The sequence below is a fragment of the Raphanus sativus genome, chromosome 4 (genome assembly GCF_000801105.2).
Source record: "Raphanus sativus cultivar WK10039 chromosome 4, ASM80110v3, whole genome shotgun sequence".
Lineage (NCBI taxonomy): Eukaryota > Viridiplantae > Streptophyta > Magnoliopsida > Brassicales > Brassicaceae > Raphanus > Raphanus sativus.
Window position 1 is genome coordinate 30,630,288 of NC_079514.1, and position 144,179 is coordinate 30,774,466.

The window sequence follows — 144,179 nt, forward strand, 5'->3', positions numbered from 1 at the left end:
ATTGCTACTAAGTTGGTATAAGAATTTAATACGTAGCAGGGGCGGTCGGTACTATCCCAATCTTTTTGTAAAAGCTGTAGAAAACAAAATAAACTAGCAAACTTAAATTAAGTTTCTGCATAACGTCGTCTACATATCTGAAAATACTAATCACATAGCTGCAAAAGTTTCATATACAAACTCTCCAAAAAAAAATCATATACAATCTAAAAGGCATAAAAAACTGAATGATGCCCATATATACTGTCAATCATAGAACGTGTTGGTTGGGTTGGGTTGGGGGATGTGTCATGGATTTCCATAGTTGGTTTCTATTTATAGCATAACCACATCAGAACAGTTAATTATTAGGAAATGTCCTCTTAATTTTGAGTGCACAATAAATTTAAATAAATAAATAATTTAACAAATATTAAACTGCACGTGAACATTTACATAAAATAAATTTCAAATGAAATGAATGTGAGAGTGTAAATCGAACAAGTCGATGCCAACGGCTTGGTTAGACAAAGCGTGTTGTGAGTTTGACTACACCAATAATATATGGTTGCATTCTCTCCTGAGATCTAATACAGCATATAACAACCTTCAGGAAAAAAACCTTCAGAAAAAAAATCTTAAGTAGCATTATCAATGTTAGCAAAAAATAAACATTATCAATGTTAGCTACGTATATGTATCTGGTTTTTTTGTCATCTGTTTGATTAATTTTCAATTAACCGTACATTATGCAAAACCGACAAAAGAACAAAGTGTTTCCAGAACCATAAGCCGAGTAGGTAAATATAACCCTTCGAAAGTCGAAACCAAAGCTAGAAACAACAAAAAGAACATAACTAAACATAAACCGATTACAACCCACAAAGTTCTTGTCTGCCGATTACAACCCACTAAAAGACAAGGTTCTTGTCTGCCAACATTATATATTGTCAGTATAGTGTATTTATTTCCATTTAATAAAAACCTTTAGCTAAGCACTTGATCTGCTAGACGTGTCAAAATAGATAAACCAACTTAAACCAACCTAGAATAAATACTTTGAGACAAATAAATTATATATGGATTAACTCAACGTCGGGTTACTACCATAACTCATATAAGTTAATGAATGATTTAGTGGCTAAATCATAAATAATATCATTATATTTTAATTATTATTAGAGATATGATTTTGTTAACATAAATTATATTTTCTAGGGGTTTAAATTAAGTATGGTTTGTCGTTTTGGCACAACAATGTATTTTTACACTTTTAGTAGAAAAAATCTACTTTTATGATTAAGAATATATTTTATGATTTTTCGGTTTTGACAAAAATACAGTATTATGCATTGAGAAAAATGTATTTTAATTTCTATGAAAAATATGGTTTTGCGATATAATGTATGGCTTCACACGAAAATAAAAATTAGTGGCTTTTAAAAATTTTAAAATATTTTTTTACTATTTTGATGGAAAATACAATTTTATGGATTTAACGAGAAAATACGATTTAGTAATTTTGTAAGAAACATGCTTTTACAATTTTAACTAACAATATAACTTCACGTTTTTGGCGTGAAAACATATTTTACAAGAAACATGTTTTGTGTAAAATATGGTTTTGTGATTTTGGGGACAATACATTTTTAGTTTTGGCATGAAAACACGGTTTTATAGTTTTGTTAGGAAGACATAGTTTTGTATTTTAGCGGGAAATAATTCTACTGTTTTGGTGGAAAAGACAGTTTTGCGGGTTTGACAAAAATACATTTTAAATATTTTGCAAAAAGATAATTTTGTTGAAAATATAGATTTATGTTTTTCCAAAAATGAAAGTATGTAATTTTGATGGAAAATTTGTGATTATGAAAGAAAATATAAAACTGAGGAGAAACTCTAATGTGACATTTAAATTAATGAAAAAATATGTTACACTTAATTTACTAAATCAATGTAAATATGTGATTTCGTTATTTTTGGTTTATATATTTAGTTAAATAAAATTTTGTTAGAAACGTTTTGTTGTTTGGTTGTGGAGAATTCATTATCTGACTAAATTTAAATTATTTTTATCCATCTATAATTAAACTCATTTATCCATTTATCCATTAAAACATGCTTTTTATCCTTTAGAATATATCTCTAGATTGTGTTGGAGTCACTGACCCATCAGTTTTACTTATACCCATTTGACATCTTTAGTTTGTTTTATTTAAAAATCTCTCTTTTAAAATTGACACTAAAATATGAAATTTCATACACCCACATCCACAAACCAGTTCTGAGAACGGTTGCTACTGGTGCTTGTGGCAGTCTATATATTTTTTGTCACCTTCTGACAGTCTATATTGATTTTAAGTTTATTTTAATTTAATTTCAACTTTCAATTTGCGAAATCATGTTCATACTAAGTCGGTATTACATGTATTTTTAGTATTCGGGACTTTACAGATACATTTAATGTATGTTAATGTAGTTAATAGATTAGATGAGATCAACATCAACTTGTTGGGTTGATTTGAAAGTAAGTAATGTTTGAAATTAAGAGGTCCGTATATAGGGTCATCTATCATTATTCATCCATAAAAACTAATAAAAGTAGGTTAAAGTAATCTATATCTACAGACATAAATCTAATGCACGTTAAAATGAAGTAAATTTAAATGAAAAAAAAAATCTCCACGCCATGATTTTTAATGCAATGATTACCATACTGGATGTTCAAATTTTGGTACCACAGATGTTTAATTTTCTTGCATAAGAGATGTTAATTTTAATTAAGTTAAAAATTATTATAATTAAACAATTCGCATACCATTGGGGTAAAGAGTGGTGGGATCCGACATCAAAAATTAATACACACAGAATACATAACTACATACAGTATAAAGCTACATGGACGATATCAGAGCACTTCTACGTTTGGTTGTTTGGTTGTTATCAATATAAAAGGTAAAATGGTATTTGTCTATCCCAAGGGACTCATGTCCAATAATAATTACCTTCTTTTCTCAATTTTCATTTCTACTTAATTTGTTAGTTGAGATATTCAAATGGTACACATTTCGGCACTTCTGGGATATATCTACATTTCGGATTTTTTTTCAAAAACATTACTCTTTGTATACTTTCACTTCTAATCTATATTATATACTATAGTATCTAATAAGAAACATAATATGACATTGTTAAAGTGTAATATATAGTATAATTAATAATATATATCACATAAAATTATAAATACAACGATGGCTAATCAAGGAAAAATATTCTTCTAACGATTTTCTATTTGAACTACACTTATATTTCTTAATTACAGGAAAAAAAAAACTACATTCTGTTTTTTTTGATACTTTATTTATTTCGATGGTTTGAATCTTAAAAAAATAGAAAAGACAATTTTGAATTTTTTCAGAAAGTCTCCAGAACTCCAAATCTTTAGACTTCAGTCATGTGACTCATATCATAATTCAGATTATATCTACTCTATGCAACTTCAGCTCTTTGGATCTTCATATCAGAAGTCTCACAGTGTTCTGCGACGCGTAAGAAACATGTTAGTAGCAAGAAATCTAGTTAGAACAATGCTTGGTTGAGCCAATCCCCGTTTTCAATGGCTTACTCTAACCTTGTTGGAAATTCGGTTCACTTTCTGTCAACAAACTCTTTAAACTCTGTTTTTTTTAGCTTGTCTACTACAAAAAGTATTGAATCAACGTGAGATAAACTCTTCATCAGATCTTTTCTGTGCTCATCATTAATCAATTTATATGCAAATGACCGAGACCTAGCTGAAAACATGATATTCGTAGCTACTGACCACTGATTTCGAGAAACTATAATCTTTTTTACTTTGAGAAACTATACTTTATAATAATCTCAACGCTATATAATCATATATATATATGCTTTATAGTTTATAAATATATATGCTTTATAGTTTATAAAATGTAAACCACGCGTCTGTGGTCGGGTGGTAAAGGCGTTCCGTGGATCTCTAAGGGACCCGAATACGAATCTGCACCACACCAGATTTCCACAACGCGTGCTTACTTGGGTTTTCACATTTTTTCTCCGGAAAATGGTTTACCATTTTTTTTTAGTTTATAAATGTATATTTTAAAACGTACACCCGTTTAAATGGGGATTGACAATGCAGGGATTGACTGTACTATACAGATCTTTTTGTAAAGAGAACAGCATACAAACTTGTCCTTATGTATGCATGAATATATTTGACCAAAAAAATGTATGCATGAATACCTATACGCAAATACACATACATATATATATGTATAAACTTCACATGGAATATATATATATAGTAAGGCTCGCCTAAACATGCATCACTGAATCTCTCTCTCTCTCTCTCTCTCTCTCTCTCTCTCTCTCTCTCTCTCTCTCTCTCTCTCTCTCTCTCTCTCTCTCTCTCTCTCTCTCTCTCTCGGAATCAAGAACAGTAAAAAGATGAGAATGATAAGAGATGAAAAAGACCAGGAATACAAGAAAGGTTTATGGACAGTGGAAGAAGACAAGATCCTCATGGATTATGTCCGAACTCACGGCCAAGGCCATTGGAACCGCATCGCCAAGAAGACAGGTCCTTTTACTCTCTCTTGTTTTTGTACTCAGTAAGAAAAAAATAAGAATTCTAAAGATCGAGACGATCTGGATGATAATTTAGGGCTCAAGAGATGTGGGAAAAGCTGTAGATTAAGATGGATGAACTACTTAAGCCCTAGTGTAAACAGAGGAAATTTCACTGACCAAGAAGAAGATCTCATCATCAGACTCCACAAGCTCCTCGGCAACAGGTTCTTTTAAATTTCGCATGGTTTTAAAACAAAAAGGTTCACATATATGTTATATATATCTTTACATCCTTCTTTTCATACAATATCTATGTACGTGTTTGGCTGTTCGATCCTTAATCTACGTGAATCTCAGAATTCTTTAATTTTTTTCTTTGTTTAATAATTGTTTAGATCTACATCTACAAGCTATATTTAACATATATCTTCAAGATCATTTCCATTTTTATAGGTCGACTAGGTTACATTTTATAAATCGATTCTTTAGTTAAAAACTATTTATATACGAATTGGTTATTTCTTAAATGGATTCTTTGGCATTAAACTATTTATATTCGTCTTCAGTAAAAAAAGCTATTTATATATGTCCACAGTATAATGATTCTATTAGAAAATAGTCGAAAGAACTGATGATCGTAAATTTTAAATCAACGACCTTAGAACTATCTTTCGTTTTAGCCTATAAATAATTTATATACCTAGGTGTTTTTTTTTTAATTTATATACCTAGGTGTTTTAATCAAACATAAGTTTCTTCGAACATGCAATGACGAATAATTATACTCATTTATGTATCATCTGCATATATATTAATATATACACACACCTGCCATGCATAGCTTACACGCATGCTGAATTATAGGTCCGTCGTCCATATATAAGCATTAACTCGTACCTCTGTGTGAATGAAATTTTAAACGCCATGCATGCAAAATTATACGAGACAGTATGTTGTTGTTATAATTCATCTATGTGAAAAGTGAAAATTCAAACATCATTTGGTAAAAAATGGAAAATATGTGTTTCTATCGTCCGTTTCCCTTTTATAAAATATATTTTTAGAAAATGTCAATCTATCATTTTGTTTAATAAATAGTTATTTTATTTTCTCCGAACTACTATTCTAAGTATATATATATATATATAAATACACACACATTTATATGTATTAAATTTCATATGTCAACTAAATTATAATAGTTTCATTAAAAAATTTGCGTGTGAAGATGTTAACATTTTCTTCTTTTTCTAATAGTAAATGTTTATATGATTCAGATGGTCGTTGATTGCGAAAAGAGTACCGGGAAGAACAGACAACCAAGTAAAGAATTATTGGAACACTCATCTTAGCAAGAAACTCGGTCTTGGAGATCATTCATATGCTGCCAACCCGGCTTGCGGCACAGAGACTCCAGCGTCTTTGGTCACCGCAACAACCAAAACTTCTTCACCACCGTCTTTGGTCGTCACAACAACTACAACTTCTCCGTCTCATCAAGATGTTGGTGATGAAAAAGTTTCGACTTTAAGATCTGACAGTACGGACGAAAATTCAAAACTCAATACAAAATCCAAACCTGTCTACTCAATACAACCCGACGTCGAAGTTGCAGCTACCATTCCAAATCTGTTCGACACTTTTTGGGTTCTTGAAGACAACTTCGACCTTAGTTCACTCACAATGATGGATTTTGCAAATGGGTATTGCCTCTGAATATCGTTTATGAGGCTTCTAAGATATAATTATCGAAGATTAAATTAATCGAACAAGAATAAGAATATTTATGAATACAATTTATTTTCTATGCTTCTATAGTTTTTGTACTTCTTCTGTGAGAAGGATATGCATAAACAGATAATAAATAAATTAAAAAGATGATTTGGTTATTTCCCTAGTGTAACCAAATTAAATCATATTAATATAAATTTTATATACCAACTTTATAGATTTTTTTTAGCAAAATTTTTTTTTATAGATCTACATTGTCTACGTCATTCATTAGCCTTCATATAAGATTACTGTTATTGTTATTAGGGTTAAGAAAACTCTGAAATGAAGTGATAAGTTGACAGTTAGACCTTGTCGGCTCTATACTTGTTCTTTAACCAAAAAAAAAAAAGAATACTACATTTGGTTTTTCTCTTTCCAAATTTACAGGTTGTTTATGAAAAAGAACATTCCCTGGACAACTATATAATGGAAAATATATTTTAGTAAATCTTATTATATAAATATTATAAATTAATATAATAATTATTAATTTTAAAATATTCTTTTAGATTTATATTTTGTTACAATTATATATTTAAAATATCAAATATTTTGACGAACTATGTATGTTATTTTATTTCGATCTATTTCTTGTTAGATTATTTGATATTTTAGATGTATCAAAGATGTATATTTTAGAATGTGTATGCATTTTAGATGTAACTCTTTAAAATAACACTCTAAAATTCAAATTGACTAAAATTAGAGATAAACTTTGTTTCCAATAAAAAAACCAAAGACATATGATTTATATATAATATATATAAGTAAATTTAGAAATATGTAAATTTTATATACAAATATTAATTATTATTTATGATATAAATGAGTTGATATATCGTTTAATTTATAAAAATACTATCAAAATATGTGTATTAAACTCTAAAAATGATTAAGAGAAGAGAATTGAATATAATTTTGGGAAAATTGCCAATAGAGAACAAAAAAACAAGGGTGTTGTCCTTTTGGTATAAATCATTTTTTGTCCAATTTTTCTCTTTTTTATCCTTTGTATTTCTGAAAACTAATGAAATAAATAGTTTTGTGAATAAAAAATATATTTAAAATATAAAAATTAATAAAACACCCATATACACAAGTTGGTATTTTTTTCTATTCAAAAAGTTGATAAATAAAAAGTTGAAAATACGTTCTACTAAAGGTAGAATGTGTCCTCTACGAAAAATGGTATAGTAAAAAACGATTTCTAAAATAAACACGTTCATCTACTATTTTTAAAACGTACATTCTACTATTTACTAAATTTCTAAATAAGTAGAATGTGCATTCTACTAATCCTAAAGCTATCTACTTTTCGTCCGGATGCATCTTCTACTTTTATTCAGAATACTAAATTTCGCGGAATATGTTTTCTAAAATGTACTCTTACGTCTACTAAAAGTAGAAAGCGTGTTCTGGATTTTTGTCAATCTTCTAAACTTTTAGAAGACGCCTTCTACGGATAAGATTACCTGATTTTTGCGAAAGTTAATGAAAGTTTCAGTTAAGGAAATATTCTAAAAATCTCCTAAAAATATTCTAACTTCCTAAAACGTGTTATTTTCGATTTTACTTGTCAAATTTTTTTTAAAATGATTTTCCCTTGTCTTCTTCATTAATCTAGTTTTTCCATAGTTTTTCTTTTGATTTTTTTTTTCATAAACTCTTGTTCTAATGATACATATCTATACAACATGTGATGTTTTGAAATTATGTGTAATTTTTTGTAAAGTTTTATTTTTATAAAGTTTATAAATTTTATTTTTATTAAAAACATTTTTAAAAGTTTTAATTTTATTAAAAAGTTTGATAAAGTTAAAAAGGTTAAAAATTTTATTTAATTAATTTTTTATTAAAAATGTTTTAAACTTTTTATAAAAATAAAACTTTGTAAAGTGTTTTTAATAAGTTTATTTAACGTTTTTATTAAATTTTTTTGTAAATTATTTTTACTTTTACAAAGTTTATTTTTACTAAAAAAAATTTAAAAGTTTTATTTATTTTCCCTTTTTAAATCGTTTTTAATTAAATTTTAAAAAATATTTTAGCTTAATGTGTTTAATAAAAACTTTATAAAATTTGTAAACTTTATAAAAACAAAAATAAAACTTTACAAAAGTTTTTAATAAAAAGTTTAAACAAACTTTATAGAAACACATTTAATTTTTTTTTTTTTTTTTATTAAAAGTTTTGATTAAATTAAAAAGTTTACATACATTTTAATCTTTTTATAAAAAATAAAACTTTGTAAACTGTTTTTTATTAGGTTGATTTAACGTTTCTAATTAAAGAAGTTTGTAAATTATTTTTATTTATATTTTAATTTTTATTAAGTTTTACAAAGTTTATTTTTATTAAAAAAATAAAAGTTTTTATTTTTATTTTCCCTTTTTAAACGTTTTTAATTATTATTTTTATAAATTCTATTAGTTTAATGTGTTTAATTAGATTAATCAAGGGTTATTTTTGGGATTATGAAAAAATATACTAAATGGACAACTAAATTATGGTTTTATACTATAGGGACAACCATGCTGAATTTTTGTTTCGTTTTGGCAATTTTCCCTATAATTTTTTAATCTTTATATGTCACTAAACTCCAAAAATGATCAAAAGAAGAGAACCACTCATATACTTGCTAGATCATATCCAATGTATTTTACTATTTTTATCTAAAAAATAAAGGAACTCTATAATAGAGGTAAGATATATTCCAATGGAATTTTCTAGAATAGCAATTTATAATTATAGAGTAAAATAGAGGAATGTTAATTTTATTCTATAAATAAAGAAAAAACAGCAATCTCTATTATAAAAGAAGTAATATACGTGAGTTGAAACAATTTTACTTTTAAATTTTATTATAAAGGTAAAAATCTCTATAATATTATTTGAGAAGTCAGTTTACTTCATGTCGCGTTCATGTTAACTCTCACGGTGATTTATTACTATCATACCCTTAATAAATTAAGTTAATTATTATATTTTTACTTTTTATTAATATTTTTTGTAACCACATTATTATCAAAAAGTATTTTTTATAACCAAATTCTTATCAAAAAGTAAATTTATATAGAAATTTAATATCTTTAACATCAAAATATACAATCACTTTAATATTATATATTTGAAACCCACATCAGTTACATATTAGCATAATTATTATAATGTGAGTCACTTTAATATAACATATGCTTTCATTTTTAGTTTACATATTTCCTCATATATTTAAACAATTTTCTTATTTTAGGTATTTTTTAATAAAAAGGAATATATTTGATTTAGAAGATTAATAAAAATAATATTTTAATTATTTACAATCTTTGTTTCTTATATTTCTAGAATCCAAATTCTATGTTAAAAATATATTTTATTTTTAGTTATTTAATAGGGATTACTAGGTGATAACTAAATACTATGAAGTGTTAAATGATTAGAGGTTTTAACAAATTCATTAAAACTGAAATATTTAACCAAAATAATCAAAATACGATATAATAATCATAATTAACAGCCATGAACTAAAATTAATTAACTATACCAAATATAAATCATATTATAATTTAATAAATAAATATCATGACCAAGTTAAATATTTTGAAAAATTAAAACGATGCAACTATATAACTCATAAATTATAACTGTAATTAAAATAAAATAATGATACACAAACAAATAAAAACTACACTAATAAAAATATTACCTATATTATTATATTTTTTTTTCGTAAATATTTATATCTACGCAAGAGCATAGGTAAGTCACCGATTAGCAATGAATTGGAGATGTTTTAGATTTCTAATCCTTATATGTCATTAAACCGGAAATCAACAGTTTAAATATATACATATATAATCTATTTTATAAATATAATATTAAACTATCAGTTTTAAGAGACTTTTACAAAGCTATAATTTTTTTTTTGTGCACCTTACAAAGCTATAATTAGAGTCAGAAAATATTATATTTCCTCTTTTTATAATATAAATCGTTTTAGACTTAAACACATAGATTAAGAAAATAATTAATTTCTTACATTTTTAAACAAAAACATCATTAATTATTTATCTAACCATAATTCAACCAATAATAAAATAGAATGTATATTATCATTGGTCAAATAACATTAATTGTTAATAAATTTTATATAGAAAATTAAAAACGTCCTATAATATATGGAACAAAAAAATTCACTAGAACGATTTATATTAAAAACGAATGGAGTATTTGAAGTCAATTATTTCGGTCAACAAAGATTACACTACCACTTGAGTCTTTCCAACCAACATTATGTCCTTGTATGATTTTTAAACATAAACCTTAGAATAAGGTCTTCTCAGGTTAGGCTTTGTCTCTTACATTAATTACACAGGTTAATTAATGTTAGGGTTAGCACTGTAATTTGATACTAACAACTATTATTAATCACGGAATTAGTATACATTGGATAAGACTCGAGACCAGTCTTCGTGCGTTGGGGCTTTGAAAGTTAGTTGAGGAAGCTAAGACTGTTAGAGATTATTTTTTTCTGATTGCCTTGAATAAATTGTTCCAACCAAAAAAAGTAAGTTATGCATATCTTCATGTCTTAAAACAAATTAATCACAAATGGTACGTTGGTAGAATTCGTGATTGCATTGGATATTAATCAAAAAGTTATTGAGGGTCCGAGACCGGAGGCCCGATGCAAGCCCGCTAAATCCGTAAATATTTGAGCCCAGTTCGTTCGGTCTGAAAATATTTTGAGTTTAGATTTCAAAGTCCGATCCAATCTTTATAGGTTTATAAGGTTTTTCAGACTATTTAGACTGAAAAAAAGATTTACATTTCTTTCGTTTTAGTATATGTGAATTTTCATTAAAAAATCAGTTTCAACTTTTTTTGTTTATAAATATAAAGTGAGTTTAAACTTTTTTTCTTTTCAAAAGTATTTTTATTTTTCCGTTGGTATAAAAATATATTATAAGCAAACCATTAATAAGATTTAAATAATCAAATTTACAAGAAAAATAAATTAAGATAAACAGAGTCAAACATTTCATACTTTGTTGTATTTCGAAAAAAAGAAACATATTGTACATAAAAGGAAAAATGTAGAGTTGAAAATTTTAAAATGTGACACTTGTATGATCAAACTACAAATTGTATTAACAATTTTTATATTCGTTTTGTTAGAGTTTAGATCAAGAATATTAAAATGATATATCAATATTAATATATTTAAATTAAAATATAAATTTTTGGGTGTTCGTACCGGCCCTAACCCAAATGAGTTTAGGTCCAAAATACCTAAATCTCAAATGGACTTAGCCCTAAAATCCTCATTTCTTTTTCCTTATAAAACTAAACCTGAACTCGGTAATTTTTAGGATTGGACAGCTTCAGACTACGGACTTCGAACTTAATTAACACTAGATTTTGACCCGTGCTTCGAAAGTGCGGATATTATTTTTCATTTTTTTGAAATATATTATTTGTTTGTAATTATTGAATGTATTTATCTTAGTAAAAATTTTTTTTTAATAAATTCGACACATAGAGTGTCTCTGGTAAACTATGTGTTTCTTTAGTTTTGTTTTATTTCCTCTCCAATCAATATATTTATTTGGTTTGTTGTTAAAATAAATGATTTTAGAACGCAACTGTACAATACTTTTACATTAATATTTTGTTTAAACAATGTGACATATTTTTATATTAATTAAACATTTACATTGTAATTTAAATTTAAATTTGTATACAAATCAACATATTTGTGTAGTTTGTTGTTAAAAGAAATAATTTTGAATCAAAATGTACAATACTTTTATATTGATTTTTTTTCAGTTCATATAAAATTTTTAAATATATTTATTTCAACTGAACCAACTAATATTTTGTTAAATTAGCCCCTGAAATATTATGTTATACATCAATATTTATTTTTCATAGTTAGTGTTATATATTTTAGATGTATCATAATATAACTAACAGTATTCAAAAGACGTGGACCGAATTAGGTTATATGGCTTTTTTGTTACAAATATCCGAACCCGTTTTAGATACATTAGTTATTTAGATATTTTTAGATTCCTATACATCAGAACTGAATTCATCCAGATCGAGAATGACCCAACTCAAAATCCACATATAAATTTATATATTCAAGCGGAACTTGGTTTCAAAAAAAAAATGATACCCGAAAGGAACAACATGTACCTAAATAGACAAATAATGTTCATGTCTAACTGATTTTATAAATTAATTAAAAAACTATTTTTATGTGTAAGGCTAAATTAAGTGAAATAGAAAGAGTTTTTATCAAGTAAAATAGTTATATGGAGTGAAAAATTAAGTGGCAATAAATGTAGCACATTTTAACTATTCTGATTTAAGTTATTATTTTATTCACAAAACATATTTTTGAACTATGTTTTTGGGTACGTAATTTACCACCGATTGAAACTAAAATAAAAATATTTTAGTAAAATAAGTTAAACCAAACGTTTAATCATATGTAAAACCTAATTATTTAACATTTTTGATTTTATAATTGGCACAAAGTTAATATTGATTAACTAATAAATAAAAATATGTACTATTATTATGGTAATATAATTAATGATCTAAATTATTATTAAGGTAATATAATTAATTAATTTGTTAAATTAAGTGAAAAATAGAAACACAATTAATAGATACTACTATCCATGTATCCAAACAAATTTTATTAAGACTATTATTCAAGTTTCCAAACACTCAATTTTTTTAATCTTCCTATTCAAGTCTCCAAACACTCCGATTTTGTACTTCAATTTTAATAATCCTTATATACTAAATCACAAGTCACTAGACCAATAATATTTTGCCACATAGATCAAGAAATAAAAGAGTTTGAATTACAAAAATGAAAATGAAAAACATGCAAAACATTCCTAATTACGTGACCATTTACTTATTTATGCAAGAGACAAAAATCAAAAATATTATCATCCCACTTTGCCGAGCAGTTCTTTCTGAACTCCATGATCACCACTCACTCTCCTAATAACTATCTCTATTTCCTTTTTTCTAATTACTTATATCATTAAATATTTGTTGAAGTTATTCAGTGTCCGATTGTTAACTAACACGTTTTGTCTCTTTCTCTAATCACAAATCTGATGCGGGCTGGATTGCTTCTTTCCAAAGGTAAATAGTTAATTTGTGTCATTTTATTGCTCTTGCTTCATCTGTTTTCTTCTGTAGCCTTTATTAATCAAGCGTCACTCTTCGCATAAAAGGTTTTCTTCAAAATATCAAACTTATATTTCTGAAAATTGAAGACAGAGTTTTTTACTTTCTATTTTGCTCCCTTTCAAAAAATCTCTATTCTGTTTGTCTAACATTTATATGCTTGAAGAAATCGTATCCCATTACTAACTAATAATGATTGATTCATGGATAAATTGAAAAGTGTAGAAAGAGCGAAACAAGAGAGTTTCACAGGTTTCTTCTTCTTTAAAAAAAAAGAGCGAACTCCAACGCTTTATTGAGAAAACTATCAACAAAACTAAAATTACAGGTATGTTATATTATTTAGTAACTTTTTTTATCCAAATGAATGATCATATTTTGCATGGTTTCGATGACACTGATATTTGTTTTTATTTTTTTTTTTGGTCTGGCAAAAATAAAAGTGGTGGTGATAACACATTATATCATTCTTTTCTTATTTCTGTTAAAACGACAACTTTTTAGTTGTATTTACAGGCCACTTGAATATGAAGTATATATTTCTTGGTTTATTTACTAGGAATGTTGAGAAAAAGGTCAGAAAAGATTTTAATTCATATATATAACTTTTAAATTAAAAAAATTCTGTTGATATTGACTTATTTAAGTGATATTTTTATATTTTTTGGTTTATCTATTACAGTGTTATCTACGTTCAGAAAATAGGTACCTAAAATAATAATTAGTTTTGATGTTTTATAGTTATTACTTGATCAGATAATTTAGAAAACAATAAAATTGACCCATGCATAGCATGGGCATAATACTAGTATAGATAAAAGTTGAACCACTGTTTTGGTCCGGAATATAATGATTTTAACCTTGATTTCTGGTGAATTTTATATAATTGGTTGAGAAAACATTTTTGTCAAAATATTGGCTGAAAAACATCTGCATAATACTTTATTTATAATTTTTAATAAAATGAGCTTATAAACATCAATATGTGGTTACGGGAGTCCAGTCCAATAGATATTATTTGAAAAACCAATCACATTTCATAGCTACTCTCCTTCCTTTTTTAAATAGATAAAATCTTAAAAATATATTTTTTTTAAATTACATAATGTTTTCAATTTTTAATATGATATTTATTAATTTGTACTATATAATTCTATATATTCAGCAGTCTATTTTTATTGTTAAATTATTGGTATAACTAATGAGATGTTTTTGTTTAGAAAATGAACCAACGTAAATGTTTGCCTAATTTCTGTGTGTTTACAAACCTAAAATGGATGTCATCTATTAAAAAAACAGAGGAAATATTAGAAAAGTGTATTTTTCAATTTTGATTGTGTCACTAACATATTCATTTTAAAAAGGTATGACATTAAAAATTGTAAAGTAATTACAAACTTATGATGATATATAACTTCGGTTATACAAATTTAGGCATTTAATATGAATCTGGAAATAATCTAACAAATATATCTGGCTACATAGTTCATTAAACCAAAATATATCATTATTTTCAGAGTTCTAAAATAATATAACTGTAACTATAATAAATTTTCACATCAATTTAAAATGAATTTTAAATCAATTTTCGTATTATACATTTTATCGAAAATAAATTTAAATATATCATAAAATATAAACAAATAAAAAATTAATCAAAAATTTTCTGGATAGTAATGTATAAAAGTATAGCTAAATCTATTAACGGATGTAAAAGTAATCAATTGAGTTTATAAATTATTGAACTTAGTTGGGGCTAGTAGTGATAGAATACTTGGTTAAGCCAAACAGAAACAATAGACTATAAATAATCATCTCACTGATTTTGTATAATTGACGAATCCAAAATCTAAAAAAATATTTATATATTTCATCTTTAAATAAATAACTAGATTCTCACCTGTCCTTTCAAAAGGACGGGTATATTTTTGTTTTCATTTTTTTGGGAGATTTAATTTTTATATTTATGTTTTCTGTAATTATATTTGTAATTATATTAATTTAATTTAATATATTTTTGGTAACATTTAAATATGTCAATTGCATAATTATACACTTTGCCATATGCATTTCAAAAATTATTTTTAAATTGTATTCATAACTTTACAACATATTATATTTTTCATTAGTTACCAAACATAATTAGTCAAGAATATTCATACTCAAAAAACCTGACCTCGAATCGACCTAAAAATTAAAGTCTCGTACTCACTATTTTGAAACCCGACCCTGATTCGCGAATGAACCGGTAAACCGGATGATCCAAAATAAATCAGGTTTGGGTTTTGTTAAAAAGACTAATATTTTAAAAATCAAAGAATCACTAAAACTTGGAACCTGGTTACCTGAACCACTGGTTGAACCAATAGATAATTTCTATTTTTTATTTAAGTTTTTAATTATATTTTTAAAATCTGTTTTGTATAACTTTTAGTAAAGAAGTTAGGTTTTTTAGTTTTGTTATCGAAAATTTATTAATAATGTTTTCGTTTGGTTTACTTTGGATTTAAAATTTAATTTTATCATTGATATACCATGGATTTTACCCGTTTTTAACCATGGTATACTAGTATTGTATTATATATTTAATCTGTTTTCTAGCCTGTTAGGTATGTTTTCAGGTTCAGGAGCATTTCGTGAGAAAGTGATGTTTTTGGAGCATTTTGGAGTACAAGAGATGATACACCCGAGTTGACCATTCAAGACTAAGTCGGAAGTCAACATTGCGATTACAATCGATCGATACTCATCCTGGGTCGTCGATCGATGCAGCTGAGAAGATCCGCGTACTAGAAGATTATAATCGATCGATACACATTCAGTGTTGTCGATCGATATCGAGGACGGAATGGTTTAGCCGACTATTTCACCAAGACTTCACCAAATTACGAGATTGCCCCTGACGAGTTTTTAACCTAATGGAAATGCTTAAATACTCCTGCAAAGTTTTTTTGACGGAAAGTTTTGAAACCCTTTTGAAGCTTGAAGCTTTTCACAACCAAAACAGAGAGTGTGAGAGAGAGACTAGAGTTTTATTTGTTTGAGAGAGATTGGAGAGATTTCTCATCTCCTTTTGTAATTCTACTTTATTCTATCTATGCAATTCTTTCATCTATCTATTATTATGAATTGTTTAGCTATGTCTGAGTAGTCTACTTGTTAGATCTAGGGTTTAAATAGGTTTGTGAAATTAGCCCCAAGCTATAATTGCTAAGTTGTGATACTCATCAAATGGATTGTACCCTATGCTTGTTTTAGAGTAGCTAACTAGAACATATATCACTAGGATCTTAGATTATCTTGAATTATCCATTTGAGCGATGCATGTTTCCCGTTGAGAAGAACGACAGTTTCTCCTTGAGACCTCGCGGTCATATTCGGTTCGCCCCTAGGCAGATTTAGAAGCCGTCGATCGATACCCTACTGGTAAATCGATCGGCGCCGCGAAAGGTGTATCGCTCGATATCTCAAAAGGATATCGACCGACTCTTTTTCTGTATCATCATGCGAAAGGTGTGGCCAGAGATCTAGATATTTTAACCAGTGATTCATTCACATATGTTAAGCGGCTGAGATCTATAGTATCATGCAAGCAACTTATTAAAGCATTTATAGAGATTATAATCTCCATCCCTGAATAGAAACCCTATGTCTAGCACTCTTTATCCCATTTAAACAACCCTTCATATTGTTAGTTGGAGCAACTGCCTTGCTCATTTTAGGATTTGTTATTTTTATTTCCATCATATAAACTAACCTTGCCTAGTATTGATTAGTAGATTTTATTTAATTGGTTCCCTAACTCCTCGTGATTCGATCCCTAAGTACTACAGTTGTACCTCTTATTTGAGAGAGTAAGCTCTACTGGGTAATTTGAGCACTATCAAATTTGGCGCCGTTGCTGGGGAGCTTTGATCGCCATTAGATTTAATTTTATTAATCTTAGGTTTTTCTTTTACCCCCTTTCTTATTTAAATTTTTCTTGTCTTTTCAGGTACATGCCCAACATTACCAGAAGCAACAAGGGAAATCAACTATTATTCTTAGAAGATCCTGCACACTTGGAACGCTCAATCCGCAAAGACCTACGCTCCGCATCGATCGATAGAACCGCATTACCGTCGACTGATACTCACGTTCAAGTGTCGACCGACACTCCGACCGCACCGTCGACCGATACCGTTCACCGATCTACATCGATCGATACTTCTAATCGTATACCGATCAACACTACTCCGCGAAGCATGGTCGCGATTGTCACTCACGCAAGATGGTCATCTGTGTAATGCAACATGTCAGAAACTAGATGCACAGGGAAACATAATCCCTGAAACTGAAGCTGAGGCTACAGGAGAAGCTCAGACACGATCGTTGGCAGACTATAACCGTCCAGACGAGTACTACACCAACATATCAGCTATTCGACTTCTAGAGATTCAGAAGTCGAACTTCGAGCTCAAGCCTCAGTACTACTCTCTCGTGTCTCAGATACCTTATTCTGGGCAATCACACGAGCATCCTATGGATCATCTGGAGAGGTTCGAGGATCTTATCGCTGCTATTCGTATGGATGGAGTCCCCGAGGACTACCTACTCTGCAAGCTCTTCAAATACTCACTGATTGGAGAAGCTTCGCACTGGCTCAAGCAGCTACCTACAGGATCACTGACATCCTGGGCCGACATCAAAAACGCCTTCCTGCGTAATTTCTTTGATGAGGCACGCGCTGAAGACTTGAGGAGCAAAATAGTCACTTTCGCGCAAAAGCCTAGTGAGACTTTTAAAGACGCGTGGATAAGATTCAAGTTCTTCCAGCGAGACTGTCCACACCATGGATTCAATGAAGTGCAGCTATTAAGCACTTTTTACAGAGGTATCGCCTTAAGATATCAGATGGCTCTTGATACTGCTAGTGAGGGGAACTTCAACACTAGGAATCCAAGAGAGGCTGTGAGACTTATTGAGAACCTAGCCAACAGCAGCATCACCAAGAACACTGACTCTAACAAGAAGAAATCGGTTGCAACCATAGGTGAAGACCAGATGAATGAAGTCAGAACCAAGATAGATGCATTACATGCTTTTCTGGGACAACCAGTCTGCTCAGCTGAAGAAGGAGAGGCTAGAGAGGCTGATACAGAGGAAGATGTGAACTACATTGGAGGTACTAGACTTCAAAGATATGGAAACCAGAGTGGAAACAGAAACTTTTTTGGCAGTGGTCAGAAGAGTAACTACAACCAGAGTTCACGGTATCAGAAACCCTTCACCAACACAAGGAACTACGGCAACTCAGCTTACCAAAACCCACCACCAACCACCCACCCAAGAGAGTAAGTTTGATGCCATGATTGATAGAGTTCTGGAAGGTCAGCAGAAGCTTACAGTAGACTTCAATGGGAAGATTGATTATGTCTTTAACAATCTGACCACGAGGATATATACCAGCTGCACTCAAGTTAAGAAACTTGAGACACAGATTGTCCAAACTGAAGACTCTATCAGGAGGACTGGAACTTCTAAGGAAGTAGGGGAAGGAAATAGGAGACACCACGTCAATGCTATCATAGATGATGATTTCTGGCAAGTGGTGAAACATGAGAAGCTACAAGAAGGAGACTTTGAAGTGGAAAGTTCGCTAAGTCTCGGTGGATCACAATGGTGTCGATCGACACCAACTAGTCCACATCGATCGACATCGACGATGTCTTATCCAGACACGCTTGCAGACTGCAACACGGTTAGGATTTTGACACATGCTGAGTTCACGGCTTCTCACCCATACCCACCCACCCACACCTACGAAGATATCGACCGACAAGACGAGCCACTCATCGATCGACACAACGAAGAGAACCGTATCGATCGATCCTATTCTCCACCTATCGATCAACACGCACCTCTTATATACCGAGTGCAACTACCATCGAAAGACAGCAACCGAATCAATGCACTCAGACCCACACCGAAACCACAAGCTATCCCTACCGAAATAACTAGTAACCCTTCAGACACTACACCTACATCAGAAGTAACTGAAGGAAGAAGGTTAAGGAGTCGGAAGGAGAAGATTCCTAAGAACCTTAAGAGGAAAGCTAATGAAAAGGAGATTGATGGTTTTACTAAGAGAGTTATCGGAATCCCACCAGAGAAACCTTTTGAGGAGGTTTATTTCACAAAGAGATTGTGGATGTTCTTCAGAGAAACAAGGGAGACTGAAACTGACATTAGGAGAAGGTTTGACAACGTCAGAGAAGAGATGAGGAAAAGGATTACTTTGCTAAAGAAGAGTGATCCTAGGAAGTTTGCAATACCCTGTGTGGTACAAGGTATTGAATTTCCTCACGCACTATGTGACACTGGTTCATCAGTCAGCATTTTACCAAAGGTCATGGCAGACCATCTGGGCCTGCAAGTAGAGCCTTCACCACAGATCTTTACTTTCGTGGATTACTCTCAGAGAAACTCTGGAGGCTTCATCAAAGACCTAGAGGTACACATTGGTGATGCTATAGTCCCTGTGGATTTTCATGTCCTAGACATTAAGTTAAATTGGAACTCTTACCTCTTACTTGGAAGAGCATTTATGGCTACAGTAGGAGCCATATGTGACATGAAGACCAACAGGATGTGCTTGACTATGATAGATCCAGATATCCACTACGACCCTGTCAAGCTTGACAAACCACCAGCCAAATTAGTGGTAAAAGAAGATGATACTGGTATCATCGCAGTTTGTCATGGTGAAGTTGAGTACGAGACAGAGTCCTCGGGATCGATCGACAGTACTTTGACGTCATCGATCGACACATTCAAGTCAGAGGAGATCGACAACAACCATGGAACATCGATCGACAGAGACCCACCGGATGATGAACTCGATCTACCAGATCATTGCTACCCGAATTTCGCCATCCCACCCAACCGAAAGCAAGATGATTACTCAATAAGGAGTTGGGCAGATAGCGGATTTCATGAGAGTTTTGCAGTAGACACAGCCACCTCTTTCCACAGTGGAGACCACAGTGAAGAATATGATGAAGACTATTGGGAAGAGAGAGCTTGGGAAATCTACTTGGAGAATGACAGATTTGCACCACAATCGATCGACAACAAACGCCCACCATCGATCGATTATCTACTTCATCCAGCAAAACGACATCGTCCATCGATCGACATTGCCAGTATAATATCGATCGATATTAACCCGGACGACTTAAAGGACAAAATCGGAATTTCATCGATTAGGACAACACATGGGTATAAAAGGTTGACGACCCAAGCCACGAAAATTCAAAACTTTTCACCTTCTACCCAGCAGCTTCCAGCATTCAGAGATTCATCAATGGAAGACTGCAACAACATGTTCAATCGATCAAACAGTGCAGCTAGACGTGCACCATCGATCGCCACCACCACACACCCATCGATCGACACCTTCAACAGAGCTCAACCGAGATCTCATGAACCTTATGATATCAGGAATGTTTCACTAACACCTGCTGAATTTGGAATCTTCAGGGACACAGATGGCTATGCAAGAGCTATGGATGGAAGAGTTCTGCACATAACCAGAGAAGACATAGCAGACATCCTCCAAGTTGCACAATGGACCAGAAAACCTGTTCACACAGCAACGTAGCCATCCAAACATCCTACAACATGTCCAGGACAACCACAACACCAACACAAGGGAGGATCCAGTTCCACAACACTTCGGTCCACCTCGACATTCACAATCGATCGACATCGTTTCAACACCGTCGATCGACATCGTTTCAACACTGTCGATCGACGGCGGATATCCAGGATCGATCGACAGACCGAGAGTTTGATCGCCCGACAGACGACTGGAGTTTGGACGACGTGCCTTCACTACCGATGGATCCAGGAGATTCAAGTGGGAGGCTAAGGATGAATATGGTGTCTACAGAGATGAGTTTGGCTATGCTAGAGGAGTTGATGGTGAAGTCATTCATGTTACCAAGGAGCAAGTAAAGAGACTTTTGGATAGAGCATCCCTTTTTCACAAAGGTTGCTTACAACTTCCAATACACACACGCCCTTCCCATGCATACACACCACCACCAGTGCCCTATAGTAGAGAGGAGGTGGATGATATGGTGACTGATGTATGGAGAGCTCAGGCGCACCTTGAGGCAAACATGCGCACATTGGTGGAAGACACTTTCCAGCCTTTGGATGTCAGTTACAAAGACTTCCGGAATGATATGGCTGAGATAAGAGTGGAGCTTGGAAACATATTAACCACGCTTGAGAAAGAGGCTACGCCACCAGTATCGACCGACAGAGTACCTGTACCATCGATCGACATCGGCAAGACTACATCCATGGACCGACCGGAATGTTCATCACCTAAGAAAGATGAATGGGAGGTTGCTTACATCAATACACGGATTGGAGACGTCTACACCCCTCTCAACAACAATGTCGAATGGTTAAGCAAGAGGATCGATCTTCTTCAGAAAGAGTTGGACACAATTCGCCAGAATGATCAAGCTCAGAATGCTACTTTTCCATCGATCGACACATATACTTCATCATCGATCGACAAAAGGTTCGCAGAACTGCAAGATATGTTGAAAGCGTATGTAAGAAAACATGAACTCTTCAGTTCCCCTATCCTGCGATGCCAACACACAATGTCACGGCAGCTGGAAAAGTTAGAAAGAGACATGAGCATTGTTCATGCTTATATTGATCTCCGTGACAGCTACGAAGCATCGATCGACAGACCTCGACCAACGTTGATCGACACCGAACCACCACCAGCGAAGAGAATATGCACTGCAGCAGAAGTTGATGATATCAAAGATCAGCTTTACGAAACCATGAATTCTATGGAGGAAAGACTCACAGAAAGAAGTGATCACATTGAGGAGACTCTCAATGCAAGAGTGACCAATCTTTGCAGAGCTACTGGTCTCTTGAAGAATGAGATACGCACTATGCAGAGCAATCTTGAGTACCAAGGCCAACGTTCAGAATCGATCGACAAATCTGACACGGGATCGATCGACAGTGATCCCAGCGAAGCGACCGACATACCAATTATGGCATCGACCGATACCACCGCCATGGCCGACAATGATCAACAAACTCAGGACCAGCACGCAAAAGACCAACATGCCGAACTAAGTGCGCATCCAAGATTTGATTTCCACCAGCATCAGTTAGACACAGAAGATTTGGTCCGAAGGTTGCAAGTAATCAAAGCCGATTTAGAAAAGATATCTCCTAGATGGACAAGATCAAGTGATGCCACAAGAAGCTTCACTGCCGCTGAGTCCAAAGATGAGGAAAGTGTTTGCCCACCAGCGAACAAAAACCCTCACTGCACCCCATGAGTCATTCACCTACCACAGTCAAGATAAATGACTTTAACCAAGCGCTGAGTGGGAGGCAACCCACTATTAGGTTTTCTTTTTCTTTATTTTATTTTATTTTCTTTTTGCTTTTATTTTTTCGATTTTATTTTGCAGTTTCTATTTAAGATCCAAGTAGAATGATAATTCCATCGACCGACATTAAACATTCATATCGCTCGACACCACACGACCATTACTAACGATCGACGTAGACCACTACGAATCGATCGACATCTTGTCGATCAGGTTTATTCATTCTAACTTGTTATATTTATTATGTTTTATTTATTTACCTCACCACCGGATGTTACACTGGGACAGTGTAATTTAAGTCTGGGGGGGGGGTTTACTAATATGTGTTTTTATTTTAGTTTTTATTTTTCAAATTTATTTTTCGCATAAGTATTAAATAGGAACATTGATATGGATTACTATTTGATTGTCTGACTACTCTTTAGCACCATTCTAGATTACTAATTGCAGATAGTACTAAAGATGCTAAAATGGATCAACTTGCTATCTATATTCACTAGCTAAGATTGTTTGAAGGAACCAAAGCTGACCTCCAACACTAATACTGACTTATTTGCTTGTCTTGGGGCTTGGATATCACTGGATCGGAATCTTCTTTCAAGTCTGGAAGGTAAAAAGTCTGTGTGTTTCTGGTTTCCTTCCTTCGCTCTCTTCGGCATCTCGAGATCTAAGTTTATGTTATAAAAGATTGAAATGATTTCTTGAGAGGCAGAGGGATATGTAAATTACCTGCGACCCCATTATTCTAAATCTCGAGGATGATCACACATTGTGGAAATGAGGGATAGGTAAATTACCTGAGACCCCATTATTTGCTACACTTTGTCAAAAATGTATGAGTTACAATGCAAATGTCAATGAGATGGACTAAGATGACCTTTGTGGCATCGAAACCTGTTGAAATTGAAACTAATAAGAGATTCAGTGAAGAGAGAAGAGGGGAGAAATGGATCAGAGAAGACTACCTGTGTGTTCAGATACTTGTTTGAGTTGAATCCATGTGTTCTTTGATCGATACTCCCAAGGTAAAGCCTGCACTTTATTTTATGTTAAGAAATGAGGTTAGTAGAGGGGAATGTCAGATGAGAAATGCTAAGTTGTTGACTAGATGAGTTTAGTTGCTAAGCTAGGATAAGGCATGATGAACTTCTGTGATTAGGATTTTAGACATGAATTGCAAACCCATAAAGTGATGACTTCAATATATTGAATCCTTGAGTTCCTGCTATTTCCAAACCTTTTCCAAAGACTACTATTTTTGCTTGAGGACAAGCAAATGAGTAAGTCTGGGGGAGTTGATATACCATGGATTTTACCCGTTTTTAACCATGGTATACTAGTATTTTATTATATATTTAATCTGTTTTCTAGCATGTTAGGTATGTTTTCAGGTTCAGGAACATTTCGTGAGAAAGTGATGTTTTTGGAGCATTTTGGAGTACAAGAGATGATACACCTGAGTTGACCATTCAAGACTAAGTCGGAAGTTAACATTGCGATTACAATCGATCGATACTCATCCTGAGTCGTCAACTTGTAATCTACATACTGAAAATAAAAAGTCATTTCTTACTTCGAAATACACTAGTTGATCACATATGGAAGCATTACGGAAATAATTTTGTGGAAAATGTGGTATTTTGATTGTAGTTTAATATTAATTATGTATTTCTATTTCTAGTTTTATATTTAATGTAAGTTTTTATTATTTAATATTGTTATGATATTTTATACATGTGTTAGTTATTTATAATTTTTTATGAATTTATATTAGTTAAGACAAATACAAAAGGACCATAGTGTAAATACAAATAATTTTTAAATTAGTTTTGAAGTTTTACTTTTGGAAAAGAACACTCTAAATTTTCAAATATAGAGTTTGAGAAACTTCAAAATAGAGAGTGCTAGAGATGATCTAAGGTCGATAAATAACAAGCATGTAAACATTAATACAGGACTATAGGGGTCGAGATTTCAGTCTAATGGATATTAACTAATAGATGATAATCCGCCTTGCGTGGATGAATTTTTTTTTAACTATGATGTATTTAAATATTATAAACAATACTTATTTAGTTATTTATAACTTTTTTACATTTAATTAAAGATGGATATTCGGGTATGATCAATTTGGTTCGGTTTCGTTATGTTTAGTTTGGATCTTTAATGGATTCAGTTCGGAACTTTGCGGGTTCGGTTTGGATTCTGATAACCCATCTAATTTTTTTAAAAAAGTTAAAATTCATATATACTTTTAATTTCTAAAAATCTAAAAATAAAAATAATATATATAATATAAATTTTAACAATGTATGGCAAAATACTTAAATTTCACATAGAAATTGGTTTAACTTAAATATTTGGATAGAGAATCAATAGAAATTGTAAGTATTTTTGGTATTCTGAATATTGTTTAGCTATTTTACACATGTACTTTATTTGTATATATTTCCAAGAATTTTGGACAACTTAAAAACATCTTATATATTTTGTATATTCTTTTAGATATTAAATTTAAAAATAATTAATATATTTAAGTATACAAATCTGGTTCTAATATACTTGGACACCCGAGATATTTTGGTTCGGATCAGTTTCGATTTCGGTTCTCTAAATACCAAAATTTTGAACATGTTTGGATATCTAACCAATTTTGGTTAAAGTTCAGTACTACTTTCAAATTGAATTTGGTTCGGTTTTCTGGATTCAGATTTTGCCGAACCCTATATTTTTATTGTAAAATTTTTTTTAAATGAAAGTGATGATGATTCATATTTATTTTGGGTATGCAACAATTTTTAAACCAAAACCACATTATACTATATACGTTATCCATTTAGTTAATCATTAAAAATTATTTAAGTTCATTTAAGAAAAACGATGGACTCAACTAAAAAACATTAATGTTAATTAATAGGATCTTACACTTGTTAAAGTAATCAATTGTTTCTTAATTAATATATATGAGATAATGAGATTAAAATAATCACATAAATCAAAACAATACATCTTGTTTATTTAAAATATTGTTATGGTAAGTAAATATTATTTATTTTATATGGTATATAATTAATTTGAATGAAATTGAGATAGATATATAATATATTTCAAAATAAATATTTATTATCAAATTATTTTATTAACATTTGTATATTTGCTGTAACAAAAAAATTTAAACCATTAATCCCAAATTTTTTTGATGTGGTAGTTTTTCAATGCAGATTTCAAATTAACATATTTATGTATTTTTATATTTTACATATTTTAATTTAAATGATATTAATATATATGAATATATATTAAATGATAATTCATACGATTTTATGATCATTTTTATCTTGTTATAATAAAAACAAAATTCATTTATTGATCACAAAATTTTCAAAGTGAGATTTTTAATATATTTAGTTATATTCATTTAAAAAAAATATAACATATAAGGAAAAATCTAAAATTTTAAATTATACAATTGCTGTGATTGTTTAATTTCTTTTAATAATATAAATTAAACAAAAATGAGATGATGATAAACAATTATTACAAATCTTTATGAATAATCTTTATTATTCATAACTACTAATTGTCGTATATATGTTAATCATATTAGTTAATTCTGTATCTTTTATTTAAAAAGATAATTGAAAATATTATTTTATACACCAATAATCAATTTAATAGTTAGTTTAATAAAAAATATAATATTTATTAAGATTGACCAACATATTTTTATAAAGATTATAAGAATCATTTTGGTGATAACACATGGTTACAAAAAATGTTTCAATGCTCTATGATTAATATGAATGGCGATTGTAACATCAATCAGATTCCATAATCTTATATATATATATATATATATATATATATATATATATATATATATATATATATATATATATATATATATATGACGTTAGCAGTTTAATAACGCATTAATGGGATTTTGAATTTTTAAAGTGTTGTTCAGGCTTCACCATCTCGTCTAACTGTCTACTGAATATTATTCAACCTTCCTTTTAGCACTTTAATTTTTTTTTTTCTTTTTTTTTTGTCAGCAGCACTTTAATTAGATCTTCTTTTTTATAACACCTTATCTTTATTACTCCTAGCTTTGATAGGAACCAACCTAGTCATGTGAAGATAAATTGTAATAAATTGAGGAACATAATAGTGAAAACAAAATGCATTGTTACCACTTACGGGGGATCGTTTGCTTTGCTAGACGGTCCGCGACTTTGTTTCCTTCACGTCCAATCCATCCAAACTGAACTTCATTAAACTTCTTCCTCCACTTTATTACTTCTCTAGCCCTTTTTTTTTTTGAGAAATTTACTAGAATAACATAGAAAAATTTGTTTATGACTACAATATCATAAATCTTCTGAAAATTATTCAAATGTTTATAAATATTTATTGAAATACTATAAACACTATTGGTTAGTTTTTTAATTGAAATTATTTATAATTAAAAAAATTACTAACAAATCCACACCATTATTTTTCTTTTTTTGTAACACAATAAATCCACGTTATTAAAACATGATCGCCTCATAGCTTGGGCTCGAGCTCCGTTATTGGTGACTGCCCTTCTGTTCAACCACCAGGCTATCATTTCTTTGTCTCGCCTAAACTGTGGTTGCTTCTTTGCAGCTTTGCCGGTGCACTAGAATGAGCCACTAAGACTTCTTCTTTGTCGTCACGGACTGAGGAACCGAAGGTTAAGACGAGTGGGGTACGTCGAGTGTTCTAACCAATCGATTCAGCTGACTCTCTCTCAGATTTTGTATTGTTTGTGATTTGATATCCAGATTTAGATAATCCATTTTTTTATTACAGATCTAAGTGACGTATAAGCTTGACAAAAAGATAATGGAAGAGACGGAGAGAAGTGACACATTCAGCAGAGACGACGCAGAGGAGTTCAGCCATGTACTTTGTATTTGATTTATGCTATGTTTACATAACCCAGCCGTGTAATTTATACAACTCAATCGTACTATCGTTAAAATAACTTAGCCGTGTATTTTGTATTTGATTTATGCTATGTTTACATAATTCAGCCGTATTAATTTATATAACTCAGTCGTCTCGTTTAGATAACTCAGCCGTGGTGTTAATATAACTCAGTCTTATGTTTTGTATTTGACTTATGATATGTTTACATGAATTAGCTCTGTCATTTATATAATTCAGCCATATCTTTTATATAACTTAGCCATGTCGTTTATATAACTCAACCATACTTCAAACATACCCTAAAACCGAAAAAAGTAATTGAAGTACTTTAAATAGTTATAACGAAACTCCTCTTATCAATATCAAGTGAATATAAATCAACTGAATATGTATAGTTTCTTAAATTTCAAAATTGAGACTCTAACTTGATCTTGAAATATATACTCTCTTACAATTACTTATATAGTTACTTATTTACAAGACCCTGATGCGAGTGTCTTTGTTAACAGAACAAATTTTAAGTGGCTTAAATTTTTACACACCCCTTGCATGCGATCTTAAATATTCTATGATAAGGATGGGTTAATGATTGGGCACCATTTACCGATTCATTCCCAATTATTTTTAAACATCATGAATGTTCAACACGAAATACACATCTATCAAACTCAGACAATACCTATACATAACTCAACCGAAAAAAAAATTATTCACTGATAACTCAGCCAATTTCTTGACATAACTCATACATTTCTTATACATAACTCAGCTAAAACAGAAATTTTAATCACTGATAACTCAGCCAATTCATTGGTATAACTCAGACATTTTTTAAATAACTTAGCCAAATCAAGAATTAATTATTTTTATGACTATTCATTACCATTTTCATGGAAATCCTAAATTAGACAGTTGTAATATAATTTACGTTGGTGTATTAATTGAAAATTTAACTCATGCGTAAGCACAATTATTATGGTTCCATTTACTAGGTGTGTAAATATTTATATAATTAGACATAATATTGTCCGCCATTTTTGTGGATAGATGAAATATTCTGAGTAGATAGACCAATATTTTAGAGAGAAAGTAGATGAAATATATTGGAATAGACGTTATCCAAAAATACCTGATATAAAGAGAATCAGTTTTCGCAACACAAATTCATCACAATGGGAAGATGTGTCACATATTGGTATAATGGATATCATGAGAATAGAATATACATTAATACTTTTTTGTAATTAGAAGTTCATCAACCACCAAAATTACTGTGAAAATATAGACCAAAAGTAGTAAAATTTTATTATCGCTCGCCATTATCCATCATCCTATCATTTTGTTCAATTTATATTTTTATAAAAGAAAATAACTAAAAGAAAGAGCTTATAAAATGATAATTTTTTTTCAATTTTGAGAAACTCAATTTCACATGTCAATTCTTCAATACTCAATAAACTAGGTGCTTTTCCCGTGCTCATGCACGGGTATAAATATTTATAAAGTAAATACATTATAATATTTTGTTTACTTTATGATAGTTTATTAATATTTTTAATTTTTTAATTATTCTGTTATTTATATTGTAATCAATATGCATGATTTATTTTAAATAACATTGTGTTATTTTAATTAGATTATAATTTTGGATATATAATATCTCGAATATTTGGTTATTATTTGGATATATTAGATAACATTACTTTTTACGATTCAACTAAGATATTTTGTTATACCGATCAATTTTTTTGATTAATTTTGTTGTTTTCATATAGTTTGATTCTTGCCTTAAATTTTTATATATATTTTTAGTAGGATTATGTATAATTTAATATATGTTTTTTTTTAAAATCAAATAGTAAAAGTAAACTAAAGTGTTTCAAAGTTACATCTTAATTGTAATAGTTGGTTAATATATTTGTAGTATTATTTGAGAATTTCATATTTATTTAGTAAAATGTTGAGAATCAATGATAATATATTATTTTATTTAATGTTTGACTTTGTATAAAATAATTTGAATTGGTCTAGTTACTCATTTGTGGGTATATTGTGTTACATATTTACATTCAAGTATAACTATTTCTAATATAATTCAATCAAATCATATTTATTGTATTCATTCCATTAGTTTAGTTTTCATCTTAGATGTGTATATATATTTATGAATTGGCTATTTGTAAATAGCCCATGACCATGTTAATTTTATAGTACTTGGTAATTTGGAATATGTTATTATCACAAATAAAATTATAAAAATAAAGTTATGATAGGTACAAAATTGCATAAAAATATAATATATATACATTCTAAAAAGGAATATTAAATCTTTATTTTAATATCAAGATTATTTTTCTAAAATTTCTTTTTATGAAATCAAATTATATATAAAAATTATTTTCGGTTTAAGTTTATAAATATTTTCTCTATCATACATGTTATTTCAAAAATATAAAAGGGAATATAAAAAGATTAATTAAATTTTATTCATTAAAATATCTTAGTTTATGTTATTTAAATTATTTTGTAAAAATATGAGAAATATATTGATTTTTATAAAATGCTTAATACTTTTAAAAATATATATTATATTGTTAAGATTATTTTTAAAAAGGGAAATTTTTTTTTTACTTTAAAATCAAGATTATTTTGGTAAATTTCCTTATTATGAATTACACTATATATAAAAGATATTTTTCGTTTTAAAATTTATATATTTTCTTTATATATAGGTTATTTGAAAAAAATAACTTAAATAGAAAAGGAAAATAAGGATATCATCGTAATCAATCACCGTGAGAGTTAACGTTATCGTGACACGCAGGAAAATGACTTCTCAAATAATATTATAGAGATACAATTGTTTTCAAAATAAGATAATATGATTTATTAAATGTTAAGTTTTTATATTGTCTGAGAAATTCATCCAGTTTTTCTCATTGCATGCAGCATTTTTTTTTTTGACATCACTGTGCAAGTCCAGCGTATCTTACCCCATAGTGAATTCGTATTTTCCTACCAACGCAATAAATATTTTAAAACCAAAAGCCCACTAAGTATTTATAACTGAGCCGAAGAAAAAACCGTATGACAATTTAATCTTTGTTCTTATTGAAATGCCCACTTCATTTTCGTTATTAACCAATGGGCCGGACCGTTGTGGCCCAAAACATAAATGAAAAGCCTTCTCGAGATTGACGATATTGCTGTAATTACGGTAAAAAAGAAAATAAAATCAGGAAGGAAGAGTGTTTCGTCAGCGATGATGAACGTTGAAGAAGAAGAGCCCAAATTGCTTATACGGTAGATACGATTTTCTCTTCTCTTCTTCCTTCTTCGCTTTCTTCTTCAGATAAAACTTCTCATGTGCCGAAGAAGAAACCTTCTCCTTCTTCGTCGACGCTTCCTCGTCTCTGTTTCTCGATTTCGAATTCAGGAAACTAAGCGACTGCTTCCCTTCGCTGTAACTTCTCTTCAACAAGTCCCTAATCCTCCACCGCCTCGACGACGACGATGATGATGATGATCCCGTCGATTTGCTCTTTCTCCAAACGCCCTTCGATGATTTCTCCGGCGTCCACGCACAGTAAATCTCGCTCGAAACTCCGTCCAGCTCTTTCTCTTCATCGGACGAAGACGACGACGAAGAATCTTCGCGATCGTCGCGGAGGAACAGATCCCTCAGTCGAGTCTTAACCGCCGGACGCGAAGACTCGTCGGAGGTTTTGGAGATTACAGCCTGGTTGAAAACCGGGAACACGAGATCGCAGTCGCCGGGGAAAGACGCCTCCGCCTCGTAATCCGATCGTATATTAACGAATTCGAAGCCATCGTCGCCGTCGTTGTTGTTGTACTCACCGGAACATTCAAGTCGAACTCGCTCGGCGGTTTCAACGAGTCCGTCGTTAGCGTAACTGCTAAAGCTAGGACTAAACGACGCCGTGTTGTCGTCTTCTTTCTCCATTAGTGTTCTTCTCTTTCTCGTATAACCCCAAGAGAGTATGAAGCTTTTTCTCTGTATATATAAGGAGAAAACTGTTGGTATTATCATGAAAAATGGCAATTGTGTAAATTTAAGGGAAATAGTGAAAGCGTAGACCTTCTAGAGGCATTAAGTGGATCCCATAAAGTTTAGGTAGAGATTAGAATTGTAATTAATTAGTTGATAATGAGGCATTACTTGACTCTTTTGTATTTAGATGATTTACTGACTACAATCTAACTAAAAGTGGTAACTTGACAAAAAAAAAAAGTGGTAACATGTCTATTTAACCAGGTAGATAGTTATTATGACCAGATGTAAAGTTTCCTTACCATTAATCTTAGATCCTTTTTGAGAGCAAAGCCTAACTAAAATTTGCTTTCTTAAAATTTGCTTTCTATTCTATGGGAATTTATTAGAGATATGATGGACCTGAAGATATGTATCTTACGGACCAAGACTGTGAAACTCGTGAAACCCATGAAGACCCTCAAGACTAAAAAAAAAGATTTGAAGAACAAGTTAACCTCAAGATATTCCTAGTATATTTCCATTAAGTGTTTAGGAAAGTTAACATTATCTAATGTCAACATTATGTTAATATTAGAACTATATATATGGATCTTGTATTCTCATATCAAATACAACACAATAATATATATCATTCTATTCTACTTTACAGAATTATTAATAAATGAGGAATTGGCATGTAGTTGGCTTTCCGATAAGAATTGCGGATCCATACGACATGCTTTGCATTCATCTTAGGTTCAGTACACATGTGGTAGGTTAAATTCTTATCCAATCTTTTCTACCTATGTTATGTTACCTTCTTCTCCAAGAGATTAAAAATAAGCTAAAAAGAGAGTAATAGCGACGTTTTTGGTGGAGTTTAAAGTTAAATAATAAGGACTTTAAAAAAAAAAAAAATAAATAAATAATAAGGACTTCCTCATAAGGTTATTTGAGATAAAATTTGCAAACTGTTTGATAATGATGATCTGGACTTTAGAGACCTCAAAGATTTCAATCTCGCCTTACTTGCAAATCAAGTCTAAATGTTGTTACATCACCCTACTTCTTTACTAGTTACGAGCTTAGAAAATGTGAATATTTGTGACACACCAACCCTATGGAGGTGGATACCTCAAATTTTTCATCACCGGGGTGGAATAGCATGATAACAGCCCTACATCTACTCAGAGAGGGATCGAGTGAAAATACATGTTCAGATTTTAATACAAAAGTTTTGTGTCTAAGTAGGTACCTTCGGTTTCTTGTGTAGCTTATGTGTGCCAAAGTAGCAATAGTTAGGGCTGATCGTTCATATACCTGTTCGGATTTGTTTTAAATCTATTCGAATTTTTTAGAGTTAGTTATAAAAAATCCATCAAAACATCTATAAATTTTTGTTTGGATTTAGTTCAGACCTTGTTAATTTGGTTAATATTCAGATATTTGTTTTATTATGCAAAATATTCAAAATTTCTAATATACTTGATAACTTTAAAATTTCAAGAAATAAAAATAAATAAAACATATAAATTTGAATAATGTAAAAATAAGTACCTAAAATTAACATGAAAATTAGTTCGATTTGAATATTTGGATGGAAACAGAGAGGTATTTCATATAGTTTTCTTTCAGATTTATATTTATGGCTATTTTGGATAATTTTAATTTATTTTAAATATTTTATAGGGGTATTAAATCCAAAATAAATAATATATTTAAATATATATTTGTGATTCAAATATGATCCTAAAAATATTTTAGTTTGGTCGGATCAAGTTTTTCTAGTATTAAAATTTTGGATCTGTTCAAATATGTTTATAAGTTTGGTTCAGATTCAATATTATTTTTAGATTGGTTTTGATTCAGTTCTTTGGTCTAGCAAGTGAAAACACAACTAACTCGTTTTTCAAAACTCAATATATTATTAATGATTTTGCAACAGAATACAAATATCACCCGAGAATAAACCGTTATAACGAAATATAAACTTTTTTATAAATGAAGAAATAAGATATAGCTTAGCTTTTGAAATATAAACATAACTGATTTATTCAGTTAACAGCATGTAGTGGCGTAGCGCCAATAGAATACAAACTTTACAGAGCCTTGATGTGCAAGGAAACTTTTATATTTGGTACAAACAAAACCTTAAATAATCATCAATCATATGCGTATAATCTTCTGTAAGAAAATGTTGTTTCTATATTGAAATAACATTCGTTGGTAAACATCACATAAAATAATGAATACGTTGCTGACGAATGAAAAAGGAATCATGACTAGTTTGAATTCTAACGATTATTTTTCGTAATAATTTCTTCTCTAAAACGAAGGTTCGATTGCTTCAGTTACTTAATATTGCAGCATCATTTTTGCTCTCGTCACAACTAGGTAGTCACAACAACGATGACTTTAATAAAATCAATCAAATGAATAACTGGAATTATACACTCGTAGCATTATTATGTGTACCATAAATTATAAATACATCTAGGTGTTCTATAGAATAATAATAGCCTTGACAAATCTTAAGGGCGAAGCTAAATAGAATTGTTTTGTATGTATTGATCTCAAATCGAATCAAATATTAGATTTGTCTTTCTCCGGTAGAACAAACTCACACCAATCTAACTCTTTTGTCATTGCACCGCCATACATAATATAACATTTCTTCTTTGTATTGAAAAAAACAAATAATAATTAATTGTTACTTAGAGAATACTTCATACCCGTAAACAACATTTAATCCTGCGTTATTGAAATGTTAAATTCTTTAAATAATTGTTACAAGACGACAAATTAAGTTGGAGGTGTTTTAGAAATTTTGGTGGTGTTATGGACGAAGTTGCAAGTAATACCGTAACTTGTGAGTTACGTGTGACAAAAAAAACAAAGCCTGAAAGCACATGATATTACTTTAGTGCATGGATATTTAGTATCCGAGTCATTACATAAGGACAATTTCTTAAACTCATTTACATATTAAATCAACCAAGAATGGTTAAATTGCTAAACTTTGGTGCCAGCTAAACTCCAAACACGCAGCTTCCCACTCTTGTCTCCGGTGAATAACAACCCTTCAGGACCAACTGTGATTGCACCGACCGTGTTCGTAGAGAACATCTTTCCTCTCTCTTCAAAACTGTTGCATAGCCCACAAAAAAACAGAACGAATGAATAACAATGATTAAGGTTACATCAACAAGTCAGTAACAATATAGGTAGAGAGACACAAGACTAGGCTCCACTTACGATGGTAGATCACATATACTGACTGTTCCGTTTTGGTAAGAGCAGAATACAATAGGTTTGCCCTCTGCATCGGTCATTCCACTAAGAGTATGCACACTCTGTTTCAAACCACAAAGAAAGAAAACATTAAGGCACGTTTTTTCAATAAATGTGGTTATTTGTAATGGGAATAGGTGTGTATAGGAAACTTACTTGTCCTTGTCTGCGTGTATTAGTAACTTTCAAGATGCTGTTGTCAGAACAAGCCCAGACTTTGATGGTCCCATCCAAAGAAGACGATATGAGATACTGATCCCAACATAGGAGGGAGGTGACAGTGTCGGTATGTTGCCTCAGTGTCATCGTACATTCCAGTGTATAGAGATCCCACACCTTTATTGTTCTATCAACAGAACCAGAGTATAATCGCTGACCTCCAACAATAAAGCATGTGACTTCACCAGTATGGTGTCCCTCCAGAGATGTGAGATATGTGAAAGGATCAGACTCGGTGTCAGTTGCCTTCCAGACAGATATGCTACCAGACTGCAGAAAAGAAACTCACTTTAGAACCGACAAGCAAGCAGAGAACTAAAACAAGTAGAAAGTGAAAGAGAAAACTACAATACTTACACTTGTCCCAGCAAAAAGCATTCCATTGCCAACAGTCATAGCACGGACCTGACCAATCACTCCGTTAAGATGCAAATCTTTACTGGTTTGAACGTTAAAAGCCTGCAGAATAGTATATAAGCAAAAACTATGAGACCAGAGCCAAAGCAAACACAACAAATCCCACTCAAGACAATAGACGACTATAATAACTGTAAAACGTATACGGGATAGCTTGTACTAACCTTCACAGCATTCGGCAAGCCAAGGAAAACCCATGGACCTTCACTCACTAACGACCCTGCTTCCGCCTGGAGGTTGATTGTATGAACACACTGGCCAGTGTGGCAGTCCCAGATTCGCAATGTACCATCGCTACTGGCTGAAAAGAGTTTATCTGAACCTTGAGGAAGTGCAATCCCTTTCAGATCCTATAGACAACAACAATATATTCAAGTTGGCAGAAATAAAAATGTTTTTCATTGAGTCAATAGTGAAGAGTAACAAAGAGAGCTTTTAGAAAGGAAACAAACCTTCTTGTGTCCTTCAAGAGCAGCTACCATGACCATCCCGGGGAGGCTAGTCCAAGAGTGCAAGAAAGAGCATTGATCACCCTTCTTGCAGTTTCCAGCTTTCCAAAACTTACAGACGCATACCTCAGACTTGGGACTGCCTCTATCGTTAGACACCCAACCTCTCTTGTCTGAAACAGACGAGCTTCTTTGCCCATACGCAGCATCCTTCCTCTGCAGATTTGACACACTAGATCGTGCCCCTGGAACTTGTGGTTTCGTTGACCCATAGGTGCTACCATTCTTCCTCGGCATGTTTCCATCTGACGCCGTCCAAACCAGATTCCTAGACCACTTATTAGGACCCTTGTTTTCATAAGGAACATAAGGTCTTCTGGGAGCTATATCAGCTACAAAACCTTGTTGTCTTTCCACTCCGAAGTTCCTTCCGTTAGAGTATCTCCTGGGAGCCTTGTAGTAACTCATACTATAAAAACACATTGAGAAAAACACTAACTTTAGCAGACTGTACCCACAGAGACGATCTTGCTTCATCCACAGAAACCTCAGAAGAGTAACACGCTTCCCAAGGAGTACCAAGACTGAGAATCAAAAAACCTCCAATCCTCTGAATACTCCCAAGTCCACAGAAATCATAAACAAAACCTAATAAATCTAATCTCCATTCCTAAACCCTAATCTAATTCCAGAAACGCCATAGAGGGATCAGCCGTTCATTACTTATAAAACCCTAAATATACACAAAAACAACCAAAGAAGCGAGGTACAAAAGGCGTTCATCCTTCATCGGGCGAAACCCTAGCTTCCTGGGTAATCAATGGGAATAGGACGGCGAAGATCGAGACGAAGCGGAAACCGAAATTGAAAGCACGACGAAATCATCGGGGAGATCCGAAGTCGAAGAAGAAGCAAACCTGAGAGATCAAACGAACGTACGATCGATCTATATCTTCGACTCGCGTGAGAGATCAATAAGAAAGAAAAAAAAAAGAGGTTTTTCTCTCTTTTCTTTTTGACGCGGTGAGAATAAGCAAAAGAGACGGTTGCATTAGCTCTTGCCTTTGAGATGTATTTATAGATGGACGTGGAGACCCATATATAAGTGGGCCTGATTTTATGGTCAAGCAAAAAAGGAATAAGCTGTGTTTTTGGGCCACAATCTCGGGTCTTATTTTCTTCTTCTTTTGCTTATAAATGTTGCAATATTTTAGTGCTATCTGCAAATATATACGCGAAGTTGTTTTTTAATTTCTTCTTGCAACAATAATCTCTTTCAAAGCATCTTCCATATGTGTAGACACAATTTATTGTTTTTGTTTATATTCCTTTTCTTTTCTGTTATAACCTATGATATGTATAAGACTTCTGTTAAGGTTTTGATAACAATCTGCACATCTTTATTATTTTTCAGCAATCTAGCAAATCTACGCATCAGTCATGCTTCTAGCTTAGAAACAAAGTATGATAAAGAGAAAACTAAAAATGCAATTATCAATGCTTAAAGTATTTAAATAATATAGATAGAAAAAGCATCAAACTCAAACCAAAATTAAATTCTAGTGAAAATAGAAGCTTGAAATAAATAATGCAGGGATCTAAAAGATGTAAGACATGATCCTAAGAAACAGAGACGAATCCAACAATATTATTCGGTTTGTGTTTATTTATGGCATTCAAGTTTCTTCCTTCGGTTTCTTCACGAGCAAGTTTGAGAGACCATTGGTCAATGCAGAGGATGAGACCAAAGAAGCTCTGAGAATGCTGATGAGCTGCAATGGAAGCAAAAAAACTTAACACTACGGCAAAAAGGATATAACAAAAAAAAAAAAGAAGGCTAAATACTACAACAATAATTACCTTTGCTCTAGAAATGCTAATCTGATGCTCTTCGAGATCACTGATGTTCACCTCCATCTTCTTCAACAAGCCAACTGTCGAAAATGAATTCATAGGCGATACACTCAGATCATTAGACACAATGAACTTTGTATTTTTCTTCATAAAACCGGTGTCACATCTTGATGAACTTCCAGAAATTACTTTCGGATTGTTTGGAGACATTTTCACAATATCACCACCTATCATGAGCCGTTCCCTAGAGTACTGAATCTGCCTGGCTAATTCGCAACTCCAAGAATTGCTAGAATTGCGAGGAACAAAACATTCATACACTGGTGAGGGAGAAGGGAGAAAGCCAAACATATTGTTGTTACTGCAACTATAATAGTCAGGAACTTGATAAAAATTGGAAGCTGATGCTTTTCTACAAGGGCTTCTGCACAGATTTCCGACACATCCCAAATTGTTGGATAGTGAGCAGACCAACTCAAGAGGCAAGATCAGAGAACTGAGAAGAGCATCGATGAAGTCTTCACTGCACTCGGCATAAAGAATCTCCCTATCAAATTTTCTAACAAAAACTTTCATAGAAAATACACTGCTTGGTTCTACAGTGTTTTGAACATGCGCTGATAGCATTTTGAGCTCCCTTGTCATGCAAGTTTCCCTCAGGAACGCGCATGTTAAGGGAGTTTCCGAAGTGAAAAAACATCCCAAGAGAGTCAGCACCTAAGATTTAGACGAGTAGTAGATGTTAGAGAGATTTATGTATTAACGACAATGATGCAAAACAAGGAAGATAAGAGTACCTCTTCGAACCCTATGTCAAGAAGGGTTTCTTGCAGATCACTAAAACCAAGGTACCCTAGATCATTAAGAACATTCATGATAACACCAATAGAGTTAACTGATACTTTCAAATCATCCGTCACAATGAATGAGGATCTGCATTTGACAAACACTCCATCTGCACTATTGCCAATCTCTTCTCCAACTTGATCTTCTTCTGATAAAAAAATCCCAGTGCTCATCATACATCCACAACTACATCTTGAGGTGTTAAAATTGCTGTATTCATCGACGCACTTCCAAGAATCATCTTCACTAAAATAGTTTGAGCATATAAAGAACTCGGTGGCATCAGTATCACCCATGTTCAGCTTGAGCTTTCTACAGTGAATCGCATAAGAACTCTTGGGAGACTGTAACATACTCTTGCAAGCTTCGGTCTCAAAATGCTCGATGCCCATATCTGCAACGCTTTTGTTAAGGTTTTGATAACAAGCTAGGACTGTCTGCGAATCTTTATGATTCTCCAGCAATCTAGCAATTTTACCCATTGGTAGACTCAAAAGGCTGATGAGCACGTCAACGAAATCTTGATCTGCCTCAGCCAAAACAACTTTGTTTCTATTCTCATCAACGAGAAGTTTCAATCTAAACTTTGCACTGGTAGCCATTTTAGAAGTTTAGGAAAACGAAAAAAGAATCAAGTGTGGCTTTAAATATTCATAAAGTTAAGCCCTCTACACATATATAAGGAACTAGTGGTTATGAATCTGAAGAGGTTTCAAAATGTTAAACGAATAACTCCAGCAATTATTCCTCTTCAATTTAATGCTTGGAAATCCAAATATAAATTCCCAATAAAATATAGCCGTTGATATTCTCCATCGTGTATTAAACTGTGAAGTCTCCGATGGAGAATATGAAAGAGTTTATATTTTCCTGTGCTAAAATTTTCAGGACTATAGCACATTTCTTTACGGCTTTACACTAGTAGTAGTAATTGCAACTGTAATATAAATTTCCAAAAAAATATAACCTTTGATATTCTCCATCGTGTAATAAACTGCGAAGTCTTCGTTGAAGAATATGAAAAGAGTTTATTTTCCTGTGATAAAATTTTCAGGATTTCAGCACATTTCTTTACGGTTTTACACTAGTAATTGCAACTTCTTACTGTGTACTGAACAGTGAGGAGTTTACGTACGGTTCATCGCTATTACTCTGTAACTGCAACGGCGTGCAACCTCAAACACACACAAAATTGTGTATTGAAAAATCAAGAGTTTATAGTCAAAGTTTGATTAAATCTTTCAAAACTAAAATTCGAGTTTCTCTTCACGTCGAGATATTACGAGAAATGAAATTACTAGCAAAATGCTGATAATTATAACATAAATGTATCAGAAGTTCAAAACCGACTTCGACATAACCACAAGTTTAAAACATTTCAGACAAAGTTCACATTTATTGCTCAAACTTGTTTATTCCTGATAGAAGCGAATCACAAACTGATTGTGCCCTTTAAGCAGAAGTAGTTCCAGTAGTTGCAGCAATAGCTCCAGCTTCAGTCAACATAGGAACCAACTTCCCGTCTTTGTGCAGTTTGGTCACATCTACAGAACAAAGAACATCACAAGATTTGATTAAGAGAAAGCACAAGGAAAATTCAGAATAGTAATCCTTTAAAAAAATTCGAAAGAGAGTTGTTGTGCTCTAGTTCTCTTACTGTCGCAGCCACCGATGTGTTTTTCACCTATGAAGACATTGGGAACGGTGCGTTGCCCAGTCCATTCTGCCAGAGCTGATTGAATTTGGCTACCATCACCTGTATTATAACAACAGCAATGAACAATGATTAAGTCTGGAGTTCTCCGGTGAGTCTGCATCAGTATAATATACTCATCGACTGCTACGGTCCCAGAAACATATACTTGAATCAAAAACCTAAATCGAATCTTCAGAAAAAGACGGAAGTTTTTTGAGTGAAGGGCTCGCGAGCAGAGCCTTTACAAGGAACAAACATAAAACCTAAACTAGAATCTCCAGAGAAAGCAGAGAAACATTCTTGAGTTTGTTCTTGAATAAACATGAATATGTAAGGGGGCAAGAGAAAAATCAGAACTTTTTTTGTCTACATAGAACAATGTGATCAAGAACAGAACCTAAACTTGGTAGTACAAACAAAAAACCTAAACTTGGTAGTACAAACAAAAACCAAAACTCGAATCTCAAATAAACAAACAGACAAAAGTGTATGAAAACACTAAAAGATGGTAAATGAAACAAAATTAATATAGTTGGATCAATAACCTAAGCACAAATATCTTATAGGGAAAACCAAGAAACTATAGATGATGGGCTCATGAACAAAACCTATAAAAGGATCAAAACAAAAAACCTAAACCGTAAGAGAAAGCAGAGAAACATTCCACAGCAGTGAGTTTATTGAACCAAAACCTAAACTTTGATTGAACCAATAACTAAATATGAATCTTGTAAACAAAACATTATACACAAGGATCAAACAAAAACCTAAACAAAAACCAAAACTCGAGTGTCACGTTACACAAAGAAGATAAATGAAATGAATAAATGACGAAAGATTGGGGGAGGAGGGGATTATTACTCTCTTTGTCGAGCTCAACGGCAACGAATTTAGCACCCAATTGCTGCAAAAGCTCCTTCACTCTCACACAGTACGGACAATACGACTTGCTGCCAAAAAAAAAAACAATCAAAACACAGACTCACCCCTTTGGTACACAAAAGCGTCTAGATACATCCATAGGATGATGATGCTTGGTAATCGTAACATCAACATCCACACAATCAAATCTATATACGCAAACAAGTATAAACTCCGATTCGAAGATACCAACGCGCTCACACACAACAACCATACAAAACGAACAACGCGAGAAAAAATAAATAAATGGGAGAATCGAGAAGAGACAGAACCTGAAAACAACGACGGGGTTGCTGGAGACGGTCTCTTTAGCCTTCTGCATCGCCATCTTTCTTCGTCAAAATTCTGAAAACCCTAGATTCGTTTTTTTTTGGTGTCGATCTTGTTTTTAGGAGAATGGAATGGAATGTTTGAGAGAAGAAGCGAATCGGTCGGCTTTATAAATACGCAGTTGATGATGACTTTTGTAATCGGTCAACAAAGATGAAACTCTTGTTTAATATCAGCCGTCCATTTCTGAAGCATGACCACTTTTTTATTTGTTTTCGAATATTTTATTGGGCTTTTATGGGCCGTCTTTCTTTTTTTTTTTAACGATAGCTCTCTCTTCGCTAATTAAAATAAATATCTCAATTATCCTTTCCATAAAAGGATAGGCAATTTAATATTTCGATTTGGAAACGCTTATTTTAGTATCACCGTCGATTTTGACACGTGAATTTTATCTCTGTGTTTGTTTTCAATATTTTATTGGACTTTTCTGGGCCGTCGTTTCTTTTTTTTTCCTCGTCGTTAGGTTGGTGTGTGTCTGGTCTGAAACGTCTAGAACGAAGCTCTCTCTTCACAACTAAAAATATATCTAAATTTTTGCATTAATCCTTTTCATAAAAGGAACAAAAAAATTCAAATATTTAGTATCTTTATAAAGACAAAGAAAAAATCGTATCATATAATATATCCAGAGAGCCAATAACTGGAGAGACCACTGCTTAGGGTTTTATAACTAGGAGAGAATAAGCATTACTACACAAGCAAGATATAAAAAAGAGAAATCATGTCGAAGAAGATCAAAAAGTGTCTCCCATCGAATGAGCTTCTCGAAGATCTTTGCATTCGATTTGTTCTGAATGCCCCTGAAGAAGATCAACAGTCTTTCGAGAGGATTTTGTTTCTTGTTGAGTGTGCTTATTGGTACTACGAAGATAGCGTTGTAGAGAACGATCCTAGGCTCATGTCCCTGCCGTTTAAAGGGTTTACGTGTCTCCTATTCAAAAGCTGCGAGATGTTGAGACCTTACCTTGCTCACATCGACGACATATTCAGAGATTTCAGTTCTTACAAGAGCCGAGTTCCCGTGGCGGGTGCGATTATCTTGGACGAGACATATGAACGTTGCTTGTTGGTCAAGGGATGGAAAAAATCGTCAACCTGGAGCTTTCCGCGTGGGAAGAAGGGTAAGGATGAAGAAGACTATGGTTGTGCTGTACGCGAGGTATTGGAAGAAACTGGGTTTGATGTCTCCGAGCTGCTTAAGAAAGAAGAATATATTGAGATTACATTCAGAGGAGAGCAAAGTGTGCGGCTTTACGTTGTTGCTGGTGTGAAAGATGATACAGCTTTTGCACCGTTAACCAAAAAGGAAATCAGCCAAATCGCATGGCATCCGCTTGATCGGCTTGATGATGGAGTTACTGGTCTCAAGCTGTACATGGTGGCACCTTTTCTTGCATCGTTGAAGTCGTGGATATCAAAGCATCCGTCTCCTGTAGCGCGGAGACTTGACAAGCCCATTAAAGCAATCTGTGTTTGGAATGCAAAGAAGGCAACAACAACGGAAAGAAGTTACAATAAAAAAGCCTCGAAACAGTCTCTGAAGTTCAACACATTAGCACTCTTGCCGGCCAAGGAATCATGTTCTTCAGCTTGACTAATTAAAGATATATATATATATATATGGGTGGTCAATATATGCGGTTGGATTGGTGGGTTTGTGTAGAGCAAAACAGTTGGATATGTTAATTATTTCTTTGCTATTTAGTTTATACCTGTGGCTCTCGTTTCTTTTAGAAGGAAGTGTTTAATTCTTGTACATGAATCATGATAGGGGCTAGTAGATAAAGAATGGCTGCGACCAGCTCTTTTTGCCATCTCAATTGTTACGTTCAAATCTCGAAAGCATCTATTTTGCTCTCGTCTCTAGCAGAGAATCTTAATCTTTACCTAATTTTGCAGCTTTTAATTACTACTTTTCACCTAAATGCCCAAGACTCTAGTTTCTCTTTACCTCAAAACGTTACGAGAATGAAATCACTAGAAAACCTATTTTTATATCCAGAAACCAGAAGATTATAACACAATTTATCACACGTTTAAATACCAACTTCGCGACAAATATGAAACATTTCGGACAAAGCTCACATCTATATATGGCTCAGAACAGTTTATTATTCCTGATAGAAGCAAAAAACAAATGACTGTGCTCTTTAAGTAGAAGTCGTTCCAGTTGTTGCAGACCCCTCCTCCAGCTTGTTGTAATTTTGCTGAACCTTCACTCTCATGGCCAGCTCTTTCTTACTCTGTTTTTGTTCTCTCTTGAGCATCCCTGTTTTGTTCTTACACACTCTGTTTTGATTCCTACGTCTCTCTCTCTCTGTTTTGCTTGTGTTTCATTGTACATAAGACACACTCTCTCTGTCTCTTTATTTACCCTCTCTGTATATGTTCATTCTTGGAGAGAAAAGAGAGAATACTTTTATGTTAACCTTACCTTAGGTATACTTTGATCAACACAACACTCCTTGTTGTTTGCCTTGTCTAAACAAATGGTTAGTTGCATCTTGACTTTATTTGTTGTAACTAAATCACAACTCAGCTCCTCTTTGGTCTGTAACCAACGTCAAGTGTCAACTTCTCCCACCTTGACTTTCTTCTTGTACGTGAACTTTTTCTTCGCTCTTATTCTTCTTTTACTTGTTCTCTTTCCTTTCCTTCTTACACTCCACGTTTCTTCTTCCTCTTTTGCTTGTTTCTTGTGCTTCTTCTTTGTTCTTCTTCTTGTATGGCAAGCTTCCTTGCTTTCACTTCTTCTCAATTGATTCCAACTTCTCTTTGTATGTTTAATCAAAGTTTCACTTCCAACACAGCTTCAGTTAAGAGAATAACCAACTTACCGTCTCTATGCAGGTTAGTTATTGTTACAAAACAATGAAAATCACAAGATTTGGTTTTAAGAAAACAAAAGGAAAATCATAGAATCTTTTCAAAAAAATTAGGAGAAATTGTGCACTATATGCAGGCATTGATGTTTTTTTATCATATAAAAATATCAGGTACAGTGCGTTGTCCTGTCCATTATGCAAGAGCTGATTGCAGATACATAAACACAGGTCCGACGGCAATAAACTAATCACAAACATAAAGAAACCGAGAGAGATCACAGAAAAAAGAAAATGGCCAAGGTTCGAGAAGAGGGAGAGAACAGAAAACATCAACGGCATCGTGTTGTTTCTTCTCACCGTCAAATTGGTTCGGTGAATGGCTCTAAGTCTGACACGTGTAAGGAAATCTTGGATTTTCTCAAAATTGGCCAAGGATCAAAATTCGAGAAGAGCGAGACCGAAAAACAACAACGGCTCGATCTCGCACGTGTAAGGAAATCTTTGGATTTTCTCAAATATCCTTTTTCTAAAAAGGAAATACTTGCAAAAAAAAGGAAAAAATATTTTCTAAACAAATATCAGATGTCAACGATTTAAAAAAGTATAAATATACATCCAAAGAGCTAGTGCTCGTTCTACTACTTCTCTGATACAACAACAAAAAAAAATAAAGAATCCCTACAAGTGATTCTAGAGTTGTAAGAAGAAGCCGTGTTAACACAAGAAAAAGAATGTCGAGGCTCCCGTCGAAGAAACTTCTTGACGATCTTTACAGTCGATTTGTTTTGAACGGTCCCGAGGAAGAAAAGCAGTCTTTGAATGGACTCATGTTTCTTGTAGAGAGCGCTCACTGGTACTACGAAGATGACGTCGTCGAAAACGACCAAACCCTAAAGTCGCTGTCTTTCAGAGAGTTTACTTGTCTCTTATTCAACAACTCTGATGTGTTGAGACCTTACGCTGCAAACATGGATAAGATATTGAGAGACTTTTTCGCTTACAAGTCTCGAGTCCCGGTCGCTGGTGCGATTATCCTTGACGAGACATACGAACGTTGCTTGCTGGTCAAGGGATGGAAACGATCATCCAGATGGAGCTTCCCACGAGGGAAGAAGAATACGAATGAAGAAGATGATGTTTGTGCTGTACGCGAAGTCCTTGAGGAGACAGGGTTTGATGTATCGAAGATGCTAAAGAAAGAAGAATACATCGAGTTTACATTCGAAGGAAAGAAAAGAGTGCGGCTTTACATTGTGGTTGGCGTGAGAGATGACACAGTTTTTGCACCGCTAACGAAGAAGGAGATCAGTCAGATCGCATGGCATCGGCTTGATGGGCTTGAAAGTGGATTCGCTGGTCTCAAGTTGTTTATGGTTGCACCTTTTCTTGCATCCCTGAAGTCGTGGATGTCATCAAAGCATCTCATGTCTCCTCTGAGCATTGATAAGCCCCTTAAACCACCACTCTGCGTGTGGAGTGCAGTAACAACCAAGATAAAGACAACGACAACAACAAAAACGGAAATAAGAAGATACAATGTAAAACCGTGGAAACAGTCTGTAAAGGTCAACAAGTCTGCAATTTTGCCGGCCTTGGGAATTTGTTCTTGAGTAGAGTCAGTTATATGGTTGATATTGGGAGTTATGATTTGGTGGGTTTGTATAGAGCAAAACTGTTGGATATGTTATACTTTTCTATTAGGTTTGTTGTACATGATACTGTATGATTACTATTCAGTAGTAATGCAATCAATCTGTATTCTTTATTTATTTTTAAAGACGTTTTTCTTATTAATTGCAGATCAAGTAACATTTGTTATACATACAAATTATAATATTAGATGCTTGCTTCTATGGAGAATACAAGTATGAACAATCAAAGACCTTTACAGAGACTCTCCTTGGAAAACAAGTAAATTTGCAGTAAGAGTAATGTCAGTCACACCTCGTTCATATCTTTCTTAAAATTGATTTGGTCTACCTTTGAATCCACAGAGCATTTTCCAAAGGTAGAAAGAAAGTAAGTAGCTTAATATGTTGTTCTCCAGCAGAGAATCTCAATCCACTTTTAACTGAAGCTGGAGATATCAGTGAAACAACTTCTACTACCTTGGAAAACAACAGAGAAACTCAATCCACTATTATTCCTTATGAAGCAATGGATCTGGTCTTAAGCAGAGGTAGTAGCAGTTGTTTCACTGATATCTGCAGCTTCAGTTAAAAGAGAGACGAACTCACCGTGTCTATATACAAGTTTGTTGTTGCTTCAGTTACAAAGGCCATTTGTTGTTACTGAGTTCTATACAGCTTCAGTTAAAAGAGAAACTTGGTGTCAAGTTAATTACAAAGGCAATTTACAGAGGCAAATATGACGGGTTAATGTACATTGTACATATTTCCTGCCTCAGGATGCAATGCTTGTTTTGGAGTTAACTCTAATGCGGTTGTCAAGTATACTTAGGGGTGGGCACTTTACCCGATATCCGAAGTGGCACCCGAACCCGACCTGAAAAACCCGAACCGAAATCCAAACCGAAGTAGAAAAATACCCGAACGGATATTAAGTTAAGAAAGATTGGATATCCGAACCCGAACCCGAACGGGTAATACCCGAACCCGAATGGATATCCGAAGATAACCGAACATATGTATACTTATCCTTATTTTTCTAGTTTACATATGCAACCAAAGAAGAAAGTTAACCGTACTCAGGCACTACCGCTGCTCGAGAGGATAGAGATGAACATGTGCCACCCGCGGTTCCTCCACCTGCGGTTCCACTGATTGATCAGGATGCCCTGAGGTAGATAGTGCACGATGCAGGTAGGAAGGCCGCTCAGGAGACAGTCCAGCAGGTTTCCTAGGAGGTTGCTAGGCAGATGGCTGCAGCTCAGTAAGTTCAGCATATTCCGCGTGGTCTAAGATTCAAGTGCAGCATGGTCCGAAGATTCATGAGTACCAGACCGTGCCAGTTCATGTTTAGCGGGACCAACATATTCCTGGTCAACAGCCCCCCCCCCCCCGGTTCAGCCCGTTCCATGGGGTTTTCAGGTTCCACCACCGCCATACACCTTCTTAGTGCAGTTATTTGAGTATGATGAGACAATTATCAAGATGATGAGACCGATGAAGTACATGAATTTGGAGCATTTAGCGGAACAATGGATGCTAAAATTGCTTATGATTAGATGCATAAATTGGATAAGTGTTTGAAAATCATCTTGTTTCCACCACCGCTCAAACTTAATATCGCGGGTTTATACCTACATGGTGATGCAGCAGTATGGTGAGATAAGGTGCGTTTGAGTCATGAGCCTGATGAGCTGACCTATGCAGACTTCATCTTTGCATTCAGCCAAAAGTATTTTCTAGGGAAGCCTTCCACCAGGAGAAGAATGCCTTCGAACATTTGAGGCAGGATACTAAGACTCTGAGGGAGTATGAGTTGAAGTTTAATCGACTTCGCAGGTTTACTGATAATAATATGGATAAGGAAGATCTGATCAGAAGGTTCTTAGATGGGTTGTGAATTGATTTTCACGGCATATGCAATGTGGTGACTTATACCAGCTTAAAGGATCTGGTAGAGAAGACTGTTGTTCAGGGGACATGTATGGTAGAAGATCAAAAAATCTTCACAGCAGTTGAGCCTAAGTCTAGAAAGACTTCTGAGTCACATAAGACCACCTAGCTGCCCTAGTTGCCAGCACAACCATTTTGGAAAGTGTATTAAGTTTCATTCATGTGGAAAAGATAGACCAAATGTCAAAAAATCTCTGGTTTAAACCTTTGAATGCGAAATTTGTGAGACAGATTGTTGCACCTAGAACGGCGTCTACAAATTGCTATAATTGGGGCCAGCGAAATCATATTTTCAGGGATTGCTTGGGAAGGGAACATGTAGAGGATCCATCACTGCCTAAGTGCCAAAACAACGATCCACGAGTTTTTTGCAATAGAAGATTAAGAGAGAGAGAGAGTTGAGTCTATAAATTTACGATTCTCCCATAAAAAAATTCCATTAGTCTTGTAAACCCTAAATTACTATTCTCTCAGATGATTTCCGCGGAAGTCTTCTAGTGCATTGTTTGTTAGAAAACTTAAATCACCTAAACTCTAAAATCAAATAAGTAACTAAATAGAATAAACATTTAACTAAACTAAAATCAACTTTTAAAGTATTTAATATACACAAAACCAAGCACATACATGTCAAATTTAATTTTTCAAAAGTAAAGTTAACATTCCAAAATATAACTCTAAAAATATAAATAATAATATAACATATGTTACCAAACCGTAAACCAAAGAATATCATAATCAATCTACATTCACTCATTTATGTTGAAAACAATTCAATTTTATTCTTATTTTATATCATTTACAAATGTTTATAATTACATGATTAATTTTTCTCCCATAAAAAATGTTATATTCGTAAAATTTATAAATTACTTCCAGTAAATCTTCTCATAGAAGACTTATAAAACCACAAAAAAAAATTCGGGATTATATTTGTAAAGATGTTTACTGATTTTTTGTTTGGTCATAAATGATTGTTGTAATTTCACTAGGTTATTTGATCATTTTTGTATTTGATTGAAATTGAAGTATACTTTTACATTTAAAATCAAGTTTTAAGTTTTTTTTTTGCCAAACAAAAAAAAAATTAGTAACATTAGAAAAAAATGAAAAAAAGCAAAAAAAATATTAAAGAGATAAATGAAATCAAGTTTTAAGTTTTAAGTTATTTTTGAAAAAAAATAATTATATTAAATTAGTAAAAATTTAAGTTGATTAGTAAAAAAAAATTTTACTAACATTATAGTAAAAAAATTTACTAACATTATAGTAAAAATAATTATATTAACTTGATTAGTAAAAAAAATCAAGTTTTAAGTTTTAAGTTATTTTTGAAAAAAAAAATAATTAAAAATGAAATTATATTAATAACATTAGATTATATGTTAAATTAGATAAATGATTATAAATAAATATAATAAAATTGTCAAAGCAAAAAAAATATTAAAGAGATAATCGAGAGAAATCATAGAAAAAAATGTCCAAGGATCAAGAAGAGCGAGACCAGAAAACAACAACGGCTCGATCTCGCACGTGTAAGGAAATCTTGGTTTTTTCCTTGCGCCGTCAAATTGGTTCGGTGAATGGCTCTCCGTCTGGGACGTGTCATGATATCTAAAAAGGAAAGATTCGTAAAAAAGGAAAAAAGATTTTCTAAACTAATATCAGATGTCAACGGTCAAAAAAGTATAAATATACATCCAAAGAGAGCACTCGTTCTCTACTTCTCTGATACAACACAACAACCAAAAAAAAAATCCTCAGAGTGATTCTAGAGTTGTAAGAAGAAGCCGTGTTGCACAAGAAAAACAATGTCGAGGCTCCCGTCGAAGAAAGTTCTTGACGATCTTTACAGTCGATTTGTTTTGAACGGCCCCGAGGAAGAAAAGCAGTCTTTGAATCGTCTCATGTTTCTTGTAGAGAGCGCTCACTGGTACTACGAAGATGACGTCGTCGAAAGCGACCAAACCCTAAAGTCGCTGTCTTTCAGAGAGTTTACTTGTCTCTTATTCAACAACTCTGATGTGTTGAGACCTTACGCTGCAAACATGGATAAGATATTGGGAGACTTTTTCGCTTACAAGTCTCGAGTCCCGGTCGCTGGTGCGATTATCCTTGACGAGACATACGAACGTTGCTTGCTGGTCAAGGGATGGAAACGATCATCCAGATGGAGCTTCCCACGAGGGAAGAAAAATACGAACGAAGAAGATGATGTTTGTGCTGTACGCGAAGTCCTTGAGGAGACAGGGTTTGATGTATCGAAGATGCTTAAGAAAGAAGAATACATCGAGTTCACATTCGAAGGAAAGAAAAGAGTGCGGCTTTACATTGTGGTTGGCGTGAGAGATGATACAGCTTTTGCACCGCAAACGAAGAAGGAGATCAGTCAGATCGCATGGCATCGGCTTGATGGGCTTGAAAGTGGATTCGCTGGTCTCAAGTTGTTTATGGTTGCACCTTTTCTTGCATCCCTGAAGTCGTGGATGTCATCAAAGCATCTCATGTCTCCTCTGAGCATTGATAAGCCCTTTAAACCACCACTCTGCGTGTGGAGTGCAGTAGCAACGAAGACAAGGACAATAACAAAAACGGAAAGAAAATACAATGTAAAACCGTGGAGACAGTCTCTAAAGGTCGACAAGTCTGCAGTTTTGCTGGCCTTGGGAATTTGTACTTGAGTTATGATTTGGTGGGTTTGTATAGAGCAAAACTGTTGCATATGTTATACTTTTCTATTTGGTTTGTTGTACATGATATTGTATTATCAGTATATTCAGTAGTGAATGAAACCAAGCTGTATTCTTTAATTTTAAAAGACGTTTTCCTTATTAGTTTCAGAGCAAGTAACATTGTTATATGTACAAATTATAATATTAGAAGCTTGCTTCTATGGAGAATTTATACTCAAGTATGAACAATCAAAGACCTTTTGATGTAACAGAGACTCTCCTTGGAAAACAGCACATCTCTGTTTTGGCAAATTTGCAGTAAGTAATGTCAATCACACCTCATTCATATCTTTGTTGACATTGATTTGGTCTACCTTCGAATCCACTTGATAAGCAACCACGTACAATATTGCTTCACCGCACCTTTGTTGTGGCTTTGTTGAGCAGAAACAAGCTCGATTGTTGTTGTACTTGAAATTTCTGTAGCAGCCACTTGTGAAGTCTGGAAACCACATGTGTCCCATTTATCCACATCCACAAGCCTGATCTATAATCCTCATTCAGTCAACTCACATGCTCCCTTCGGTCAAAAATGGCTGCCTTTAATATCCATAACACCAAATCAGAAACAATTTGGGATGAGCTTAAATCTCCATTTGTGTCTTATTCGGAACATCCCAACATCAAATTTTCTGTGTGCAAGCTCACTGGAAATCCAGACATACATATGATGTATCTCTGCAGCTGTAAACCCAGAAACCCATCTCAATAAGTTGTACCAGTGGCTCAATGCAGTTTTTATTTATTCTCACGTAGCCAACCATTTCCTTTCTCTCTGTTTTCACAGCTGTGATCAGTTGGTAGATTCAGAGGTTCTCTTTGCATCACTTCAATGAAATAACTGAAAGAGTTAACGATCTTTTTGAATACTACAAACAATTCCCTTTGAATACGACAATCCTCATGGCCATAACTCCCGTACTCCAACTGGAAACAGATGATCAGGTTTATATAGAACGCCCAACTGATCTGCCAATCGTTTAAAAGCCTCGCTTTGCATCATAATCAGCCGCTTAGGTTGCAAGTTTGAAACTGTTGCAACCCGTGAAACATGCTCTTGAACCAAAGCAGTCCTCGCCATCGTTACAACTAACTCCGAGTATTGTGCACAGCTTGATTCTGCCTGGGTGAGGATCTGCTACGAAGTCTCCAGCCAAATCGTAAAAACATCCTGTGTTATGTTCCCATGTATCTTTGTAACTGAGATTCTTCTTATAACCTGCCAGCAGTTCTTTCCAATTCAACAAGCTTGTCTTTTTTTTCTTGCTTGAGAGAAGACCAACCACACGTAACCATCTCTTAGTCTTCCACTGTCCAAGGCTGAGATACCAACTATCATTCTTACCGTCTTTATACTTGATTGTCCTGCTCCTCACCATCATCTCAAGATACCTTTTATCAATGTGTGGATGTTGTTGCTTCTGTTGTTTGAATTTGAACTTCCAAGATTTAGGAAACAGCCTAATTTTCTTCAGTCTCTGTAATTTGTGGCTTCTACTGAGCATTTTGTCGAATACTTGGTATGCAGTAGAAGTTGACTTACCCCCAGATGACTGCTCACAAAACTCAGGCACTTCTGACTCTAAATCAACAGAAACAGGGTACACAACCTCCTTTACGACCTGTTGGTCCTTAATGGCCATATCCCGTTCAATATCACCTAATAATATCTGTCTACGGCCAGGTTCCAGGACTGAAATTGATACCTGAGGTTGATCAGTACAGTTAACCATCACAACCAAAGCAGGCGTTTCCGATTGCAGAGATGGAGGTGAAGCTGTTTCCATTGGTTCACAATCACAACCCGAGTCTTCCTTATGAAACTTATCTCTGCGTTTGACATACGCCTCTGCTTCTCCATATATGAAACCATGCGCCAACGCAAGCTTTTGTAACTCCGTAAACTCTTCAGAAGCAAAGCGATTCTCCATCCAATCGATCCATGGTCTCAGATCATCACCGGTAAACACAGGAATCTCTATGAATCTTTCCTCTTCGTGATTATCAAGAATCCCAGCTACTTGCCGGATAACCTAACGGAGGACTGTTCCCGTATTGTTCCGATGAAGAAACAGATACCTGAGTCGGGAAGAATCCAATCGAATCCGCCCGAGGTGATTGTTGTTGTAACGTCGCCATGAATGATTGAACCGTTGCTTCTAGCCGATCGAACGTTGCATCGAAACTCTGATACGCCATTGTCGTCGTCGTCACCAAAAGCTTCAAAAGCTCGAACTGATAACGTCGCGATGCTTCGAGTCGCTCACCGCACCAATTGATAAGCAACCACGTACAATATTATTGCTTAACTTGCCTTCAAATGCAGAGACACTCCTCCGATTTGCCTTACAATTCTCTGTGATCTTTCGATGCCAGTAACAACACTCATGGATCTTTATTTATACTCCTATCTTCAGTAACTGCAAAGCCTCTCTATGAGTCAGCAACTTCACTTCCTTGCCAACAAAGCAACCATCAGCCACGTCAGCTCTTGTATTGGGTATATCTATCACCACTATTCTTCTGAAATATCAAGCCATAGCGCATTTTCCAAAGGTAGAAAGAAAGTATCTTAATATGGGTCTTCACCAGCAGAGAATCTCAATCCACTATTATTCCTTATGAAGATGATTTTTAATGGGATCTTGTCTTAAGCAGAGATAGTAGCAGTTGCTTCACTGATATCTCCAGCTTTAGTTCAAAGAGAAACGAACTTACTGTGTCTATATACAAGTTTGTTGTTGCTTCATTTACATAGGCGATTTGTTGTTACTGAGTTCTATACAGCTTCAGTTTAACTTTGTGGCAAACAATCTTAACTACAAAGGCGATTTGCAGAGGCAAATATGAAGGGTTAATGTACATTGCACATATTTCCTGATAAGGATAAGGATGATCAATGCTTGTTTTGGAGTTAACTCTAATGCGGTTTTGAAGTACTCTTCATGCTAAGCCCATGATGCTATATACTAAAAACGGTGAAAGATGGGATACGTTGGTGAAAGTAATATTAAACTTTACAAAATTTAAAAAATCTGGCCTATACAGGTTTCGAACCTGTGATATTAGCACGACGCTCTAACCAACTGAGCTAATAGGCCTTGTTGATATTTGTTTTTTATCAAATAATTTATTATTTATACAAATGTTAATTTTATCAGCTCGTGTATAGAGCCCACATGGTAACACCTCCTTGTTGTTGTTTATGTTCTTGCTTTATACACCTCCTTGTTTTTGTTTATGTTCTTGCTTTATCAAAGCAATCTTTTTTTTTGTCAACATGAAAGCAATCTTTTAATCAAGAATCTAGATAACAGAACTATTTTTTTATATAAACGAACTTTTAAACATGTTGGAGGGTGCCATGAGAGGTGCAGGAGGTTATCATGAATCTTGATAACAGGAATGGTAAACATTATTTCACTAACTAATTAAATCTATCCCGAGATCGCTGATTTCGGTTTCGCTCGATGTGCATGTATGGACAAACCTCATCTTAGCACCGCACCGCAGGAAGCGTGTAAGCTACTAAACACACTAGAACCTAGATGGTTTGAATCATTACATCTACCAAACTTCATGTGTTAGGCTCGTTACAAAGAAATTCAGCACAGGAAGCGTGTAAACTTCATGCGAGGTTACATGGCTCCAGAGTATGCTCTTTTCTAGGACAGTTATTGGGAAAGCTAATGTCAAAAGAGTTCTCGTCCTCTATATTGCGTGTGAAACCAGAAACAATGTTCTCGTGCCAGGCTCTGGTCATCTCCTACCGGAATAAGATTGCTCACAACCTCTTACTTTGAATTTCACCATCGTTGCCAGATTTGGAACCTCTATAGACAGACTGAATAGGTTGTTCGAAACCCTAGATCCATGTCTAAAAAACGAGTTGCTTCAATCACTAAGGCACGAGGCAGAAGTTTGTAAAGTTCTTCTGTGGGAAGAAGTCATCTGATTCCACCTCCAAACAGACCTCCATCTTTGCAGCTACATGCATATGAAATATCCGTGCCGACTCTGAACAACTAATGTTGCATATGAATGCATTACACGTAGCATTTTGAAGAAATCTTTCAACAACACTAACATCACATTTTCAAACATCGATCTAACGTTTCCATTGTTTTACAACATTTATTTAAAGAACAAAAACACACACACAACGCATTCCTTGTGTTGGTTCTTGATCTTGAACTCTTGTAAGTAAATATATGAGGTCCTGCATCAAGAAAACAAACAAAATCCAGATCAAAACATTAGATCTCATCTACCATTTTCAACTCTTCCATATATCCATGTCTAAAATGCTCAAGTATCCAAATTTCAAATCTAAAAACAATTGTAAGATAAATACAGAAGAACATACATGGATGCTACTCATCTGCAGCGACAACACTAATCTCTCCCTTCTCTAGCAAATCATAAAACTCCCTCGTTCGTCTTTGGTTGTTCCAATGATGCATCTTCCACAACCCTCCAGCCGCAAGTCCTAGTGCTATTCCATAGATTATCTCTTTGACTATGCTTGGTCCCTGGTACACAGCCTTCCTTATCTTTGGAACATTCGCCATTTTTAGATCTCCTAACCAAAATAATATTCCTATTTATCAGAACATATAATATTGGATTCTCTCCGATTTTCTAACGCAATATAGTAAAGTTCCATTCTACACTTTCCTCTAAGTGCAACCAAAGCCGAGAGTAGAAATGAAAAGCATACCTTAGAAACCAGGGTTTGAAAGATTCTGAGCACAGAGAAAAACAGAGAAGCTTCAAGACTCCACGAAACGAGAAAGATCTATTAAAAAGAAGAAGCATGCATTAATCACTTTTTCTATTGTTAAAACAACGGATAGGATTAAAGAATGGATGTGAGAGAGAAAGATCAACGGTTGTTTACGAGTCAGATTAGTTTTATATTTTCAAATCAAGGATACTAGTGTGCTCCTTGTTTGACAAGTGTAACACACGTCAACACCGCGAGAGAGTGTCACGTATGCTGTATTCAGTACGTATGAACTTAAGATTATGGTTTCATGTTTAGGGGTGGGCAAGGAGCTGACCCAGAATTTTGAGGTATCCTTGATCCACTCTGCTTATCATGGATAATCGATTTTTCGATTCAATATGATATGTAACTTTTTGGATATTCGGTGTCAAAAGCATTTAGAAAAATTAATATATTTTACCGAAAATCTAATTTGATCTACCAATCCAGTAAAATTAATAAAAATCATTTTTGTAAAAAATACTAAAAGAAAAATAAAATTTCAATATAAAGTAATAATATTTCACTAAAATTATTTAAAATTTGATATTTTAAAAAATTTAATGACTAAATAATTAATTTAGTAGATAAAAATACTAAAAATTATATATAATTTTATATATACATGTATATTACGGTTCAGATCGGATATTCTTTTTCTTTTAGTAAATATTTGTGATTTGCTATAAATATTGAATTTTAATATTTGTTTTGATTCGTGAAATTACATATATCCAAATTTTTTAATTTGAATCGAAACAACTAATAGATCAAATCATTTGTCCATCTTAGTCTCATCTTCTAAGATGGTTGAATTGTTGGTTCCTTAGTTTATATGGGCCACACAAACTTGCTCCAAGGTGATGATATAATTATGACAAATGGGCCGAGGGACAACCGGACAAGTTATAGTGCTTATTAAGAGCATCTCCAACAAGGAACTTCATTTTAAGGGCCAATGATCCTCAAAATGAGGGTTTGAGGATGGGTTACTCCAACAAGGATCTTCAAATTTATTTTTAGAATTTTATGTAATTTGCATTTCAGTCCCTAACTTTAATATAGATTAACTATCATCATTATATTTTTCATAGATAGATAGTACATACACACTGAAATTATAAACATAATATTTATAAATACAATTTATTATAACACAAAATTACATAAAATAATAATAAAACATAGATTAATTCATAAAAATATAGAAAAATACAAATTACTCATTATTGCCATTTCCATAGTATTCCCATATATGATCAATCAACGCATTTCGAAGTAAGAAATGAGCTTCTCAATTTTTTATCTGAAGATTACGAGTTAAAAACTGTTGGAATCGAGCATTTTCATTTATCGCCATTTCAACGGTTGCTTGTGGTGCCGGTCTTGCATCTCTAACGTGATTATCATGTTATGCATAATAATGCATGCTGTCATTATATCATGCAGTACCTGTTTTTGCCAATAACGTGATGATTCCGCCACGATAGCAAATTTTGATTGTAAAACAACGATGATGGTGGATCAAATTCATCACAGCGTCTCATTGGATCGAAGAAAGCAAAACTGAAAAGAAAACTTGATCAAGGTAATAACTCATCTACAGCTACTACGGTTTCATCAAATGAGGAAATCCTTAGTTTCTTAAAGGAAAATGCAACAACTAGAGAAAAAAATTACGAGATGGCCCAATTGCGTATACAAAATCAAGCAAAGAAATTAGCATTAAAAGAAATAGATCAAGAAAATAAAATACTGCTAACGAGTTTAAGCTCTATCGATGATGCTAATACACGTGAGTTTATTCGATCTGAACAAGCAAGAATCATCCAGAAAAGAAGAGAGCAACAACAGTCTCCTAGTACACCAAATTTCTATGGACCATATTTTGGTGATCTTGGAGGCTCGGGATCAAATCTACCTGATTATTAATATCAGTGTATTGATTATAATTTGTGTAATATATATGTGTGTAATATTTATTGTAAAATATTTAGTCTTGTACTTTTGATCTTTAATTTGTAATATATTGTTAAATTTAATATAAATGTTCTGTGAAATAATAAATATCTTTTAAGTAATATTTTTTATTTATTTATTTTATTTTAATTTTAACATATTTTATATTTTATATATATATATATATATATATATATATATATATATATATATATATGTGTGTGTGTGTATATATATGTATATATATCTGTATATATAAGATATATTTAAAGATTTAAGTGAAATATAGTTACAAGGATGAAAGTAATAAAAAAATTAATATTAGTACAAATATATGTAAGTTACAAATTTATAAGGACTAAATTGAAAAGTAAATAGTGTTTTGAGGGCCTGAATAGTGGAACCTCAAATTTGAGGTTTCACTATTCAGACCCTCAAAATTTGAGGATTTAAGGATCTGTTGGAATGACAAAAACCTTAAAATTTGAGGGTTTGAGGGTCTGTTGGAGATGCTCTAAGTTCATTATGATGTCTCAAAGTCGAAGTCATTTAATACACTTTAGCTAGGTGCATGAAATCTCTTTGGACCCTGATGTGTCTCCACCAAATCAACCCATCGAACTCTAGATAAGAGAAGCGTGAACCTGTCGCTTTTACTTTCTAACGAACTTTGGGGAGAAATGAATAATCAAGAAAAGTCGAATAAAAAACTGACCAACTGTTCAAATATATCACCGCCACTTGATCCAATGGTTACATGACACGTACCTTTATTACTTTCTTAAATTCTTCTAAAGTTGGGCACTAGACAAGTAATGTAGTTTCATTCCAACAAGTTAAAGCAGACAGATAAGAACTGGCGGATGTAGAACAATTTTTTCGTAGGGCAAGTCGTATGTAAACTTAATAAACATGGCTATAATATGATATTAGTAGGAGAAAATTTTATGAGATATTTTATACAAATTTTGAAAACTTCATGGTGCCACTTGCCATTTCCTTGGCTAACCTACACCCGCCATTGCAGATAAGACCATGTATAAGTTATAATGATTGTATGAATTCAACTATCCTAATTCACATTTTCCACAATTCTCTTTTACCTATTAATTCAACGCATATATAAATTTTATATTTGTAATAGTTTTGTTTAATAAATTTGACACCTTAATAAATGTTTTATTTCTATAACTTTTTTTGTCAATTTTTTTTGTTTCTATGACTTGATAGTTATATATCAATTCAATAATTAAGTGTAAGTAAACTAAATAATTAAAATGTTACAGTTCTGTAATTTTTTTTATTTTTATTCTTTACTATTTTCAAAAATAATGTTAAAATATTATTATTAAAATAAATATATGATAGCATACTTGAGTTCATAGAACTAACATTAGTAAAAAATAAATTATAAGAAAATTGATGTTTTTATTATATATCTAAATGAAATAAAACTAACCTTTGTTTATAGATCATTAAAAACTAATAAATTTTAAATATAATTTTTATTCTAAAAATATATTTACTATAAAATAATTAAGCTTAAATTATTTGGTAAAAACAAAACTAGATAACCAATAATAATAGGACATATATCAGTGGGTTTCACTTTATTTTCTTTCAACTAGTTAAAAGTTAAAAAATATTTATTGCTTATGAATCTATATATATATTATTTAATTCAACACCAACCTTATATTGGTTTACGTAGTTTTTTTGGTTTACGTAGTTGAATAAATTATTCAATGTGTTCGATGGTATGGATTCAAAAAAATTAGTGATCAAAAATTTCTTTTCATTAATAGTGTAGAAAATAACATGAACAATTAGAATATTCTTGCTTATTTTAGTTAATCAATTATACTTTTTTATACTATAAATATATTTTAATCATAATTACATATGATTTAAAATTATATAATAATAGTTAGATATAATCAAAACTAAAAGGCTACCACATAGTTATTTCAACAATCTCTAATAGTTTAGTTATATTGAAATATAAAAAAAAGATTTAATGTGAACCAAAAGTTTATGAAAATTAAATTGATATTTTAATTTAGTGAAGATCATCATAATCACCTAAATAATAGACTATTGAACTATTTAACTACTATTCTGAGATTGTTAGATCATCTGGATAATCAATATTATTGTTTTAGTCCTGCAAAACATTATAAAACAGTCCTAAACGATTTCTTATTACCCGAATATTTAGTAGAAAATATTATTGTCCTTCAAGTATATTTATTTCACCTGAATTTTTCTTATAGAACCTTAAAACATTGTAGAAATATTCCTAAATGATTTTTGTGAATCTGTAAAACATTTGTTATTCAGACTGAGTTTGTTTAAAACTAAATATTTGAAACCATTTTTTTGTCAAAAGAAACTGAAATGTATTTTTTCTTTTGCTTAGAAATTGAAATGAAAATTTCATCCGCAGATATAATATATTTTCAAAACATCCATTAATTTCTATATTTTTTTCTTTTTGAGAAATAAAAAACATGTAAAGAGATTACGTCTTTAACTTGAAACATGAACGCATGCACCAGAGTTTATCTTCTTAAGTATCCTAACTAGCAGTCTAGCATTAACGGGAAGAATTATTTCTAATACATCAACTTGTGTCAAAATGCTGTTAAATTTGTTCAAACAGAGTTTTCCAAATTACAGGAAGCCACGTATTTATTTAGTTGGCTTTTAGTCAAACAAGTTCCTCTCAAAGTCACATGAGTGCTGATCCTAAAATATTCGAAATTTTAATACTAAATAAAATTCCGAATTCTAAATAATATATAAAAGTATGAAATGTCTGTTTGCCGGTGCAAAAACACATATACTTGCAACTGCTTGACACGGCCGTTAATTTACTTTCGTTACAAGTTAATTATAAGTGTTGGCGTATTTGTGAGAATTCGGCATTCAACTCTTTATAGATAGAGTTATCCAAACTATATGACATGACTTAATCTCTTGGTCGGTTTGTTTATTACAAAAGGAGACAAGATCGAGCAACCAGATTATACGTGGCATAAGCCCCTTACAGGACAAGGACTAGAATGTTATTGACTTCTTATTTAGCTAGTTTAAAAATCAAATCCATTACAAGTCAGCTGACCAACCTTTTGGTCACAAACGTCATTTGATTTCACAAATGCTTACATTTTTCCACCTATTTTTTTTACAAGTTAACGTCTCTTAATATTTTCCGTTTTTTGAAAATGTCAATGCTTAATTGCCTATACAATAGATGTCAGAGAATTTTCCCAGATCTACTCGATCATATATGAATTTGGCAAAAAAAAAAAGAATTAGGCTTTTGGAGGTATCATTTATAATTATCAATAGGTTCACCGGTGATGATAACTTTACCTTTCACCCTGACATTCGTGAATGTAAATTTAACTATTATATTTCTTACACGTATCACGTATGGTTTAATAAACACTAAATGCATACTCATTCTAAGATTTGAAGTGGAACGGTTTACACTCTCTCTACTTTCTCCTCTGCCTTCTCTCTTCGACTTCCACCGCTGTGACATCGTCTCCGGCCGGCGGTTCCGGCTTCTCTAGCCGCCGCCGGTCCGGCTTCCGTTTTATATTTCTTTCTTTTCCTCTGTTGCATGTCGTTATCGGTGGAGATGAGATATTCGGGTTCCCTTTCCTATAGTTTTTTCCTGTGCCGGGATGAGGTCGCTTGTATAGAGCCATCGTCGCCGGGTTTTGGTCCCAGCATCGCATCTACTGGTAGATGGATGGTTGGCTTGTTGACTCTGGGGCTGCGCCGTGTCTTTTTCGGAGGTGGTCGCCGGCTATTGTCGTTTCTCGTAGTATACTTATAAAATATATTACTTTCACCATCCATAAAGATGAATTTTTAGAAAGAAAAAAATTTCAAAATAGACTTTTTATATTATCAGTGTTTTTATCAACTAATCATGATTAATTGCAAACTTAAAAATATTTAAATTTATTAAATTCTTATGGTAAATAGATAATCACAAAATTATGTATTTATAACTAAAATTTAATATGTTTTATTGATATATCTCTGAAAAATCCAAAAATATATATTATTTTGGTACAGAGGGAGTATGATTTTAAGATATTATAATGCAATTTTTTAAAAATATAAATATTCAAAATTTAAACCTTTAAATTAAGTTTTAAAATCAAATAATAGAAACTGTTTCTATAGTTTCACAAAAACATTTAACTATTATTGAAACCCAAACTATTTTCATTTTTTCAAGAAATATATTAAATAAATATATCTAAATTCTGAAAGGTTTTAAATTAAGTATATTCTAAAAATCTAAAACCCGATCAAATGTAAAACTAATTTTAAGTAGATTCCTAGGTAATTTTATGAGATTATCTTTTGTTTTCAATGGAAAATGCCAAAATTTCTTGTGAAGTTTGTGGAGTAAATATAAATTTAATTTAGTGTAAAACTAATAGGTATGCTATCTAGCAGATTACATAAAAAGTCAAAAGAATAGATATGCGGAGAAGTTTGATGTCAAAACAAACTACAGTAGAACCTCTATAAATTAATAATGTTGGGACTTTGAAATTTTATTAATTTATAGAGATATTAATTTACAAAAGTTTCCTTATTTATAATTTTTCTATTTTTAAATATTTTTATTTATAAAAAAAAATATTTTATTTTACCGTATGTACATTATTTAAATTTTAGAAATTTGACTTTCATATTGTTTTATTATCTTATTTTGTGTATATTTTTATGTTACATAGAATTGTTAAGTGGTTTTCGGTATAATTTTACCAAATATTATTAAAATATATTGAAATGTTAAGAAAAACAAAGAATTTTCATTGTGAATATAAAACCAACAATATAATATTTAGCTTGTACTTATATAAAAATTATATATAGATAGATTATTAATTTATGATTTTAAGGGGACTATATATTTACATAGAAGTTTTAAAAATATTATTATCTTATTATTTTATCGATTTGTGTTATATTTAACACTAGTCCAATTTGGGACCGGCAAAATTTATTAATTTATAGAGATTATTAATTTATAGAGTATTAATTTATAGAGGTTCTACTGTAACTGAAGAGTGATTTTAGTGTAGATTTTTTACTGTCCACATTTTAAATATCAGTAAAAAATATACACAGACGTTTTTTAGTTAAAAATTACCAAAATATAAATTTTGTGTTTTCTGAAAATGAAAATTATAAGTTTTTTAGATGAAAGTAGAGAGCAAAGAGAGGAAATGGGTTTTTGTTAGTGTAGTGTGACAAATAAAGAGATAAAAATTCATGTTTGAGCTTTAAAAACTTTAAATTGGCGTTCATAATTTTCGAAAAATGATGATAAAAATATCTCAGGTCTTTATGACTTTATGCAATTTTAAAATTGCAAAAATGAAGTTGTACTTTTGTAAATACTGAAAAATTTAAAGATTACACTGATTATGTTTCTTTGAAAAAAATCCTAGCCGTCAAGAGAGAAAAAGAAAGATTTTCATAGTTTCAAGCCGATAATCGGAGGCTTCTCCAGCTCCGACATCGGCTTGTTTAATTCGTTTTGTATCTCTTTTTCGGATCTGTTTCGTTTCCAGTCGCTGTTTTATTGCCAATTTATTTTGAATCTGACAAAGTTTTTTATTGTTCTTTTGTATGCTTCTTCCAATTGGTTTGGAAAGACAAAAATTTTGGTTCAGTTGAACTGTTTAGAAAAGGTAATTGACAGATCTACTGCGGATGGTGGCGACTGGTCTTACCGGCTTCAATCGTTGATGGTTCTTCATTCGTTGGTGATGGAGTTCTTGCTGCAAACTATGGTTACTTCGAAAGGCAGCATGAAGTTCTATGGAACGTAATTTTTTTGACTCTGATAATAGAGTAAAATAAAGAGTTGTCTTATCTCGGTGGCTCCTACTGGAGTAATAAAAAAAGAACTAGATTTTGATCCGCGCTTCAAAAGCGCGGGTATTATTTTTCACTTTTATGAAGTATATTATTTGTTTGTAATTATTGAATTTATTTATTTTAATAAAATTTTATTTATAATAAATTCGACACATAGAGTGTCTCTGGTAAACTATGTATTTCTCTAGTTTTGTTTTATTCGCTCTTCAATCAACATATTTATTTGGCTTGTTGTTAAAATAAATGATTATAGACTTTGATCTCTGCACCTCTGCGGATGTATATTTTAAAAAATATGATGATATTTGTTTTTCATATGATTATTAGGGTTTGGCAAAATGAATCTGAGGAACAGAACTGATACCAATCCGTAAATATAGTACCAAACCTGAACATAAATTGATTAAATATTTGAATTATTCAAAATTTTGTTAGTTAGAGAACCGAATTAGATCGGAACCGAAGTATTCGTGTACCTGAATTTATCTAAAAATAGATTTATATACTTATATATTAATTATTTTATATTTAACGTATATAAAAGATCAAGAATGATATTTTTTAATTGGTTTAAAATACTTAAAAATATATATAGATAGTCAAAAACAAATATCTGAAATAGTTAAAGTATACTCAAATCACCAAAAATATTTAAAATAATTATTGATTTCGTATCCAAAATTTTAAATCAAACCAATTGATATGTTAAGCTTAGGTATTCTGATATATGTTATTTAAATAGGTTATCCAAACTCAAATCAAACCCGCAAAGATCCGAATCAAACTCAAACAAAAATTTAGAAACATCCTAATAGGACTTAAATCTTTGACCTCGAAAACCCGAAACGCAAACCGATCAGAACCAAACCCGTATGGATGTCTGAAAATCCATCCTTAGTCATTATTATATATCGTATAATTTCATCATATAATTAATCGTATTTTATATGTACCATCATATAAGTAATCATATAATTAATAATATTTAATACATATCATCGTATAAATAATTATATATATTATATTTTAAAAACTTAATATGAAATATAAAAACCATAACTTGAGTTGTTATTTCAAATTGGGCTTTGTATTGTATTTTTCTTATATATATTGACAACATTCTTTTATAATAGACTTAATAACTTAAACCCATTACTTTTTCTATTTAATACTACTATCTTTGTTTCCAAACAAAATTATTTTTTTTTAAAAAGACTACAATCCATGTTTCCAAACACACCAAATTTTTTTAATACTCTTATCCAAGTATCCAAACACACCGAAATTGTACTTCAGATTTAATAAGATAGATGACAATCGTTTTCAACTAACTCTGAAGCGCGATACTTTTGGATTAATACGAAGATTATCTCCTTTGAGATTCATCTATTCCAGAAACAAATATGATGCTTTTATATGAAAAATCTTTAGTCATCTATACGTAAAATAGATGTGTTAGTTTATTTTGGATCCCTACTGGTGTATCTCTTTTCTATGTTGGTTTTCATTGTTTAGAATTCTTTACCTTGAAGACTTAATAATACAATTCAGCGACAAAAAGAAGTAAAAGTAAAATGTATTAGAAAAAGTTTAATTTAATTTTAATTTTATATTAGAAAAAATATTAAAACAACTCCCTCTGTTTCAAACAATTATTCAATAATTATAACATTAGAAACATAAAATGTACTTCCTCCGTTTCTTATTGTAAGTAGTTTTAACAAAAAAAATTGTTTCACAATATAAGTAATTTTAATATTTCAATGCAACTTTTGTGTTTATTAAATAGTGTGAGACAAATTAAATTATGTGGACTATTTTATAATTGGTTGATGTTATATATTAAATGATACTTTTTAACAAATAATTACTTTCTTAATATTAGTGATTTTTGTCAAAATTATCTACAGTTTGAAATAAAGAGAGTACTTTTCATATAATGATGAACCAATTTATTTTTTCTAAAAATTCTAAGAACTATCTAGAGGATGACATGTAAATACAAAAAAATGGTGTAATAATTCATAATTAATATACAGTATAACTTATATAAATTAATAATCTATAAATTAATATCTCTATAAATTAATAGAATTTTATAGTCCCAAATTGAGTTTTGGTTCAATTAATATTTCGATAAATTAATAATCTCTATAAATTAATAAAAAATTAATTTTAGTGTAGTCCTAACATTATTAATTTATAGAGGTTTTACTGTATAGGGGATATTATATGATGATTTCATCTTGATTAGTGTTAAAAGAAAATAAAAATAGATATGAAGGAATCAGTCAGAGACAGAGTAAACCTAATTTATTTTCTGTGGACAAAAAAAACCTAATTTATTTCCTATATCAAAGATAAATAATTGTCTCAGAATCGGATATAAAGATACATTAGCATAGGTTCATATCAAATCTTTAAATGATTATATACACGTTTCCATTTTTAATAAAGGAATGTGATGGTTTTAGTGAATCAAGTATTGTAGGCGTTTCAGAAACATTAAACATCCGAATCAATTAGACATGTAGTTTAGGCAATAAAATAATCTAATTGAAAATAAAATACTATAGATGTATTTTTCTTAAATAATTGTAGGAAAGAAAAATAAGTGAAACAAATTGAATACATATTTCAATATTATTGTCATAGATTCATTGGTCAACCGACATGAATTAGTTTGGTCGGTAGACAAATTAAAAAATGGAAATATGATACTTTTTTTTGTCAACAACGGAATTATACAATATATACAAACCAAAAATTTGCCTAAAGGCCATGCGTCTAGAACCGTCTGTATTAAATATTTTAATTCTCTTCTCATTAATTACTAACTACCAAATCTAATGGTAGCAAATCAAACGTACCCCACTTACAGATTTCAAAAGAAATCAAACAAATATATCAAAATATATGCAAAAGAGAGAATTAGGTCCCACTTTCTTACTCATTCCCTTACATGTCGTCATATCAAATCTATATAAGTATATTGACATTTCCAAACTCTCTTCCAATCCATAATCTCATCAGATAATCGCAATTAGGGGAAGTTTACAAGATCCATTTGTCTCCGCGACTATATAAGTAAGTTCGTTCTTCTTCCTTCACCAAATCCAACTTAACCTAAAACCCACTCCATCACAGCTAAAATGGCTCCACCGAGCGTAATTAAATCCGACGCTGCAGTCAACGGCATTGACCACTCCGGAAAGCCACTTTTCCGGCTAGAGGGTTCCGATCTCCTAGCCGATGGCCACGTTGTCTTAACCGATGTACCGGTTAACGTGACTGTCACTCCTTCACCTCACCTAGCTGACAAAGACGGTGAACCGGTCGACGCCTCCGCCGGTTCATTCATCGGGTTTAACCTCCCCGGCGAGCCACAAAGCCGCCACGTGGCGTCCATCGGTAAACTCAGGGATATTCGATTCATGAGCATATTCCGTTTCAAGGTCTGGTGGACCACCCACTGGGTCGGTTCCAGAGGATCCGACATCGAGAACGAGACCCAGATCATCATCCTCGAGAACTCCGGGTCGGGTCGTCCTTATGTTCTTCTCCTGCCGCTTCTCGAAGGCTCTTTCCGTTCATCCTTTCAACCCGGAGAAGACGATGACGTGGCGGTCTGTGTCGAGTCCGGGTCGACCCAAGTGACCGGGTCGGAGTTTCGTCAGGTTGTGTATGTGCACGCCGGTGACGATCCGTTCAAGCTCGTGAAAGACGCGATGAAAGTGGTTAGGGTTCATTTGAACACCTTCAAGCTTTTGGAAGAGAAGACGCCGCCGGGAATCGTTGATAAGTTCGGGTGGTGCACGTGGGATGCGTTTTACTTGACGGTGAACCCTGACGGTGTTCATAAGGGTGTTAAGTGTCTCGTCGACGGTGGTTGTCCGCCGGGTTTGGTCCTGATTGACGACGGTTGGCAGTCGATTGGACATGATTCCGATGATATCGATGTTGAAGGGATGAGTTGTACCGTCGCCGGGGAGCAAATGCCTTGCAGGTTGGTTTATTCCGGTTTACTCTTAAAATTGTTAATTTTGAATTTTAGTTAATCCTGTCTTGTTTATAACGGCTTAGCTTTCTTTTAATTCTGATCTGAGTATAGTTTTAAAAATTCAATCCGATCTGAGTATAGTTTTAAAAATTTAATCCGATCTGAATATAGTTTTGTCTTCTTTCTAACGGTTTAGCTTTGTTAATCCGGTTTATTTTTTACTTTCTCAACTGTTACTGCGAATATTAGTTATTTTGTCTTGTTCTAACGGTTAAGTTTTATTAAATTTCTGGTACAAATTGGTTCCTTATTGGTTTGTCTTCACTTGGTTTTTAATTCCTTTCACGGTTTAATCTGGTATAAATTGGTTTTCACTTTGATAGTTTTTTTATTTTGGCGTTTTTGTACGGTTTAGTGTGCTTTATTAACAAGCAGTATGTTGAAATTTGATTTTTAAACCATAAACACTCGTGAGATTAGTTTGGTTTGTTTATTTAGATTCTATTTTGTATTTGATTTGGGTTTTGAAATCTTAACACCGGTTTAATATGGTTTTGACAGGCTTCTGAAATTTCAAGAGAACTACAAGTTCAGAGACTACGTCTCTCCCAAAGACCAAAACGAAGTCGGGATGAAAGCTTTCGTCAGAGATCTGAAAGATGAGTTCTCCACCGTTGACTACGTCTACGTCTGGCACGCGCTTTGCGGTTACTGGGGAGGTCTCCGTCCCGGAGCTCCTACTCTTCCACCGTCAACTATTGTCCGGCCAGAGCTCTCACCGGGGCTTAAGTTGACGATGGAAGATCTCGCTGTTGACAAGATCGTCGATACCGGAATTGGATTCGTCTCGCCTGACATGGCGAATGAGTTTTACGAAGGTCTTCACTCTCATCTTCAAAACGTCGGTATTGACGGCGTTAAAGTTGACGTCATCCACGTAAGTATCTGTCTGAGTTAAACGGAGATTTTTGGATTTTTTTCCGATTTCATTTCATGTCATAGACACGTGGTAGATGAGAAAAACTTGATTCGTGACAAATCTCTAAACACGTGGCAGATATTGGAGATGTTGTGCGAGAAATATGGCGGGAGAGTCGACTTGGCTAAAGCTTACTTCAAGGCGTTAACGTCGTCAGTGAATAAGCATTTTGATGGTAACGGCGTTATCGCCAGCATGGAGCACTGTAATGACTTCATGTTCCTTGGAACCGAAGCCATCTCTCTCGGTCGTGTTGGTAAGTTTTCTACTTCAAGCTGTAATGGCTTCATGTTCCTTATCATCTACTACTACTTTGTTATTTCTCTAATCTAGATTGTTATTGCTACAATATGTTGGACTACTTTTTATAATTCTTATAGATTTGAGCTTTATTAAATGATTATTTGAAATATAAATTGATTATTTAGTTGGATTTGAAATTGGCATTAGGTGATGACTTTTGGTGCACGGATCCATCAGGCGACATAAACGGCACATATTGGCTGCAAGGATGTCACATGGTCCACTGTGCCTACAACAGTCTTTGGATGGGAAATTTCATCCAGCCTGATTGGGACATGTTTCAGTCCACACATCCTTGTGCTGAGTTCCATGCTGCTTCTCGGGCTATTTCTGGTGGGCCCATTTACATCAGCGACTGCGTGGGCCAGCACGATTTCGATCTCTTGAAGAGACTCGTTTTGCCTGACGGTTCGATTTTGAGGTGTGAGTACTATGCACTCCCAACTCGCGACCGTCTCTTTGAAGACCCTCTTCATGATGGCAAAACCATGCTCAAGATTTGGAACTTGAACAAGGTAATAATTGTTTCTTTTCACTGTCTCATTAGTGTGCTCTCTTTAAAGCATGATTAGGTAGACAACCGTAGTCCATTATAAGTTATAACCTCTCTAGTTAGCTAATATTGATTTTAACTGGGTTTAACTTGATCTTAGAAGACTCTTAAGCTTGATTTAATCTGAATACTTGAATGGAATATGGTATACTTGTGGCTAGTTCATACCGTAAGCTATATTGAGAGATCTTGTTAGGCTCTTTCTTTATGATCTATTATTCTAAAATGTGTTTTTTCTGTTTATGATCTTTCTGTTTGATTCGTTATAATTTTTTTTTCTTGTTCTGTTTTTTCTTAGTACACTGGAATCATCGGAGCATTCAACTGTCAAGGAGGAGGATGGTGCAGAGAAACCCGACGCAACCAATGCTTCTCCCAATGCGTTAACACTGTAACCGCCACAACAAATCCTAAGGACGTTGAATGGAACAGTGGGAACAACCCGATCTCCATTGAAAACGTCGAAGAGTTTGCTTTGTTCTTGTCTCAATCGAAGAAACTTGTGTTGTCTGGACCAAACGATGATCTCGAGATCACTTTAGAGCCTATCAAGTTTGAGCTCATCACCGTCTCACCGGTTGTCACCATTGAAGGTAGTTCGGTTCAGTTTGCTCCAATCGGATTGGTTAACATGCTAAACACTAGCGGTGCGATTCGATCTTTGGTGTATCATGAGGGATCCGTTGAGATTGGAGTTCGTGGTGCTGGAGAGTTCAGGGTTTATGCATCGAGGAAACCTGTGAGCTGCAAACTTGATGGTGAAGTTGTAGAGTTTGGATACGAAGAATCAATGGTCGTGGTTCAAGTGCCTTGGTCTGCACCAGAGGGTTTATCTTCAATTAAGTATGAGTTTTAGAGTTTTCGAAGGTGCTTATTTGTATCCTTCTAAACTCCTTAATAATGAGCTCCGTGCCGTTTCTTTTTCTATATGGTTTCTGAGAGTGAACATCTAATATTTACCCACTAGGGTATAATAAGTTATTGGCTTTTTAAGTGATTTGGTTTTGAATTGTTCTCGGTGGTGTAATTTGTACTGCCAGTATTATTTTTCATATTTATTTGTGAAAGATAATATTTGATGTTTCAGTTAAGTTGAGGCTCAACTATTGAGCTTGATTTTCAATGTCAGTTTTATTTCTAGCTTATTGGTTGAGAATTTGAATAATACATCTATGTTTTCAATTTAAGTTTCTAGACGGAATGAAATAAATAATTTAGACGTGTAATTTTTACTTTTTTTGGTGTAAAGTGTAATTTTTACTTTAAAAGATTGTGAAATCTTTACTAACCAAAATTCAAATTCACGTTCTATGTTGAATTATTATAGTGAATAATGAAGTTATTCATGAGCTGTTTTGTGTAAATTTTGCTAATGAAGAGGTCTCGTGTAATATATTTGCTTGGACGTTATATTCAGTTTTTTTTTGTTCTAACCGCAAAAAAACATCCGTTAGCTGCTGAAGTTACAACAATCTCTAGACACATAAACTAAAAAACTCTAAACATATAGTCATGTAGAAACTATTCATAACGACTAAACTCTATTCGATCCAGAAAGTAGAAAAGTAGAAATCAAACAATCTCCACGATCCTTTGTTTAAATGATCCTCACGATCCTTTGTTTAGTGAAAAACAAAGTTCCACAGCACAGTGAAAAACAAAGTTTCACAGCACAGAAGAGTCGAGGAGCAACGAGAAAAATCTTCCAGGGATACACACTAAAATAACTTTCATGCTAAATGAGCAAGAAAGCACAAACGAATAAATGAGCAAGAAAGCACAAACGATTACATGATGTGCATTGAAAAATTATACATAAGTTGTGGACTACCTTCTGATTTATTCTATAACAATAAAAAAAAGTTGTGGATAAATTCTAATTTATCCTATAATAATTTCCATGTACCAAGTTTGATTGAAAAATATTACATACCAACAATCAAAAAAGTTTTGATTAAAATATGATCGCAAACATTTTTGAACATCACTCTTAAAATTTCCAAAAACATAAATTCATTTCTTTTGGACATCAAATAAACATTTGTTTATGAATCTTGTCGTTCTTTTAATTTTATAAAATTAGGCTGACTTTGATGTATAATTTCTTAAACCTTTTTGAAATTAAAATACAAGACGAAACCATGAATTAAATTCAAATCCTCCGTTCATTTCATTCGAATTCTTCATTCCACCCTTTCTATTTGAGTTGTTAGTTATTTTCAAATAGACTGTTTTGAGTTTTCAATTAGAGTAGCGATCCAACTTTTCTTGAGTTTTCAAGAACTGAGTTCTTTTTTCAAGTATTTTCAAATTGTCTGTTTTAAGTTTTCAATCAGTTCGAAATTAAAAAGTTCAAGCATTTCGTTGAGTTTTCAAGAATAGAGTTTTCAATCAGTCAGATTAAAAAATATACATAGATCTAAAATTTCAAGATCTATGGTTTTTTGCTTTTTTTATTTTTGTTTTTGTTTTTCTTTTCTTAAAATTTTATTTCTTATAATTTTTTATTGTAGCCCAGTTCAATCCATCAATTTAAAAATCCATCGAATTGGAAAACAATTCAATACTAATTACAATCACAACGTCGTACATGTCGAAGCGGTCAGCCACTATGCGATCATATTGTGTCGCTGCATATACCAACAGAATGGAGCGGCCGACTATCTCATCTTCACCATGTTCGTCCAGTATATGTACTTTCCAGCCTTATATGTTTTCAACTGAATTGGTCACATTCTATGGCGATAAGAAGAGTCTACTAAATTTTATGGTGATAAACTTTACTTGGATAATCCAAATCCTCCACACACACATCCATAAATCATGGTATTTGATTTGTATGTACAGTTGATTCGGATTACATCGTGTTAGAAATAAGATATTACTTGGATAAATACATATCGCCAATTGGTTTTAAAAATATATCGTTATTCTTATACATTGAGAGATTTGAGATAATGTATACAATGTTCCCAAATAAAATTAAGTAAAGAAGGAAACCATAATTTGAGTTAGGCCGAAAATAAATAACTCTTCTGTATACGCGAAGCCCATTCCAAATAGAATGAAAAGCCCATTATAAAACTCAACTTCCGATTTGGAACGAATTAAAAGTCCAAACATTTTCGAATCTTTCATCTGTGTTTCTTCTTCTTCTCTCATTTCTGCTCTCTCTCCCTCTCCTTTCGCCTTCGTTTATGAAGCGAGTACCAGCCATTAATGCTACCTCTCTTCTCAAACGAGATTTCTCTAACCACCTCTCCTCCTCCTCCTCTTCGTTACAGCTAATCCCCCGATGTGATGACCCACCTAAACCAATCATCCTCAACCCGCTTTACAATCTACTTCCCAACACTCAAAACCCTAACCGAATCGTCGACGTCATCTGCTCCTCTCTCAATCAACAACGCGACTTCCTCCCATCCAACCTCCACAACTCGGTCAAATCCCTGATTCCTCATCTCGGCCACCGCGAAATCTCCAGGGTTCTGCTTAGGTTCCAATCAGACGCCACTCGAGCTCTCTCCTTCTTCAATTGGGTTAAATCCGATTCGGGTCTTACCCCGAACGTCGGTAACTACTGTCTGTTGCTTCACGTTCTCGCTTGGTCAAAGAAGTTCCCTTTAGCTATGCAGTTCCTCTGTGAACTGATTGAGTTAGTCGCTAACAAAGAAGAAGAAGAAGAAGAAGATGTGTTTAGTGTATTGGTTTCTGCTACTGATGAGTGTAATTGGGATCCTGTTGTTTTCGATATGCTCGTCAAGGCCTACCTGAAACTAGGTTTGGTAGAAGAAGGCTACTCTGTTTTTCGAAAGGTGGTTGCTTTCGGTTTTCGTGTTAGTGTTGTCACTTGTAACCATCTCTTGAACGGTTTGCTGAAGCTGGATCTAACGGATGACTGTTGGCGAGTGTATCGCGTCATGCGTAGAGTAGGGATCCTCCCCAACGCTCATACGATCAACGTTCTAACCAATGTGTTCTGCAACGGTTCGAGTTTCAACCAAGTTAATGAGTTCTTGGAGAAGATGGAAGAGGAGGAAGGGTTTGAGCCTGATTTGGTTACTTACAACACGTTAGTGAGTAGTTATTGTAGGAGAGGAAGGTTGAAAGAAGCGTTTTATCTTTACAAGATCATGTACCGGCGTCGTGTTGTGCCGGATTTGGTTACCTATACGTGTCTTATCAAAGGTCTTTGTAAAGAAGGGAGAGTCAGAGAAGCTCATCAGACTTTTCATAGGATGGTAGACAGAGGGATTAAGCCTGATTGTGTCTCTTACAACACTCTTATCTATGCTTATTGTAAGGAAGGGGTGATGGAACAGGCGAAGAGGCTGTTACACGAAATGCTTGGGAGTAGCGTTGTTCCGGATAGGTTTACTTGTAAGATTATAGTTGAAGGGTTTGTGAGAGGAGGACGGTTACTTGCGGCTGTGAACTTTGTCGTCGAGCTTACGAGGTTAAGGGTTAGAGTCCCGTTTGAAGTTTGCAGCTTTCTGATGGAAAGTTTGTGCCGGGAAGGTAAACCGTTTGCAGCGAAGCATCTGTTAGAAAGAATCACCGAAGAGGAAGGTCGCGAGGTGAAACTAGAGACTTACAACAGCTTAATCGAGTCTTTCTCTCGTTGTGATGCTATTGATGAGGCGTTGCTTCTGAAAGGGGAACTCACAAGTCAGAACCAGGTGCTAGGTGTTGAATCTTACCGAGCTCTTATTGGCTGCTTGTGTAGGATTGGTAGGTACCGTGAAGCCGAGTCTTTGATGGTGGAAATGATTGATTCTGAAGTGAAGCCGGATTCGTGTATATGTGGGGCTTTGGTTAATGGATACTGCAAGGTGTTGGATTTTGCTAAAGCTGAGAGTTTATTGAGTTTCTTTGCTGTGGAGTTTAGAATCTTTGACATAGAGAGTTACAATTTGCTTGTTAAAGCGATTTGTGAAACTGGAAGTGGGTATGAGAAGGTGTTAGAGCTTCAGGAAAGGATGCAGAGAGTTGGGTTTGTTCCAAACACTTTGAGTTGTAAGTACATGATCCAAGGTTTGAGCCAACGAGACGGTTTGATGTAAGAAATTTAAACCAGTTTTTTTTTGTAATAGAGGTAGCGAATTTTCTGTAGATTTAGAGTGAGTTTTGATGCCTTCCTATTAGTTTCTACCAAAGGTAATGTCTGTCACGGTTAAACAACAACATTTAACAGAACCATAGCTCGTATAAGAGACTACTCATGTATGGTTGATTTCGGGTCGATCCATGCTTCTTCAGGAAGCTTATTGATTGATCAAAGATGTCCCAAAGGTGCCCAATTCTGGTATTTGGGGAGCTTTGCTTGGTGCTTGTAAGGTTTATTGAGAGATACTAAACTCGGTATAGAGGCTGCAGAGAGATTGTTTTGAGTTAGAAACTTGTGTGGCAGAATAAAGAATCTGATGAGACTGAAAGGGCCTTGTAAGAGCTTCAGGGTGTTAGCTAACATCAAACATAGCAATGAGATTTATAGGTTTGTTGTTGGAGATTGGTCTCACCCTGAATCAGAGATAATACAGAAAAAGCTTAAAGAGATTAGAAAGAAGATGAAGAATGAATCAGGTATAAATGGAGAACAGAGTTTGTTTTTTTACGTGATGTTGATGAAGATGTGAATTAGGATATAAATGAAGAACATAATTTGTATTTACATGATATTGATGAAATGATAGCAAGAAACTTGCAATGGCGTTTGGCCTTTGGTAACTAATTAGTCCAATGCAGACTAATTCTGATAAGGTAAGTATGAGAATATATTTGATGGAGAAATGTACCAGGAAGACTCGTTATTAGGGATTCAAAGAGGTTTCTTCCTTCTCAGAAGGTTCTTGCTCTTTCAGAGATTGTTGGCAGTTTCCGAGTTCTCATCTGGAGTTTGTCATATAATTACTATTACACCCATATATTAACAACCATAGTTTCTGACATAAAGACGATGTAGAACTTATTGACCATTGAAGTACAGCACTGACGAGAGTTTATGCTTTTAAAAAGACACCGCACTGCACGGTTCTTGACTTGAAACTAAAAGATAACAAAAGAACTTAACATCATAGTGAAAATACATAACCCCTCAAACAGAACTTCATCATGCCGCTGCCGTCCTCTGAGTAGTCTCGTGACCCTTGGTAGCAGTAGTAGTAGTGGTAGTAGTAGTATCATGTGGCTTAGAAATATCATATTGTTTTGCTTCATGAGCCTTATCCTGTACGAACTGGCCCATTTCTTTACCTTTCTGTCCAGCGTAGCCAACAGCATCAGCCATTCTCCTCTTAGCATAGTCCAATTGATCAGGCACACTCCCCCTGGTCCTACGAAGGTAGTTCATGACCCACGAGATTGAGCTAAGCCCGGTTAGACCAAACATTCCGGAGGTCAAGAAGCCCGTCGTTGCAAGCCCGATGGTTATAGCCGCTGGGACTATTACCGGGCTGAAGAGCAGGAAAAGCGGTATTGAGATCATTAAACCTATCACCGAACCGGCTAGAAGTAAACCGGCTATGGCAAGTAGCGAACCGACTATAGGGACTCCAACCAGAAAAGATATTACCTTTCAAAAATGACGTTAATTAGTTAACAACTACTGTACTAAAACCAAGACAAAGATGTATGTGTAATGTGCATGTAACTATTTTTGGGTCAATAGAAAGTATATATATCAAAAATGCAAAACGTTACTTGGGTGCTAGATGGGCCACTTTCCGGCATCATGCTCTTGTAGCCACCACCACCGTAACCAGACTGGCCATAACCACCACCATAGCCAGATTGGCCGTAACCTCCAGCACCACCACCGCCTTCAAACTGAATATTCACTCGGCCACCTTCATACGGCGACTGAAATTGCAAGTGCCTATCGGTACGGTCGACGCGATGTGTATCCGCCATTAAGACAATGTTTGAGCAAGTGTCTACTTTTTCTTTGATCTTCTTTTTTTTTTTCTGCTTTTGTTAATTTGTAATAAAATTAAAAGTTCTGAGAAGGTTTCTTTATAGATGGAGTTGGAGAGATGAGAAGAGGACACCTAAGACGGTGAGATGTTAGTGAGGTAGAGGTGTAGCTTTGCATGATTTCCAAGTTTCAACTTCTTTCTTTTCTTCTTTTTGTGTTTTTTTTTTATTTCAGAGATTTAAAAGATGTTTTCGCTTGCTCCGCTGACATAAATTAAAAACAATGCAGAAGAAAGCTCACCCATGCATCTAGTTCGTAATGAAGTTGTCTGAATAGTTTTAAGATACCGAACCTGCAGTGAAATAAGTTTAATGCATAGATTAATAAAACACATTTAAGTCTTATATAAAATAATATTTACTATTCGAAATTTATAATATTTAAATTAATTTATCTCGTTTAGATATTTTCAATTTGTTTTTACTCTAATTAAAAACTATGTTTACTATAACGAATCTCATCTGGTTTAGATTTTTACGGTTTGTTTCAGTCCAGTTTTGTAAATCTTATAAAATGATTTATTTGTTTACTAACACGTGTTAGACATGTAAGAGTTTCTCTTCTTCTTTTTTTTTGTCACTGAGACATGTAAGAGTTTCTCTACTTTTTAAAACTTATTACATCGACTGTAAGATTATACAGATTTAGTACTTTTAAGTTCAATGACTTACTTTGTTGTACTATATAATTAAAAACCCTTTAAAATGTTCATTATTGTTTTAAAAACTTTTCCCGAAAGTAACACGAAGTATATTATACCGAAAGTGATTTGATCAACTACTTCCTCTGTTTCATAATACTTTTTTGTCTTAGTGCATAAGGATTAAGAAAACTAGATTTTTCTAAAAAAAATATTTTAGAATCAGTTAACCAATAATAAAAAGACACTAAAATCTAATTGGTTAAACAGTTTCCAATAAAATTAAAAGTTAACCTTAAAATCTCAAAACTTCATCTAATTTTAAAACAAAATTATCCTTCTAAAACATCAATTTGAAATGGAGGGAGTATTAGACTATACAGGAAGAAAATGTTCAGAAGAAATTGCACAGATCTTTTACCCAGATAAAACAAGCATTTTGTGTTCTCATACTCTTCCGCAATCTTCGATTTTATAACTTTGGAGCTAATTTCTTTTGCTGTTTGTTGAAAACTATTTCTTGTTTCCGGTCGTTTTTCTTAGGGATGGCCGATGAGCAAAAAACCCAAACCGAACCGACCCAAACTAACCAAATCGAAGTTAAACCGAACCAAACCAAACCGTGCTTTTTATGTAATCCAATTGGTTTATGTTTTACTTAACCCGAACGGTTTGGTTTGGTTTGGATTTAAACCGAACCAAACCGAACCAAACCAATAATCCAATATATATAGTAAAAATATATATGATATATATATATATATATATATAAACAATTGTAAATTTTAGTTAAAGTTTCGTTTTTCATTTTTTCATATATCTTTAAAAAAAATATAAATATGATTCAAATAATACTATTATATATAAAATCATGTAGCATAAGTTTTTATATTCTCACTCTGTCGTTCATGAGTTGATTATTTTTTAATAAAATTATAAAACTGATGCCTTCATATTTTATAACCAACCCGAACTACACCGAACCAAACTAGAACATAATAATGTAAACCGAACTAAATCTAAACCAAACCAAACCGAATTAAACCCAAACTGAACCCAAACCAAAACTACTTTGGTTTTAATTGGTTTGAGTTTTATAAAATCCAAATTACTCAAACCAAACCGAACCCAAACCGAACCCGAAACTAAACCGAGATGCCCACCCCTAGTTTTCTCGTGTTTTTTCCATCTACGCTAATTTTGAAAAATGTAATTCCAGGCCTAGAGGAAATATTTGGGCCACTCTGTGCATATTGGGCCATGAGAAAACACAATAACACGGTTCCGAAAATTATAAACTAGACTTCGTGCCGGCTCAAAATTTATAAAATGACAGGCAGTTTATTTTACAAATCACGGAACAATACAACGTTACGGTTTGGGGTTGCTTACGGTTCCGTCTTCCTCATCTCAAAAGGAAGCCATTACCCAAAACACAGACCTCCAAAGAACGAAAAGGATCATCGAAAAGCAACAACACACTTTCAGTAACAAAGAAAAAGTAAGTTTCTTTCTTCAAACATAACTTGTAATTGCAGAAACTGGGAGACATCACTTTACCTTCTGCTTGATTTCTTCTTCCCTGTCTTAACTGCAACTTGTCTGATCCTTAATTTCAAATTCTAGTTTTATCATCTAATTTTTCCATAATAAGATTTGAAATTCTATTCATTTTAATGCTTAGTTGGATTGTGGCTATTGTTTGAGTTGACTCGTCACGACTTTTGATTCGATCCTTAAATGTATAGCAAACGAGGAGATCATGTTATTTAAGAAATAGATCAACTTTTAAGATAGTTAATGTGTCCGAGTTACTTGTCTATGTCACAGAAGAAGTTTCACCATGGCAGCATTGGAGGAACTGAAAAAGAAGCTTTCTCCTTTGTTTGATGCTGAGAAGGGTTTCTCTTCATCCTCATCGTTAGACCCAAACGATTCATATTTAGTAAGTTCTTTCTTATGACTTCCATAGTGAAGAAGTTATGTTATATATATAGGCTTCTGTTGTGGTAAAAGTTATCTTCTTTTGTGAAGTTATCAGATGGTGGAACTGTTAATTTGCTTAGTAGATCATACGGAGTGTACAACTTCAACGAGCTCGGTTTGCAAAAATGCACAACTTCTCATGTTGATGAGTCTGAGAGTAGTGAGACGACTTACCAATGTGCTTCTCATGAAATGAGGGTTTTTGGAGCTATAGGAAGCGGAGCTAGCAGCGTTGTTCAACGCGCTATTCATATCCCTAAACACAGGCTTCTAGCCTTGAAGAGAATCAATATCTTCGAAAGGGTAATTAAAAGTAACTCTCTTTTCTTGTTATCATATACAGTATGTTTCTTTAAAATGCTTATTGATTTGGTTGAGCAGGAGAAAAGACAGCAACTGCTTACAGAGATACGGACATTGTGTGAAGCTCCTTGTCATGAAGGACTTGTGGACTTTCACGGAGCGTTTTATAGTCCAGACTCTGGACAGATCAGCATAGCTCTTGAATATATGGATGGAGGATCTCTTGCAGATATCTTGAAAGTAACTAAGAAGATACCTGAGCCTGTTCTTTCGTCAATGTTCCACAAACTCTTGCAAGTAAAGACACTTTAACTCTCTTGAATGTTCAACTCTTTGTGGTATATAAAAATTCATTCTTTGTGATGATGCTGTTTCGGTTCTAGGGTTTGAGCTACTTGCATGGAGTTAGACATCTTGTCCATAGAGACATCAAACCTGCAAACCTGCTTGTAAATCTCAAAGGGGAGCCAAAGATAACTGATTTTGGCATAAGTTCTGGTCTCGAGAACTCAATGGCTATGGTTAGTGTGATTGAATCTCTTGCTTTAATACCTTTTCAGAGTTTCTCTTAACTTTTTTTTTAATAATTGAAAATGTTTTTGGCTGCAAAGTGTGCTACATTTGTTGGAACTGTCACCTACATGTCACCAGAGCGGATTAGGAATGAAGGCTATTCTTACCCTGCTGATATATGGAGCCTTGGTCTTGCTCTCTTTGAATGCGGCACTGGAGAGTTTCCATATATAGCTAATGAAGGTCCTGTTAATCTTATGCTGCAGGTACTATCAACTTGGCTCAAGTTCCTTTTCCCCCCTTTTACTTTGCATTATATAAATTAAATTTCACTCTTTTTTTTGGTGCTATGTGATTGGAAGATCTTGGATGATCCATCACCAATACCATCAAAACAAGAATTCTCACCAGAGTTCTGTTCCTTCATTGATGCTTGCCTCCAGAAAGATGCAGATGCTAGGCCAACTGCTGATCAGGTTCAAATTTTGTTGCTTTTCTTTGTTTTTTTTTGTTAAAATTTCAGTGCTTTTCTTTGTAATCAGTACTGATGGTGTTTCCTCTGTTTCTTGAACAGCTTCTGTCACATCCTTTTATTACAAAACATGAGAAGGAAAGTGTAGATCTGGCGGCTTTTGTCCAAAGCATCTTTGACCCAACTCAGAGATTGAAAGATATAGCAGATGTAAGTAAGATGGTTTGCTTAGTCAATAAAAAATCTAAATTAAACTTAAAAACATTAATGATCTTGATGGGTCTCTGTTCAGATGCTCACCATACATTATTACTCCCTCTTCGATGGATTTGATGATCTTTGGCACCACACAAAATCTCTCTACACTGAAACTTCCGTTTTCAGGTAACCAAAACTCTCACATTTTCAAACACAAAGCATATATCAATAGTTTCCCGGTTTACGATTAGGTTTGGTTTGTTGTCTTTTTGGTGCAGTTACTCTGGAAAACAATACAGAGGTTCTACAGAAATATTGTCAGAATTATCAAACATCCGCAACACATTAGCAGGAGATTTACCGAGTGAGAAACTCGTTCATGTCGTTGAGAAGCTTCAATGCAAGCCACATGGCGATGGTGGGGTTATGATTCGTGCAATAGGATCTTTTATTGTGGGAAACCAGTTTCTGATCTGCGGTGATGGAGTTCAAGCAGAAGGGCTGCCTAGTTTCAAAGATCTCGGGCTCGATCTTGGAGCCAGACGCGTTGGTCGGTTTCAAGAACAGTTTGTTGTTGAATCTGGTGATCTCATTGGTCGGTATTTTATAGCTAAGCAAGAGCTTTATATCACAAATTAATAGATTGTAAACCACACATGAGAAAAAAAATGTTGTTTTCTTAGTGTAACTAAGCTGTAATTATTTAACTCGGTAAGTTTAACGTTCAAACCGGGGAGAATGTAATCCTAAAAACCTATTGTTTTCTAAAGTAGTGTAATTTTTGGTATATTTGATTGTTTTTCTTTATCAAAGATATATGATTATTATATGTTTAAACTTGTATAAGAAGGTTGGGACAGAGACGAAGGTTTTGTTTATCTTATATATATTCATTAACTTGGATAAAATGTTATGCGTGATTATTTGATAGACACTTTATTAATTTTCTACTTAAAGACATGATTTGATTATTTTAACGTATTGTACAATTCTAAACGTAAATGTCGTTTTCTTGTATAAGTTAAGATTTATTATTATCATTATTAACTACGACAAGAGCGAAAATAAAAAAAAATGACTTCGAAATGACAGCATTGTTGTTCTTATGCTGGAAAGAATATCAATATGAAAAGAACTTAATTGGGATTTAAGCCAATTTACTTGCCGTCAAATATATAATATTTTTAATTCATTTCATCAATACTATCTATTTAATTATTTACTTTAATTTATTAAATATATAATAAACATTAATAGTTATAAGGATATTAATAATAAATTAATTTTAACTGCAAAATTAAACTATACTTTTAGATAACAAAATCTGCTGAAAGAAAACAAACAAAATCTTAGTATAAATTTTAAATATTGTTTAAATTAACGCATAATTAATTTGTAATTAATAATACAGTGCTAAATAAATATTTATTATAGAAAAATAAATATGCTTTTATAATTTTTTTAATTATAATCAGTATTATATTAACGTCATATATTTATAAAATGAAAACCAAAAGACTTAATATAAGCCATGTTCTTTTATCAACCGTTGTGGCAACTGCAGTGTTAGTGTTAATGGAGAAGAAAATAAGTATGGAAAAAATAAAAATAGCCACCAGAAGCGACCGCAGATGCTATGCAAAGTGTCTGTAATGGACACCAGTATTTTCAGCATCATCTTCTGTGTGGAATACATCTATTGCGTCTTAATCTAGCAACATTTGTGATAATTTTTTTGGGTTTCCAATTTAAAATCAATTGGCAATTAGTGGAGTGAGCCAATTAATCTCGTAGAATCCATCATACCAATTTAAAAGAGCATTACCTCGAAGAACTGAGTCTTCTCTGGGCTATCAGCTAATGAGTTGATCGGGTATGTCCAGACCGGATTAATGGGTCAGAATATTAGGCCAGCTCTGATACCATGATAAATTTCTTGTGTTTCCAACTTAAAACCAATTGGTAATTAGTGGAGTGACCCAAGTCCTTTATATATTACTAATATCTCTTTCATATATCTGATGTGAGATCTTCTCTCCAATAATTTGATAACTACGTCTTTTCCGTTTCACTCTACTCTATGATCACGGTTGTTTTTTCTCGATTCTACCACTGCCGCATCGGTTGATAAAAGAACAGGGCTATAGTATGTATCAGAAGGAACTGACAGATCCATTAGTCCGGTAAGATCTCTATCCTATCAAACCCCACAAATTTATTTATTTTGAAGGAAAAATATGCTAGGTCCATGACCGTGAAAGTTAAATATGTAATTTCTCCTTCTTTTCTTATAAATGGTGAAGAACCCTTCCCTTTTCATTTAAAACAATAAAATAATATATAAAGAATTTAGAGAAATCTATTTAGGGTTAATTAATTTTAAGTTAGAAGTCGAGTAAATTTAAAATTTTATATATTTGACTGTCTCGTTCTTAGGTGTCTACAGGAAATGATAATTTTAGTTTAGAAAAAAATACAAAAGAATAATACTTCATGAATTTACTAAGAAAATAAGACATTTGATAGAATATTATGATATATATATATATATTGGATGATATTCGCCTATGTTTTTTATTTTTCTAAAACTACATAAAAATAGAACACACAATTTTTGATTTCGGGAATGTTGATTGTTTTTCACCTTGAGCTAACATTTCATATATGATATGGCTATCTCTATTCATTATTTTTGGAATAAATTTTATTAAACCATATCAAAATTACAATGCTAAGATAATACACAATGTAGGTTCCTTTTTTATTAGAGCTATTTATGAAGAAGTAGATCACTGGTACCCGATTAAAGCTGATGAACAACATGAAAAGCCATTGACTTGGAAGGAAAAAAAGAAATTTGGCTGGAAACCTCTTCCAAACTCATGACTTAAATGTGATATAGCTTTTGCTTAGGACAAAGATAAACATCAAAGTGGAGCCTCTTGGATTCTTCGGAACAGTGAAGGTAAAGTTTTAATGAATGGTAGGAGATCTTTTGTTGGAATCTCTAGTAAGCTTGAAGCATCATTTGAAAGTTGGAGTTGGGTATTCGAGAATACGAAGATCGTCCATTTTAATGCTATGATTAAATCTTCTAAATCTTCAGCTTGGCCTTCTTACAGGTTTTATTCCTCCCACTTATTAGCTTGGTTGCAAGATATTGTTGATTGGAAAGTCCAATTCCATACCCATCAGCATATTATTGGTGCTAAGCTCACTAATAATATAACATGTAAAGTAATCATCCCATGAAAGTTTTGTAGTTGGCTCGAGAACATAACATGATGTTGTGGACATACTAGCCAATGGATTTTACCCATTATTAGCCATGATATATAATGTTTTAGAATATATTTATTTATTGGAGTCTTTTTAGAGTATTTACAAGTTCAAGTATGTTTTGGAGTAATGTGGTGATTTTAGGACATTTTGGAGATAAAGATAAAAGAAGATCATATACAGAGTTGACATTCAGAGTCAAAAATCATTCGACGGACATCATCTATCGTCGATCAACGGCAAAGCACGCAAGGCCCGACTTGGTTCCCACCTGAGTTAAAGCTCAAGTTCCACATAATTACATAACTACCCCTGGAGATTTTAATCTAATATTTAAGTGATCTGCCATTGTATTAGGCAATATACACACGCTTTTTCATACTTTCTTATTCTTTCACAGCAAACATATCTAGGTTTTTAGTAGTTTGGAGAGAAGATCCAAGACTCCTTCAGAGTTTTGTATTGGAACTCCAGGTTTTCTACCTTATTCTATTTATGCAGCTTATTCAAATTATTGCTATGCTTAGCTTTGCTATGTATGAGTAATTTACTCGTTAGATTTAGGGTTTAAATAAGGTTATGAAGGATTAGCCAAACTATAAAATTGCTAAGGTGATAGACGTCCTTCAGGGAATTGATCTTTCTGCTTGTGTTCTAGAATAGCTAACTAGAACCCTGGACTTAGGATACAAGTGGGTCATTGGAGCTCTGATCCTTTCCAGCTGGTGAAGATTCCGTCGAAGTTGAAGGTTATGCTCTTCCTTGATTTTCTTAGCAACACAATAGATTTTGTTAGTCTTTAGGTTTTATTGTGGTCAAGGTTCGGTTTCTCCGGCTTGATTTCAAAAAGGAGGGGCTTCGGCTCTTTTCTTCTTAGTGTTGTGGGTGTTTGAAAGCTAAATGGACGTCACTTATGCTCCCTGTGATTTTTAATCGCTTTCTTGCTCGTGTCTCTTGGTTTGTCTCCGAAGCATTAGATTGAGGTGCAGTATGTGGTTCTTACCAAAGAAAGTTTGGCTTTCTAGGTGTTTATTTTCAATCCTTCTTCGCCGATGGTCTATTTTGCTAGGGTATCTTGTGGTTGTGATGTTGACTTACTTTCTAAATTATCTAGTCAATTGTATATTGTTCCCTTTTGGTATCAGAGAATCTTTGGATTCTGCTAACTCTTGGTTCCAGTTGAAATAGTAATTTCTTGTTGGCTTTTGTCTTTGGGAATATTTGTTACTCGCCGGTTTTGTATCCCAAAACAATGTATTTTGATAGTATGTAAGATTTTAACAATAATACAAATAATTATTTTGCAACAATTTAATTTAATATTTTTATCATATTAAAGTTTGTAATTTTAGCACTATATCATATTATGTAATCCTATAATTCATATTTACCTTGACAATTTTATGCATCACATTTTAAATTTATCTTCATATAATGATTTTAAAATTTCATCATTCAGTTTACAATTTCACAAATTTTGATATTAGATCATGATCTTGCTATTAATTTGATGTAATACAGAATTTACTTATAATTTCATGCAGTGTAAAAGTTTTATATGTATATTACTATAAGAAGTAAATGCTTGATTATTGAAATATATGATGGAAAACTTGTTGATCTATAAAAAACATAAAAAAAAAATAAATAGATATATAAAAACAGATGGAAAAAGAGAATATTTATGCATAGAAGATATCATTTTAGATTGTACAAGAATTATTACGAACAGATAAATTATCTTCATTGTTAATTACTCCCATCCTTGCATGATCATATCAAAGTCATCCTTGGATTCACAAACATTTGTAATGTAATCATCCCATGAAAATGTTGTAGCTGGCTCAGGAACATAGCATGATGTTGTGGACATACTAGCCAATGGTTCTGTGTTCTGTGTTGTAACACCCAGACTCAAATCCATCTCTCCATCAAAAGCATTATCATAATCATCATTCTTAGTGCAATCTGTTTCTTTGGTGTTTGGAGATTCATTCTTGTTTGTGACATGTCTTATATATCCTGCGAGGATGACATTTTGGGGTGGGTTTGCATTTTTATCACTTTGCTTCATTTTCATAAAGTGCATCCGACGTTTTGAAGCATTCCAGCGATTTTTAATAGCATTTTCAGTTCTTCCAGGGAGTTTTAAGGCAATCTTGGTCCATTTATTGCCAAAAGCCTTGTGGGCTTCAACCAATATTTGATCTTCTTTTTCAGTCCATGCGTTTTTCTGAAATCACATCACATCAATAATATATATATAACTGATTGCATTAAAAATATATAATAATTTCTCAAAGTGTTGTATGTGTATTTATATGAGTTAAAAATTAATAATTATATATATCATGATTATACAATATGGATATATTTACACCTACAACTTATTTTCTTCAAAATAATCATTAGAAAATAGCTTACCAAAAAAAGAATCATTGGAATATCTAAAAAGGAAATCACCTTGATGCCATGACGAAGATGGTTATGCCATCTCTCTCTACACTGTTTTCCTATTCGTGTTCCGAGCATAGTTGCGATCTGTTTCCAGTTTTTTGTCCCATAAAGCTCCACTAATATTCTCAAATTTCTATATTTTTACATGTTCAGGACATTAGTATAATACGACTTTGTTAACAACAACAACAAAAATTAGTAGAAAATATATTGTAAAATTTTACAAAATGGAGTTAACAATTATTTTTATTTTTATTATAAAATTGGAAAATAATAATGAAAAAGAATAATGAAAAAGAATGAAATATAAAGACTTACATATCTTCACTTTGATCCCAACCCCCTGTGTTAAAGTTGTTTTCCGTCAAAGCTTTGTTTTTTTTTGCCACTTTATTATTCTTCTCTAGATCGATATCTATAAATGGGTATCTTGGTGGTATTTCTGGTATGAGAGAGTTGAAAGCCGGGAAATTTTGAGTAAAAACAAAACTTCGACTAAAAGGGTCGTAATTTTGGTTTGGCATCACCGATATCGGGATTTGGTAATTAGGGTCAGAATTACTTGTCATAATTGATGAATTAGACCAACCATTCACAGAAGATTGACCTAAATAATCATTGAAACAATTAATATGATCCTTTTGCAGATAAGATAAATCATCACTAGGAAGAGAATTTCCAGTTTCGTTTCTGGTGAAATTTTTGTTGAAGATATTTAACGAGTAATCCATTTCAACACCAAATAAGACGATGCTTATGATGTGTTCTTTTTAAATCAAAAACAATATAAGTATGAAATCAAGATTTTTTTAGTTTGGAACTGGAGAAAGGAAGATATCAAATACTATGACTGGACCGTAATTTATAACTATGAGAACTTCAAGAACTATTTTGATAACTATGGTTCTTTTAAAGGTAAATATCAATATATATAGTTACAAATTCAGTATAATGACAACTTTATTTATTAATTAAGAAAGTTTTGGTCAAATGACCATTAAAAATTAATTATTACATTCAATGACGGTCTAACTTATAAAGTTGTAGTGCCACGTATATTCAAGTTAAAAGTCAAAAGTACCCTGCCGAGTTATTGAATATGTCGATAACTGGGTGAGTTTCCCGTGCTCATTCATGGATATAAATATTTACAAATTCGATAGATTATCACAAATGATTAATATTTTTTCAATATTATAAGTCTTAAAAATTTGTATTGTATATGTATAAAAATAAATACAGTATTTAAAAAAAAAAAATATATATATATATATATATGTGACTTTGCATATACAAGAACTTATCTGTTAGTTATTTTATTGTCGTAATATAAAATTTTATTTATTCTTCTATGTTAAACTATACTTGTTTCATTTTTCAAAATAAGTTGAAATTCGATTAACGTTTTCCTTGCATTTAGTTTAGTTCGGTGACTTGTATAATATATTTTAGTTAGATTTTGTATAATTTTGTATATAAGTTATTTTGTAAATCATCTGTCCGAAATTGCATATGATATGACTAAAAATATTTTGTAATTTCACAAATGTATATAAAATTTACAAAACATAAATCGTTGTAGCTTGGTAGTCTATCGTTTTTACTTATTCATTAAGACTAGGATAAAACTTGCGGCTTGCGCATGGTGAAATATTTATTAAACAACTTATGTATTTATATTGTAAAATCTGATGATTTCTGAATACATGTGTTCTTGTGGTCAAAATATATTTGGTATTTATACTTTTCTCAATGTAGAATAATTAACTAACTATAATTATTTGGTAAACATAGAAAAGTATAGAGGCCCAAATCAAACAATTAAATGTGATATCATTAATACTCCTATAATCATAAACTAGATCATGATCCGCTCGACCGAGCGGGAGTCAATTTTTTTTATCTTTGTTTTTACTAAATGTTATACATGATTGCAATGTGTATTAATATAAAATTTTGATAAATAACAATGTGTACTAATGTGTTTAAATAAGCAATGTATTTAATCTAAATTTGATTTTTAAATTTTATGATAACGTAAAGTAGATTTTTTATATATTATTTAAAATATATAATGCTATATATTTTCTATTTTCAACATTTATCATACAAAACATACATTGGGGTATTATTTATATGAAAATATGTGTAACATAATATATTTATATATTATATAAACATATCTACGATTTTCGCAAAGGCCATGCGCACCCGCACGGGTTTTATTTTTAAAATGTATTCTATATTATTTAGTTTTATGTAGTATCGAGTTTGTATAATTCAATTTTGTTTTTAAAGAATAATATCAAAACAGTCTTTCGTATGTAAAAATAACATTTTGCAAGCGCGAGTTGTGTCTTTTTATTGTAACACAAAATTTTATATAAAACTTATGGTTTCTTGTACATTACGAAATTTAAATTTTTAAAATAATTATTACATAATTTCAAAGTGAATTTTATCTCTGAGGTCTAATATATTTTGTGTGTAATGGTTCAAATCATTTTCGATATATATTATATTTCAGTTTGGTTTGTTTTTAGTATTATTGTATAAGTATAATACTATACAATATTACTATATTCTATACAATATATAAAGCTATGTGTTATTTGTTTTAGAAAGTAGATTAGGCCCAACGTAGCTAAAGAATAGTCATATCTTTATGTATGTGTCTATGACTTATCTACCTAATGTTATTCGTACTAATAAAATCAATATGGCCAATGAAAGTATACTGGTCAATTTAAAATGAATTGTATAGGGTAATTCTAGAACGATTAATATTTTTAGTATTCTTAGTATCTATCTTATTTAAATAGACATGTAATAAATGTGAAAATCATATATGGAATATGGACAAAAAGAAGAATTGTATTTAAGGAAATACATCAATGCAAAGTTATACTATAGTACGTATTATATATAAAGAATGAGACATTTAATTTAAATATATGAGGTCCGCCTTTAAAATCCACTTAGAAGAAGTTTTAATGTTTCTGATTTAATAAGATAGTTTAAGAGATAAAAACAATTTGATGGAATTTCTAAAGGAAAACTCAACCGTATATATATATATATATATATATATATATATATATATATATATAGTAGACATATGTAGGTTTTTGGATTGTTTGGAAAGTTAAAATAATTAATTATCTAGAAATCATATTTTATCATGATACATTGAATCAATATTTATGTAAATTTTCAATAACTACCACAAACATATTTGGCAGGTTGTTTTCAATGTAGAAATTATATACTTGGTGACAAAGTATATTATTATCTTAAATTAAACTTACCATATAGAATTTCTTAAAAATTTTGTATCAAGCTTAAAAATTCGGTGGATACATTAACTTGATGGAAAAGTTTCTTATTTATTTAAACAGCATGGTATAAAAAAATTAGTTTAAACTTACCAAAGAGATTGATTCTAAAATTCTGCATCATGAAAATTTGGTTCAAATTTTAGGATTTTTATTGTCTTCTAACGATAATAATACTGGCAGTTTACGATTGATCCTCCTTCGGCCATTGAAATATGAAACTATAGATTTTCATATTTCACTTTTGGCAAGTATATATATATATATCAATTTCACTTTTTTATTTTGTTTCATTTTATATGTATATTCTAACAAAGATAGATCATATCAAATAAAATGTTTCAATAGCCATAACAGTTAGAAAAACTTAGAAAATAACAACTCAAATGTAACAAAAGTAATAAAAATAATTTAATAATTTGAAAATAAAATAAATATGAAAATAACATTAAACTTTATTCTCCAAATCTTTATCATTCTAAATTTTTATCACCTTTTTAAAAAATTATGAACAAATTAGTTAAGAAAAAATATATTTTGAAATAAAACAAGTGTTTTGTTCTCTTATAAATTATACAAATTTAAGAATCGTAAATGTTTTCACTTATTAAAATCTTCAACATAAGTGATCAGGAAATAAAATTTAAACAAAGTGAGAAGTAGACAAAGACAATATCCTTTGTTGTGACTATATGATCTTGGAAAGCATATCTAGATCTAGATCTCAGATCTCGAGTTTTTCTTGAATATGACAGTGGTGGATTTTTCTTCCCTCGGAGGCGTGGTTTCTCCGTTTCTTTTGTGTTTGACTTCTAGGATTTATCGGTGGGTCATTGGAGCTCTGCTCCTTTCCAACTGGCCGTTGAAGTTGAAGGTTCTAGTAGTCTTCCTTGATTTTCTTAGCAATGAAATAGATTTTGTTGGTATTTATGTTTTATTGTGGTCAAGGTTTGGTTTCTCCAGCTTGATTTAATAAAAGTTGGGCTTCGGCTCTTTTCTTCTTAGTGTTGTGGGTGTTTGAAATTAAAATGGACGTTACTTCTGCTCCCTGGGACTTCTAATCTCTTTCTTGCTCGTGTCTCCTGCTTTGTCTCAGGAGTATTAGATTGAGGTGCGGTATGTGGTTCTTATATTTTTGTATGTGTATTCATATGAGTTTTATTAACTAAAGTACCATAAAGTTTTAGTTTTACCGTAAAATTTCTAGAAATTGTTTTACAAAAGTTTGTTAAAAATGTTTTGTTTTGTTTTATGAAAATGTTTCGTAAAACTTGCTGAAGTTAGTTTATTGAAGTTTACTTCGTAAAACTGTTTAGCTTTGTTAGTTTGTTTTATGAAATGTTGTTTACGAATAATTATTGTCCGAAAGAAAATTGCTTTATTCACCTTAAAAGAAAAGAAATGTACGATGTTCATTACGAAATATTATCAAATATACGGCGTATGCATAACTATTCTCTTAACATTTCTAGGATATCATTAAGAGAGATTCTAAATCCAACAAAGATGTTTATTTATATTGAGTTTTTAGGTAAAACGTGTATTCATTACATGTTACAAAAGGAAAAGATAAATTCTTAATCTGTTTTGAGTATTACACCGAAATCGTTATTTTATCCGTCATTGCTTATTTGCACGTATGGGTAAGGTTTACACTTTACCCTTCACACTTTACACTTTACACTTCACACTTCACCTAACACACATAAAATGTGTGCATTTAATAACTAATCACACAAAACAAAAGTTGTGAGCCTGTGTTTTTTTTTTGACATCAAACGGTTGATCTATTACTCAATCTTGAAGTGGTCTGGGAAATAAAACCGGAATAAAATAACTAATGTAATACAGTAATACATATCTCTATGAAATGATTTTGCTATCTTAGCTAAAGAATCAAACGATACATTTTCAGAACGAGGAGTGTAAACAATTGAGAACGCCGGAAATTGCTTTTCAACTTCAGTAGCTCTTTTAGTTCGGTGGAGAAATTGGGCCATACTTTTGGTTCTTGAATCATTGAGATTAGATCCTGACAATCATGTGAGCTTGTGTGTTTAAGTGAGTATAAGTGTTGCAAAACTGTATTTATTTGCGTCTAAAATATGGAATGAAACAAATATATCAGTTTGATATGTTTATGATTAAACCACGAATTTGATTAGTACGAGCAAACCGTGACTACCCGACTTCGGTTTGCTTATATTTCCAATTCTTATCAGGGTGGTTCATGTATTGGGTTATTTTCTATCTTGTAATTGTCTTACATGCAATTGGGCTGACTCACAAACTGGGCTAGTACAATCCCGCGGGAAAATGCTAGGTGTTAAAATCTCGCGGGAAAATTGAACGGTTCCATGTTCTTAAGAAAAGTAAACCAAAACCTGAAAAATTGAGGGTAAATCGGAAAATCAATAAATAATCAAAGGCGCGAAAAAGAGCCGTTGCGAAACAAAACTCTCATATTATGGCGCCAAAAAAAGGCGGTGGTTCAGAGACTACCCCGTAAATTTTCTCGGGCAGCCAAAATTCGTTATAGAAATTTACAAATTTACCCTTTTTTCTTCTTTCTTTGTCAAAAAAATTCCCTTTTTTCTTTATTTTTCATGAGAGTCGGCATTTGCAAACGCTGAGACAGAGAGAGAAAGAGAGAATATTTATTTGACTATTTAAAGCTTTCTTTATCACAACTCTCCTTCATTTTCTTCTCCTACTTCTAAAACCTTTCCTTTTAGTCTCTCTAATCATTTTCTTGTCCGTGTTCCTTATTCTGATTCCTCTTCTTATCATTCCATTCAAAAAGAAACCATCTTTTCTAATTTCTCTACTCTTCTTCACAAGTGGAACAACTCTCTGTTTTTTTACCTTTAGGTACTCTGTTTTTGGAGTTAAAACAGAGGAAAGAGATGGGTCTTTCGAAGAAAACTCAACTAGACGGCGGTTTAGATTCCGACGGTAAAAAATGGGTTATAGCCGGAATTGGGATTCGGGCTTCGTTGAAACCGGTGAAGACAAAACTCAGAGCACCGGAGACTGAAGCCGAAGTTGAAGACGAGGAAGAGTGTTCGACGACGCCAACTGCTAAGGAAGCAAAGATACCAGAGATATTGGAATGTCCACCGGCACCCAGAAAGAAACGGCCGGCGTTTAAATGTCGGCGTAACACCGTTAGAGAGTTCTTTACGCCTCCTGACGATTTAGAGACCGTGTTTATACGGCGCCGTTAAGTAACAAAAATGTTACTGAGTTTGTATTATTAGTCGTATAACGTATTAATTACAAGCCATGAAACTTCAGTTACAGTTTTAGTAATTAGATTTTAGTGATTTCCTTAGAGTGTATGCATTTCGAAATTCAGTTTGCTCTGGCTTTTTAGTTTTTTTTTTCTTGGAGATTAGTTTCTATGTTTTTTTGTCATAGAGGGAAGTTTATTGTACAAAGATGATAATGGATAGCTTCTAAATTTGCTTAATAACCATGTTTTGCTTATCACTTTTGGTTGTATCTATATGTCATATAGCTATATTATTTTCTTTAAAATATACTGTTTTTCTTTTTTTTTTGTAAAAAATATACTGTTGTTTATAAAGGACATTTTGTAAATTATACATTGCAAAGATGAAATCTAACGATGATAATGGTTAGAGAGTTAACCTCTAAACTAGATTTAATTCCATATTTACTTAATCACTTTGGTTTTATCTATTTCTCGGTCTCATGAATATTCTGATTATGCGTACTGTATATGCACAAATATCAGTGCACAACTTTTAAAATACTAATTTAGATGTAGACAATTATTGATAAAAAATGCAGAGAATTAACATCTCAGAGCCTTTAGATTCGGCCTACGAAGACCAGAGAGGAGGTGACGTGAGCAAAACGTACCAATAACCTCAACCACTAAAATAATAGTAGTAAAAACTGACCAATAATATTACGCAAGAGAAGAAGCCTACACGTCAAGCCTTTGATCCTCCTTTTTGATCTTTTTGTTAATTTTTTTACGTGAAATATTCGGTATCATAGGGTTGGAATTATTTGTTTATCGCTGGTTACTTCAGTAAATGTTTTTGAGTATTTGATGCGTTGTACCTTTGGCTATCTCCAGTATTTGTTATGTTTTTCCTCTAAAATAAAGAAGTTCTGTAGTAGAGATGAGATTTATTTTAATGTAAACTTTTAAATAGCAATCATTAATATAAATTTTAGTCAAAAAATATTTAATATAAAGTAAATATAGAGAAATGTTATTTTTCTCTAGAAATAGAAGAAAATAATAATCTCTATTTTTAAGTAAGAAAAAATAAGGAATATAGATGAGTTTTGAATAATTTTGTCTCTAAATAATATTATAGAGACAAATATAAAACTGCTTTAGAGATACTCTAACCGTTACATTGATTTTCAGTTCTGGTTTTTGAATTTTTTTTAAAATTTTTTTTTTTACTATGGTTTTAGTTTCCATTTTAGTTCATATCAACCTTTTTTGGGTGTAAAGTTCATATCAACTTGGCTATGGTTTATATGGATATAACGAGTGTTGAATCGGCTTTTGGATATACTTTAAGTTTAGATTGAACCGTACCAGATACTTTTACTTATCTTCATAGAAATCTGTATGATGTTGTTATCTTCATAGGTTGAGATCCATATATTGCTGTCCGAGTTATTAGTTTTAGGCATAATTCCTAACACGAGTGTTTGAAAACTTCCTATAAAAGTTTTTTCCATGTACAAAAGGTTTCGAACGAAGGCATTTCCGATATATAGTTATGCATGATTTACTTTTATCAAAAGTTCTAGATGTGGGACAAGTAGTTTTCATTAACAAATAATATGGTGGGATCTTATTTCATATGTTTATTTTAAAGAAAAAGATGGATATATGATTGAAGCTACTTAAAAAGAGAAGAAATGAAACAATTTTACAATAGCCACATGTAATGCTTCATTTTATGACTTAAAAGGATTGTGAAGAATTCCAATGCATGACCCTTTTAAGGAGGCCACTTCTAAAGCCATCCAACAAATGTTTTTTTCTTTTTTTAGGTTAAAGAGCTTTTTACGTGCACAATTGTGCACTCACCAGTCCAGACTCCTCTTTATTTTATTTACAACTACTTTGTGTAGTATAATACATTAATTAATTAACCGTCTAAGACATTATGATTACTAATTACTCATGCTATGCACCAGTACTATTTGTGTACTATTTCTTAGTGTTAAATATGGTTGCATGTAAATCACTAATTGTCACTCTCTTTATGTTCTTGTGGTTTGAGTCATGAAAAGGACAAAATAGGGTTCAAGAATAGCGGTGCGATAAGAGAATCCAATGTGGGACTTAACGCTTTGTTTGCTTCCTTCACGCGACAGCGACCAGTCTCGTGTTTTTTTTCTTCAATTTCTACGATGTTTGGACTAGGGAGACTATTACGAGTTAACGTTGGATCATTCTTGTGAACAAGTTTATAGTTCACCGTCACGATTTGAATTTATAGGAACTAAGACATTTTCTTTCCTTGAATATTTATGTGTGTCAACTGAAATGCGCTACCGGCACTAAGGGAGGTTTAGTGGGAGATGAATTTAAGTAGAGTTTTTGATTTTAAAAATCAAAAGATTTGTTAAATTTATAAAAATTTCTAATGAATTTTTCATATTTTAAAAGTCTATGAAACTATTATACAATAATGATTTTGAAAACCTTAATTATATATGCAATATTTTGAAAGGTTTATTTTATGAATTAACTAGGATTGGTCCGTCCTACGGGCGGGATATATTTTAACTGTGATTTAAATTGTTATTTTTATATGATTTTGTGGTTTGTTTTAGATTTATATTAGCAAGAGATGTATATGACACACTATTAAAAAAGGAAGATCATATTACATCACATAAATAATATCAGAAAAACAAATGATATCAATTTGAGACAGTTATTAATAAATGATATAAAATATTTGGTTTAACATCAATTATTGTAATTGATGTTGTCATTAACTTATATTTGTCTATATTAATCTTTGTTAAGCCAGTAAATATCAATTAAAAATATGTATTTTATATACGTTTAAAATATGCAGTTTACTCTAAAATAAATTAATTTTAATATTTACTATTGTTTTTGTTGTTCTTAGAAAACAAATGGTTTCAATTTGAGACACTTATTAATAAATGAGATGAAGTATCTGTTTTAACATCAATTATTGTAATTGATGTTGTTATTAACTTATATTTGTCTATACTAATCTTTGTTAAGCCAGTAAAAACCAATTAAAAATATATTGTATTTTATATACGTTTAAAAATATGCAGTTTACTCTAAAATAAAATTAATTTTAATTTTTACGATTGTTTTTGTTGTTCTTAGAAAATCAAATGGTATCAATTTGAGACACTTATTAATAAATGATACAAAATATTTGTTTTAACATCAATTATTGTAATTGATGTTGTTATTAACTTATATTTGTCTATATTAATCTTTGTTAAGCCAGTAAAGATCAATTAAAAGATATATTGTATTTTCATATACCTGTAAAAAATATGCAGTTTACTCTAAAACAAAAATAATTTTAATTTTTACTATTGTTTCTGTTGTTCTTAGAAAAACAAATGGTATTTTGTTATTAACTTATATTTGTCTATATTAATCTTTGTTAACTCATATATGTGTAAAAGTATGCAGTTTACTCTAAAATAAAAATAATTTTAATTTTACTATTGTTTCTGTTGCTCTTATTATAAATCAAAGGTTTGATAAATTAATAAAAAGCTTTTATTTTTTTCATTACTGTATTTATTTTACATATTTAGTGTTTGTTATATTTTATTATAAAAGTAAGTAAGATAAAAAATACTTGACACTATTGTTGAAATTCATTACATAAATGATAAATTATTTATCATTCTTATATATTTGTCTGTGAATCCTTTGGTATTTTTAATACTTTTTGAAACTTATTTATATTAGATAATGTGAAAAATGAATCAATTTACAATTCGTTTTCTAAAGTTAGTTAAATAACATAACAATCTAAAAATGATTATTTAAGTATAGACACAACTTACTAAAACTTTTATAAGATAAACCATATTATCCAAACTTTTATCAAGTAAACCATATGAAGCCAAGGTCATACCACATTGAAGTAACAATCATTCATTTAGTCTGTTACTATGAAACTAATAATCCTTTATAGTCTGTTACTATAATATAAAGCACACAAACAAAGAAAATACAGAAGAAAGAAAATACAGATTTCGCATAAGAACATAACGGTCTTGATACCGAACAATTTTGCTTCCTTGTGTGTTCAGCCCCTTTTGGTCCACTCAGTCAACTTTGGGAACTCTGTTCCGATACTGAACTCATTAAACTTCTCCATAGTTTTGAACCAGCTGTAATAACCCATCAACGCGACGTCTAGGAACCCAAACACTTCCCCACCGTAGTATGGTTCCAAGCTCTGTTTCAAGTGTCTTGAAATGTTCAAGCATTCTTTCTTGGCTGCAACTTGCTCGTCTCCCTTTGCTCCCCATACTTTCAATGATGGTCATAAAACTAAACACACACACACAACAAAATCAAACAAAATCATTACACAGTGTACATACTACATACACACTGTAACAATCATATCATCATCTTAAACCAAGGGTTCCTCCCAATCCTCGCAACAGAAAAGAATAGCTAACAGCTACCTCTATCAGTGTTTTTGAATTGGGTAAAGGAGAAGAGTCTCTTACTGATGAAAGCATTTTTGCGGCTGTTATTTGACTTCAAGTTACCAAAAATGTGGAGAGGAAGACCACCGCCTCCCAGTCTCTTCATGTTCTTCCTCTTGCACCTCCTATGTCCATCTCTTTTATTAAAAAACAGTAAAAAAATCAGAACAAACTCACAACAATCATTACATAGAAGAGTAAAAAAACAGATCCCACTCACATTAACATCGACCATGAGCAACCCATATAAGCTCCCCAGCACGCTTGATATTCCTCGCTTCCCAGTACCTCCGCAGCCGAGCCTCCACAACCGATGAACACCTACCAAACTTCAAATCGGAAAAAAACACCATAGAGTTGGCCATTGAGAGAGATTAGTAGAAGTTCAGAGATTAAGAGAGATAAGGTGCAGATGGATGAACAGATCACTATCTCCATAAGAGAAATACTAACCTATATTTATAACAGAGGAATGGTGATTTCGACGACGGACCGACGCATTGAAGATCCATTAGTAGAGATCATAAATCAATCCGTTACATGAGAAAAGAAGAAGATCCGTTACATGAGAAAAGAAGAAGATCGTTCGTCTTCATCGCCGTCAAACTCACAGAAACGAAGATGGAAGTAGGGTTAGCTCGAGTAAGAGATACTCAGGACCGTAAACAAAACAAAAAAATTAAGCCTACAATTATTGGATAAAAACACAACAGACGAAAGCCCAATATGATTTCCAATTAAATGAATCCCAGCGTTTAGTACAGGGGGACAGCTGTCGCGACCACAGAAGAGGAATTAGTGACATGGATGCTGATGTGTCAGCAGGAGGGATCCAACCTTCTTTTATATATATAGACTAGGGTCGGCCCGCCCTACGGGCGGGATTCTTATTTAAAATAATTTCATCAACTAAAGTATATGTATAATAAACATTGTTTGAATTTATTTTCTATAACAAATGTAGTAACGCTTCTTGCACAGATGTTTATGTTTGTAGAGATCGCAGCTTCTTAGGGATTTGAGCCTGGCCATGTTAGTTAAATACTCGACCGAGTAATTTAATAGCTTAAATTTCAAAAAGATACAAAAAGATAAAACTATGTGAATATAATCACTTATAATTGTTTTTTCATGCTTAAGCTAGCGTGAACAAAAAGAAAATCATTTGCCGAATAATTTAAAAGGCCAAATTCCAAAAAGAAATTACGAAAAAGAGAACACTACGTGTATATAAACATTATTATTTTTTAAAATATATAGTAAATTTTCATAGATGATATCCTTTCTTTTTACTTTATTTTTGATTTTATGATTTATATATCTATTTAAAAAATATATTTTTTGTTATTTTGTCTTCTTCAGAAAATAATTAACCATCTGAAAGCAATATTAACTTAATTGTACACACTAAAGAACACAATATTCTGAAATATGAAGATAATTAAAATTAAGAAGTATATACTGAAATATGTTTTTATTATATCATATTCACATGGTTAATTTTGTATAATAAAAATAACTTTTTTGAAGAAATAATATACCTAGTTTCTACAATTTATTACAATCCAACCAGAAAAACAAAGAAAGTTAGCATGTATCACAACTTTTGGAAGATATTTTACTTCAATCAAATTCCCACTTTTCATTTTTCTTTCAAATTTTATTTTGAGTTAGTGAGACGATCCAAAGACCGATTGTTTCTTGAAGTTTCCTAATCTACGCAGAAACAAAGCAATGTATAAGTGTCATGATAAATTTTATATATCCTATGCAAACAATTAAACTTGTGTAGGCGAATTAAATACCTCTGATCATGCAAGTTTAAGCTCAGCTTCTAGGAGCAAGGATAAAAGTTCAATTGAAGGCGTGTCATCATATCTACGTGCCGACATGGACCCTTCTTGAGGTGGGTTCTGCAGCAAACTGAGCAATCATTGATGCTCTCTACTTCGTATTAGTTTTATTGATTTATAGATTCTGCAAGATTGTTTTTTTTGTGTAATTTTAGTATTAAAATTAAAATTGTAACATTGCAAGAAAAAGAAAGTTTTATGGAGAAAGATTTCTGTATGTTATGTTTTTTTTTCTTTTCATTTGGTGACATCAAAGTAGTGATTTCATTTCATTAACATACTGAACAAATAATTTTATAGTGAGCAAGGAAACTAAAAGGAGAAAAAAAAAACAGCAGATCAGTAGTGAATCCACTTGGGACAGGTTCAGGAGGTAAGACAGGTGTGGCCGTTGTAGTTTCTTCTACCATCCCAATGCTTGTTTCAGGGGCTCCCCTGGTCACACCTTGAGAGAGCTTTGTTATCACAACTCCAGCTCCAAGAATATCGTGTGTGAGGTCGGTATGATCATTGTCTGAAAATTGAAAACTTCAAGATCTAAACACATGTAACGACCATCAAAACAGCTTGAGAGCTCCAAAGCAGAAACCAGTAAAATATTCAACAACTAAAAATATTCAAAAGCTAAAGAATTTAGTTACCTGCTCTCATTCTTTTAGATGAGTAATTTTTCATAAAGAGAAGTCAATAATATACCAGAGGTATATCTTCAAGGCTTCAGGCACCAGTCAGAAAACCAATCTACATGTCCAAGAGAAACATTTTTATCAATTAGATTCACACAAATAGAAACAGAGACAAAAGCGAAGAGAAGAAAAGTAGAAGATAACATCGTAGTTAAAGCAATCAGTTATACAACTTACATAAGTTCATGTGGCAAGGTATACACAAAACGAAGAATCTTTTGCAGTCATACAAAGGAAAAAAAGAGAAACTAATAAAGTTTTAAACTCTTTTGCGAAACTTTTGTTCAAAAAAAAATCATCAGTCGCATGTTCACATGAAGATTAAATTATCAATAAACAATACCTTTCGAGAATGGATTCAGTCTACTTAATCGAACACGGAGGAACACTTGCCGGACTTCAGATCGGAGAAAAAAACCTCTAATTAGCCATATCAAAATCAAGCAGAATGAGGTAAAAAGAAATATGAGTTCTAAGGTGAGAGATCTTACATCTATTTATACTAAAAATCACACCGCCTCTCGGATCCAAAGAACGCTTTGAAGACACATGGTGGTGGTGTGAATCAATGGGATTAAAGAGTGGCCATTAAAAGCAGGCCGTTTCACGCCAAGAGAAGAATCGCAAATGACACCACCTTCGCCGTCGAGACGATCTTCGTAGCTTCGATGAAGCGTGTTAGGATTAGTTCACGTCCAGCCAAAGAATGACACATCGAAGAACCCATTACAATAACACAACAAAGCCCAATATATGTACATTAATGAAACGGTGCGTTTAGAGGAGAGGGGCATGTGTCTCAGAAAATCAACGACCACCGATCCTCGCCGCACTTCTCCACTACACTTCCTTATCACCACCAAACACCTCGACATCTTTCTCGGAACTCTCCGACATCTCCACCGTCATTAACTCCAAAGGCCCCACCTGCAACCTCCTCGGACTTTCCCACGAATCTCTCCTCCAAAGATCTGTCAATCTCAAAGCCGTACAATCTTCTGGACGGAAATTCTTACGCCGTTTCCGAATTCGAACAGAACAACCCTGGAGTTGATGCTTATGAAATTGTTTACTTGACCCATTCAGAATATGTTGTTCTCCGATGTAATTTGGGTATGGTTCAGAATCTGTTGTTCTCCGATGTAATTTGGGTATCAACGACTTACCCAACTTTGTGTTCGAGATCGAGTGGGATGTGATTTTGATTGATGGACCGCGTGGGTACGCCAGAGATTCACCGAGAAGGATGGCTCCGATTTTTAAGTCAGCGGTTTTGGCGAAGATTAAAGATTCTGGTGAGAAGAGGAAGACGAAATGAAGAGAAGAAAGAGAGAACAGAGACGAAGTGCTGCATTTTGGAAGTGGGACAGGTGTCGCATTCACAGACTTTGAATTTCTGACCTGGCATCCTACGTGTCAGCAGGAGAGAAAAAACTTTACTTTATAGTAATAGATATGTTAAAAATCAAATCCCAATAATACTAGACTAGATATTAACCCGCATTCTAGGTATATTTTTAAAAATATGTTGTATTTAAACATTATAAACAATACGCATTTTGTCGTCAATAACTTTTTTTCTTTTCTTATATTTGATTAGGGATGGATATTAGGGTACCATTTGATTCAGTTTGTTATGTTTGGTACAGATTTCGGTGGGTACGGTTCGGTTTGGTTTGGATCTTTATGGATTCGTTTTGGATTTGCGTTCGGATAATCTATTTAATTTAAGAAAAATATTAAAGGTCATATATACTTTAACTTTTTCAAAATCTAAAAATAAAATAATATGTAACATATAACTTTGAATAATGTATGTCAAAATATTTAAATTTAACATAAAAATTTGGTTTATTTAAAATATCTAAATAGGAAATTGATAGATATTTTAAATATTTTTGTATTTTGAGTATCGTTTAGCTATTTTAAATATGTACTTTTAACTATTTTTATATTTCCAAGTATATAAATCTGGTTCGAATATACTCGGATACCCGAAATATTTGAGTTCGGATAGGATTCGGTTCTGAATCTCTAGATACCAAAAGTTTGAATCCATTCGAATATCTAACCAATTTTGATTAAAGTTCAATACTATTTTCGGATTGTATTTGGTTCGATTTTTTGAATTCAGATTTTTTGCACAGCCTTCTATTTTTAACAAAATTTTAAATGAAAGTGATGATGATTCATATTGTGCAACAATTTTTAAACCAAAACACATTCTACTATGTATGTGATCTATTTAGTTAATTATTAAAAATTGTTTTAGGTCCATTTAAGAAAAACGATGGGCTGAACTAAAAAATGTTACAATTTCATATTATCAAATCGACACTTCAAATTATTCTCTGTTGGTGACGAAGAGAAAAGAGTTTAGGTTAGGAAGCAAATTTGTTGTGCAATCCATGTTTTCGCTAGGTAACTTAATAGCTTTTAAATAAATCTTCGATGTATTGATCTCTTGTAAGATTTTCGAAAATATTAATAAATTCTTACACTTGTTAGAGTAATCAATTGTTTCTCAATTTAAACCACTAATCCCAAAAATTTTGAATTGTAATATTATTTTAATGAAAAATTAACATATTTATGTATTTTTATATTATGAATATATATTAAATGAAAATTCATATTCATACGACTTTATGATCATTTGCATCTTGTTATAACAAAACAAATTAAGAAAATGTTCACAAATTTTTCAAAGTGGGATTTTTAACATTTTTAGTAATTTATAGCCATTTAAAAAATTCAATATAATAACAATATAAGAAAAAATATATTTTATTATATGGTTAATGTGATTGTTTAATTGATTTAATAATATAAAATTAAAAAATGAAGGAGGATATAAAAAAATGTTATGAAATCTTTATTATTTATAATCATTAATTTTCATATATATATTATATATATATATATATATATATGGTAATTCCATAGATTTTATTTAAGGAAATAATGGAGAATATTCTTTTATATACTACTAATAAATTTAATAGTTAGTTTAATAAAAAATATAATATATGTTTAGATGGACCAACCTATTTTTCTAAGGTTTTATAAATCATCGTTATGATGACACATGACTACGAGAATAAAGATAGAATCCCATTCTACATGTCAATACTGACAACAATGAAATTTATAGTAAGATGAAAATCCGTTGACTTTTAAAATCGTGAGGGTTCAAGTCCCTCTATCTAAAATAATATTGTAATGTTTCTCAATTAATATATAAAGGATTTTGATCGAATTAATAACCTTGAAAACTCAAACTTTTTGAATAACAATGGATTTTATATATCATTAAAAAATCATCAAACCAATAATAACACTTGATTTTATAAAAATATTAGAATTCACTAGCTAATAACTATAGACTTTTAAAATTCTAACAATTATTATAAATATAGCTCCCGCTAACATCTACTGAGTATTCTATGCTGACATGTAAAGTTGAATAGAGAAAAGGAAATTCAAGTTTAAATAAAGTTTATAGAATGACATGTCAATTATGGATTAAGCTTATATCCAGTCCGTAATAATGATATTAGAGAAGTATTAAAATCATTATGCATGCAAGGGATTAGATATTAACAAAGCTCAGACCAAAACTGTAGCAAATGCTTTTAATTTGAAAATCGTTTAGCAAAAAAAAAAAAAAACTGTAGCAAATGCAAAACCCTAGACCTTACTTTTGTCTAGAAGAAACAAAAAAGAAAAAAACTTACCTTACATTTGTCGGTTTACTGTCACTAATATGGAAATCTGGCTTTTATTAAAAAAAAAAAATATGGAATCTGGATAAAGCTTAAAGGCTTCATCGCACAATTTTTTTTTCTTAAACAACCGTGTATCTTTTAAGTTATAATCATAAAGCTGCCATTTCTGTTTCTTAATTTTCCAAGTCGTTATTGGTCTTACTGAAGTAGAGATTTTCACTATATCAAAAATAGTAGCATTTGTGTTTGCGTTTTCGATGCAGATGCCGTGTTGGATATAATACAAGACACTTTTTTGCTAAATTGTAAATGTCATTCATGAAATGAAATGAAAGTTTGTTACAAGGGATTGAAAACAAAATCTGCTAAAAAGCCATTTTGTTTCTAGAGACTGCAAAAAAGTTTTAAAAAAAGATGGTAGGGTTTGAATACAAGACACTTTAAACGTTTGAAGTTAAAAGATGGTAGGGTTTGAATCCGAGATCGATTATACACCGTTTGAACCGTGTGATTAGCCGTGTGATAATATATATAGCAGACTAGATATCGCATTGTCATTTGAGTTTGAAATGCTAATTTCCAATCAATACTATGGAATATTTGAATCGTTTATTACCCGATCATCATATTAACTGTCTAAGCCAAATCTCAAATTTAGACTGGTCAATAAGTAGCAACGTTGATCCCACAAGGAACTGAATCCATGACAAATATATTTACATCATGCTCTAAATTAGCTTTTACAGCCAGATTGTTCGTTATTGGACTATCATGCTAATTGCTTTGGCCAACATCCAAGTTTAGAATGTCCAAAAAGCACCAACTTTTTATTCAACAGAAAACGAATTTACACCATACTGTTTTATCATTAGGCTACCATTAGAATATTTTCTTGTTTTCATTTAATCTTTTTTTTAGAGAATAATGGTCTCTAAGATCTCTATAATATTATTTGAGAAGTCAGTTTCCTATGTGTCGCGCTCACGTTAACTCTCGCGATGGTTGATTACAATCACACCCTTAATAAATTAAAAATATTAGATATAATTACTATATTAAAATCGATTTTCCTTTTTTTAAATAATTCCTGCTAATTAGAAATTTCCTTTTTAGTTAACATATATAGTTAAAACATCTTAAAATTAAAAAACGAATTTAAAATAAGAGAATATATTTATATATAATGTGATTTCATATAAAAAAGGAAAGTTAACAAAAATAATTTTGATATTTAGTAAAATAGATATTTCTTTTAAAACATAACCTTAACCAATATAAAATATTTCCAAAGTAATAAAAATATTTTCCCTATGTCTATATATTTTCTCAAATAATTACATAAGAAATTGATTAGATAAACCAATATACCTATAGTTAAATAATAATATTTTAATTAGTATTATTAAAATGGTTTATTCATTATTATAATATTTATTGAATATTAATATTTTATAATTAAAAACCTAAAAATGTCTATAAATTTTTTCTTACTTATGTAAAATAATTTCTCAATAAAAATTTATATGAACTGATATTTATTTTTAAACGTTAATTGATATTTTTATGACAACTAATTTTATCACAAGCATATTTTGAACAAGAAATTACAAAAAAAATTAAATAATATAATCCTAAAATTTTTAATAACCAAAAATATTATATTTTCCACAATTAAAAATTTATGTTTTACTTAATATATAGTTTGCTTTTTTTCATTTTTCCCTTATATTTGTACAATCCAATAATAAAAGTACATAAGAAAATCTGAATTATTATATTCAAGAATATATTTAAGATTATTGAAAATAATTTTCAGTTTACTTTTATAAATCTAAGTTATAATATTACGTAGAACTTACAAAATATTTTAATTATTATAAATACCAATATGCGTTTATGAGATTAAAATTTTTATCCGTTATTTTCTTTTATGGAACTTTCTACTGATTATTTCTTTATTTTTAAAATATTGTAAGAAAATAAAAAATAACAAAATTTTATAAATATTACAAAAATATATTTACACATTTAAGATGAAAAAATGAATTGATGCGATAAACAATCTAATTGGATGAATAAAAATAAAAATAGTTATACTTTAATATAAAAGAATATATGTCACCTTATCCACAAAATGAGTAATTAACATATTATTTTATAGTAATGTTTATTTATTTTATACATATATATTAATGGATGCTTCAAACCATACCAATAAATAAAAATAAATTACTAACTAATTGTTACAGTTTATTTATTTTTTTAAAACATATATATATGAGATTTCAAATATTATTTTTATATTTATTTATGTATTCTGAATAGACCAACACTTAAGTTTTTTATTTGATTTTCAAAAATATATATAATATTATTACTAAAATATATATACATATCTAAGGGAAAAATCAATCCAAATTAAATCACAAATTATTCATAATTTTAATATATTTTGAACAAAAAATACCATAGTTGAATTTGAAGAATTTGATAATATCTAATACACTAAAGTTATAATCAAACTAATAATATATTACATATCCAAAATCACACATCTAAGTAAAACAATATGATATGATTTATATAAATTATAGAAAAATCGAAACTAAAATTAAACTATTAATAAATTATTACAATATATTTACTTTATAAATATTTATACCCGTGCATGAGCACGGGAAAATCACCTAGTATGTAATTATATAAGAGTTCTCGACGCGTAAATCAACTTTTTATCAACTTTACATATATAGTGTAAATCAACTATACATTGTTTAGTTAAGCATATTTACAAGCATAGTTCTCTATTAATCTTTTTCCCTAGCAGAGCTCTCTATTAGATTGGTAGAGGCTGTGGCTTTATATTTTTTGCTCTAAGATTTAGGCTTTAAATTTTTAGCTTTGACTTTAGTTTATTTTGTTGTAGAGAATTTTCAGAGCACTGAATAAAAAATTTCTAGAAAAAGTGTTGTCTAAAGCTAATATATTTTCTTTTATAATGTTTTGGTTTCGTAGAAATTAAAGTGACTGTCCACAGTTCCTACAGCTTTTACCAATCATCCCCTTAATCTTTTTTTTGAAAGGTGCTCTCTATTAATCTTAAACAATCTATTATACATATTTTGTATATTCTTGTATGCATATATATATATGGATATTTTGTTAGAACATGATGTGCATACAATAAATAATCATAGATAGTTTTATATTTGTTTTACTGTACTGTCGAAGTTTTGGTTCTCTTTTATTTGGACAGATACATACATATGTGACTTGTCCATATAGACATGATCAACAATGCATTTGCTTCAATAGACGACCAAACATTCTCTCTCCCTCTATTTATAGTAACTATATATAAGTGATAGAATTAACGTAATGACAGCATTCGTATAACACATTATTTTGTATACAATTTTTCTGTACATATGAAAAAATGTATTTGTAAGTTAAAGTTTTACTCCCATGCTATCCGAAGTTGTATTGTATATTAAAGTTTTACAGAACATGTCAAACATATTCTTCCGGATGAGACTAAGCAAATATATTAACTAATTTTGCTCCCAAAAAAAAAACTAAGCAAATATCTTAACTAATATTTATAGAGAGAAAATTACCCAGAATAACTGTAATCTTTTACTTTATTACAAGTCTAACTCTATATAATCAATATAATATAAAATAGGTACAAAAAGACTAATTAACCTCAATGGTTCCTCTTAGCTACAATTTTGCCATTATACATTAATTCTCTTAATTCATTTGCCAATATATAAATCGTGAAGAACAAAATTTATGTTTACCACTATAATGAATCTTTAAATTCATCTCAGCTCTTCTTATCAATCAAAATCAAAATGCCACTTAGAATAATAATAAAATATATTGATTTTTTTTTAAAAAAATATGAAATAATTATGAAAAATAATGACGCCAATTTTAATACGCTAACACACTAACTAAACCCTAAATTATAAATTATAAATTCTAAACCCTAAATCTTAAAACTAAACCTTAAACTCTATACCTTATATCCTAAATCCTAAACCCAAACTCTAAATCTTAAACCTAAATCTAAATCTTAGATCCTAAACTCAAACCGTAAACCCTAAATACAGAACCTAAACCTAAACCTTTAACCCTAAATCCTTAATCCAAACCCTAAACTCTAACTCAAACCATATACCCAAACCCATACACTAGACCCTAAACTTAAATCGTAAACCCTAAACCTAAATCATCTACCCTAAAGGTTTAGGTTAATTTGATGTTGTTCTTTTAGGATTTAAGGTTTGAGTTTAGAGTCTGAGTTTGAGTTTAAGATCTAGGGTTTGAGTTTAGGGTTTGGATTTACAGTTTACGATTTGGATTTATGATCTAGGATTTGGAGTATAGAATTTGAGTTTAGGACCAGACTTATAGATCGAAGATACTCCGTGGATTTATAGGATTTGGAGTATAGGATTTATAAATTTTGTCCAGGAATAACCACCATGGATGGTCCTCTTGGTTGAACTTGTTCGTCTGGTTTGAGCTTGAAGCTGCCACTTTTTATGTCTGAGAACCTTAAATATGATTTTCTATTGCTGACGGAAACAATTAGGAAAACGAGTACGGCTCATATATGAGACTTTCTTAAAATGTTGAGATGTGTTAGTTATAAGATCTATAAAAGGACTAGTTCAATAAAAAGATTTATAAAGGGAGGTCATAATCATCTTATTTATGTAGAAGCATTGTTTTGTCTTGTTATATTTTCTATAATTTTTTTGATATCCTGCAAGATATACTATATAGTATAATTTTAAACATAATTGTATCATATCTTGTACAGTATCAAGATAAAAATTAATTGTGATGGTCATTAAGAGGAGTAATTGGAAAAGGGATGATTATCCATCATACTTTTAACATTTTCCAGTCACTTTTCCCCTTTCAAGCTAACCATGTTTTGTTGTAAATGATAAATAAAATGAGTAAGTTAAGTTTTGCTTTAGTAAATATAATTTTGAATTAGAATGTAACATAATGATTTGTGATAATGTTATCTTTATACCACCATCCAAATTCAACTAATGTAGAATATATGTATGTTTTTTTTTATCTTTGAATGCACAAAATATTTTTTTTTTAAAATAGCACTAAAACACTTAATAATCAATATACCCAATTTCATTCTATGGCTATAATATAATCTATAATTATATAATTTATGTTCTATGGACCATGTTATCCTTCATTAACTATATGTGCAACAGATAGATAAATAAATATATATATATATATATTTTTTTTTTTTTTTAAATAGTAAAAGGTATAATGTAGATGAAAATGGTGCAGCCATGTCACTTTCTTCTATAGCTTCTGTTTCTATTGATTGTTTATATGACTTCATCATTTTTTTCCGGTGGCACTTGTGAATGGTGGAGCCTAATCCAACCGGTAAAAACTCTAGGCTCATTCCTTTCAATCCAAAGGGAAAGCTTTTCATCCTTCTATCTTTAGATTAATTTGTTTTCACCTTCAGATCTTGTAAGGAAGCCTGGCACTACTTTTTCCTCAGCCTCAACCCGTGAAATCTCGTCCTAACATAATAATCCTCGATTATGTTTTGAGATCTATTTTACTTTTTTCTAAAAGTTTCTGTTGTACAACAAGCATAAGAATGGAGAGATGGTTTGTAAATGCATTGAATAACCATAAACGTATAATTCTTTCCTACTTATGTTGAATGATAACACATATAATTCAAATAAGAAATTTTCTAGATTAATTTCAATTTAAATTTAGTTTAATTTATCAAATATTATAAAAATAGTATACATGATTTTCTATTCTGTATGTGAATAAATAGAACAATGTTTCTTTGTAATCGCGTACCAGCTGATATTGAGAACAAAACAGGAACAAACAAGCTCTAGTATTATTCAACATATTACAAAATTAATGGTGTTATATTTTTGACATTGAAAATTTGATAATCTGATAAATTGATCGAAAAGAAATCTAATTACAAAAAGGAAATGAACTTTTGAAAAAAATTGTAATTGCAAAAGCCTATAAAAATGAAGAGAACTCTAGTTTTAAATATTTTTATATATTTAATAATTTTCATCAACTTTGATAAGACGATTACATATGAGAGAGTACATAATCTTTATTTCTCTAGGCTCTAGCAAATTTCATATATATGAGAGTACTTAAAGAAGTGTCATGTCCCTAGTCTTCATGACAAATCTGAAATGTGTATTTTTTGTTTTGCCTAAAATCACATCTAAATGCACTTTTCACAAATTGGAATTGTATTAGAGCAACTTTTTACCATATCCCAAATAACTACATTCCAAAGAAAGGATCCTAACACCCATATCATAACAACCAACTACGAATTTGATACCCAAACAAACGAGATTAAGTTAATGAGCAAAGACGAGGAAACAAGACACCATAACCGAGCCGGAACAGAACTATAAGTTCTGATAAGACGGACTCCAAGTAGGTACACCCTTCATAACGAAGACATTTGCAAACATATCAAACTCTACACCCAGAAGGAAGAAGGAAGCAACCAAGAACTGTGCATCCCACTGAAAGCCTTACCTTCGTTGATGCAGTCAGGGCTTAAAAACCAAATCAAAGTGCTAATCAACGACAAGCAAAGAAGTTGTTGTAGAGGAACCAGCACATAGTGAAATAGCGGATTTGAACTATAAGCGGAAACAAGAACCACTAGGCTTAAAGAGAACCCAAACGCAGTCCAAATTATCCCGTGAAGACAAGAAACATAACTAGAAATGTCAAAATATCAGGACTATCGTCAGCGAAAAAATCTGCACTGCCCCATGCGGCTACACACTCTGTCAAAAGATCCTCGATCTCCAGTCTGGCTATAGACACATCATAGATCCCACCTCTCCAGACTAGCTTAACCCTCCCGATACAAGAACTAACAGCTCCACCACAACCTTGCACAAGGAACCATAGAACTCCATAAACCCGAAGCAACAACGCTTAAACCACACGTAACAAGTGCATAAGGATGATGTTCATTAGTTAAACAATGAAAACATAGTCAATCTACCGTTTTTTACATTGAGAAACTATTCTATATTTCAAACAAAATGTGGTTTTGGAATTCATATTGGCATAAAATAACCAACATAAAAAAAATTCCTTCGAAAGAATTTTGTAATTCTAACTAAAGAATCAGTAATTGCATTATAGCTTCGAAGAATTCTGAAGGATTGAAAATATATTTTGGTAGCACTGTTATCTCCTCAACTATGTTGAGAATTTTGGCCACACCTGAAGTTTTCTTCTCATAGTGATTACATTCTTGCAGTTTGATCCTAAATTCTGACAGGTAGAAAGACGTAACATACTTTCAATTGCCCAACTAAGTATTTCTAGCTCCTAATGCAAAGATGGCATTTTCCTTTTCTTTTTTTATACTTATAAGTTGGATTTGTCTAGACATAGATGTGTCTTTTCAAATTCGTCCACAACTACAAAATTGCTATTTAGAATCCAAAATTGTTCTGTAAGTATACTGATTGTGAATCAATAATATCTGGTGCTGATGAATCTTCACTTAATATGTAAGGTCAACCTACCGTCAAGATTCTTATTTACCATCACACTATACTTGCATTGTATATGCGTGATCAATTTATCGGGCACCTATATATATATAGAAAGATGGACTTTTTTAGTAGTCTATTAGAAGATGGTTTGACGATGAATATTGAAAAGTTTTCATTAGTTTACTCTAATTGACAATAAGCACATGTTTGGTAAGCATAAACAATATTTTCAGAGTTTATGCGGACTAATGAATATTAGTATATAATGTATTCACATGAGAATGCCGGCTATATCTGTACTATAAGACTAGGTTGAGATCCGCGTCCTGCGCGGGGTGAGATAAGCATTAAAAGATCAATTAAAATTTAAACATATGTATTATTATTTTTTTGAATTGAAAATATATGTATTTTTCATGGTCTGTATTATTTAAAGTGAATTATATAGAATTTAGAAGTATATATTTTTTTAAAAGGAAATAGATTGGAGTACATAATATATTGGACCTTATGTAAAGGACTTTTATTCTTGTATATATTAGTTTATATTTAGTGGATTTTTGTCTATAAAATAATTATATTTTGTTGTACCTTAATTCACAATAGCCTAAAATCAAAAAGAAAATTGTTTTTAAATGTACAAAAAATCGAGTTACGTGAAAGAGGATAATGGCCACGAGAATAGCACGCTACCTAGGTTGAGTGTTGTTACGTTTGACATTTTATTTTTTTCACAATTATACTGTCAATTAAATAGAAACCTAGATAAATTCAAGTTTATGTGATAATAAATTATATATGGGAAAAATATATTATAACTTCAAGTTTAAAACTAAAAGATAACAGAAAGAGAACCACCAAATACGAAAGCAAGAAATCATAATTGAAAGTAACAAAACATAAGTAAACGACACCATAAAATCTTAGTTCATAACCAGCTCATCCATGCCAAATCCCTTAATAGTCATAGTACGGAATCCTATTAAAAACATATAAAATAAGTTAGCATAATATATAATGATTATCAAAGAATGTTAGAGAGAAAGGAATAGAGAGAAGACGATATCGTTGAAGCACCTCCATGACTTATATTTATATAAGTTACAAATTATCTTTCATTAAAATGAGATTGATTTATCAAATATACGGTACTCAATACTGATTGCCAATTTATCAGCCAATCATTAATTTTGTGTTTTTACTCTTGGAAGTTTATAAATACGTATAGAGAATATGTTAGGTTAATATTAAACTTTCGAATCAAGAATTCAGTTTGTGATATAATGATTGAGAAGATAATATAAATCACGGCAATCAGAATTAAATCATTTTCCACATAAGAATTTATGATTGCAATCAATACATTCCAATATTGACCAAATCAATTACCTAAAGTTGCATTCAAAATCTGGAGGTCGCTAAAAATATCCCTAATTTATATTCGAAATCACTAATGTTTTTGAAAAAATCATAACTATCAAATCAAGATAGTAAATTGAATCAAAATTAATAATACTAATTTTGATTTCGTGAAATTAGTTTATATTTGAAAACAATTCATTTTGATAGTTCTTATTCTTATTCTTATTCTTATTCTTATTCTTATTCTTATTTCTTATATTTGTTATAATTGGAAATTAATATTCATATTTTAAGTTAAACAAATTGCATGTTGGAAATTAATATTCATATTTTAAGTTAAACAAATTGCATGTTGGGTTCCCCTTTTATTTGATGGAATTTTTGTTTCAGTTAATGAAAATGAATAATAAGAAAATCCATATAAAAAAATTACGACAGAGATATTACCGTTACTGGAAAATCATAACATTAACAATTTTTTTGAGAAAAAAATTGTGTGTAATAGAGTTAAAATGAAATCGAATAGAAAACATAATATTTGTGTATGTGAAATAAGCATACAAATATGTTGCCGTTAGCATCGACATTATGTACGATATACGAAACTTTGGGATAAGTAATCGACCAATATATATATGGAAGGTCTGTCGAATGACAATATTTGTAATTTCTTAAGGTCAGTGAGGCTTTTTTTTATAAATAGGCTGAGAAGCATCCTCTGTTTGGCACGTCGTCATAATGGCACTCCCGTAAATATTCTACCATTTTAAGGTTTTTCTTTTTATTTTCTTCCATTTTAATAGTAAGGAGATATAGAAAGTGAAAATAATGCAGTAAATTTTGTATGCAAATCATGGAAAAACGAATCTTCTTAGTTACTAATTCACTCACTATTTAATATTTGACTTGGTTTAGTTTCCATATGCAAAACAAATTTGGAAAATCTTCGTAAAGATAATTACAAATTTGGAAAATCTTCGTAAAGATAATTACAAAAATGGAAAGTGTAAAAGAAGAGAATAATCAAAATTCGATGCCGAAATAAAACAATCATAAGTCACTCTCCATTTAATATGAGTCATAAACGGCTACTTCCATATGACTCATAATTCGATTTCAATTGCCAAAAAAAAGAAACTATTTCCACTCTCTATTTAATATGAGTCATAATTCGGTTTCCATATGCAAAACAAAATTACAGAATCTTCTTAAAGATCATTTCAAATTATAGAAAGTGGTAAGGAAAAAAAAAATCTCGTGGACGATACACTCTTGCTCACGAAATTGATTTCTTTCCTTGTATACAAATGCGGACATGAAACTATGTATCATTTTCATATGAATATGCATGTCTGTCCAATGGCAATATCCGTAATATCCTAAGGTGAGTAAGCCTTCTTTCATAAAGTGTCTGAGAAAGAACATCGTGCCGACACGTCATCAAAATGGCAAACTCGAAAATATAGTACTCTTTAAAGGTTATTCTCTTTTTTTGCTTCTATTTTAATACTAAGGGGATTCTTTTCATGTAAATAGTATTAATAACAATTGAAAGAGAACGAATCCAATGCAGGTGAACATTTTTTACCTTTTTGCATGAAGTTTTCTCCACTGTTTCTTAGGTTAATAATAAAAGACATTGAACACGTAACATGGGCCGCCAGGGTATCCTATGCTAGAAGGTCCGAAATGAGAACTATATATAAACTGAAATTAATATTTTAATTAATTTTAGGTAGTTATATAAAGTGGACATATACTTTATTAAGTTTGCATTACGGTATCTCTATCAATTTCCTTTTTTCACCTTATATTCAAAGAATTTTGATATTAGTACTAAAAATGATTTAATTATTATTAAATGGTTTGTTAAAGAAAAAATTGTACCACTCAACAATAGCATAGTGGTAATCTCTTCATAGTTAGTGTGTATCCACATCAGTATTAAGTTTAATTCCTTCTGAGAATTAAATTATCATTATCTAGTTAGTATCGGCTTGAGTTTTGGTTCAAGTGGTTTACATGGTTGATCATAACAGATGATCGGTTTACCGCTTAGCATTAATCGGAATGTATTTTAAACTCAGATTAAACAATGTGATAACCGATACACTCTATATCACTAAATGTGTTTCTCTCATGACCGACCGGATCATCCGCTAGAGTTTATCAAAAAACAAATTTGTACCACTAGTAAAAAGATAAGTGCACATCATAAGAGTAATTGTCTGGATTGTAGCAAGTTGGTTTAACCTTAATTTCTATCTTTCTTTTTGAACATCACTTTAATTTCTATCTACAACTATATAAATTATCAATTATGTTTTAACTAGTTTTTATAGCTAAAGCTAAAAAATAAAATAAAAAAGTTAGGAGCTTTGTTTTCTAAAGAAAAAAATCATGTAGGAATATATTTTCATTTCTATTATTTTTATTTATTTTCTACAACTACATTAAATGCAACTACATCAAAAAAAATTACAAACTAAATTTTACGGTAAAATTTATATAGCTAGATCTTTATCAACCACTCCAATATATATGATTGTCTCATTTCAATAAACAGAAATGATGTAAAAAATAGAAAATAAAATAAAATAAAAGCTATGACTTAATCATTTAATACATAGACATGATAATTTATTGTTTATCCGCGGGTTCACCACGTACGATCTCTCACAGAGTGGATGTGAGTCGTCCAATTTAAAAAAATCAACATGTGGATACCGGTCGAATAAGTAATAAACAGATCAAATGTAGATCTTTCAAATTTAAATCGCAGATACTCGTTAACCCTAAAAATCTGTAAAGTATATTTACTAACCCAAAAAAATCTGTAAAAGTATATATTTTGCAAAATATATAAAATATTTTAAAATCGCATAATTTTAGTTATAAAAATATTTTTATTGTTTTTAATTAAAATACTTATTTATTAAAATTTATATTATCTGCATGTTCCGTGGATTACTCGCAAATGTAAGTAGAATGGGTGCGGGTTATCGGTCAAACATGCATGTTGACCCGCAAATCTAACTCTATTTATACATAGGGAAAATGATGCAGTAGAAATTTGTTTACTCACACATCATAAAAAAAGTTAAGTGGTAAAAAAAGGGGAACTAAAACTAAATTGATTCAATTTATGTAATGTAGATTTTATTTCCTTTTGCTTCATACAACAACAGACGTTACCAGTCAGTTTCAGGCACCTAGTTATCGACAAGCCGGTTTGATTTGATTTAAACTATCCATATTGGGGACAAATCATTTTTAAAGAATAGGATCTAAAGCTTTTTTTTTTGAGAATGGGTTAATCTAAAGCTATTTTAGTGTGTTAAAGAGTGTGTAATTAGTCCGTACAAATCTTTAATTTGTCTCAAGAATGCTTTGTTAGAAATACAATAAAGCCAATGACTTTTTTCTATTCTCCATGTCCTTCAACGCGGTTTTGACTTATTTTTCCCGTCATGCCTCGTTAACTGTGGCGGAACCCCTAAAACTAGAAATATATAAAAATTAAAGAGGAAAATCGAATAAACTTGGCGCGAAGAGAGCTAGTTTGTGGCGGCTCAGGCGGATGTCTATGCTTGTGTAGTTGTGTGAGAGTTTTGCCCGCGTCATCACTTTAACATGTTTTTACATCCTTATTGATCCACTTGCAAAGTTGCAGATAAATGAGACGTCATTAGAGCCAAAAAATGACACATCATTATGTGTATTTATTTATAATTGTAATGGTTTTCAACTTTTCATGAATGATTGTTGAGACATGTAGCTTTTTTTTTTTTTTTTTTTTTTTTTGGACAACGTTGAGACATGTAGCTAATCGTCACGTATGACGCCGCAAATTTATTATAGTAAGAATATAAGTATATGTATATATAAATATTTTATGTTGGAAAAAGAAGCTCACCAAACCAAATATAATTTCGTAAGGATGTTTTTTTTTTGTAAAAAAAATTCGTAAGGATGTTCGCATGTGAAAAAAATGAAAGAAAAATTTGTTAAATTTGGAAAAGTGCATTTTAGTTGCACACCCGGATTCATTTTTTATTTTTCATATAATTAAACCAAAAGAACATTTATAATAATTGTTTCCACGACTGGTTCATAATTTATAAGGGTCTGTGGACGAAAATTTCTTTTAGACTCTTCAATTATTAAAAAATCTATTTTACCATAAATTTTAAAAATTATAGTACATTTTATGTTGTTAATTTTAAATATGAAAATATTTTAAATAAAAAATAATATTATATATATATATATATATATATATATATTTGTTCTTAAAAGAGTTTAGTTTTTTCTTTAAAAAGATAAAAATAATTCCTTTTTTAAATTAGACTTCTAATATCATAGATCCGGTGCGATCACATTGCTCACCACCATAACTGAGCCGGCGCTTGGTTTCTCTCAAAATTGTTATTATGATGGTTTTTTTGAGAATTATTGTTCTGATGTTTCAGAATTAGAAAATCCAAATCTACATTTTTCAGCTTTTTTTACAAAAAGTTAAACGAAATAGTAATGTATATTACATATGCTAAGAAGAATCCTAATTTTGGCTTTAGACTCGTATGCCATAAATTTAAGTTTTTAACATTTGATAAGTTGATAGCTAAGAAAAATATAAAACTAAGAAAATATATGAAAAATGCCATGAATCATGACTTTCTTATAGTTTTGCTTTTATATAACTATTTCATATATATAAAATAGTTATGAGAAGTTATCCAAGAACATGATAACGGGCCAAAGATGGTATAGCACATTGGAAGGATTTGATGGACTTATGGGAGTAAGGAATATAAGAGCGACTGGCTCGCCTTTACTCTCAGAAATGGAGGCCCTAATATGGGCAATGGAATGCATGAGGAATTTAAGACAGCTCTCTGTTACATTTGCAACGGATTGTTCTCCGTTGGTGAAGATGGTTTCGGAACCAGAGGAGTGGCCAGCCTTTTGCAAGTTACTTAGAAGATATTATCAACTTGAAGAGAAGTTTCACAAGATCAGAGCTCCTTCATATACCACGAACACAAAATAAAAGGGCGGACAGCTTAGCACACAGTGCAAGGAAACAACCGTCGTTTGTCGTTCATATGGATGCTGAGTTACCAGTTTGCTTTACAGAGTCTATATGAATCTGTAGAGTTGCTGACAAAAAAAAAATAACTATTTCATATATTATTTTTATTTTTTGACAGAAAATATGTATCCTATCCAATGAAGTCCAAAAATTCAAATTCTTAAATGTTGGTTTAAAATTACCCATCTTCAGGACCCACAAGCCCAATATAATATCAAAGCCCATATGTTTATTCAATTTGTTTATAGAAATCACTGCTACAATTATTTGCAAGATCTTTCCCTTCTGCATTTCCAGAATCCTTACAAGTTTACAAATTTTCAACACAATAATTTACACAAAATGTACATTCAAGCCCCTAACCTATTTGAAAAGAACACATCACTGAGTTTCCACTTTATTCATGTAATAATATACACTTATGCCTTATATATACATCACATAGACAGTTCTGTTGTGTGGTGGCATATGTTACTTTTCTTGTTCAAGCACTTAACCCAAGTTAACTACCAAGAACCATCTGAATCAAGAGCAACAACTTCAATTAACTTACTCGAAGCCCATTTCATGGTTGCTTCTGTAATCTTGTTCTCTTCAACAACAATCTTCTTCAAGCGTTGTGACTTGATAACAAAAACCTCCACTTCATCAGCCTGAATCAGTCGACAACTTGCAATGTCTAAACTCCTCAACTTCACACAGCTTTTGTTCAGAGAAACCAATACAGAGCCTGTCAAGTTCTTGCATCCTCTCAAATCCAACTCAACCAAACCACTGCAAGAAGCTAACATCGAAACGACTTCCTTGTCGTATAACCACTCGTTAAACGACAATTCCAGTTTCCTTAACTTCCCCAAATGCTGTCCTAACGTCGCCAACAGACCTGTTTCTCTCTCAACCGCGTCGCAGCTACGCAAAGAAAGCTCTTCAAGACTCGAACTAAAGCTTAAAGCTAAGACCTTTAGACCATGACCAGTCACGAGGTAACAGCTCGTAAGCCTAAGAGTAAATAAAGATTTGAAATTGGCAGCGAGAGAGACGAGATGCTCGTCCATTAAATCCATAGGTAGACGCAAATCTAACGTCTTCAAAGTATCATTGCATCTAGAATTGTTCACGAAATGAACCAAACCGTCTTTGTTCCCACCGTCGTAGATCAACAGAGAGTTAAGAGATTCACAAATCTCTGAAACTTTCAACAGAACCACGTCAGCTATACTCCTACATGTCTTAAGCTCAATCTCCTCAAGATTCTTCAGACACAAACCGAAGAACTCTGTTTCTCCAACGGTTCCACATGATTTCAAACTCAGTTTCTTTAGCTTTCTGCATCTCTTCCACAACCAGGTAACTCCGGTATCGTCTGACTGGATTCCGGTTAACGAAACCGACTCCAAACCCAATTCGACAACATCCGGGTTTGGGTTTGACCCGGTTAAGGAACGTGAAGAGTTTTCTAGATGAGACGTCGACTGATAAGTCCTTGAGAGAAGGAAACGAAGCAACCCAGTGGAAAGAAACGGGTCCCAGCAGCTTGAGAGAGAGAGAAGTGAGAGACAAGGAAGTAGAGAGAGGAAGCAAGGAAGATGGAGAAAGGGGATTGACCAAGAAACAGAGCTTTCGGAGGTTGGAGCAGGAAGAAGAGACGATCGAGATGAGACGATCGTTGAAACTCGATTCCGCAACAGAGGGGAATAGGATCGGAGTTTTGGGGTGGAAGACGAAGCAGAGGGAAGAGAGAGAAGGATGGTTATGGAGGATGGAGGGTAAAAGGGTAATTACTGAGCTGTCGTGAGGGTTGATTCGTAAGGACATGGAAGTCTTCGAGGCTCTGTAGAGATGGAGCCATCGTTTCGAGACGAGAGGAACTGATTCGAAAGTAGGTAACGAAGAAGAAGGCGATGATGGCAATCTCGTAAATATCTCGTGGAGAATCTCATCGAATAGTATTTCCTCCATTTTTTGGTGAATTCGAATTGAACAGAGGAAAAAGAAGAAGAAAGAAGGGTTTTGTTTGAGGTATGGACGTATATGTGTTCCTCTTTCGTGTCGTGGCTTTGGTCTTGTCGGACACTTGTGTTGTTGTTGATTCTTGGGTCACGCAAGAGACACAAAGAGTTGTTAAAATTGAGTTGTGTTTGTGTATGGAAAATGCTCTCTTTTTATAGCTTCAATTTAAATTTAGGTCTGGTTAAATAATAAAAATGTTTATAGCGTAAAGTTTTCTACTCAAGAGAACCGAATGTTACATTCGTTTTAAACTTTACTAGATCTTGATCCGCGCTTTGGAAGCGCAGAATATTTTACGATGAAAAATTTCACTAATAACTTAATAAATATTTTGGTAATTTTTAAAGAGTGTCTATTTGAAATATTTTTGCATTTAAATCCGTGTGTTTTTAAATTCAACCCAATTGTGATTATACAGGTTAGTCTAGAGATCTGATAATTCAATTTAGGTTTTAAAATATTCATATTTAAAAAATCACTAAAACCCGAGACTAACCGATTGAACTGTTGGATGACCGATATGTAATCTAATTTGATTTAAATTGTAATAGTTTCATAATTTATAATCTTATAATCCAAATTTTAAAGTTCATTATTTTACAATTTATGAAATTATGACGTTTCTATAAAATTTTAAAAAGAAAATGATAGATATAAAAACTAAGATTAATTATTGTATTGTTTGGAACCATTGATAGTAGTATAAAAATATATTGTTTGGAAACATTAATAGTAGTATAAAGAAATAAGTATATTGTTTGGAAACATGGATAATAGTATAAAGAAAGAAACATTAGTGATTTAATGTAGTTTTAACTATAAAGTATAAAGTTGTATTTAATTTAAAAACTTATAAAATAAATGTTAGGTCCAACAGAGTGTTTCTGTTTTAATAAGATAGATAGCAGTTCAACGCTCTTAATTATAAGCCTCGGCGTCTATTTGTTTTTTGACTAAGTTCGGTTTTGTTTGATATCCGTCAGAGACAGTTAAAGTCGGTTGTAGAAATACCGAACTAATCCAACAAAACCCAACTTAATCCAAAAACAAATACGCGATTACCTAAAAATCTAAAATTATAAATGGATTGAATTTCGATTTGAAAGTAACCGCATCTTTTGTATAGTCCTCGACTTCTTGGTGGTAAAAAAGGTAACCATATATACACATTATGATTCAAATATCTTCTATATTTAAAAAAGAACTACAAAAAATCTATTGTGTAATGAATATTATGACGATGTTCATATGAAAAGTTTTAAATATATCTGGCTCCATTTTAAGTAAAACTATGTCTACAAACTATTGTAATTTTATATTACACACTAATTATTTTCTTATCTTTTCTTACTTACAACATACTCCCTCTGTTTCTGAATAAATGTCATTTTAGAGTTGTGCACACGGATTAAGAAATCATTAAATTTTGCATATTTTCCATACAAAAACATCATTACCCATGTATCTCAACCAATAGAAAAATAAAATACAGAATAAAATTAATAAATTCTGCATTGAAATTCGAAAACGACACTTATTTTGCAACGAAAAAAAATCTCTACAACGACACTTATTATGAAACGGAGGGAGTATTGTACTAAAGTCATAGTCAAACCATTTCATTAATTATTTATATAATATATTTGATTATTTACATTAATTACAAAAAATATGTATTGTTTTGAAAAATATTAATAATTAATAAAGATATTAGTAATAAATCAGTTTGATTATAAATTTTTAATTTTATTTTTAGTTGTAACAAAATCTATTGAGAAAAATCTAGGGGTGTTCAATCCGGATATCGGTTCGGTTTGGTTTTTTCGGTTTTTTCGGCATTTCTGTTAGTAAAATACAACTACCATTCTAAATCCATATTTACTTCGGTTCGGTTCGGTTTATATACTGTCGGTTTTCGGTTTATTCGGTTTTATACCAAAAAACATAATTCTTTATTTTGTGATCATATTATATGAATTTTAGAGTCATGTTGTCAACACAATCATTTATTAAAAATATTATATGTTTAAATAAAAGAACAAAAAAATAAAAAACGCTTATACCATCTAATAAAATAATAAAATCTAGAATTAAAATCAAAGCTCAAAATTGAATAAAAGTAAACAGCTAAAAACAAACAGAAGCACGAAGCACTAAAGAATTTTTTTCTATTCTTCCATATTTAGCGTTCATCAAATTCATGTTTCTTCGATTAAACACGAATCTCTGTTCATTTATAGATTAAAAAAAGTGTGAATAATTTCTACTAATTGTTGTCCATCAAATTTATAATCTTTATTTCAATTTAGTCAATGCTAAAATAAAGCAAAAAGATCAAAAAAAACTAAAAAAATAAGAAGCATCGGTTGCGATAAATTGTATTTAATTATACTTCAAATGTTTTACAAATCATGACTTCTTTATTAGTATAAAAATATGGTAATAGTTATTAGCAAACAAATTAACTTATGATTTTCATACGTCGTTATAAATATATACATATTTACATGTTTCTATTTTGATCGGTTTTATTCGGTATATTCGGTTTTATCGGTTATATACCAAACCATATCCAAATCCTACGGTTTTTAGAAAATTACATCCATTCGGTTTGTATGGTATATACCAAATCCAAACCACATTGTCTATTTCGGTTTAGTTCGGTTCGGTACGGTTCGGTTTTGCCATATTGAACAGCCCTTGAATAATCTAATAAGATCTTACAAAAAACTTTTTTAATAAAATAATTTATTAACAAGTTTTGTGATTAGTAATATATTATTATTATAAATTAATATTAATTAAAAATAAAAATTATATGTCACATTTAACTCGTAATTAGTAATATAATATTATTAAACATTAAAAATTAAAATTATATGCTGTATTTTATACTAGGACCGGTCCACCATACTGGCGGGATGATAATTTTAAAATAATTTAAGTAGTTAGAGTAAATATTTTTGATTTTTGTTTGATATTTGTTTTTATTTTAAAATGTTTTGTTCTATATTAGCATGAGTCACTATTTTATTGATTGTTATTTTTATTCAATTTCATTCTCGTTATAATTAACTTAATTTTTCCTTACGATTAATAAGATTATTTATTTGAAGTTTGATTCTGTTTTTATTTTAATGGTGTAGAATTATTGATTTATTTGTTTAACTTGAAGTTATTTATTGTATAATAAAACTGTTAAATTTTACTTTGACTTTAGAACCAATAATTTCGTAATGTCTAGGGTCTTAAAACATTATCTTTTGAAGTTTTTTTCTTCAACATCTCCTACAGATATTTTGATTTATTTGTATCATCTATATTTTCCAATATATATATATATATATATATATATATATTATATATATATATATATATATATATATATATATATATATATATATATATATATATATAATAAATTTTGAAAAATGGTCATAATCGTATTTGCATAATATTGTATTTTCTTGAACAAAATAGGTATAAAAAAGTATAACCAATTATGTATTATGATTAAAATTCTATATTATAGTTGTCTTTAGAATTCTTATGATACTGCATGATATGTACTTTAACATTTTTCTTTAAGAAAAAAACAATGCATTTAGTCAAAAAAAAAACAATGCAAGATATGTATGTGAGATTTTTTCTCAGAGAATAAAACAATATAGACACCAAAAGTCATTTGACAAAAAAAACTTGACAAAAAAACTTTCAAACGAACATATAATTTTTATATAATTGAAAGGGAAATGGCATCTTACAATAAATTTACAATTATTTTAATATCATTAAGAATAATATATCTTCATTTGTCTCTATTATGGACTCTTTGATCCCAAAAACTATATCTTTTTATTTTAAATTTTCTTTGATATATATTAAAATAAATATTTCATTGAATTGAATGAATAGCTCGGACAATTTCACAGAGTACAGTCGGAAGCTCATGAGTCACCGTGTTGCCGGTTAAGGACGAACCCAATTTCTTCGGGCCGCACACTCCATCAAAATCTATACCCAAAACACGTCATATAGACGGCCTTGGCCAGCTCCGATTGCACAACGATTAAATTCCACCAGATCTCTGAATAAATGAAACGATGAGTATCACTAGCCTGGACACGTGTCACGCTCACAAGAGCCGACTTTGTGACATGGATCCTATGTGGCTTCACCAGGATAGATAGAACATATTTATATATACCTTTTTAGGATAGAGGAGGAAAGCATACCTTTTTTATACCGCAGATACACCGCCTCTCAGAAGATCACCATATATTGAAGTAGAGATTGTGGCTAAAGGAGTTAAGAACATGTCTAATGAGATGGATCTGTAAGTGGTTTAGTTTCGAGTGATGGAAAGAAAGCCAAAAGACGCGATCGTAAACCCAACGAACCGAATCGTTTAGCAAATCAGTCTCCAAAACGGCAGAGAGAACACAAAGTGTGATGAACCCTAAATCCCGATGAAGGCATATTGAGAGGCCGAGGCTGAATCCTTTGAACATAACATATGGCCCAAACACTAAACGGAGCCCAATCAATTTTAATCTGAGTTTAATGAAACAGTGAGTTTCAAAGACATGGACATGTGTCTATCAAATTGATGACGAGAAGAGAGTGAATCTCTTCTTCATAGTAATATAGATAGATAGATATTTTATAGTTGTAATCTATATTATATTAAAATTTAAATGCTATATGAAATAAATATAACACAATTATTATTATTATAATTTTGACAACAATAATTAAAATATGAAATGAGTTCTACAGGCTCAGAAAACCAAACCAGAGGGTTAGAGTCAAAGTAGAACACAGCTGAAGGGGAACTTTTCTCACCTCGTGCAAGCTTATCTGCCACTAAATTGATTGCCCTTGGTATAAGCTTAATTTTGAAGGTAAAAAAGAAAATGTTACTTCCATGTATATTGAAAAATGAGGTCATTCTTCGAGTGAGAACACCATCTTCACCAATTGAGAACAGTCTATTGCGAAAACTACGTCTGAAAAATTTATGGTATTATGCACTCCATAGGTCATATCAAAGCCTCACATTATACATGTAAAACTGATAGACTTCTGCGGAAATTCATCGCCCCCATTATCTTTTCCTCTGATACTGTTTATTTACAAAAACAACCATGCCTTAAGTATTTTTTTTTTGCTAAGAATGCTAATATCATATAAATGATGTTCAGATTTACAAAAAGTTAATCTAAAAGTACTCTACCTTGGTAAAAAGAAGGAAAAAACAATAGAGCAATGAGTAAGAACCTAATAGATTAGATAATCCAACTTGACAACAGAGAATCAAATTTCTTCATATCCCTCCTTGCCATGATTGTAATCTTCACGCACTGTCTTGTTCCTTCCACACACCATCTATAAAACAAATTCTTGAAAGACCTAAGGACTGCCAATCAAAAACCGGAGGAACCACTTTTTTGTTCGGTGGAATAGCAAGTTGAGCTTCTGACCACACCTCACCTTCCACTTCTGCTGCCCGAAGAATTTTCTGAGGATTCCCATCTATATTTTTATAGATTTTATCATTTATGTTCTTTCAGATATACCACAAAATCCACGGGAAATAACTGAAATCATACTCTGTAGGAAGTCTCGAGAAAAGACAATTCATATTAGTAAACACCAAAGGAGTAGGTAAATTCCTTGGGCGAATTTTTGATAAAGCCCAAGTTTGCAAAGCTAGAGGGCATTCAGAGAGAATATGATTAACTGATTCTTCCTCTGCTCTATAAATACTACAACGAGTTTCGCACTCAATACCATGTGCCTGTAAATTTTTCGCAACCCCTATAGTACATGGAATAACTTGTCAAACAAAATGTCTCAGTTTTGGTGAACATTTGAGCTTCCAGGTAAAGGCCGACAAAGGTTTTGTATCTGGACCGAAGGAAGCCATCCCTTGGACCTTATCTGGATAAAGTGTTTCAATCTTATAGCATGATTTAACAGTATACTTTCCTGTCTCAGTAAACATCCAGCCATAGGAATCTGGCCTAGAATTCTGACTTTTAACTAGACCTCTAATAATTTTCACATCATCTGGGTGTATATATGCATTAATTAGATCCACAGTTCATGCCAAAGTAATCGGATCGATAAGATGATCCATCTTTAAATAAATATTTAAGAATTGGGGTTGCATTTTTGGGGTTGCATTTCATTTCCATGCTGAAATGGATTTTCCGTTCCCTTCTGAAAAAAGTAGCTTACCTTTTCTCCAAACTTAGATCGCATGTCTACAATTACGAATCTTATTCACTATACCCTTTTGGCCTTTTCTTTCTACACCCCGTTGCATCCACCACCTCGTTCAATTGACTCCATTAACGTATCTTCTCTGATCCATCATTTTTTATTAAACTAACCAATCTACCAACTTTTACCAATTGGTTAATCTTATTTTTTTCAAATTACTTTCATTTAAATAAATAAATATAACTCACTGTTAAAATGGGGCTAAATTCATAAATCATGTAATATTTTTACACAAAAAAATAAATTGTTAACATATTTTTTCAACACACAAAAATATTTTTTCTAAAAATATTTATTATTTTTTAAAAAAATAACAACAATATATTATCTAAAATAATTATATATTATATAAACAACCTATAATTCATGTGTTATTTAAAATATATGCTATTAGAAAACTTTGTCATTAAAATATTAATAAAAATATTTTTTTAGCAAATATATTATACTTTAAAATTATAAAAATTGTTAAAAATAGAAAATTACCAAAAGTTTAATTTCTTTTATAAAATAATGCATTAGTTTAGAAATAAAAATATAAAAAGTCATATAATCTTCCAAACTCAAAAATAGTTGTATAATTTTCTAAATTTCTCTTCATTTAATTCAAATGTACTTTTTAAAATATATATTCAAACTGATAATGATAACATTCCAAATTTTACACAACATAAAATAATAGTTGCTAAAGTATAAGTTTTGGAAATGCTACACGAAAAATAAATTATATGGTAAGAACTAAAATAGTATAATATTTTGAAATATTAATTTAATAACAAAAAAATCAGAAAACTTAATACAATGAGATTGAAAAAGCATTACATACCGATAAAATTTACTAAAATAATATTATAGATACTACTTTGCATAAAATTTACTAAAATAATAAGATGAACTACTTAAAGAGAATAATGTATTTTCTTATAAAATCATGCAATATACTAAAATAATAGATGCTAAAGTATATTATCAAATAAAATTCAAAAACATAAAGTATCCTAATAAATTTCATTTCTATAGTATAAATAAATAAAATTTAAAAATATATTGTATGCAAACTATAGAAATTAAAGAAACACATATTGAGTACATGATTCTATATTTCATTATTTTAGATTATGAATTTATTGTATCTAACTCGAAAATATATTGGTATTTGATAATAATTAATAACAAAGTTTTATTCATACAATAAATTATATATATTAATAATGTCGAATAAGTAATTTGAAACAATTAAATTAGATTATAGAGTTATATGATATAATACTAAAATATAAATCATATATTTAAAATGTTTACAGTAATATCTATGTTATACACTTATAAAATGAAAAAATGCATGCATGGATGTGCAGGTAAAACTTTAGTTTTATAAATTAATTTAAACACCCTAAATTTATTTTAGAAAATCAAAATTGATACATATATATATTCTTTGTAGTTTTTTATATCTATCTGAATATCGGGCTCAATACTAATCAATAAAATTATATGCAGAGTTATTTTTGTATTCCAGTTCTCATGTTAAAATTTATACCAGCTAAGGTCAATTGCATTCTTAATAAATAGTGTAACTATATAATATGTTTTAAAATAATTTTATATTAATAATTTTAAATTTATTTATCAAATTAATATCAAATGATTCATGTTACTGTGTTGGTATTCGGAAATAATATTTTAATTATTAAAATGCAAATTTAATACTAATCAAACAAAAAATAATGAATGTGGTTTTTACAGAGTTTTTTCGGAACGTTTATAATTCGTAAGTGATTACAAAAGATTAACGCAATATGACAAGTAAATATATTTTGATGCAATATTGTCATATATATATAATTTGATGTTCAATTTGATTTTTTTTAAAAGCATAAAAAATAATTTATCATAATCAATAAGTATATGTAATATGATTATGCATGCTACAGGCAAAACACCTATCTAGTGATTTTTATTTATTTATTTGAGCTCTCACCTTAAAGATTAAAATGATTAAAATCGTTGGTATTTTTAATAAATAATTATATTTTAATAATTATTTATCATATTTATTATTTACAAAATCTGACAAAAAATCATTTAGAAAATAATATTTTGTTTGAGAAAATAATAATAACTTTGTTACAAATAATGTTTAGATTTTATTATCTCATTGAGACATAGTTATCTACATATTGTTAAAATTTGTAGGGAATTTTCAAAAATACCATTTTCAAGGTACCATTATTCATTTGTAATACAAGCTTGGTTTTTGAATGCTTGTCATTCCAACTTTATTAGAGTTGTTACAACTTACAAAGGAACATAGGAAGTCTAAGAAGTGGCTGTTTACATCGGGGAAAATATGAGCCATCTATTGAACATATCTTTTTAAAAATTTAGGGTTTGAACATGTATCTTTAAAAATGAATAAGATTGCCAAAATGGAATAGAAAAACAATTACATTGTTCATTTGTCATGAATTTCTTTTTGATCCGTTTTAAATTCAGATACCTCTGACCAACTTTAAAAAGTCATATCATTTATTTTAAAAATCAGAAAATATAAAAAAATTACAAAAATGTACATAAACAAGAATCAATCATATGAAAAATAATTTAGTTGACCAAATATTAATGAAACACATTTTCATTTTTCGATCTATAGAGAACAGAAAACAAAATCTACTATTTACAAACATGTAGATTGTAGTTTCGGTTAACTACGTAGATATCTGCTGTTTGTAGACCCTGAAATTTACCTAGTTGTAATCATTCTCCACCACAGAATGAACTACTTACGATTTTCTTTAAGGCCCGAACTAAGTAAAATTCATTTACTAATGTTTCCTATATATCTACTGACACATAATAAATAAATCTGCCTATGTACCAATATTTACGAAGATAATATTTTGTTTTCTACTTGAATAATATATCTTATTACAGACAGATTACACAGTCTACCATTATATCTACAATCTATGAGCAGCAGAATGTATGTTCTGCCAAATTCGTAATGTAAATATTCTCTAAAATCTCTTCAAAATCTGTTAAAAGAATATATTCTAAATCTTTATTTTCCCAAATTTTCGTGTTTCCTAAAGTATTTAAAATAAATGTGATCATAAATCGATTTTGCCATTTTTCTTTATTTTCTATTTTTAACTTTTAACCTTTTAATAATTAAATTAACAAAAATAATTTTGAACTTAGATTAGGGATTTAATCAGGTTTAGAGAAAAAAAAATATTAAATGGACAACTTATTCCTCAAATTATGGCACAGGGACAATATCTCATGGTTTGAACATGTTTTTTCAAGTCCTAGCCTTTTGTTGGAAACTCAATTATGCAGAAACATTTATTGAGTAAATATACTTAATAAAAAAAAGTTTGTGAGAGATTAGTTGTGATTGTGGATACTCTAAAAACCCAAAATTTAGTTCAGAGCCATATATATCAACTAATCAAACGTTCATTTCTTTAGAAAATATACAGCAAAAAATATCTAGAAAGTTAAAAATTATCTGTAGTGTTTTATTTTCAGAGCAAACATTTAGTGCTTGACAAAGTTACAACAAATAAATCTACATACTAAATTCTAAAGCCAAAAACATAAAAGTAGAACCCATTTCAATAACTCCCTATCTAGAATAATAGTAGGTATTGGATTGTGTTGTTATCCAAAAATACATCATAAGTTTTTAAAATTGAAAATATAATCAAGTGAAAAGGAAATTAAATTATAACGTTAAAATTTTGAGATTAAAGTCACTGTTATCTTTAATGAATAATCAGATCCAATCACTAAATAATCCCCTAGACTATATTTGCGAAGTGATTTGCCACATGTCCTCTCTATAATCGATTTCACAAAATAAATATGACATGGCTACTGAAATTGATGACATGGCTTCCGAAAAAATATGACATGGATAATTTCATTTAATATTGATTTATATTTTTGGCAAACTTATTAGAATATGGTAATAATTCATTTATTATATTTAATATTGATATTTCTTTTTGTTAATTTTTTAAATATGGTAATAGCTCATACATCATCTATAAAATAAATATATTCATATATCACATTTTAAATTTCGAAATATTATTATTTTGTATAATTATACAATTTGTATTACTAAAACTTTCAAAAATTTCTACAATTTTTTTTTAAAATATCTAATCGTAAGATCATTAGTTTCTTATATATCTACAAAATTTATAAATATTTTTCAGGCTAATTTTTTTGATAATTATACAATTTTATATCATTTTATTAGTTTTATACAAATTGAATTAATATATATTTGCCACATGTCCTCTCTATAATCGATTTCACAAAATAAATATGACATGGCTACTGAAATTGATGACACGGCTTCCGAAAAAATATGACATGGATAATTTCATTTAATATTGATTTATATTTTTGGCAAACTTATTAGAATATGGTAATAATTCATTTATTATATTTAATATTGATATTTCTTTTGTTAATTTTTAAAATATGGTAATAGCTCATACATCATCTATAAAATAAATATATTCATATATCACATTTTAAATTTCGAAATATTATTATTTTGTATAATTATACAATTTGTATTACTAAAACTTTCAAAAATTTCTACAATTTTTTTTTTAAAATATCTAATCGTAAGATCATTAATTTCTTATATATCTACAAAATTTATAAATAATTTTCAGGCTAATTTTTTTTGATAATTATACAATTTTATATCATTTTATTAGGTTTATACAAATTGAATTAATATATATCAAATTTATATTAAATATTAGTAAGAAAATAGTGAAATCTATAATATTTAATAAAAAAATTAAATATAAGTTAGATTTAAAAATTTCTTACTGCACATGGTGCAGGAAAACACCTAGTTAACCTTAAATGAATGTAATACACCCAAAATTTAAAACGGATAACACATCCAAATTTTAAATTGATAATACATATACTAATAATGTTTGTATATATATGCCAAATTTAAATTTTTATTTCGAAATTTAAGTTTTTTTCAATTTAGTTCTTCCGTTCACAAATATTTTCCTAAGATCTACTTAATCAATCTAGCAAGAATAAACTTGTTACGCAAAAAAAAAAAGAAGAATGAACTTGTTTGCTTGTGGCAAAATTCTAACTTCTGAAATACATAAAATTTACTTAACTATAACTTATTCTGAGAAGAATTTTTTATTTTATTTTTTGCTTATCGAGAACTTATAACTTCTGAAACAAATTATAACTTATCTTATTCAGTTTTAGAAAATTAGGTGAGGGACGTTAAGTAAGGTGTAGGTGATTTTGCGTTGAGTTGTCGTTAAAGAAAAACAAAGCGACCTTTCTTAATTACGTTATTAGCGCGTGCGTGTATATGCATGTAAGGCGCGTGTGAGAAAAATTACGCTCAACTATTATAAGCTTTCAAAAAGTAACGAAAGTGACTCTTGCGTTGAAAAAGAGAAAATTACCAAAAAAAAACAAAAAAATTAGGTTGTTTTTTTCGGTATAAAATCATTTTTAACTATTTTTTCTTTTTAATCCTTTGTATTTCTAAAAACTAATAAAATAAATAATTTTATGAATCAAAAAATTACTAGATATAAAGAATTAATAAAACCTTCATATACACAAGCTGGTAACTTTTTTATGTTCAAAAACTTGATAAATAAAATTTTTAAAATACGTTCCACTAGAATGCGTATTCTACGAAAAATTGTATAGTAGAAAACGATTTCTAAAATAAACACATTCATCTACTCTTTTAGAACGTCTATTCTACTATTTACTAAATTTTTAAATAAGAAGAATGCGCATTCTACTAATCGTAAAGGTATCTACTTTTCTTCCGAATGCATCTTCTACTTTTATAAAGTATTCCAAATTTTGGGCAATGTGTTTTCTACAATTTAATCTTACGCCTACTCAAAATAGAAAGTGTATTCAAGATTTTTATCATTCTTATAAACTTTTAGAAGACGCCTACTACGGATAAGAATACCTGATTTTTTGCAAAAATTAATGAAATTTCAGTTAAGAAAATATTTAAAAAATCTCCTAAAAATATTCTAACTTCCTAAAACGTGTTATGGTCGATTTTACTTGTGAAAAAAAAGATTTTGCATTTTTTTCTTCATAAATTTTATGATATCTCCATACTTTATCTTGTGATTTTCACAAACTCTTTTTTGTAAATTACAAACGTTTTAAGCTTTTTATAAAAAAGACTTTGTAAACATTTTTTATAAAATTCATTTCATTTTTTTACTAAAATTTTTTTGTAAATTTTTATTTTTATTATTATAAAGTTTACAAAGTTTATTTTTATTAAACTTTTATTAAAAAATTAAAATGTTTTTTATTAAAAAGTTTTTTAAAACCAATTTTGTAAATTATTTTTTTTTATTTTATAAATTTTACGAATTTCATTTTTATTAAAATATTCTTTAAAGGTTTTATTTTTGTTTTCCCTTTTTAAAATGTTTTTAGTTAAATTTCAAAAAAAACAATTAATTTAATGTGTTTAATTAGATTAATCAAGGGTTATTTTGAGATTATGAAAAAAATTATACTAAAGAAACAACTAAATGATGATTTTATACTATAGGAACAATCATGCTGAATTTTTGTTTTGGTAATTTTCCCTTGAAAAGAAAGTGACTCGATACTTCTTTACTTTTTAAATGTTCGCTAAGCCCTCCCAATTTATCTGATAGATTTAGGGGGGTTATTGGGAATAGTATTTTTATAGAGTTGGTTGATTCTAAAAATCGAGAATTGTTTTTTCAAATTTGTAAAAATTTCTAAAAAGTTTTTCGTATTTTAAATATTTATGAAAACAATCTGGTTTAAGGATTTTAAGAATCTAAAGAAAATATGCAAGATTCTTGAAATTTCGTTTTATAAGTAAAATGATGTAAAATTCAATTTCCAATAACACTAGATTTGATAGAAATTTAGAATCATTAAAAACCAAACTTTAGGAATAACAAGAGATTTTGTAAGGTATTAAACGATCATCAAACCAACAACACTAGATTTTATTAGTATTCTTAGAATCGACCAACCAATAACAATAGAATTTGAGAATTTTTAAAATCACTACAAATTCATATCCACTAACACCCCTTATTACGAAACCTTGTTAACCGAGAACTCGGTGACATAGAGGAAAAAGCAGTGTTTTGAATCCCGACCCGGATCCGTGGTTAAACCGGTAAATCCGATGATCCAATATAACTCTGGTTTGTGTTTTGTAAAAAATCCAAAATTTAAAAACCCACAAAAATTCGCAAAAAATCCACCAAAATCCGAAATCCGGTATCGGTTGAACCACTAGTTGAACCAATATATAATTTTACATTTTAAAGCTTTTAGTTATGTATTTAGATTCTGTATTATATTCTAAATTTCTAATTAAAAAGTTAGGTTTCTTTCATTTTTTTGCCAAAATTAATTAATGTTATTTGGTGTTAGTTTATTTTGTTATTGACAATTTATTGCAATGATGTTTTACTTTTGGTTTATTTTGGTTTTGAAAGTTTAATTATTATTCACATTAAACATAAATATTTATGAATTATAATTTTTATTTTTTAGATGTCATAATTCTTAACTAGTTACATTTCTTGTTAAGTAGTCTAAATTATTTTTGATATTTTGTATATCAAATGAAAATAAAAATATAAAAAAACAAAGTTAAAGTATTTTCTAAATGTTTATTGAACATATATATATATATATACTAAACTATTATTTTATGTTTAATAAACATTTAGAAAATATAAACTTTAGTTTCTATATTTTTATTTTAGTAGTTAATATATTATTATATAATAAGATTAATTTATTGTTAATCTGATGTGGTTCACCGGCGGTCGACTCAATAATCCAATAATTCGATACATTGTTCGGTTCAGTTTCCAGAGCGGTTTTCAAAACATTGGAGAAAAGAAAATACTCTGTCATGTTCGTGTATGTAATTTATTTTCCTGATTAAGAAACAAAGCGACCTTTCTTGATTACGTTATAAGCGCGTGCGTGTATATGCATGTAAGGCGCGTGTGAGAAAAATTGCAGTCAACTTTTATAAGCTTTCAAAAAGTAAAGAAAGTGACTCTTGCGTTGAAGGCTTATAATTTGTTTTTTTCCCAATTTTTTTTTTCTAAAATATATATTATAAATCAATCCATAAACTGAAAATAGTTTCAGTTACATGCTCGATTCAAGAAATATTTAAGAAAATCGTAAGGAAATAGATGAATTCACGGAGTCGAAATTTGATATATTTCCTTAACTCAATAAATCGCCTGATGTTTGAATCCCAGGATACAACCGTGATGAAACTATTTCACGACACCTGAAATATAATCTACGAATTAACTACTACGATACATTCTCGAGACATTTACTTTAAAGAAGAAGATGAAAAAGCTTGATTTATAAGTGTAGTGAGAGAGATGATTGTGTGGAATAAGATTATCAATCTGTGAAGTCTTTATAGTATTTACAAAGAATAAAAACTTGGTCACCTAACAAAACTTGGATACCAAGTTGGCTTAACTTGGTCACTAAATTAACTAAATTGACCATTAAGTTTATTTATATATATATATATAACTCAATTTATCCATCATAGTGAGCTTGTAAATGAGCCCGAAAAATTTTCATATCCATTCACACAAATTCAAATTTTATTCAGTCTAATGGGCTTGTAAAAAAAAATTCTCTTAACATATCAAAATATTTCTCAGTCCATTGGACTTGTAATAATTGATGAATAGAAATTACTCTGATCAATTAAAAACTCGAAAGACTACACAGACTCGAAAGACTATACAGACTCGATAGACTCTATAACTAGCCCTAACACTAGACTAGACAGACGGACTTTTCAAAAGTATAAGTGAAAAAATAACTGTATATGATGTAGTAGCGTATTTCAGGTTTGAACTACTCATTGTTAATACCTGCCGGATTTACTTTTCAGGAGGTGAACGTGATGTCTTGAACCACCCGAAGTTTGTGTAAACTGAGACAACATATATAACCCATCTGCGTTTTCTCGTAGAGTTAAGTTCTCTATTGTGTTCATTTTGGCCGTGAACTTGCCTGGTAGGCCATGAGCGAACCTGGACAGTATAGCTTGAACTTCATTCTCCTAGAAATGGCCCCATTTCACACTCATTGGGTGATTGCCACTAGAACCTATAATACATACAGAAAGTATCTCGTTATTCTCTATATAAATGTATATGAAAGTTTATGGAACGAAATAGTTTTCAGTGCTTTAATTATATTCTACTTGATTTAGTTGTCCATTTGAGCCAACATCTTGGGATCTCCAATCTCGTTGGTGAGGTTTCCATCAAGCATATTCTTAGTCATAGGCAATAAACTTATTCCCTTTGATGATTTTAATACTTGATCTCTTGGTAAACCTTTGGTAAACGAGTCCGCAAGGTTGTCAGTTGAATTGATGTAATTCACAGATATAACACTGGTTGAGATCACGACTTGCCATTATATTGAGTATTCAGTGCCTTAACTATAGCCGATTGACTATCACAGTGCATGCGTAGAACTGAGACTGGTTTCTTCCACATTGGAATATCTTCCAAGAATTTATGAAGACATTATGTTTCTTATGCTGCTTTGTTTAAAGCAATGAACTCAAATTCCATGGTTTATCTGGCTAATAATGTTTGTTTGAAAGATTTCCAAGATATCGCTGCACCTCCAAGCGTAAAGATATATCCACTTGTGGATTTCGAGTTATTTGAATCTAATATCCAGTTTGCATCATTGTATCCTTCCAAGACTACTGGTTCTTTACCTAGTGAAGTCCATAACTTTTGGTATATCGTATATAATTTAATGCCCTTGTTATGGATTTCCAGTGTGTATAACTAGACTACTTGTGTAACGACTTAATACGTTGACCGTATGCGCCAGATCGGGTCTTGTATAGTTGGTTAAGTACATCAAACTTCCAATTACCCGTGCATACTCCACTTATAACACTACCTCACCTGCGTTCTTGGTCAAGTGCAACATAGTGTCGACTGGAGTTTTTGTGGTTCCACTGGAGTAGGTCTTAAACCTCTCGAGTATCTTGTCAGTATAATGATCCTCAGATAAAGTTATCCCATCAGGAGTCCTTGTGATCTTATTGCCAAGAATAACATTCGCAAGACCCATGTCTTTCATGTCGAACTGACCATTGTGCATGTTCTTGGTTTGTTGGATGATATCTTTGTTGCTGCTGATGGTGAGCATGTTATCTATGTACAAGTACAACAGAATATACCTACTAGGAGTACATGTGAAGTAAATGCATTTATCATATTCATTAATGCTGAAACCATTTGACATCATCACATTATAAAATTTTGCATGTCATTGTTTCGGAGCTTACTTCAGCCCATACAATGACTTCACGAGCATACAGACTTTGTGCTCTTGACCCCGAACCACGAAACCTTCAGGTTGTTTCATGTATATCTCCTTTTCTGAATCTTTGTTTAGAAAGACAGTTTTAACATCCATCTGATGAATTTCCAAGTCTCTTAAGGCTGCAATTGCATTCAGAAGTCTGATTGAAGTTATTCTCGTCACCGGAGAAAAGTGTCAAAGAAATCTAGACCTTCTTTTTGTGTGAATCTTTGCACCATAAATCTGGGCTTGTGCTTATCAACTGAGCCATCCGTTTTCAACTTGGTTTTGAATAGCCATCTAGAACCTAGTGCTTTAAAACCTTAGGGTATATCAACTATCTCGTAGGTATGATTCTGCATTATTGAATCAAATTCACTATTGACGGGTTTTTTTCCAGAAATATGCGTCAGGGATAGACATGACTTCTGCGTAAGATCTCGGCTCATTCTCAGCGAGAAATACCATTATGAAATATTCACCAAAAGACTTTTTCTTGTGATCTATCTTGCTTTGTCTAGAATCGTCTTCAACATCTTCCGTTGCAGAAGTTCCAGAAGTACTTGCCTCAACCGAGGAGGTAGTCGCATCTCTTTCTTCACGAGTGCGTTTAGGATATTGCTTGTCCTTACAAGGAAATATATCTTCAAAGAATGAAGCGTTCCTTGATTCCATCATATTGACATGGATGTCTAGTATATCTGATTTGATTACCAGAAACAGGTAAGCACTACTGTTGTGTGCATAACCAATCAATACAACATCCACAGTTTTTGGTCCAATCATGACCTTTTTAGGAGGTGGCACTGCGACTTTTGCCAAGCACCCCCACACATTGAGATATTTGTACGAATGTACATTACCTTTACAAAGTTCATACTGCGATTTGTCAGTTACCTTATGAGGTATTTTGTTGAGGATACATTTTGTGGTGAGCAGCGCTTCCCTCATCCCCCACAGATTCTGGGCTTGGCAAGATTCCTGCAACATTGCATTCATCATTTCTTTCAGAGTTTTGTTCTTTTTTCCGAAACTCCGTTTGATCCTGGTGAATATGGAGTAGTCGTTTGATGAATAATGCCGTTTAATTGACAAAAGGCATTGAATAATCTTTCCAGTTGATTTTTAACTTTGAGTTTATATACTTTGTAAATCAATTGTATTTTATAAATTAATTTTAATTATATTGCAATTTCTATATATAATTTTTATGTTTTTTAATTTGTATTTTTAAAAAAAATTTAATAAGGTAAATGATAACATACAAAAAATGCTATTAAAAAGTATTTAACAACAAGCAGAAAACACTATGGTATATTATAATAAGATAGCAGCAAGAAAAACCGCTATTTAAAGTGTTTGAGCTACTATAATGGGCAATGATATAGAGCTTGTTAAAACATTATGATATCTATAAATAGCGGTTTTCAGCCGCTAAAAAAAATCATTTTTTCTTATGGTGAATAAAAGTATCAAATGAAATAAAAAATAGCTAGAAAAAAAAAGAATAACACCAATTTTAACGACGGTAATGCCACCAGCTAAATCCTAAATCCTATTTTAGATTTTAAACCATATACCCTAAATCTAAATCCTATATCATAAACCCAAATCCTAGATCATAAACATAAATCCTAAGCCTTAAACCCAAACCGTATACCTTAAACCCAAAATCTATACCATAATCCCAAATCTTATACACTAAACTCAAATCCTATACCCTATACCTAAATCCTAGACCCTAAACCCAAATCATATAATTTAAATCCAAATCATAAACCCAAATCTTATACGTTAAACCCAAATCGTAGACTATAAACCCAAACTGTAAACCCTAAGATTTGAGATTAGGAAATTAATTGTCTGAGTTTAAGATCTAAGATTTGAGTTTAGAGTATACGGGGTTAAAGATCTAAGATCTGGATTTAATGTATATGATTTGGGTTTAGTGCTTACGATTTAGGTTTATGGTTAAAATTTGAGTTTAGGATATAGGATTTGGAATTATGATATAAATTTTGGTTTAAGATATACATTTTGAGTTTATGGTTTTGGATCTGGATTTAGGATTTCAGATTTAGGGTATAGAAATTGAGTTTAGGATATACGATTTGAGTTTAGGGTATATGATTTGAGTTTAAAGTTTAGAGTATAGATTTAAAATTTAGAATTTAAGATTTGACTGGCAGTATTATTGTCATTAAAAAGTTATATTATTCTTTTTTAGCTATTTTTATTTTTGTTAAATATTTTTATTTAATAATTTATTTGGCAATTTAATTGGTTTTAGAGGAAGAATTGAATTTAAATGTTCATTCTTAGGGTTAACCTAAGTTTTGTCCCGTTTATTTGCTCAAGCAGATTCTTAACTGTATGACACCGACAATTTTTTTTTTTTGTCGACGTTTCATTGACTTGCCCAATGCGCAAAGTTACATGGATTAGGCTTTAAGAAAATACGAGGCCCAAAAAAAGATACAACATAAATAATATGAAATTAAGCCCAGTTTTAGGTCGGCAAAGTCTGTCTGCATCATCACCACGTGCCCTAATTCAAGCTGCTTTACACATGATTCGCCACGTGTCTCTCATGCAATTACAACTTTTCTGGTCACCGTGGGAGCTTCTCCGCCGTATGCTCTGCCGCATGGTTGGATCCTCGAAGCCCAAGTTCCATACTTCACTCTCCTGCGCGCCTCTATCTTCAATCTCTTCCTTGGATGTGATGATCTCCAAATAGTTTCAGAAGATTTGAGAACAGTCGTTGTCAAAACACTTGAAACACAATCAAGCTTTGACTCTTCTTGAACTGATTCAAACCAAAGAAACTAATATGCAAAACTCTAATATTCTATTCCTTCCGAATACTCTGCCCAGAATAACTTTAATGGCAAAGATTGACTTCATCTGGAAATAGAAATTGAGCATAACCAAAAGAACAGAAGATGATCAAAAGAGACAGCCGGTATTGTAGTTTAAGAGGAGAGTCAAAGGAAAAGATTAAACTTTATTAAAATTCAAACCAAAATCGAAAAAAGTAATGATAGAACTTGAAGAACAGATTCGATTTGAGTTTGAAAGCAACACAAAATCGCCAAAGCGAAAGAGTAAAATCGCCAAGCGAAGCTAGAGGATCGCCAAAGCGAAACAAAAAAATCGATCCATCGGATCGAATATATTACAAAACAAAATCTCTCTCTTTCTCTCTATTCCTTGTGAAAGATGTAATTTTGTTAACAAGGACGATAGAGAGAATTTTCTCTCTACTTTAGAGGAGAGAGACCACTACCGACAATTTTATTTAGATTCATAATTGTATGAGACCCACAAATTTATTTTTAAAAAATAAACATGGAAATAGCTTGCTTGCACCACACATATCTGTGGGTCCTGATATTACAATTCCAACCACTCAACATCTTGGAAAACAAAAATCTAATCATTATCCGTCCTCTTCCTCAAGGTGTCACTTTGCATCCTATCCCTCTTAGTGCTTATATATCTATAACCCCGGGGTCAACTTTCCTGATTCATCTTAATAAATCAACTTGTGTATATACATTGGGAACTTTATCATGAGTGTTATTAGCATGAAGGGTGGGGATGGAAAACACAGCTATGCAAATAATTCCGAGATGCAGGTAAGTACTTCTCTATAGTTGGTACTATGAATCTGGTTTTGATGCATATGAAATTGCTTTTGGCAAACATCTATTCTATATATAGCAAATCAATACTACTATTAGATGATTTAATAGTAAGTTTCCGATAACACGTGCATTTTGTTTCTCTCTTTTAGGCATTATAGGATATTCTAAGAATAGACGCAAATAGAATATCTGGATTTTAAAAAGTCTTAGTGATCAGATACATTTTGTTTGAATAAACAATTATTTCATCTGATTCGATTCCTAAATCCAGTGTTCCGGATATCCGGAAATTTTTAAATTTTTGCCCAGATATCCGATTCGATCCGTAAAAATAAATAAAAATTTGAAATGAAATAAAAAATTCCAAAATAATATAAAATAATGATATTTTACTACAAAAACAAAATCTTATTTAATTTTAATAATTATAATAAATAATATAATAAATTTAGTAAATAAAATATTATAAAATTTATCTACAATATAAGTTTTATATAACTGATATAAATAATTTTTAAATATATGTAAACATATGCATATAATGGATCAGATCAGATATTCATTCCTAAAAATATTAGTATTTGTGATTTGCTTCATTTTTTACGGAGATTACATATTATTATTTACTTTGCTTCATAGAGTTACGAATATCTGGATTTTTCAGTTCGAATTGAACCGGATAACGAATTGAATCAAAGTTTACGGATATTATGCATGCTCTAGGCTATTTTGGTTGGTTCAAAGCTTTTTTACGTTGATATGATTAACTTGACTTTTCAACTTTTCAACTTCTTATAGAAAAGTATCAATTCTCGTGCGAAACTGGCTGTGATCGAAAATGTAAAGGAAGCGATAGTGAAATTGGCTTTTCCAGGGTATATCAAAGTGGCCGACTTGGGATGTTCTTCAGGAGAAAACACGTTCTTGGCCATGTCCGAAATCGTCAACAAGATCATAGAATCATACCAACAGAAAGGACAGAACCCACCAGAGATAGAGTGTTGTCTGAACGATCTTCCAGACAACGACTTCAACACTACCTTTAAATGTCTCCCTTCCTTTCACAAGAAGCTGAAGATGGATGTCAAGGAGAAGTGCTTCGTCTCGGGAGTCCCAGGCTCATTCTACTCGAGACTTTTCCCAAGCAAGTCTCTCCATTTTGTACATTCATCTTTTACTCTCCATTGGCTTTCTAAGGTTCCTGATGGGCTTGAGGAAAACAAGACGAACGTGTATCTTAGAAGTCCATGCCCTCCGAATGTGTATAAGAGTTATTTGACTCAGTTCAAGAATGATTTCTTATCGTTTCTAAGGATGCGTGCGGAGGAGATAATACCTAGTGGACGTATGGCTCTCACTTTAGTGGGCAGGAAAGCTTTGGACCCTTTATCAAAAGATTGTTTCCAGAATTGGACGTTGATATCTCATTCCCTCCTCGACTTGGTCAATGAGGTATTTGTCATAATGACTCTTTTTTTCCAGTCAACTGTCTACCCTTTTTAGGGGTGTCAATTCGAGCTGGTCCTGCCCGAAAATATTTTGAGTTTAGAATTCAAAACCCGACCCGGTGTTATAAGGCAATAGAGTTTTTCGGGTTTTTTCTAGGTTTTTCAAAAAATAATTTATCATTGTTATTACATATGAATTTTCAAAAAAGAAAATCAGTTTCAACTTTTTGTTTTAAAATGTAAAGTGATTTTAAATTTTTCTTCTTTATCAAAATATTTTACTTTCTTGTATGGTTTAAAAACATATTATAAATTAAGCAAATTTAATAAGATTTAAATAATCAAATATAAATTTAAACTAAACATATAAGAGATAAAAAATTATGACAAACATGATCAAACGTTTCAGACTTTGTATGTTAAAAAACTGTGTTATAAAATATTTTTTTTCTTTTCTTTGAACATATTTTTAAGTTGCATTTGCAAAATTATGATATTTGTAATGATCCAACAATAAGGTGCATTAACAGCTTTTATATTTTTATTAGACTATGTGTTAAAAATATTAAAATAATATGTTAATACGAATAAAGAATTTGATTGCAAGAATGATAATATTTTAAGTAAAATACAAAGTTTCAGTTTTTCGGGCCAGTTCTAACCCAATCAGACTTAAGCCCAAAATATCCAAAGCCCAAATGGGCTTACCCCGAAAAGCCCAAGATTTTTGGACTTATAAAACTAAGCTCAAACCCCGATAAATTTTAGGGACAGACGGATTCGGACTGCGGGCTTGGCCCTAATTGACATGTCTACCCTTTTTTATTGGGATTTTAAGACATATTTTGGGAGTCCTATTCCAAATAAAAAAATTAAGGATTACAAATTGTACAAAATATAGCAAAAAAGTCCATGACAAACTATAAATTACTCAATATCTCAAAAATATATCCAAAAACAAGCATTATATCCTAAACTCCAAAAAAATAAAAAAGAATGAAATAAACAAAAATATGTAACACATAAAATATCTAATATATAATTTTTATTATTATTGCGATATACAACCTCATGAATCGAACATAAACAATATCCAAAAGTCGGAGAATACAAGGCCTAGGTTCACAAATATGGTTATTTTACTAGATCAATACTTGAATAACTAAATGATAACTCTCACCTTGTGCATAATAATAATATGTGTATATATATATACCTAACAAATTTTAATTTTAATATTTATTTTAATTTTATCAGATTTAAAATTATTTAATTATACATATTTTACATTAATATTATAAATTAACAATTTCAATCGTCTTTTGTCATTCACATGGATGCCGAGCTACCAGTTTGGTGTACAGAGTCAATATGAGTCTGTATGTTTGATGACAAAAAAAAAAAATTGTTCATCAATGTATTGATTAAGTTTTTTATTTATGGGATGTAGGTTTTGGATTAAAATCTTCTTTGTTGTAATAGTCAAATTAGAAAATTTGGATTTGCAACCAAAAACTTATTGTAATTGTGGGTTGAAAATAACTCCAATGACATTGTAATCATTATATATAGTCATTACTCATAATACATCAACAAAATAACAAAAACAAACAAACATCATACATTATCAATAATTTAGATTTTTAAAACCACAGGAAAAAAATAAATCGCAAAACATTAATTTTGTATTCTCTAATACTTAAAATTATATTATGTTCAATCATGACATTATTTTTAATTCTTTGTATTTAATATTTTTTAAATGTATTATTTTGATAATATTTGTGATTTTATGGATTAAAATAATCTGATGTTTGTAATGTATAAATATTAATTTATTTTAGCTAGGAATATAACTATTTAATGTTCAATACTTATGCTAAATAATTTATATAATATTAATATATATTTCATTGATGCTAGGAATATATTAATATATGTTCAATACTAAATATATTATATATATTTCATTTTATGCTTTAATTTTAATCTTAAATTTAATATAGTAATAATCTGTATTTAGATTAATATTTCCGATAAGAGTTAGAGAACCTGACTATAATATTTGCTATTAAATTCATATTTAATATAATTGGTTAATGTATTATTTATTAATTATCTTGAATATATTAAAATAAATTTTTAAATAACAATTAATTGGACTAACTAATGATCTATTTTAAACTTATGGAGAAGATGACAAACAAGTAAATTCATTTCTCAAATAATAGTATAGATCAAAGGTATTACTTATTTTAGGTTTTATTTTTGGGCTTTAAGTATTTTAGATCTGACTTGGTGTAATAGTTTTCAGTACATTTTCAGTAGATGTTGGAAATAATTTTGTGTATTACATTATATTTTATTTGTATTTCATGATTTTTTCGCTTTTGGAGTATCATATATTATTTTTTGGATATATTTTGTTTTTGTGTATTTTTGGTACTTATTTTTTTGGGTTATTTGAATATAGATATATATATATATATATATAACATTTTGAGTCAAATATTAAATTTGATAGTTCGGATTGTTTAAAATAATTGTTAGTTCATAGATA

At 31.3% G+C, this 144,179-nt stretch overlaps 17 protein-coding genes and 1 pseudogene across 20 annotated transcripts in view; 10 read left to right on the forward strand and 8 right to left on the reverse strand.

Annotated features, from left to right (window-relative positions):
* The first annotated feature begins 4,391 nt into the window (after positions 1 to 4,391).
* On the forward strand, positions 4,392 to 6,456 carry LOC108853031 (transcription factor MYB23). The gene is made up of 3 exons (XM_018626499.2): positions 4,392 to 4,582; positions 4,667 to 4,796; positions 5,850 to 6,456. The coding sequence occupies exons 1-3, from the start codon at positions 4,450 to 4,452 to the stop codon at positions 6,286 to 6,288; spliced, it is 702 nt and encodes a 233-aa protein (XP_018482001.1). The 5' UTR covers positions 4,392 to 4,449; the 3' UTR covers positions 6,289 to 6,456.
* Positions 6,457 to 31,026: 24,570 nt separating this feature from the next.
* On the reverse strand, positions 31,027 to 32,085 carry LOC108852500 (uncharacterized). The gene has a single exon (XM_018626002.2). It carries the CDS (start codon positions 31,987 to 31,989, stop codon positions 31,195 to 31,197), a length of 795 nt encoding a protein of 264 aa, XP_018481504.1. The 5' UTR covers positions 31,990 to 32,085; the 3' UTR covers positions 31,027 to 31,194.
* A 2,742-nt stretch (positions 32,086 to 34,827) lies between these two features.
* On the reverse strand, positions 34,828 to 37,364 carry LOC108855930 (zinc finger CCCH domain-containing protein 59). Of its 2 annotated transcripts, XM_018629860.2 has the most exons (7): positions 37,226 to 37,364; positions 36,312 to 36,777; positions 36,024 to 36,209; positions 35,800 to 35,901; positions 35,380 to 35,712; positions 35,188 to 35,285; positions 34,828 to 35,077 (listed from the first exon to the last, which is right to left on the reverse strand). In XM_018629860.2, the coding sequence occupies exons 2-7, from the start codon at positions 36,774 to 36,776 to the stop codon at positions 34,945 to 34,947; spliced, it is 1,317 nt and encodes a 438-aa protein (XP_018485362.1). In that variant the 5' UTR covers position 36,777; positions 37,226 to 37,364; the 3' UTR covers positions 34,828 to 34,944. The 2 variants fall into 2 exon arrangements, with proteins under 2 accessions (XP_018485362.1, XP_018485361.1); XM_018629859.2 differs by having other exon boundaries at positions 36,312 to 37,357.
* Positions 37,365 to 38,428: 1,064 nt separating this feature from the next.
* On the reverse strand, positions 38,429 to 39,610 carry LOC108850669 (uncharacterized). Its single transcript, XM_057008195.1, has 3 exons — positions 38,960 to 39,610; positions 38,547 to 38,879; positions 38,429 to 38,482 (listed from the first exon to the last, which is right to left on the reverse strand). The coding sequence occupies exons 1-3, from the start codon at positions 39,608 to 39,610 to the stop codon at positions 38,429 to 38,431; spliced, it is 1,038 nt and encodes a 345-aa protein (XP_056864175.1).
* Positions 39,611 to 40,285: 675 nt separating this feature from the next.
* LOC108849443 (glutaredoxin-C2) lies at positions 40,286 to 42,073 on the reverse strand. Its single transcript, XM_018622998.2, has 4 exons — positions 41,898 to 42,073; positions 41,566 to 41,654; positions 40,666 to 40,764; positions 40,286 to 40,552 (listed from the first exon to the last, which is right to left on the reverse strand). Exons 1-4 carry the CDS (start codon positions 41,951 to 41,953, stop codon positions 40,461 to 40,463), a joined length of 336 nt encoding a protein of 111 aa, XP_018478500.1. The 5' UTR covers positions 41,954 to 42,073; the 3' UTR covers positions 40,286 to 40,460.
* Positions 42,074 to 42,590: 517 nt separating this feature from the next.
* LOC108853476 (mRNA-decapping enzyme subunit 2-like) lies at positions 42,591 to 43,740 on the forward strand. The gene has a single exon (XM_018626889.2). It carries the CDS (start codon positions 42,680 to 42,682, stop codon positions 43,550 to 43,552), a length of 873 nt encoding a protein of 290 aa, XP_018482391.2. The 5' UTR covers positions 42,591 to 42,679; the 3' UTR covers positions 43,553 to 43,740.
* A 1,684-nt stretch (positions 43,741 to 45,424) lies between these two features.
* LOC108837667 (mRNA-decapping enzyme subunit 2-like) lies at positions 45,425 to 46,495 on the forward strand. Its single transcript, XM_018610697.2, has one exon. It carries the CDS (start codon positions 45,515 to 45,517, stop codon positions 46,391 to 46,393), a length of 879 nt encoding a protein of 292 aa, XP_018466199.2. The 5' UTR covers positions 45,425 to 45,514; the 3' UTR covers positions 46,394 to 46,495.
* Positions 46,496 to 50,104: 3,609 nt separating this feature from the next.
* On the forward strand, positions 50,105 to 51,195 carry LOC108853239 (mRNA-decapping enzyme subunit 2-like). Its single transcript, XM_018626680.2, has one exon. The coding sequence runs from the start codon at positions 50,176 to 50,178 to the stop codon at positions 51,043 to 51,045; it is 870 nt and encodes a 289-aa protein (XP_018482182.2). The 5' UTR covers positions 50,105 to 50,175; the 3' UTR covers positions 51,046 to 51,195.
* A 3,505-nt stretch (positions 51,196 to 54,700) lies between these two features.
* LOC108853152 (putative cytochrome c oxidase subunit 5C-4) lies at positions 54,701 to 55,966 on the reverse strand. 2 transcript variants are annotated; one of them, XM_018626603.2, is made up of 3 exons: positions 55,817 to 55,966; positions 55,463 to 55,678; positions 54,701 to 55,315 (listed from the first exon to the last, which is right to left on the reverse strand). In XM_018626603.2, exon 2 carries the CDS (start codon positions 55,665 to 55,667, stop codon positions 55,470 to 55,472), a length of 198 nt encoding a protein of 65 aa, XP_018482105.1. In that variant the 5' UTR covers positions 55,668 to 55,678; positions 55,817 to 55,966; the 3' UTR covers positions 54,701 to 55,315; positions 55,463 to 55,469. The 2 variants fall into 2 exon arrangements, with proteins under 2 accessions (XP_018482105.1, XP_056863387.1); XM_057007407.1 differs by having other exon boundaries at positions 55,463 to 55,675; positions 55,817 to 55,954.
* Positions 55,967 to 66,753: 10,787 nt separating this feature from the next.
* LOC108854771 (probable galactinol--sucrose galactosyltransferase 5) lies at positions 66,754 to 70,708 on the forward strand. The gene is made up of 5 exons (XM_018628422.2): positions 66,754 to 67,751; positions 68,307 to 68,682; positions 68,803 to 68,980; positions 69,175 to 69,542; positions 69,879 to 70,708. The coding sequence occupies exons 1-5, from the start codon at positions 66,898 to 66,900 to the stop codon at positions 70,434 to 70,436; spliced, it is 2,334 nt and encodes a 777-aa protein (XP_018483924.2). The 5' UTR covers positions 66,754 to 66,897; the 3' UTR covers positions 70,437 to 70,708.
* Positions 70,709 to 72,707: 1,999 nt separating this feature from the next.
* LOC108854772 (pentatricopeptide repeat-containing protein At5g40400) lies at positions 72,708 to 74,691 on the forward strand. Its single transcript, XM_018628423.2, has one exon. The coding sequence runs from the start codon at positions 72,778 to 72,780 to the stop codon at positions 74,641 to 74,643; it is 1,866 nt and encodes a 621-aa protein (XP_018483925.2). The 5' UTR covers positions 72,708 to 72,777; the 3' UTR covers positions 74,644 to 74,691.
* Positions 74,692 to 75,506: 815 nt separating this feature from the next.
* Positions 75,507 to 76,546, reverse strand: LOC108833642 (oleosin 21.2 kDa). Its single transcript, XM_018607054.2, has 2 exons — positions 76,280 to 76,546; positions 75,507 to 76,151 (listed from the first exon to the last, which is right to left on the reverse strand). Exons 1-2 carry the CDS (start codon positions 76,487 to 76,489, stop codon positions 75,690 to 75,692), a joined length of 672 nt encoding a protein of 223 aa, XP_018462556.1. The 5' UTR covers positions 76,490 to 76,546; the 3' UTR covers positions 75,507 to 75,689.
* Positions 76,547 to 78,538: 1,992 nt separating this feature from the next.
* Positions 78,539 to 81,455, forward strand: LOC108848937 (mitogen-activated protein kinase kinase 3). Of its 2 annotated transcripts, none has more exons than XM_018622407.2 (10): positions 78,539 to 78,694; positions 79,027 to 79,138; positions 79,228 to 79,482; positions 79,561 to 79,779; positions 79,866 to 80,003; positions 80,094 to 80,261; positions 80,358 to 80,471; positions 80,570 to 80,677; positions 80,760 to 80,851; positions 80,944 to 81,455. In XM_018622407.2, exons 2-10 carry the CDS (start codon positions 79,037 to 79,039, stop codon positions 81,302 to 81,304), a joined length of 1,557 nt encoding a protein of 518 aa, XP_018477909.2. In that variant the 5' UTR covers positions 78,539 to 78,694; positions 79,027 to 79,036; the 3' UTR covers positions 81,305 to 81,455. The 2 variants fall into 2 exon arrangements, with proteins under 2 accessions (XP_018477909.2, XP_018477908.2); XM_018622406.2 differs by having other exon boundaries at positions 78,542 to 78,694; positions 79,024 to 79,138.
* Positions 81,456 to 85,697: 4,242 nt separating this feature from the next.
* Positions 85,698 to 86,018, reverse strand: LOC108850671 (uncharacterized). The gene has a single exon (XM_018624163.2). The coding sequence runs from the start codon at positions 86,016 to 86,018 to the stop codon at positions 85,698 to 85,700; it is 321 nt and encodes a 106-aa protein (XP_018479665.2).
* Positions 86,019 to 92,380: 6,362 nt separating this feature from the next.
* On the forward strand, positions 92,381 to 93,211 carry LOC108832910 (cyclin-dependent protein kinase inhibitor SMR6). The gene has a single exon (XM_018606361.2). The coding sequence runs from the start codon at positions 92,643 to 92,645 to the stop codon at positions 92,961 to 92,963; it is 321 nt and encodes a 106-aa protein (XP_018461863.2). The 5' UTR covers positions 92,381 to 92,642; the 3' UTR covers positions 92,964 to 93,211.
* Positions 93,212 to 100,460: 7,249 nt separating this feature from the next.
* LOC108832909 (protein IRX15-LIKE-like) lies at positions 100,461 to 101,370 on the forward strand (annotated as a pseudogene).
* Positions 101,371 to 117,989: 16,619 nt separating this feature from the next.
* Positions 117,990 to 119,931, reverse strand: LOC108849485 (uncharacterized). Its single transcript, XM_018623038.2, is given in 2 exon segments — positions 117,990 to 119,210; positions 119,212 to 119,931. Coding segments are annotated over 2 exon segments (1,452 nt in total). The 5' UTR covers positions 119,740 to 119,931; the 3' UTR covers positions 117,990 to 118,286.
* Positions 119,932 to 139,968: 20,037 nt separating this feature from the next.
* The window catches only part of LOC108852595 (salicylate/benzoate carboxyl methyltransferase-like), a 4,971-nt gene continuing 760 nt past the window's right edge, over positions 139,969 to 144,179 (forward strand). Inside the window, exons 1-2 of the mRNA XM_018626098.2 lie at positions 139,969 to 140,162; positions 140,970 to 141,623. Coding sequence (XP_018481600.1) covers positions 140,097 to 140,162; positions 140,970 to 141,623 — 720 coding nt within the window. The 5' untranslated portion in view covers positions 139,969 to 140,096. The remainder of the gene's footprint in view (positions 140,163 to 140,969; positions 141,624 to 144,179) is intronic.

Excerpts from the sequence above, each read along its gene's own strand:
- LOC108853031 (XM_018626499.2), top strand. The coding sequence starts at position 4,450 with ATGAGAATGATAAGAGATGAAAAAGACCAGGAATACAAGAAAGGTTTA. Across the intron at positions 4,583-4,666 it reads CCGCATCGCCAAGAAGACAG|GGCTCAAGAGATGTGGGAAA; the intron begins GTCCTTTTACTC and ends ATGATAATTTAG. Across the intron at positions 4,797-5,849 it reads CACAAGCTCCTCGGCAACAG|ATGGTCGTTGATTGCGAAAA; the intron begins GTTCTTTTAAAT and ends TATATGATTCAG.
- LOC108852500 (XM_018626002.2), bottom strand. The coding sequence starts at position 31,989 with ATGATAATACCAACAGTTTTCTCCTTATATATACAGAGAAAAAGCTTC.
- LOC108855930 (XM_018629859.2), bottom strand. The coding sequence starts at position 36,845 with ATGAAGCAAGATCGTCTCTGTGGGTACAGTCTGCTAAAGTTAGTGTTT. Across the intron at positions 36,210-36,311 it reads CTCTTGAAGGACACAAGAAG|GATCTGAAAGGGATTGCACT; the intron begins GTTTGTTTCCTT and ends TGTTGTCTATAG. Across the intron at positions 35,078-35,187 it reads AGTATATGTGATCTACCATC|TTTTGAAGAGAGAGGAAAGA; the intron begins GTAAGTGGAGCC and ends GCTATGCAACAG.
- LOC108850669 (XM_057008195.1), bottom strand. The coding sequence starts at position 39,610 with ATGGCTACCAGTGCAAAGTTTAGATTGAAACTTCTCGTTGATGAGAAT. Across the intron at positions 38,880-38,959 it reads TTGACATAGGGTTCGAAGAG|GTGCTGACTCTCTTGGGATG; the intron begins GTACTCTTATCT and ends TCTAAATCTTAG. Across the intron at positions 38,483-38,546 it reads CAGCTTCCAATTTTTATCAA|TGTATGAATGTTTTGTTCCT; the intron begins GTTCCTGACTAT and ends CTCCCTCACCAG.
- LOC108849443 (XM_018622998.2), bottom strand. The coding sequence starts at position 41,953 with ATGGCGATGCAGAAGGCTAAAGAGACCGTCTCCAGCAACCCCGTCGTT. Across the intron at positions 41,655-41,897 it reads AACCCCGTCGTTGTTTTCAG|CAAGTCGTATTGTCCGTACT; the intron begins GTTCTGTCTCTT and ends TTTTTTTGGCAG. Across the intron at positions 40,765-41,565 it reads CGTTGAGCTCGACAAAGAGA|GTGATGGTAGCCAAATTCAA; the intron begins GTAATAATCCCC and ends GTTATAATACAG.
- LOC108853476 (XM_018626889.2), top strand. The coding sequence starts at position 42,680 with ATGTCGAAGAAGATCAAAAAGTGTCTCCCATCGAATGAGCTTCTCGAA.
- LOC108837667 (XM_018610697.2), top strand. The coding sequence starts at position 45,515 with ATGTCGAGGCTCCCGTCGAAGAAACTTCTTGACGATCTTTACAGTCGA.
- LOC108853239 (XM_018626680.2), top strand. The coding sequence starts at position 50,176 with ATGTCGAGGCTCCCGTCGAAGAAAGTTCTTGACGATCTTTACAGTCGA.
- LOC108853152 (XM_018626603.2), bottom strand. The coding sequence starts at position 55,667 with ATGGCGAATGTTCCAAAGATAAGGAAGGCTGTGTACCAGGGACCAAGC.
- LOC108854771 (XM_018628422.2), top strand. The coding sequence starts at position 66,898 with ATGGCTCCACCGAGCGTAATTAAATCCGACGCTGCAGTCAACGGCATT. Across the intron at positions 67,752-68,306 it reads GGGGAGCAAATGCCTTGCAG|GCTTCTGAAATTTCAAGAGA; the intron begins GTTGGTTTATTC and ends TGGTTTTGACAG. Across the intron at positions 68,683-68,802 it reads TTAAAGTTGACGTCATCCAC|ATATTGGAGATGTTGTGCGA; the intron begins GTAAGTATCTGT and ends AACACGTGGCAG.
- LOC108854772 (XM_018628423.2), top strand. The coding sequence starts at position 72,778 with ATGAAGCGAGTACCAGCCATTAATGCTACCTCTCTTCTCAAACGAGAT.
- LOC108833642 (XM_018607054.2), bottom strand. The coding sequence starts at position 76,489 with ATGGCGGATACACATCGCGTCGACCGTACCGATAGGCACTTGCAATTT. Across the intron at positions 76,152-76,279 it reads GTGGCCCATCTAGCACCCAA|GTAATATCTTTTCTGGTTGG; the intron begins GTAACGTTTTGC and ends CATTTTTGAAAG.
- LOC108848937 (XM_018622407.2), top strand. The coding sequence starts at position 79,037 with ATGGCAGCATTGGAGGAACTGAAAAAGAAGCTTTCTCCTTTGTTTGAT. Across the intron at positions 79,483-79,560 it reads GAATCAATATCTTCGAAAGG|GAGAAAAGACAGCAACTGCT; the intron begins GTAATTAAAAGT and ends TTGGTTGAGCAG. Across the intron at positions 80,852-80,943 it reads ACTGAAACTTCCGTTTTCAG|TTACTCTGGAAAACAATACA; the intron begins GTAACCAAAACT and ends TTTTTGGTGCAG.
- LOC108850671 (XM_018624163.2), bottom strand. The coding sequence starts at position 86,018 with ATGAAGCAAAGTGATAAAAATGCAAACCCACCCCAAAATGTCATCCTC.
- LOC108832910 (XM_018606361.2), top strand. The coding sequence starts at position 92,643 with ATGGGTCTTTCGAAGAAAACTCAACTAGACGGCGGTTTAGATTCCGAC.